At 42.0% G+C, this 114,501-nt stretch overlaps 3 protein-coding genes across 9 annotated transcripts; 2 read left to right on the top strand and 1 right to left on the bottom strand.

Moving 5' to 3' along the window:
* Positions 1–32,123: 32,123 nt before the first annotated feature.
* LOC136758210 (cyclic nucleotide-gated channel beta-1) lies at positions 32,124–68,014 on the top strand. The gene is made up of 41 exons (XM_066712479.1): positions 32,124–32,233; positions 34,870–34,972; positions 35,416–35,467; positions 35,929–35,986; positions 36,825–36,906; positions 37,206–37,224; positions 37,417–37,459; positions 37,763–37,777; positions 38,938–39,046; positions 39,896–39,926; positions 40,169–40,283; positions 40,466–40,556; positions 40,996–41,074; positions 41,438–41,510; positions 41,587–41,652; positions 42,068–42,146; positions 42,728–42,758; positions 45,929–46,151; positions 46,281–46,376; positions 46,815–46,856; positions 47,198–47,257; positions 50,672–51,185; positions 51,369–51,405; positions 52,590–52,752; positions 53,023–53,040; positions 55,390–55,656; positions 57,447–57,601; positions 58,097–58,282; positions 58,778–58,986; positions 59,543–59,593; positions 59,771–59,857; positions 60,021–60,085; positions 60,334–60,456; positions 60,658–60,799; positions 60,907–61,066; positions 61,177–61,274; positions 61,378–61,461; positions 62,028–62,146; positions 62,512–62,658; positions 63,674–63,854; positions 64,249–68,014. The coding sequence occupies exons 2-41, from the start codon at positions 34,871–34,873 to the stop codon at positions 64,459–64,461; spliced, it is 4,485 nt and encodes a 1,494-aa protein (XP_066568576.1). The 5' UTR covers positions 32,124–32,233; position 34,870; the 3' UTR covers positions 64,462–68,014.
* A 981-nt stretch (positions 68,015–68,995) lies between these two features.
* On the top strand, positions 68,996–103,822 carry kifc3 (kinesin family member C3). 4 transcript variants are annotated; one of them, XM_066713635.1, is made up of 22 exons: positions 74,348–76,291; positions 85,248–85,368; positions 86,796–86,938; positions 89,172–89,358; positions 89,752–89,930; positions 90,632–90,697; positions 91,028–91,168; positions 91,487–91,726; positions 92,105–92,278; positions 94,812–94,959; positions 95,234–95,364; positions 95,832–95,943; positions 96,272–96,453; positions 96,538–96,642; positions 96,896–97,026; positions 97,434–97,557; positions 97,729–97,858; positions 98,061–98,290; positions 98,718–98,864; positions 99,344–99,470; positions 99,826–99,872; positions 100,083–103,822. In XM_066713635.1, exons 1-21 carry the CDS (start codon positions 76,058–76,060, stop codon positions 99,840–99,842), a joined length of 3,069 nt encoding a protein of 1,022 aa, XP_066569732.1. In that variant the 5' UTR covers positions 74,348–76,057; the 3' UTR covers positions 99,843–99,872; positions 100,083–103,822. The 4 variants fall into 4 exon arrangements, with proteins under 4 accessions (XP_066569733.1, XP_066569732.1, XP_066569731.1 ...); XM_066713636.1 differs by lacking the exons at positions 74,348–76,291; positions 99,826–99,872 and adding an exon at positions 68,996–69,146; XM_066713634.1 differs by lacking the exon at positions 99,826–99,872 and having other exon boundaries at positions 74,349–76,291.
* Positions 103,823–104,578: 756 nt separating this feature from the next.
* On the bottom strand, positions 104,579–113,773 carry katnb1 (katanin p80 (WD repeat containing) subunit B 1). Of its 4 annotated transcripts, none has more exons than XM_066713639.1 (20): positions 113,635–113,773; positions 112,810–113,061; positions 112,261–112,391; positions 111,910–112,027; positions 111,577–111,677; positions 111,261–111,302; positions 110,769–110,852; positions 110,190–110,305; positions 109,835–109,906; positions 109,510–109,660; positions 108,987–109,171; positions 108,739–108,890; positions 108,303–108,353; positions 107,869–107,933; positions 107,487–107,690; positions 106,909–107,058; positions 106,378–106,454; positions 105,985–106,059; positions 105,530–105,646; positions 104,579–105,158 (listed from the first exon to the last, which is right to left on the bottom strand). In XM_066713639.1, exons 2-20 carry the CDS (start codon positions 112,847–112,849, stop codon positions 105,026–105,028), a joined length of 2,064 nt encoding a protein of 687 aa, XP_066569736.1. In that variant the 5' UTR covers positions 112,850–113,061; positions 113,635–113,773; the 3' UTR covers positions 104,579–105,025. The 4 variants fall into 4 exon arrangements, with proteins under 4 accessions (XP_066569736.1, XP_066569738.1, XP_066569735.1 ...); XM_066713641.1 differs by having other exon boundaries at positions 112,810–113,058; positions 113,635–113,699; XM_066713638.1 differs by having other exon boundaries at positions 113,545–113,673.
* Between the last annotated feature and the right edge of the window lie 728 nt (positions 113,774–114,501).

The raw sequence follows: 114,501 nt of genomic DNA, 5'->3' as shown, positions 1-114,501 counted from the left end.
CTCCATTAGTGGCTGTGACACCATAAGAACGGTATGTTTTCTATGTGCCTGTGGGACTTGTACTGCTCTGATGGTTGGTCCTGAACATGTTCTACTAGAGTCCTGTTCCAAGTTCACCACAAAAACATCCCATGATAAGCAACACCGAAGAGTACTGCTTACAGCGATACCACAGAGGCTAACAAGGACAACAGCAGAGAACACCCAGGCACAGGGGGGAGGGCCGGCCAGGTGGGATGGTTTTCTGTATAACAGTTCTGCTTTAATTTCTGAAACAAATCTGGGTTTCATAGGCCTGGCGCCCCATGAGGATTATCCAAATGCCCTCGCTTTCCCCTTTCTGCTTTTCCTTAACCTCCCACCCCTGAATCTCAAGGAGTAAGTGTACACCCACACATAGGACAGCAGAGTTGGGTTGCACAACTTGAACAGAAGTTTTTTTTTTTTTTTTTTTTAAGGGCTATAAAAATCACAGAAACATGTGAACAGGTCTTTACTTCAAAGGTCTCTGTTAATGGTGCTGGCTACAAGGTTCACCAAGGGTGGGAAAAAGGGAGACCTCTTCTTAAAGAAGTATTTTAGCCTTGTTGTTGTCGCTGTTGCAGTTCTTCCAGTAGCAGTCATATTATCATGTATCATAGCTCCCATAGGTTCCCTGCTACCTTCCTTAACCCTCTCAGATCGGAGACTCCAAATCCATCAGACACACAACCTTGCTCCAAGAGAAAGATTCCTCTGCCACCTTAAAATATAGTTTGGGAATCAACAAAGCTCTATGTGGGAACCACCTCTCTTGGCTATAGCGTGCTCTACATTAATATCATCACATAATTAATGACTGAGTTGCTGGGTATATGTTTCCTATTGAGGAGAACATTTAATAAACCAGCCCGGAGACTGCAAGGACAAACGCTCATTGAATACAGGAATGTGCGTGGAGCTCGGAGAAGTAAGGTTATGATAACCTTCCATTAGGAACCTCATTAACAGAGAGCAGCTCAGAGTAATTTATTGGCACAGTGTGTTTGAAGGCAGGGAGCTTTACTGTCGGTCTGACCGCCAGAATGGGAGTCGCAATCTGTCAATGTCAGTCTCCTCAGACGGCGCTCTCTGCTGGTGAGAGGTCAGACTGAGATCAGCAGTGGAGGAAGGGGATGGGGGAGGGGAGAGATCGGTTCGTCCCGTCACAGACGTACACGGCCGATTAGAACACAAATTTGGGAACTTCATTTGTTAAAATCTGCAACTAGTGTACCTTTTGCTTCGGAAAGGGAATTGGGGTTTCAGAGGCAGAACACAAATGTAGATAATGTCAATACCTTGCCAAGTGACTCAATACACCTATGAATCAATACTCCTACCTAAGAACAATCAGTTGAGTACTTTTCCCCCAGTGACTTGAAAATGCAATGATACTTTTTATGTTCCATGTTTTGGAAGGTTGGTCAGAGCAGAACCTTGACACCAATTAGACCTTGTATTAATGAAATCCACCAATTTGGGCAGGAGCAGACCACAGGGCAGGGGCAGGGACAGTAACGAGGATTGCAGGCCTGTGGTTTTTCAGCCTGCCAGGGACAGGGGTGTCCCTTCCAATAGAAAGAGCTCCATTGTTTCATCTCCCGGCAACGGCCAATCCCAGCCCTCAAGGACAATCAAAGAAAGCCCTCATAAATAAAGAGAGGCGGACAAAAATGGAAAAATTAAATTAAAATTAAAGATGACGGCAGGGAGAGGGATGATGTCAAAGGTCACATCCTGCTACTGGCTAATTAATTAATGAATGGGTCTGCCTACTAATTGTTTGAGATTGTTACAGTATGATGTAATGCCTAGACAAGGCCAAACTGACATCTGCCAAAGAGAGCAAGGTAGTGTTCTGAGAGCCTGCAAACTCCGATTGTTTGTTTTCATTCTACGCCTAGAGTTCTCTCACATTGCTTTCCCCAGTTCATTGTAGGGATGTTTCATTACAATGCATGTACCGTTCCTAAAGATCATCTATCCTATTTTCCCCCACTTTGTTTTTTGAATGAATTTCCCTCTCTGAATACCTACCTACAGAAAGGCACTGACATTTCTAAATTATTTTTTTCCAGTTTGCAGTTCTATCCCAATGTGGATCGATTTCAAGGCCCAGATAGCATCAGTGCAGTGTAGATTTTAATCAGTCCTGTTTGATAGGGCAGGGAATCAAATACCCCAGGTTGACCATGTAGAGGACATGCCTTACATCACTGGCTTGTATGTAATATTGAGAAGTTGAAGGAGCAAACTGGCACCATGACACAACAAGCAGGTGTGTTTAAAATTCTTAATGGATTTAGTTTTTTTTGGTTAGCCTGGGAAAGCAAGGAAGTTGTGGGACGGTGACCAATTGTGATGTCATTTCTGACAGGAAGTCAGAGATGATGGTGAATCCAGAGGGCGAAGTGTGACAAGCTCCAGGTGTGGACATCCTGCCGTCCTGTCACACGTAGCACTCCAGTCGGTGGAGGGCTCCCCTGAGAGGCTGTGACAGGGACTTCAGAGAGCGTTTTCAAGACTTGGTAGGATGTTCCTTCCTTTCTCTTTTCTTCTTTTCTAGTTGTCTATCTGGACTGTATTGCTTTAAGAAAGCAACTGGCAACTTGCAGTCCCTATCCCTATATTTCTCAAACTTTGAAGGTAAATTAATCCTCGATGGCTCCTTTGTTCGCCTTCAGTGGCTGACTCCTCTTTCCTTGGTTGGGAATCTCCGCCCCTCCTGCAATTATGCTGGTCTGCTATGAAGTGAGAATTATTATTATTATGTTTTTTAACACACTTTTGACTAGTAAACTCCACATCATGAAGAAGTTAAGAACAAACTTGCCTAACATGTCTGGCATAATGACATAAACTATAACAAAATGTTCTTGTTTTTCTTTCTTCTAAATGTTATTGCAAAATAGGCCCTTCACAATTGAGCAAAAACATTAAAACAATGTTTATAGTTTACAGATCCAGGAAGTCACCTGACTTCACTTAATGAGAAGCACATACAAATAGCAGTTATTATCATGTACTTGACCCAAAGAGATATTTTGAATGTCAAGATTTAAATGTTTTTTTTTTAAAGGTTTTCAAATGGTTTTCATTGTGCCCTCTGAATTACCCAGTTTTGTCTAGCATTACGTGTCTACATTGGGTTTTAATTTTGAAATGTCAGCAGTTTCTATTTATTTTGAAAATACAGTACATTCAGCTGTCCATCTGTGTTTAAGTGGTCTCTCAGGATAATTTGGTTCTTCGAAGTCTGCAAAAGCACTTCACTCAGACTGAGGTCATCGCTTGGCAAACCCCTTTAACTCACTGTGAAATCACCCTCCCAATACCATTCCAATGGTTCAATATAGACTTCCCATATTGACACAGGCCCGGCTGCACTGCTGTGTCTCTGACAGGTCAGTGTTCCAGCACAGTAATCTAATTAACAGTATCCCCTTGTGCCCTGAAGCACTGTGCTAATACGTTCACAATGTATAAAGCAGGCCTCTGAATTGACATGTGTGCCTATTTGCTTTACTATAAACAGCATATGATACAGTTTGTGTATATCTCTGTGTCTGTGAATGTCCCGATTCCATGGATGTCTGGGAATACACAACCTTGGCAACTCCGTTCCATTGGAAGAGTTTATCCAAGGAATCCTCGATGCCTTAAGTAATCCTCAGCAGCAGAGTCAATTAAGACATCAAGAAGTGCTGGGTGGATCAAGATCATGCAGTGCAATTGAATGCATGTGCCAAGGTTGTATAAAACTAACCTACTCTGCGTGTGTGTGTGTGTGTGTGGGAGAGAGAGAGAGAGAGAGCAGGTGAATCAATAACACTACGCACAGGGGGATTTTGCTGACTATGGACATGTTTTAGCTTATCTCTCTTCTGTGGTTAAAGTATTCCAAGCATGGGCGTCACCCTCAACATATGTCGGTGGAAATGTGAAACAGAGATGAGATTAATCTAGCTTGTATCACTGACATGTTACAGACTGACACCTCCATTCCTGAGAGGTGATGAAAACAATTAAAATATAATAATTTGTAATAATAATAATAATAATAATGTTTTTGGTCTCACACCTATGGCATTTTGTACTGCTGATGCAGTCCCAGAGAATCATGAAACATGAAGTGGCGTTTAGGCATCTGCTCAATGGCTGTTTGCTGGCCTTGACATGTGATGTGCAGTGTGCCGTCTGTGCGAGCGCCTGCGTGAAACTCTGGGACCAGGAGAGGGGAATGGAATGGAATTTGTCCGGCTTCCAGATATGTGCGTAGGGGGTTCTGTCTCTGATCGACAATAGCAGCACTGTTCCACAGAGAGACCGTCTAATCTGAGATCCACACAGACATAATTCATCTCAGCTCCCGCTCATTTGTATTATAGATGGAAAGGAGGGAGAGAGGTGGTGGGGGGAGCATTGCAACATATGGAACATTATGTTTTCAAATGGCTGTTTGTAAACACCCAAACTCTTTGTGTGTCTTGTGGTCCAACCTGACATCATCCCTTCACTCCATTTACTGCTTTGCACATATTAACATTTAAAGGCCGAGTTTAGTGGTGCTTGGGTTTCGGATCGGTGGTGGGGGGTTTTCACATTCTGTTGTTGGTGTGTTGCTCTAAAGAGTGCTTGTGGGTTGACGAAGCATTTAAATGGTCCTCTTGTTTTACAGTTGTTTCTGATTCACATCAGCACAGTACAGTAGGTAGCTATTACAGCAACTCTGTGCAGGTTGCCCCCTCCTTATCTCAGACTGCATCAGGTTCGTCTTTTTGATGTGTAAAGAAACTCATTTCCCTGTGCAGGAACTCAGTTAAAGGTAGATTCGAAAGATTTTGGTATCTGTATTTAAAACTCAGTAGAAGAAAGAAAGAAAAGTCTGTGTACTGTTTTGATCTGTTTAATGTTCTACAGTATGTAAACCATTCAGTCATTGGCCTGACCTTCACGGGACCACCAGCGACACAGACCGATGATCAACAACATGATTTGGCAGTGGAGGCGGGGTGTGTGTGAGTGAGAGTTTATTATTATTATTTTTATTCTGCTTCATGCGAAACAAAAGCAGCACCTGTGTAAAGGAATGGGAGGAGCTGGTGAACATACAATGATTTAGACAATGGTTCTGGGATATTAATCACCTGGGGTTAGTAGTGTTAAAGCCAATAGTGAGCAATTTACACAGCTGAATTCAATCAGTGCACAGGGTGGGGAGGTTGGAGCAAATCTCTGCAAGTATGCTGTGCATTAATAAGTCATGATCAAATTATTAGGGCTAGGCTTTGACCTCCTTTTGACTCCTTGTTAGCCCATCATTGTGTGGCGGATGGACCAGGGATAAACGTCTTCTGACAGACACACTTTTCTGGGCCGCTTCCATTGCTGTGAACCTGGCATGGTCCCGTCAACATTAAGTTTATCAGAGGTGGCGGGGGGTCTGCGTCCGGAGGGGTGGGGCGGCAGCAAAGCAGTAAGGCAGCTCGAACAATGGACTTCCTGGCAGAAATAGTGGACACTTGTCTCATGGCCCCAGGGACACCCATTCACAGATCCTCATTTTCCTGGCAGGAAGAGATGTGGCTGACATCACTTCTCATTCCCTGCTCTTGCACAGCAATATTCACAGCAGAACAGCAACACCGCACAGTCAAAGCACAGTGGCACAATCACAAAGCACAGAAACTCTGTAACCAGTAGACTAGTTGGAGTATGCGGAGGTAGGATGTTTTTCCCAAGCCGCAGTCCGAGGTACCCGAATGGACTTTGATAAGCATGATAAGGCAGAGAACACAAACAATATGAATAAAAACAATGTAGGGGTTGGTTGGAAAGCCGACAAGAATCGAATTGGTTTGGTCAAGATTTCAATACAACATGCAAGACAATTAAGAAGTATGAAAGTGTATTGGTGAGGTCTAGAAAGAATATTTGAAAGTATGACAAAGTTAAGGCATATAAAACATTAAGGCAATATTTTTCTATGATGGGTAGCACTTTAAAATTCCTAATGAATTAATGTATACATAGCACAAGAAAAACACACAAAGATCTCTCACACTTAATCTGAGCTCTGATGTTGACCATATGTTTGTAAAATCTGTTACACCCTGTCCCTGTTATACATCAGATTATTTTCAATTAGTAATGCACATGTATCCAGAAAGGATTTGTAGTCAGCCAGAATGTTTGCATGCTGCTCATGTAATTGACTCAGAAGGTGTTGTAGGCGAAGAGATTGATTCAGGCAGTGAATTATAGCATATAATTTGAATGGCATGTATAAACCTCCTATTGAGGTAAACACAATTTATAATGATATGTAAGTAACTCATTCAACCTGAAGTCTACTATTGTTCACATGACATGCTTACCTCATAAAAACAGAAGATTACTTTAAGTACATTTTTTATAAGATATTTAACCTTTAAGTTTGTTTCCTTTGGTATGAGATATTTAAGTCATAAAAACAAAGTCTTCTGTGTTTACACGTTGACTGTTTGGTAACACTTTATATTACAGTGCCATTCATAAATGATTGGTAAATCATGTTTATTAAACAGTTAGGAACCATTTAAAATTCCATTGATAAAGGATGAATAAACATTTAATAAGACATGATTTTTACTGTATTAAATAATAATAATAAATTGATCCAAAAAGTGTTTTTGGAGTTACTAAAATACAATAAAATAAATACATTTGTATTATAAATTATGAAGCATATCTTATAAAGGTTTATTGATAATTTATAAATGTGATTATTAATGATTCCTAATTATTATAATGTCAAGTGTTACCCATTCTTTTCTGTGTGGTGCTAACACAATTCTGCAGACATTTAATAGTATATAACAACCGCAACAACTTTCTCAGAATATGGACCAGAAGTACACATTTTGTAAATATAAATACCTGTAAGTATGTAAAGACCTTTTTGAATGAGTAGTCACACTGCAGTATAAATGCAGCAGGAAAGATTATATTACATTTTTATGATCTGTGGTTTGAGAGCTCTACATATGGTATGTTTGTTATTCCGTAGAGAAAATAAATCTGTGGAAAGATGATCTTAATGTGCTCAAATTAAACAGCTAGTAGAAACCTGGTCTAGTGTTATATTAACTCGGTGCTTTGCTCACTCCTCCCAGAAACTCAACTTGTGTTTGTATTTTTTTCTCCCCAGTTTCGCTTTCTTCTTATCTGTACCTCTCGCCTTGGATCGCTGAACTCTGTACACGGTGGAGCGTGTAAATAAATATGTGAAGCAATGCTGTTAAACCCCTGTAATAAAAATACTGAACATAAAATACTAATCCTAATAGTAATTTGGGAAGTCGTTTGTTAGTTCTGTGTAATAAGATTCCAACATGCCAGCTTTGACAGCTGCTGCTCACATGTTTGTGTATTAGAACTCGTCAGCTTTGCCTAAAATGGTTGAAGAGTTTTGTCAGTGGGAGATTTCGTTCTTGCTGACTCAGCAGCGCAGGCAGAGTCAGTGACAACACTAACATTTCCAGACTCTAGCCCTACTTAGTGCTCACTTTATTTTTCCTCTTCCTGCACTTAAAACAACCTGTTGAAACTTTAATGCGGACAAAATAAGTTCCTGTCCATAATGGAATAATGGCACGTCCTCCAACCATGTGGAGGAAAGAGAAGTGGCACCAGGAATAAGGTCATTTAGGACTGAAAGACAGGGCTTGGAACCCCCAACATACACACAACACACACCTAAAACTAGAGACTTTCCAACTACAGAGATGTTTTCACCATGATTGTGATTTTGGTTGGCATTCAGTCAGCACCTATGGACACATACCTGGTTAATTTTTATTTTTATTTCTTCTTCTTTCACAGAATTTGCTCATTGGACAAAGTAACAAAACCTGACAGTGAAAACAATTACCATATCTGTATTTTATTTTATTTTTACTTTATTTCCAATGCTTTTTACTTTCATAAAACAATCATAAGTGAGAGTATATATTTATTCAGTTGTTCTCTTGTTTTCTGGTGATTTCCTTCTGGTTTTAGGTAGGACAGATGAAAAAGCCAGTGCTGACAATACTTCAGAGTAGAAGCCTGTGTGAATTTGCAAAGTCCTCTGGCAGACAATGACTGGAACCATCAGTCAGCATTTGCAGACAGTCCCCCTCCTGCCTACCCAGACACACACACACACACACACACACACACACACGCGCGGTACCACATCTCCCCGTCCCCACGCAGCCTCTCTTTATATTGGCCCTTTGTCTTTTCCTGTCGATACCGTATCATAATTGTGAGTTCCTGGGGTAAATAAGATAAGGTTTTTAATGTGATTGAGTGGCCCTTGCACGGACCGCATAGTAAAGAGCTAAATCGCAGAATCCACAGAGCCCTGGCTAATTTAATAAAAACCCCATCGCACTAATGGAACGAATCCCAACTTTACCATCCCCCCCACCCCATTCACCCACCACCCTCCCCTCTCTGTCTCTGTCAGAACCATTTCATATTCATCACACTTCTCTATTTATCAAGAGCACACTGGAGGAGAGAGAGAAGGGCAGAGACAGAGGTGTAAGGGAGAAGGACACAGGAGAAGTGATATTGAAATCTGAACCTGTTTTTTTTCTTCATATATTGCCTACATAAATCTTTTTATGTTGAACCAGATGTACAGATTTACAAGGAACTGTAAAGACGCACAATAGTATTCCAGGACCCTGATGGTCATGGAGCACTCTCATCCTCTTCATCTTCTCCAGTGTTCCTCACTTTGTCCATATAAACACAGGAAATATATATTTGATTATTTTGATTAACGATATTTATTAATCTAAATGAATATTTTTTACTGCATCTATATATATACATGATTTGTATAATTTTTCCTCATCTTCCTTTATGTCAGCATTTTTTCTTGAGTTCCTTCTCTCTGTTTGCTTAACATTTCATATTAATTCCTCCTTTATTCCTTCTTTCTCTTTGTTCTCTATATTTTGCAAGTCGCAGGTGAGGTTGACCCCTGACAACAATGATGTCTTTTCAAACGTGCCACACCCTACCCTTGGTTTGCAGTGTGGTGTTTTGTATTTTAATACACTTTGTGATTGCATTGTTGTGCTCTACATTTTGTACTTATCTGCGTTTTTTCATTCGGGGTGGAAGCAGGTGAGTGTAGTGGCCTCAATGTTTTGAAAGCGCAGCTCCCGATAGAAGCTGTGAACTGTTTATACCCAGGCTGGGTGGAGGTCTCCTTTGTTTGTATGAGTTTGCAAGCACAGGGATGGGTTAATCTTCTTGATTTCTAGCCTGGGAACATTTCTTTCCCTTGTTGTTCTTGGCCAGGAGAAGCTGGGACTGAATGAAGGAGAGAGAGAGTTTTGTTTAACACTGGTGGCTAGTTGGGAGGAGGGCTTATGAAGTCTATGGTGCTGCAGGGACGAAAGAGTCATACCAAAACAACACTCTGCTTAGGACAAGAAGGAAGCGGATAGCAACAGTAGTCTTAGTAACTGCATAGCCAGTAACAGATGGCCTGGATCATATAGAAAGCCAGTTTAAAATGCCATCAACCACAAGAACAAAAGTTGAGCAGTTGGCCTGAACATATGGAGAAATGAGGCGAGTGGCCTGCACAGTCACCAGACGCTGAGGCACTGTACTGTATGGAATCTTCCATTTAGACCTTAAGCTGCACAGGGTCCACGACAGACTGGAGGGAACCTACTCAGATCAGATTACCACAGTAACCTTGCAGCTCCTGTCTGCTTTGGAGTCTTATATTTTACAGTATCTTTTTGATGAGCTCTGCGATGCCATCCCCTCTTTTCCAATGCCCGTCTCCGGCTGATGTTGGCTCACCAGGGCTCTGACACGGTTTACTGCAGTAAATGTTTGTGAGGGAGTACGTGGCCTTGGCAACAGACTGTAACTCACTCAGGCGGGCTGGCGGCACTGTGTGCATCAGAGATAGATGATTCTTCCACTAATGGCCTTCTTACAGTTTAATTAAAGGCTAGGAGAGCCTCTCTTGCTATTGGTGTTGGACGTAAGGTTTCCCACAGTGCATAAAGAGACACAAACACACACACACACACACACACGATTATACTAATGTGCAAATCCTTGGTGATGAAGATTTACTTTCTACAGCAGTCAAGTGGGCATTACAGCTTCCCAACATTTTCATTTAACAAAACAGACATAGAAGGGTTGATCTTAAGATGGCCACTATTTATATTTGTTCAGATATTACCAATTTAAAATAAAATAAATAGACAAGGCAGCCTGTAGTGGGACTGTGTCTGAGCCTGCAGCCACACTTTGCTTTTCACAACCATCGACTCTCCGGTGGGACTGGGCCCTGTGTTGTCTTGGCTGTATCCTGACATGCCCCGCGCTCCTCTGCTTGGGGGAAACAGCCAAACTTGGAGCACGTTCTGCATTTCCCCTGCCCTGGCGTGCTTCCACTCACCCCTGGCTCGAAAGCAGAAGAAAAGCTGCAGGACGGTATTGTACTTTGTTAACAGGCGCCTCTACATTTTGCAATAAATTTAACTTGAGTGAGGACCGAGAGACAGCTTTACAATGTTACAGAAAAGCACTTTTTGAAACATCTTTATTTTGTTCTGCTCACTGTCTTATTCTACCAAATTTCCATGTCTCTTGTCTTCTCCTTTCCTGAAATGCCAGCTTGGCTTAAACACTTGGCCTCCCTGACCGTTTCCAGAAATCCCCAAGTGTTTTCCAGCAAAACAGCAATGAGGAAATGAAGGCCTGTGCCCAAGCCAAAGGTCCTTTTTATGGTCTTGTTGTCTTGATTAAATTAGCATAATCAATGCAATGATAATTCAATCTAAACAAGCAGTGATTCAAAGTCACGCTATTAATTGCATACAGTACTCTTTTCCGCATTCTCTCTCTCTCTCTCTCCCTCCCTCCTTTTCCCTCGGCAAGCTCCAATTGTATTTAGATCAAAAACATCTTTCAAAATTAAACTCATGTTTAAATCTGACATTTACAGTGCTCAGTTATAATGGCTTTAATGTTTTACTGCAGTTGTAAATGTCTTTAAAAAATAGAAAATTTGCAGGAAACAGATTGTTTCTCTTTGGATAACTATCCTCCTTTATTTACCTAATTAACAAAATGAAGTACCATGGTAATGCTTTAAAATGCCAGCACACAATTTATAATGAGAATCGTGTGGGAGACTAGCATGAGATATTGAAATAATACTGGAGTCCAGTTTTATTTAGGGCAGAACCACAAAAAAATCTGGATGATTAAAAAATAAAATCTGGCAGAAATTTCCATAGGAGTCTATTTTATATATGGCCTGGGATTAAGCACAGGAAAGAGTGCCTTTTTGACAGTGTCTTTCCAGAGCTGGGAGGTACTCCTCTGCTAGCTGATGCCTCTACATGGCTCAACACTCAACAGGCCTCTGGCTGAAATCCAAAGCAACACGTCGGGACACTGAGTTACAAAGGCATCCAAACCAGAGACTCCAGAATCAGGACAGCTCCCAGATTATACTGGCACCTCAACCAGCCTGTGTGCCAGTGGGTCAGGGGGGCGGGGTCATCTTAATTGGGCAGGAGTGTGCCTCTCACTGTGACATATAGGGGGCAGCGTTTTACAGAAAGATTAAACTGACACATACAAATAAAAAGAAACAAAGGAATTGTTTGATCCTCCTTAAATAAGTTTCATGTATGCAGTATCTGTTTCTATTATTATTATTATTATTATTATTATTATTATTATTATTATTATTATTATTATTATTATTATTCACTTGAATGTATATTAAGTTTAAAGTTTGTTTTGTATGTGATTTCTATTTAAATTAACAGCTCCCTTGTGCTTCTCTCTGCCAGTATGAAATGTTCTCTCTTGCAAGATCTTCCTTTCTTAGAAGTGCATTGTCGACACTGACGCCCTCTATAGCTGTATGGGCAAGACTGGGCCACAGATTACTGATGCATCTGGAGAGGAAACGGGATGTGGTTTCTCTGGTTTAATTTTTTGTAATAAAAAATAAAATAACATTCCCACACCTCAATTTCCTTCACCATGCTGTCCTAGTACAATGTTCTCTGTGGTATTTTACCACACCACTGCTCCTCCACATTCATTGACATGGCAGTAATTTATCAGGAGATACTGAGATGCAGCAAACAGTCTCCTGATTTCCTCCCTGCTCTCTGTCATCACTTATGGGTTTATTCAGCTTGCCCACATATGGCTTTCACACTGTCCTATCAGCTGGGGCCCAACTACAAGCAGAGGCATCCTTCAGTCAATTACAACTCGTGAACCTCTTTGTGAGAAAACTTTTCACCTTAGTTTTAGGAAAATTCACATTATGATAAAGGAAAAAAAAAAAAATGCCCACATATACCTTTAAAACTACAAAACATGACTTCAACAGTATATGAAACCTCCTTTTCTTCCCTGCTTTTGTCATTTTCTCACTTTTCGTATTAGCAGTCTAGTTCCTTTGACATGCTTTTTGCTATTCCTTTTTCTAAAGATCCCTATGGGATAGTGTTCTGCAATGCTGCCTGGGCTCTGACATCACAATATAATTTGACCAATTAGGGTGAAGGCAGGACAATGTTTAATGGGGACTCTGTTTCACAGGACACTGGGCCGATGCAATGATTAGGACAGTTTGGCCCCTGCTCTTGCTTCCCCTGGCCCAGAGCAGCATGTGTGTCCGCCCCAGGGGGGTGGGACAAGGGCATCACACTTGCTGTCTGCTTCACATTTCGGTCGTGCTGCAGCTGTTTATTTGAACACACTGCCTGGAACTGAGCTTAATTAAATTGGGCTTCATCCTGTGAAAGTGTCATTATTTGGAGATATGGATGAGTCCCAAATCCTAATAAAAATCAGCCTTTTTTTCAGCCCCCTCACCCTACTCCCTCCATTTCTATGAGATGTAGCTCCATGCAAAATTGTTTCCATGTTTAGACGGTTTCATCTGTGCTTTCATAGTGAGGCAAAGTGTTCGGCACCTACAGAACTCCACCTTTGGCAACAATTTTAGAATTAAGCTATTGGTAATTCCTGCTTTTTTGTTATTATTGTTTTTAGTTATTTTTCTGTTACGTTACATATGAATTCTGTTCTTTGTTCCAAGTTTTTTCAGTATCAAACATAAACTGGGCTCCAATTACTGTAGGCATGTGTAGCATGTGTGGTCAGTCCGCGCCCGTATTCGATCTGCCACTTGATACACAGCCCCGGCAGCGCTACAGGCCGGCTACGCCAGGCCCCTGACACAAGGGCTTCGAACATTACCAAGTCCAGAGGGAATGACATCACTACAACAGACTGATTTTCCACTCTATGAAGCCTGTTACATATGCACATGTTGACACTCCATCAGAAGTGAATCAAAACAGAGCTTACTGGAAATCAGGCTCAGTTATTTTCTAATACATGCAAGTCTGATAAGCAGTGAGCCATCACCTAGGCAGTCCTCCCTCATACCACTGCCAAAACATTTTAAAGACAAGTGTGCCTATATATGGGTGTGACTGAATTAAATATTTTGATAGATATTTTACACATGCAAACAATACAATGAGAACAGGAATGTTATGAGCTGTCAAACTACATCCAGTGTGCTCTTGAAACTATGTCAAAATATACCCTACAAATACTTACACCAGCACCAAAAAAAGCTTTTGTAATTGGTACTTATTATAGCCATCAGGGGCTTTTCTAGACTTCTAGTTTTAGGGGGGCTTCGAAAAGGTGTCCAGGATCGGGGGGGGAGGTTGTTTTTTTTTCAGGTGTAAGAGTGGGGGGGGATGCTGACGGTGTTTTTTCTGGTGTCAGAGTCGGGGGGGGGATGCTGAGTGTGTTTTTTTAGGTGTCTGAGCTAGGGGGCTGCTGAGGGTGTTTTGTGGATTTACTTCATCATTCTTTGATTCTTTTGTTGTATTTTAGGGGGGCAGACAGAAAATACAAGGGTCTGCTGACGGTGTCATGCCGGGCTGTTTGACATCGCTGTTACTTCATAATCATACTATTTTTAGGGTGGCTGAGAGACAATACAGGGAGGCTGAAGCCCCCCTAAATAGGGTCTAGTGCAGTCCCTTATAGCCATTAATATGGAGTATCATTAAAGCACAATATAAAGAAAATGAAAACAAGGTATGGTACAGGGTAAATATGTGCACAGATTTTTCTACACCCATAGACTAATGCCAAAGAGCTCTGATACACTGAACTTTCCAAACAAGAGCACCATATTCCACTACAGGTTCAAAGCGTGTATCCAAACAATTTCCTTAACATCTGAGACAGCCAGGGTGCAGTGATCTGTGCTACACAGGGAGTTTGCTGGCTTGCACAGCACATCCTTTCACAACGTCTGGTTGTCTGAAGTACAGTAATACATCCCTAATGCTCCTGGACTACATTAAGGGATCGGAGGCTCTGCAGAAAAAGCCTGTGATGTAATGGTCAGAAAGCACTGCACAGGAGTAGATTAATTGCAGGTTAATTGGAATGTAATGCTGCAGCTTCCAGAATGCACGAAGGGCCAGGCTGGCTGACTGGGCGTGGGGTTTGCCCTTAGGATGCCCATGCCTCCATGATTATCCTGAAGTCTTCTGGAATTAGAAGTGATACACTAGCAGAAAAGTGGTTTGGAAGAGTGGACTCTGCTGATTATCTATTGACTACAGATTTGGATCGCTCTTTCTCCATAAGGTTTTCAAGAGTTTCATAAATGGAGTACCAAGATTAACTGGGACCTATCCTCTCTGGCTATCTCATTGCTTGTTAGGATTCAGAATATAATTTGGAGTTTTGGTTGTGTTAAGGTTAGTTTTCCATCAGGGTTAGGGTTCCTTTATATCTGGACTACATTGTGCAGTGTAATGCTCATGTTCAAGGTTGAGAAGTTGGCCTAGGTTTTGGGTCTGGGTCAAAGTTATTTACATGAATTACCAGTGAGAAACGATGTACTGAGCATCATTCATGAATCAATTAAACCTCTTAGTGTGTTATAAAGGTCACATGTCTGGAACGGTAGCATAGCTAGCTGATTATCCTAGAGGTGGAGATGGCAAAGGTGTTTGGATTGTCTTCTCATGACACATTTGTGAGGTGTGATAGGGGAGGCCAAGTGGAGTGTGATGTCACAGTCAGCATGTGAGGACTCCAGAGGATGTGAACTCTTATCTGGGTTTATGGCTGGAATCTTGGCAACTAGTCCAGGGTCTGCATTTCAGTGCCTCAGTATGGCTCGGTTTCCTTCTCTTCCGTTTCAGTTCCTGTCAAGGTCACTGTGTTGCTGCTCTGGCCCCCCAGCCAGCTGTCCACCCACACTTCCCCTGCCCCCCACGCCCTGCCCCACCCCACATCACCTCGCCAGTTTCTGAATAATTGCGTCCTGTGGTCTCATTTATATTTTTCATCATGTGTGTCGTTTGCAGCCCAGAGGAAATCCCCACCTGTTGCCCCACCTGATCCCCTCTGATCTGAGAAGATACCGCAATGTAATTAAAGTGCTTTTATTAATACGGCCCAGCCGCCCTACCATGGAAGCCAGGGGTCACATGGTGAAACAGCGTCTGTGAACTCTTGCCTCTATTAAAAATTGAATTAAGCTATTTTTGAAAGCTGTGCACCTTGAGAAGATTATTTAAAGCTCTTGCAGAGCTGGCCTGGGCAAAACCACTGCATGCTTTTGCAATCCGAACCATGGTAATACTGTCAAAAGTTTATTTATGTTAAATACTAAAATAATTAAATACCAAAGTCAGTGGGGGTTAGCATGTCCCAAAATCATGTGCTGTTTTCCCACACATTACACATTTTTGATTTGGTGCGTGGCATATATGAACATCTCTGCTAGAACCAACACTGATAGAGTAGTCCTTTACCTATGCATTGTCGTGCACATTCAGCATGATTTTCTAGAATCGTTTTGCCACTAATATCTTATTTTGCCCCTTTCTGAAAGTCATGCTGATTGTGTCTTATTCCCTCTCTTCTAGGTCAGCTGCAGAAAGCACACAGAGGCAAAGTGACTGTTAATTTATTACTGGTTTTATGTTTGGATGCATGGGCACACAAAACAATGAACTCTGAATGGGCCTTTACAATATTCTATTCTGTTTCCTTTTTGTAGAACTTGCTTGGAGCCGGTGAAGCCAAGCAATGCCCAGTTACCTCCCCGCTGTCCAGTCCAGTGTGTTGTGTTGTGATAGGGTCTCTGAAGCACTTTGTCATCTCAGCTGGGGTATAAATCAGGGCTTCTCCACACAAGCCTCAAACACATCAAACTCCACACTGACCCTGGGACCGCTACCAAAGTTAACATTGGCCCACGTTTCTGCTTTTTTACTTTGTGCTGTCGTCAGTCCAGATATACTGGCAGTAGTATATCGTATTTTTACAAGCTGAAATAAAGCCAGATAAAAAAAAAAATAATAATTATGAGCCCCTCCCTCCGTGTGAATAGATTTTTTTCTTCACTCAGAATGCTGAAATGATTGTGTTTTGACCTCCCTTCAATCTGACATAATATACAATCACCTGTAGACAATAGCAGTCCATTTACCCTGTTGTGTCTACCTGTCTCTCCTGCTCGGATGCAGCGTATTAATCCCAGGATCACATTGAGCACATTCTTAAAATGCATACCTTTTACCATGGAGTGATTCTTGGTTCATCTTGTTTGGCCTCTTGCCCAGAGCAATGTGGTGACGATAATTGGTCACATTATTCTATGAATGAAGCCTCCCCAGAGCTTTAATCAGCTTTAGGAGGTTTAAGCATCTGCATGTTCAGTTTGTTTTTCTTTTTTTTTTTGCAGGATGTATTGAATAAAAACGCCATTCACTTCGACACAGCATAATGCATTTGCTTTAGGATGCATTAACAATGAAAATCGATGCCAATTGCATTAACAGTAACCACTGATGGTACTAATGCAATATTTCTCATGTATAGCATTCTATCAGCAGTTGTGCTTACACTGCTTAATTGCAACTTCAGCCTAATATAGGGTCTTGTCCTGGGACTTGTCTGTGTCTAGCTGATGTCTTTTATTAATCAGCTGTCTAATCTTTTTTTAATTTTTTTCCCTTTATTCCCCCCCTCTCTGTTTTGGATCACTTTGTACAAATGTCCCAAATGTTTGTAATCTCAACATGGCCCAGCAGAACTGAAAGGAAACACTTTTTCCTTTGTCTGCTTTGTTGTGTCTGATTTGCCCTGAGAGCACTGGATTTTTAAAACCAGTCCTGAATCCAGAGGCAGAGTGCGCAGTTCAGTCAATCTCCACAGTAAGGCTGGAGGCCACTGTGAATCAGATTATTTTGCCCAAGTAAAAAAAAACAAAAAAAAAGATTATACTCTTGGAAGAAATTATTGATTTTCTATCATCAAAGCATCTTTATCTCGAAACATGTAAAGACTAAGTTGATAAAAGATTCTGGCTGCTTTGAGCGAGTGCGGTTGAGGGTGTAGTGCCTTCAGTTGTGTACAGTATACTGTATGTCTAGTGGCCTGTTAGCCATGGAGTTCTTTCTGTTCTACAAAGGATGGACTGGTCAAACTCATGTTTGTGATTAACCTAATATTGTTGGCATTGTTATCACAAGATGCTTGCAAAGTACAGTGCGTCCGGAAAGTATTCACAGCGCTCCACTTTTTCCACATTTTGTTATGTTACAGCCTTATTCCAAAATGGATTAAATTCATTATTTTCCTCAAAATGCTACAAACAATACCCCATAATGACAACGTGAAAGAAGTTTGTTTGAAATCTTTGCAAATTTATTAAAAATAAAAAACAAAAAAGCACATGTACATAAGTATTCACAGCCTTTGCCATGACACTCAAAATTGAGCTAAGGTGCATCCTGTTTCCACTGATCATCCTTGAGATGTTTCTACAACTTGATTGGAGTCCACCTGTGGTAAATTCAGTTGATTGGACATGATTTGGAAAGGCACACACCTGTCTATATAAGGTCCCACAGTTAACAGTGTATGTCAGAGCACAAACCAAGCCATGAAGTCCAAGGAATTGTCTGTAGACCACCGAGACAGGATTGTATTGAGGCACAGATCTGGGGAAGGGTACAGAAAAATGTCTGCAGCATTGAAGGTCCCAATGAGCATAGTGGCCTCCATCATCCGTAAATGGAAGAAGTTTGGAACCACCAGGACTCTTCCTAGAGCTGGCTGCCCAGCCAAACTGAGTGATCGGGGGAGAAGGGCCTTTGTCAGGGAGGTGACCAAGAACCCGATGGTCACTCGGACAGAGCTCCAGCGTGTCTCTGTGGAGAGAGGAGAACCTTCCAGAAGAACAACCATCTCTGCAGCACTCCACCAATCAGGCCTGTATGGTAGAGTGGCCAAATGGAAGCCACTCCTCAGTAAAAGGCACATGACAGCCCGCCTGGAGTTTGCCAAAAGGCACCTGAAGGACTCTCAGACCATGAGAAACAAAATTCTCTGTTCTGATGAAACAAAGATTGAACTTGTGTCTGGAGGAAACCAGGCACTGCTCATCACCTGGCCAATACCATCCCTACAGTGAAGCATGGTGGTGGCAGCATCATGCTGTGGGGGTGTTTTTCAGCGGCAGGAACTGGGAGACTAGTCAGGATCGAGGGAAAGATGAATGAAGCAATGTATAGAGATATCCTTGATGAAAACCTGCTACGGGCGTTCTGGACCTTAGATTGGGGCGAAGGTTCATCTTCCAACAGGACAACGACCCTAAGCACACAGTCAAGATAACAAAGGAGTGGCTACAGGACAACTCTGTGAATGTCCTTGAGTGGCCCAGCCAGAGCCCAGACTTGAACCCGATTGAAAATCTCTGGAGAGATCTGAAAATGGCTGTGCACCGACGCTCCCCATCCAACCTGATGGAGCTTGAGAGGGCCTGCAAAGAAGAATGGGAGAAACTGCCCAAAAATAGGTGTGCCAAGCTTGTAGCATCATACTCAAAAAGACTTGAGGCTGTAATCGGTGCCAAAGGTGCTTCAACAAAGTATTGAGCAAAGGCAGTGAATACTTATGTACTGGTGCTTTTTTTGTTTTTTATTTTTAATAAATTTGCAAAGATTTCAAACAAACTTCTTTCACGTTGTCATTATGGGGTATTGTTTGTAGGAAAATAATGAATTTAATCCATTTTGGAATAAGGCTGGAACATAACAAAATGTGGAAAACGTGAAGTGCTGTGAATACTATCTGGATGCACTGTATGTGTGTGACTGTGTGCTGCTTAACCTTACCAAGAGAGAAGAAGTGGAAGTCCCCTTGTGTCCCATTGTACATAAAAAAACAAGAAATACATAAAAATGAAACTACAAATAAAATATTGAAACATGCAATAAATGTATCATTTCAGAACAACTTTGTTATTGTGTACAGGATAATTTGTATAATTTGTTCATGCATTTACATAAAAAGATAAAAAGATCTTTTTGTCTGCAGTGTAAGAAAACTTATTTTGTTTGCAATTGTCAGAAAAAAATGTTTCCCCATTGCAAGGGTGCAAGTATATGTAGTAGAAGACTGAGTTCTTGATCCTTTCTGACTTTTGTTTTGTTGTTGTTTTATGCAAGATATTTCATATATTGTTTCTGTTCAGGACTAACAGGCCGTGAAAGCACTAATGCTTGTGTGCTGCTGTTGATTTGTGTGTCAATGATAGGAAAATATTTTCAGATACGATCCCAAATTCAATGACTTAGCCATTGTGCATTGGCTCCCCCTGCTGGGGACCACAGAAAAAAACCACAAGAAAGGCAGCGTAACCACAGATACTTCATGCATTCCACTGCTTACAACTCCCAAACTGGAACAGATGTTTTTAGCAGAATTTTAAAAACATAAAGAATGGGTAATGGATTTCCATAATCCACTGATTTGCATTTATTAATTTGATTATTTGTTTGTCATTTGCACTGTGACATTTCCTGTGAATGTGAGATTATAAGGCTGTCAGGTGTAACAGTTTGCCTGCAGAGATGCTCTTGATCTAAGATTACATAACTCTTATGAACCTTTGTCTTGATAGTTGTGAACAGAAACAAATACACCCACAGGATGAAGCTGGTAGACCCTCGGTGTGGAAACCCTGAATTCTGGTAACGCCACCGTTCCTATTGAGAAGTTACAAACTACCAGATGAATGCATTAACTACACAGTTTTCTGTCCTCTTAATTGACCTGTCCAAAGAGGAGCCCAACATTAGAGCAAAGACAAGATGTGTCGTCACACAAACTAATCAAAACCTTAAAAACAGGAAGTCTGAAGCTTCAGTCAATTGAAAAGTTTGTGCATCCTCAGACACGTCCCACCACAGTATAAAGACACAGCACATGGTGTGAAAAGTGAGCTGTCCAACTGGGAGGATTTTCCTTCACATCCTATTTCACACTGAGATGTTACTCCAGCCTGGTGACCTCCCAGGGTGCAACCCACTGGCTTCCCACAGACAGTGGAGGGATAGTCGTCTGGAGTGAATTTTCCACACCTCAGCTCTCCACGACAAAGCAAATGCCACAGAGTCAAATCTCCATGTGACCAGGCACAGACCAGCTGACCTTTTGCCCCCCCCCACCACATATCTGATTGGTGTCCATGGCTTGGTGACCTCCATGGTTACGCCAATTCACAGTAAAAAGAGGATGTTTTTTTCTTGTTATTTTGTCACACCTTTCGCCCCATGCAAGGCAGCACAGCAAGTCAATGGTCTGAGAACTGAGAATGAGGGATTAACAGGAATGGGCCAGCATGTGCAGTCCTTCAGTTTACAGTACAGCACAGCTTACAGACCACACACACCTTCCTAATGCCCACGCATAAGCCAAAGACCTCAAGCCAAAAAGTTGCTCAGAAATGTTTTCAAAATAGGTGACTCAAGCCGTAATTAATGCACTGGTGTTCTACAATCAAGAGTCTTTCTTAAACAGGCCTATATCCTATCCAGGAGGGGATCAAGACACTGATGTACTGTGTATTTTTGTGTATTTCTGTATATTTCTGTGTATTACTGTGTATTACTGTTACCCTTTCCAGTCAGTCGTTCGTGTGAGAAGGACTCAAGTGACTCTGCTGCAGTTGTTTATGCACAGTTCACCCCTAGTCTTTGGATAAACATGCCTAATAAATGGATGCTAATAATAATAATAATAATAATAATAATAATAATAATAATAATAATAATATAAATTATTATTATTATTAGCATCCATGTATTAGGCATGTTTATAGTAAAGTAAATTAGTGCATAAACAACTGCGACAGAGTCACTTGAGTTCTTCACACACGAACAACTGACTGGAAATGATAACAGTAATACACAGTAATACACAGAAGTACACTGAGAAACAGAGTACATCAGTGGCTTGAGCCCTTCCTGGTTATAGGCCTGTTTTAGAAAGACCCTTGTTCCTCTAGGACCCTGACAGGCACCTCTGTTCTGCTGGGGTTGTGCCTGTTTTATACCAATCTTAATGATACTACTACTAATTAAATATTATTATTATTATTATTATTATTATTATTATTATTATTATTATTATTATTATTATTAGTAGTAGTAGTAGTAGTAGTAGTAGTAGTAGTAGTAGTATTTAATTAGTAGTAGTACCATAAACTTTACTATAAACGTTATTATTATTATTATTATTATTATTATTATTATTATTAATAATAATAATAATAATAATAATAATAATAATAATAATAATAATCATATTTAATTAGTAGTAGTAGTATAATTTAGATTGGTATCAAACAGACGCAGCCCCAGCAGAACTGAGGTGTCTGTCAGGGTCCTGCAGGAACAGGTGGATTGGCAATTTCCTAGGCCCTCCAGAGATTCCCAGCTGATTAACACGGGATCATTGAGAGCCCCTAGATCTGAGGTGGCCAGGGCAGAGCCCTCCTCCAGGCCGCGGGCTCATTGCTCCAGCAAAGGTTACAGCCCTTGCCTAAGGTGCTGACAGCAGAGTTACTGCTTAAGCAAACAGTTAGTGTTTGTTTAAAACTGTCCTTCCCTTTGTTGTCCTAAACAGCTGTGGGCACATTCAGAGTTCAGGTGCTTAGAAAGGAGTCAGCAATAAAACATAGTTATCAGGCATTTTCAGCTAAATTAAAAGCATTGAGGACTGTTTCAATTAAGCAGGGATTAATGTGTACCTTGATTAAGGCAGTCACAGCTAATGCCAAGGGTGCTTCTGTTTGAATTCTGTTTTTCCTCAGGCCTGCAACTATCAAAGATACTAAGTTTGAGAGTGCTATTTGTATTTTTAATATCATTTGTATTTTCATTTTTTTACTTAGTCATGATAAGCATGTCAGCTAACCTTTAGCAACATATCAGCAGTGTCAGTTATTTTCTCTTTGGCTGCTTTAAGTTTTCTGCAAGCATCTCTTGAGTGTTTGTGCACAAACAGAGACCCTGCTCTTACTGTATCCCACAATGCATCTGCAAACCAAGAAGTCCTTTTAGATGATGCGCAGTCACTGGCCTTGGTCTTGATCTGAATGCAAAACACAAAAGTACAGCCAAGACAAACCGCACCCCAAAAGGTGTAATTAGATTTTCACCACGGCAAGTTAAACACATCAGCAATGTCTAGTGCGGTCGTGGGGAGCACACTGCTATAAGCCATCAGACTGAAATATGTGCCGCTGGTGTTATCCACCAACAACATGCCCAAGTTGATTTATAATAATGTACCGTGCAATTACCCTCACCAGAAAATATGAAATGTAAAACTAAAATTGAGAGGACAGCCACAGTTCTTCCTGCTCAATGCAAATGCAATTATTAACAAGGTCAAAAAATGATTGGTTGACAAATTCCGGTGGTCTGGGAGAAATTCGGAAATGGCCTTGGCCACTGAGTCTTCGGTTTTATTTCTTTCTAATACCCAATTAAGCTGTGATCTATGTAGAAATGCCCTGCACTGCTTCTGTTCCTGCTAAATTGTCATATGATTTGTTTCCATTACCATCAGCAAGGACGTCATTGTGGTATCTGTTGTAACAGTTTGCAGTGGATCTGTGCAGCTGAACTAGCTTACTCATGTTCTTCATTCTAAGAACAAAATAACAAGGTTTACAGTTTTGCTAAACATTCAGCACACTATTTATCGCACAGGAATGGAGAGCGAGTGAGTAACTGGAACAAAACCACAAATGTCAGTGTCGTCAGCCTTTGATTGCACTTTGCTTTGAACCCCCATTAAACACATAAGGCAATATGTCACACTTCTAATTGCAGGGTCTGCTAGCAACAGCACAGTGACACAATCTGGCTTCCATGGTGAAGACAGCAGAACTCTTTTATGGTCAGGTTTAAAGTTTACTGGGAAAAAACAACAGTAAGTAACACAATGGTACAGTAGTTTGCATTCTTCAGAGTTTGTGAGATCAGTTAATTATCTATGGCCTCTTTCAGTTATGATCCTCTTCAGTCTGTTGCGTCAGTTTGCTACTGCAGACTGGTAATGCAAATGTATTTAAACCCAGAAAAGACATATTTTTCCACTATAAATTGAATGTATTTTATGATGTGAGTGGCTTCAATTAACTCATCCCAGTGGGTGGCGGTTGAATCAAGGTTTATAGGAGGTCTATTGTATTGTTCTGTCTGCCTACATCTAAAGAAAGGCTAAAAGCTGACTACTGATATTCTACCACAAGCATTCAAACAGGATGTGGAGACGCGTCACAGTGCTTTTTCTAAGAATGAGAATGAGGGGCTTTTTTTTGCAAAAATAAATAATTATTTTTGTTATTGTGAAATAGATTTCTGGAAAAGGACTGTCTGTTGCTGTATCCTTTAGACATGACACCAAGCCAAGATCTGACTTCAGTGTAAGTAAATCTTCAGCAATAGGTGTGGGAGCATAATGCCCCCACTAGTCCCAGTAAATTGTTTGCTTACACAGCAATTATATTGATCAGTATTAATATTGTCATGAAAAAGTTGTGGTTTTAAAACAGGATTGTATTTCTGTTGCATTATGTATTTGGTGCAGATTCTCTGACCAGCAGCTTGTCTCTGAAGCCTCGGTATTTGCTGTCTGGAGCTGCACCGGAAGTCACTAATTAAGGCAATGCAAGCAATAGTCTCCCCTCGGGTTGTGAGCAGGGGGTGAGGAGATCAAACGTCCCCTTTTTGAAAAGACTAGAGTGCCAGGACTAGAAGACAAGAAGGCAAAGTGTATTCTCACACAGCTTTGAGATAAACTATCCAGACACATCCTAGTAGCCAGAGCCCACATCCACACAACTGGGAAAATGTGCTGAAGTCTGCAGAACTAGCTGGGTAGTATGTTTTTCCTATCAGCTCACACACACACACACACACACACACACACACACACACACACACAAACACCATCATCTGTGAAACACAGTATTCCCATCCCACAATGTAAAGAACAAAGGACATTCTAACACAGGGGCATGCTTAAATCTTTAGGCTGTCAGCTGTTCTCAAACCATTTTAAACACACAAAGAAGAAGGGGTCAGTTAGCTGAGATTAAGTTACACAATACACAGAAGAGAAAGTGACTCCATTTCCTCTGTGCCAAGCCAAGCCAATAAAATAAAAAATAAAATAATCGATGTAATTTAGACAGGATGCAACTGACACTTAAGAGATGTTGCCGTGACCTTGTTTTTCTTTTGGTTTTATCCAGTGCTCCTCCTGCTGCAGTGCACTGTAGCTTTTGTGCTTCCAGTTAAAAAGTATATTCATGACCATGAGAGATTGTGCTTTGGTTCCCTCTAATGCATGGCAGACATGGCTGAGACACAACCGAGGCGCAAGCTAGGCACGAGCAGGCCGCTCCCTTGGTGCGCAGTCCTAATCGCTGCAGGTTGCGCCTAGTCCCTACAGTAATGGGGCTGACGTCACATGCTCAGGGAAGGAGGGCTCATCCTAGGTGGAGATGTAAACAGATTCAATTGTGGCCAGTGCCGCCAGTGAACTACTGCCGAGACATTCCTGAGGTCCTGGATCCCCAAGAGGATCTTGCCACATGGTGATATGATCCATGGCGAATGCAAGAAGACGAAGATCATCGTAAAACCATCGCCAGTGTTACAGAGGACTGTAGCATGTCTAATAAAATGCAGCTCTTTCTAAACGCATCAATACATAAATGTACTGTACAGATCTAGGACTTTCACATGGGCAGTTTTTCATTCCCGACACATATCGTCATCTGTCAGAATTAGGCAGTGTAACGGGCAATCTACCTGATCCCCCCCTTTCCAGAGAGGGGAGTCCAGTGGTTGGATTACAGTGTCCAAGTGGGTATTACTTTCTTATTAATCACTGCTTATATTCATAGCATGAAACATTTATACAGAAACAAATGCTATACATTACTGTGTCTCCCACTTTAATGGTACTGAAATCAATTAGTGGGGCATCAAGTTCCAGGCAGCAACAGCTGGCCGAATGAATTGAGTGCCCAATACAAATCAATTAGGCCCTTCTCTTTCTGCCCCTCTTCATTAGCTGATGGTGATGGGGGGGGTAGGGCTAAGATGGGTTACCCAGTTCCCAGGCTGTAATCATAGACTGCTCTCTGGTTTTATGTGTGGCTTCTAAAGGTATAAAAAAAAAAAAAAAAAATGAAAAGGTGTTTGATCTCTGATCCACTTTGGAGAATCGATTTGTCACGGGGAAGGAGAGAAGCACTGCTCTTTAACCAGGTCTTGGATTAAAATATCCCTGCTCTATAAACACTGACCTTTACCTCTAAAACACAAGGTTGTAGTAGCTTTCCCAGCCATAATTAAATAGAGATGACCCACAGGACAACTGCGAAAACATCTTCCACACCAAAGCACAGAGAGCACGGCACAAGAAAACCCGGCATGGCAACATACCGAGGGAGATGGAGAACCATGCAGTCTTAAACACAGTAAAACTGATAGAGGAACACTCTCCAAGCTTTACACGCATATAGCCTCAAAAAGAGGAATATATCCTTTAGCAAATGTTTAACACACTGAAAACTAAAAATAAGTGCTTCAAGAAAAAGTTCCCAGATTTTCCAGTTCTGTAATTACAGTTCTTTAAAGATGAAACATAGACAAATCACTTGTAACATGTTTACCATCTTATGTTGGGGGTTTTTGCTGTCTTTAAAATATTCCACCAGAACTGAGAATGGATTGGTCATGAACTAAACAAATAAACAAACAAACAAACACATAACTCACCAAAACTTAGAAAGCTGCATTTTTTTGTGTGTGTGTAAATATTATTTTGAATATCTGTGATTTCCCAAAACCCATATGTTTTCTCTGGCATTGATTATACTTTGTAGGCAAAAAGAGAGAATTTCAGTGGAACCATGAAGAACCATAGATTTCTCTGGAATTATGAGTAAATAAGCAGTTTTGCTTTTGGGTCTTGAGTCTTTAGGGCTGCTGATAGGTGCACTGGCCATCGTGCAATTCTGGAACCCCCCCCGCCCCCCCTTTCCCCCTTTCCCCCAGACCGCACTTCGCCAGCAGCCACCCCCCACGAGTCCCCTGGCTGCTACATAAAGTGGATGTGATGGCAAAGGAAGTATTGATCAAGTTTTGATCAAGTTTTTGGTATCCACTGCATTGAAGAAGCCTCTCTTTTTGCTGGGCAGTTTCCCATATTCTTTTTTAGTTGGGTTTCATAGCATGTTTTTGTTACAGTCCTTTCAATCTACTCTGAAATGTTTGTCACTGTTATTGCAGATTAAACTGAATTCACATCTTCCTTGTGCAATTTCAACCACAATGCACAGAAGCACATCTTACAAAAGGAAACTCTGAACTCTGAGCTGCTGTTCCATCACTTCTCTGTAGACCTTCAGCTCCAGCACGCTTCCAGACTGCACGTCCTGTCACTTAGCTTATGGAAAACTCATCTATATTTTTTTTTTATAGACCAGAAAGATTTACAGATCCGGGCACATGGAAGTACAGCGCTAATACATTTTATGTCATGTGCGTCAGTTGATATTTCATATGGAATCGGACAGAGGTCTTGCTTAGTTCTTATGTGAGGGCTGTCTGTGCTTTCATAAATGGTCTGAGCTAAAACAAAGCACCTCTGCAGCTGGTGGTGGGTTTCCAGAAGAAAAGCAGCGAAAATGATGTGAAATTAAAGTGATGTCAGAGGGCCCTTGCTGGACTTAGGTGTGAGATGGGTTTGGGTTAAAGGAAACAATCTGACGCCTTGTCATCCTGTGAGAAATTACAAGTCCCTTGATACCAGCTTGTCAACTTTTTTTCTGCCCCCTTCTTTATGGAAGGCCCTTTTAAAAGTTCCAGTGAGTCTCCTTTTGATCTGGAAGCTTTTTGTTTTCTTCTGTTTTGCCTGTATGCCTTCAGTATTATAACTGAGGAAAATGATGTCACGCACACACAAAGAAAAATACTTGGTTAAAAGAAAACAAAAAAGTTGTGGTACTGTTACCACAGAGTTGCATCAAATTCTGAAGGGGGGGTGGTGGGATTTTTCTGTTTGCAAATGAGAAAGTACCTATATCTCATACTAAGCTACAGAGTTATTGCCCTGTGGTGAACTCATCCTCCATCTCCTTAACTTTCCAATTCTGCACCTACACAACAAAAACCCACAGCATTTTAATATCTGTCCCTTTCCTCATCTCTTTTTGAAAGCTCCCGGGAAGTTCCCTTGTTCCCTACCCTCATAGTGTCTCTGTTTCAGACTAAGCATTCCCTTACCCCTCCACCCCACCTCTTCCCTCTCCACTTGTGGTTGCATTAGGTTGCATTCCTCCGAGTCTTGTTGAAAACCACATGGTCAGGCATTATCCCCTTGAGGTCCCGTCTTGCAAAGGTCATCCTATAGTCTCTTCCTCCTGATCTTAGAGCCTCGGAGGATTAGACACTTATCTCTTAATGGGATCCACTGCCTTTTAGCTGTGCAGCTTGGACCTCCTCAAAATTATAGGACACTTGCATGAACAAGAAGGGGAAAACAAACACAGACTGATTGGAGATTTTGTTTCTTGTAGGTGGATAACAATCCCCAGCTCTCTGATCATGAAGGGATCCCTGCACCCACTTAAAAAAAAAACTTGAGAAATGTAGAATTTCTGAAAAAGATTTAGTTTTCTTTTATCTTCCTGCTTGAAACATGAAGGCAATTTTACCAACTCTGGAAAGCATTAGTCTAGACATATTGGTTCATAGAATGGATTTATTTTGTTTATATCTATATATATTATGATGTCTGTATATGGTTTTATTTGCTGAACAAAAGGAAAAAGAAAAGCATGTTTATTTGTCTTTCCTAGCACAGGCTTTTCACATATGTCAAAACCTCTTGACTATCTGTAATTTTCAATTTATGTTGTCTGTATCAACCTTTTGCTCCTTCACCACACCCCGTAATATAGACCCCAAATATGAGTATTTTCCTTTACTGTTTCTGAAATATATCTAGAAATAAGGTCTTCACTTCTATTTGATATCCATTGCTCAGAAGCTGAAGTCTTTAAAATCATTTTCCATCATGACAAGGAGAAATGGGTATTGAACAAATAAATGGTTCATTTTGAAGTGTCATCGAATTCTGTGCTGTTGTGCTGTTAGATAGCTATGTGATGTTTTAAAATTGTTGCTATTAGTGCTTTTGTGATGAAAACGAAATACACATCGTTTTATTGTAAGGAAAGTTATCTGTATTAATGTACCAGATTCCTGAAAAAATATATATTATCTGGTTTCATAAGTTTCACATTATTTTACATTATGTTATGGGCTGAAATCTGAAACCATCCACTAATTCTGCCTAATGTGGAAAATCTTGAGTTAGCCTTCCAAGTACCTCTGAGTTTCTGCCTTCGCTCTGCAGTGGAATACTGAAAGACCATTAGAGAAGTTGGACTCAGATGAGAATGTGGCCTTTCTCACCTCACTTTAACACAGGTATTTATGTTCCAAAAGAAAAAAAATAGTTGAACTGAAAGCTGAGCTACTACTGCGACTGGCACAGACACTGCGGTAAGAGGGAATCCACCAGAAATGTGTCCTGACTGCAAGAAAAAGGCAGTACTGACTTTAAAGGAAAGACAAAAACTTGCTGATTGACACCTTAACTGAGTGAGTTCCCTGTGCTCTTCCTTCCACGGAGATTAAGGGAAGAGATTGATAGCTAAAGGAGTGCAATGAACCATTGTAAACCTGGCATTTCGGGGAGGCAGGGAGTGTCAGATTCACAGTTATTTCCTTAGTGATTGGGAGTGCACAGTAAGAACACCTTGTTTGTGTACCTGTCCGGTCCACTGAGCTGTGGAGATGGTGACAATGCGGAGGAGACAGGCAAGGAAAATCCTCTCTTTTGCTGACGTTGGAATTAGATTTGTTAGCTCCTAATCCCCAGGCCATATTAACAGCTTTAATGTGCTTAGAGGACACCCCCCATGCCAAAACAGGGTGTGACAGAAGGTGCCAGATTTAAAAAGTTGGGGGATATGATGCGGGGGTGGGTTGGGGTGGGGGGTTGTGAAAGCAGCCATGCCGTGGGATGGTTTTATAGATATTAATTAGAGAAGACACTGCTCTAATACAGATCTAATTCCTTGTGCACATATGAATGGAGCCACACATTTGACTTGCTATGAGGCACAGGGGCACACACATTGAACTGGACCTGAATTACATATTTCTTTCCTTCTGCAATAGTTACACCCTTTCTTCCCCAAATATATTACATCTCTGAGATCTGCAAGCTTGGGTGGGCATGGCAACATGGCCTCAATGGCATATAAAAACGATTGTGAGCACCAATTTGAGTGTATACATCTGTTCTTTATTGTAAGTATATATTACACTCAGTATTTACATACATTTAAATATTCTACCCAGTACCTTCATATACATTCATGGAATATTTGCCAATAAAAGGGGGGAAACCTGTTGTGTACAGTATGTGTGTCTCCAGCTTTTCCTTGTTGTTGTTCACTAATCTGTTTGCTCTGCATAGAAGGTCAACCAGGCCTTAAGCTGAGAATATAGATGGCCAGTTGCATATGCTGCAGCCTCATTTGCCTCCTCTGCTGGGAATACTTCACTGGCTTTCAGTGACACAGGAAAACCAACATCCGCTTCAAGTGCCAGGAATGAAGCAGGAGCTCTTTGATTTGCCAGATACTGTGCCGTCTTTGTTTGGCTATCTTTCCCAAATGTTTTCAGCTGTGTCCTTCTTTCAGAACAAGAAGAAAGAAAAAAAAGTGGAGGGGATAAAAATGAAAACTGAAAGACTAAAATTCAGAGGAACACATTGCAACCCATTTACAGTAATAGCATGCAATTAGTAAAACCTTTAGTGGTACCAAACTTGTCAAGAGACACGATCCCCACTTGAGCTCTTCCACAAACAAGAGTTCCAGGAAATCAGCATCCCAGAATTCCCTCATACAGCATCTGTTCTGGGAATAAGTCGAAATAGAGAGAGTGGGGATTTTGATCATGTCTACAGTTTTTATAAGTGTATTGACAAAGACAAAGTAAAGACAAAATATTAACCCCACTCCCCCCGACTCCTATTTTGCTAGTGTAAGGTATGTTTGAAAAAAGAAATCTTTCCAGCTTTGGGGGTTATGTAGTGTGTGTGTGTGTGTATGTATAGGTGTATGTATGTGTGTGTGTGTGTCTATACATATATATGCACCATGTGTGTCAAATTAGACCCCATGGCACGTCTTCAGGCCTTGGCACCAGGCCTTCAGACCATATTGAAAGGCTTCTTCCATCACGGGCAATTACCACACCGTGTGAGATACCAGGCATACAGGGGACAGATTTACTGAGCTTTAATAGTAATCACATTACAAAGGGCACCTTCCATTTATTTTATTTTAGTTTCGGTATTACATTAAAATTTAACACAGTTATTATCAGATCAATAAGCTGGCACGGTGGTCAGGCACGGCCACTGATTGGCTGACAGCCTGGGGGAGTTGAGCTGGGGGGGAGGAGAGTCGGAGGTCCGAGCAACTGGAAGGAGCAGTGAGAGTAAAGAGGGGCTGAGTGAAAGCTGGGTTTTATTGTGACTGCATGCAGCACCTGGGAGGGGATTAGAAAAAACTCGAGGACCACTCTGCTAGCCGCCTGTCAGCCAGTATCCCAGCTTTAAATAATGAAAACAGCAGGTGGCAAAGGCAAGGTTTCCACGAGTGCTGGCCGGCTGGCGGTACCTGCAGTCACACATGGCGAATGAAACGGGGGGGGTCGTGGTTTTAGGTTCTGCTCAGAGGAATTTCAAAGGCACACGAACATGATGCGTATCCACATATTGCTTCCACATGTGGTGCTATCAGCCTTTAAAGTGCACATGACCTAGTCTGTTGAAAGGTGTTAGTGAAAGCCTCAAATCATCAGACCTCACCTTTTTTTGGGTGTGGTTGTTTTTGTACCAGACAGACGTTTTGAGAATGGGAGTTGTTCCATTGCCCTGCTCTAAAGTTACAGACTGGGGCAGACTGATAAAAGGGAATCTCCAGTTGGTTTCCTATTGATGTAACAAGTAGTGCAAAATCATACTGGAGTTCACAGCTAATGCCACCCCTTTTATCTGCAGCACATCATTAGCCTCATGAACATCATGTCCAGTGCTCCGGTAGATGAGCAGTATTGTACACATTGTACCAGTGCAGTGGGCATTCTGAAAGAAGGGAGCCACTTTAAAATACAGTATTGTAGCATGCTGTGAATTTGTTTGGAATTATTGCATCAAGAGCCTACATTAATATTATCTAGTGATGTAACTAGAACAATTAAAATGACTATCAATGTGAAAGTAGTTTGTCTTGCCTCTTTCACAGACTTAAAAGAAGCCCTCCCTGTGGAGGATTTCAATGTAGAAGCCTAAAGTAGGACGAAACCCTGTGGAACCACATTCTTTTGAGGAGACCGTGCCATGCCCTCTCCCATGCTGGCTGGCAGCGAGGGGGGGCACTGGTATGAAGGCTCTTTCTCAGAGTTTGTTTCTGTTCCACAGTGTGTCTAATCTAGCAGGCCCCTCCTCAGTGCCAGGTCCTATCCTTCAGTCTATAATCCCGTTAGCAGAGTTGCAGATTGCGCTAATCTGCCCAGACAGGTAGTCAATCACAAAACCTCCGCTGGGCTGGAACGAGTGGCATGCAGTACCTTTTATACTGACGCAGGTAAATGGTTTTTTTTTTAATTACAACTAATTTATTTAAAATTGTTTCCACAGCTGTTTGTATGATGTATTTTGAAAGATGTAATATTGATAGAGTTTGGGGGGCACATTTCAATTTTTAAATTAGGTAATCAGAAAAATTGTTTAAATGAGGCTCTGGGTTTGGTTGGTTTGGTGGGTTGGTTTGTGACCGAATATTTTGGAGCAGGGCTTTAAATGGACCGAGATCTTTGGAAATTATCCACAGAAACACTTTGAAAAAGCATTAAAGAGAAAACATAAAAAGGCAAACTGAAAATGTGTAAAACGCACTTTCCAAAGTTAAATACAGCTAATGTTGACTTAACTGGCTGAGAAGGTGAAATCATATTCTAGTGCAGTTCCCAATACTCTCACTTTGAAATGTATTGTATACGTGTATTTTTTTCCCTTTTTAGTTACTTAGTTAGAGATCCAGTTGTATAAATGTCACAGATTTGCAATGTAAATTGTAGGAATGTGTACAGGAAGCTGTAATAATTTCCTCCAAGAATTCATCTTTATTTTCCAAGGTGGGATGAAAACCCCAGGCGCATTTGAACACTCAACACCCTGAATTAGGGATCAAGATGCAAAGTGTGTTTATACAGCTTTGTATATGTAAAGTTTGAGAACACTATTGAAGAATCCATAAATCATTTCATTTGCATAAATACTTTGTCAAAGGGTGGCTCCCCTGGGCATCCCCCTAGTCAGTCAGTCTGTCTGACCCATACATGTTTATGTGGGGAGTTTTAGCAGGCTGGAATAGAAGTATATTAGCGCACTGACTGTTCAGTCCATCTCATCTGATCCCTGTCTTAAATGGTTATGCTAATGCAATGCTCTTTCAAGTAAGGGTGCTGTTCAAGTTTGAAATCTATTCCCTGTCAGTGTATATATTCTGATTTACTGAATTCTGTGCAGTTATCTAAAAAGCTTGTCTGGTTGTTCTATTGCATTGGAAGGCTCCTCGAGTGGTTGTGACTGCAGAGAACCTTTAAGAAAGCGATATGTTTACAAGGGAGATTAACTGGATTTATTTGCTATAAAGTCTTGTTTGCAAAGTGTGTTAAGTGGTTGCCCAGACCTTATGACTGTGCTCGTTGTCTAGTAAAATCACATCCAGTGGTCATGTGCAATGTAGGGGATGGCTTTTCTGAAGAACATTAAACACATAAGAAAGTTTACAAATGAGAGGGGGACATTCGACCCACCGTGCTCATTTGGTGTATATTAATAACTAAGTGATCCAAGGATCCTATACAGTCTGTTTGTACATGTTCCCAAATTTTCAGCTTCAACCACATCGCTGGGGAGTTTGTTCCAGATTGTGAGGACTCTCTGTGTGAAGAAGTGTCTCCTGTTTTCCGTCTTGAATGCCTTGAAGCCCATTTTCCATTTGTGTGCGTGTGTCCCTGCTGATCTGGAAAAGCTCCTCTGGTTTGATGTGGTCGATGCCTTTGATGATTTTGAAGACTTGGATCAAGTCCCCACATAGTCTCCTCTGTTCCAGGGTGAAAAGGTTCAGTTCCCTCAGTCTCTCAGTAGGACATTCCCTTCAGACCTGGAATAAGTCTGGTTGCTCTCCTCTGAACTGCCTCTAGAGCAGCGATATCTTTCTTGAAGTGTGGAGCCCAGAACTGTCCACAGTATCCAGATGAGCTCTAACTAGTGCATTGTACAGTCTGAACATTACTGCCCTTGATTTCAATTCTGCACTTTTGACAATATACCCTAACATTCTGTTTGACTTTTTTATTGCTTCCCCACATTGTTTGGATGGAGAAAGTGATGAGTCCACATAGACTCCTAGGTCTTTCTCATGCGTTACTTCATCTAGTTCTATTCCTCCCATAGTGTAATTAATGTGGACATTTCTGTTACCTGCATGTAATATCTTGCACTTGTCCACATTGAATTTCATCTACCAGGTGTCGGCCCACAACTGAATATTATCTAAGCTCCTTTGAATAGCCTGTGCTGCCAAGATTGTATCTGCTGAGCCACCTATTTTAGTGTCATCTGCAAATTTGACAAGTTTGCTAACTATAACAATGTCCAGATCATTAATATAGATTAGAAAAAGAAAAGGCCCTAGTACTGATCCCTGTGGAACTCCACTAACAACCTCACTCCAGTTAGAAGCGACTCCTCTAATCGACACCCTCTGTTTCCTATACATCAACCAGTTCATAATCCATCTACTTACATTACCCTGAATGCCTACAGCTTCCAATTTGAGGATCATTGTGGCAGTGTGCATTGTGACATTTTAGACCATGATGATTCTTCAGCATTGACATGATTACACAATGAGGAAGCTCTAACAACACAATAATGCACCCTATCAAAACCAACTGGGTGTGTGTTTTGTGTGTGTGTGTGTGTGTGTGTGTGTGTGTCTGTGTGTGTGCGTGTGTGCATGCGTGTATGTGTGTGTGTGCGTGCGTGTGTGTGTGTGCATGCGTGTGTGCGTGTGTGTGTTTGCATGTGTGTGAAGGATCCTTTCCAGTTTCAGGATCTGTAGACCACTGTGATGCTGAGATTGGGTTTATGTGAATCTATGGTGTCTCAGTAGCATCGCCATAATGACAGATCGTCTCTGAACCATTTCAGGATGTTTAGCTGGGTGGTGAAAGTGGTTCCCCAGCCCCCTGAACCCCCTAAGCCCCTGGGACAGGAAGACCAGGCTGAGCCCACACCCCTTGCTTCAGAGCCAGTAAGACATCACATTCACACATTTACACTCTCCTCGGGACCATGTCCCTATGATCACAGTTATCGCTGCCTTGATTTACTTGAAATAATGTTTCCTTTATAGATAGTGTAGCAAGTATTAAAATGTGTTCTAATATATTGTCAGTCATTTTGTATTTTAACAAAATAGCAGGACATACAAAGATTGAAGGCCCTTTTGCTGTGTTACTCTTGTGATATTCAAGCAACAATCACAATAAATAACAATAGAAGGAGCAGATACATGCAGATGCTGCAATTCCGGCCAAGACCACAAGCAGCGCACAAGAGCCTCTGATTAATGGTCACTGAAAAGAAATATCCCAAAACACTTTACAGCTTTTCAGAAAACATGATCATGTCTTTTTTTCTTTTCTCATTCTCTTTTATAGATGCCATCTAATATTAACCCTTTTTTTCCAACAGGAAAAGAAAGTGAAAGTGAAAGCGAAGGAAAAAGACCTTCCACCAAAGGAAGGTATGGATGAGGTGTCTTAGAACCTTTACAGCTTAGTTAGAGCAGGACTCGACCAAGACTGCATTTCTCAGTTTCTGTGAAAACAGTATCCAGACCCACTCTGAACACACCCTGTTTTCCTAATCAGCAGAGATCCACACCATTAACACCAGTAATCCAAAAATGTGAATCATTTGACCATTTACAATGAACACAATGCCAGTGACAAGACAAATACATACATTCTATTTCCTGTTTAGCAATTACCAAAGATCTGACCATCGCCAGCGTATCTTCATATAGTCATTTAAGGTAAAATGCAATAATATATTCCCTTCAAACTGAGAGTAATGCTAGTTGTTATGTTATTTCCAGAATCTTGACGGAGGTCCAGGACAGTAATGACATACTCCAGTGGATAGGCCATTGAAAACATAATTCCTTTACATGTAGGTTTTTAATGTTTTTCTTGTTTTGATTAGTGCCCAAGCCAGAGCCCGAAAAGTCAAAAGAGCTTCAAGAGACTGCAGAGGACAACAGGTGGGTGCCTGACAGCTTGCCTCTCTGTTTCACCGGCTCCGGCCCTGGCTGTTCAGGTGGATGTGAGCAGGCACTGATCTTGGGGTGTCAGATATACAGAACACCCTGAGAAAAATAAAGTATATCCTCTTGGCCACTTTATCCTCTTTAAATGTGACACGGATGTTTTGGTAAAATACTGTTTATTGGGTTGAGTATTTTACATTTTACATAAATAAAAACAATTCCATTTTTAATGCTTATGATTAAAATCATTTAAAATATCAGTCCTTAAAATCACTTAAATTTTTTTAAAATCTGTGATTTAACAAAGAACAAAACAATTAACTTAAAAAAACGTGCCCAAAACAACAAAACAAACGTGATAAAAGCAAAAAACTGCTCACCAAAAAAGAGTCAAATACATTGAAAATAACTGAAAATGCATTAAACAAATTAAAGAAACAATTAAAAAGTAAAAATAAAAAACAAACAAAAAAGGTCTAATGCATTTTAAATTAAACCCAAAACGGTCAATGTATTTGACAACAAAATATAACAAAACTATACCAATAAAAACCCTGAACAATGTGATTTAAAAACAACTAAATCTTTAAAAACAATTAAGATTCGTTTTTTAAAATCTTTTTTAAAAACAATCATCCTTAAAATCTTTAAAAGATCTTGGACTCGGGCTCCAGCAGGGGCACGGATGTTTTGTTGTGTGCTAATGCATTTTTACACCGGCTTATTACAGCATTTGTTTGTACCTTGCTCCAGATCGCTATATTCATGCCCCTTGCATCTTCTGGGGTGTCTAAGCTCTCTCTCTCTATCTCTCTCTCTCTCTCTCTCTCAGTACCCAGTCTGGTGTGTTGACCTGGATCTCTCAGGGTTTTGTCAATGTCCTTCCCAAGCCAGTGGGGACCTCTGGGGATAAGGTAGGCTTTGGGGCTGCTGGTTTTCACTATTTTATTTGCATATATACTCACTGATATACCTTATTGCTTATCTCAGGATGTCTATGTGAAAGCTAAAAGGCATAGACCCACCAGACCCTGGAAATATAGTATAGGTATGTTAGCTGCATAAGTCTGTGGAAAACTACAGGAACCATGCAAGTCTCTGCGCTAACTACCTTTCAAGAAAACTATGTTTCCCTTTTTCTTTCAATGTCACCGACTGCCCCTCACTAACACTAACTTCTGTCCCCTGTGCTTTTCTTTGTCTGCAATCTTAGAAGGAGGAGCTGAAAGCAGGTGTGTCTGTAGTTCTCTTCCCTATCAGACTAGCCAGACTGTTTGAAACACTGATTAAGTACGGGCTCCTGTGTGTATCTCTGAGCACTGGAGACAGCTGTGGTGCAGATCTGCTGTAAATTAGTTCAAGTTTCTGTAAGAGCAAAAAAATAACAGTTTAAGATGAATATACCTGTTTTTCTGTCTTTATAGAAAGCAAGGTGAAGGAGATCGAAACGGCCTCTCAGGCTGCCAGGTAGTGTGTGGAGAACCATTCACTGTTAATGATGTTATTTCACTGAAAATGATAATTTTATATGTTGGTTCTTATTTGTTTTGTGGTTTTAATTTGCATTCAACATAAATAACAAACAAATTAAATATATATACTCCCGATACGTAAATCTTTGCAATATATATGTATGTATGTGATATATTAAATATATTTACATATGTATTTATTTTGTGGTATTAGCTTGTGAGAAAAGCCCTGTGTGGTTAATCTGACATCTGTTTTCTGATGTGCTGTGTCCTCTGTGTCTCCTGTAACGGACGGCAGTAAGCCTGAGGAAGAGTGAGTACACTCTGCAGAGTTCAGTCCAATCCTCTGGCTCTTGTCAAGTCTCCAACACTGTGTTGGGTCGAAAGTAAACGAAGCATCAATTGTGTGCAAAGTTTCTGTCCACAGACAGAAGTAGCAAATGCAATTAAGTGCTTCAATCCTTAAAATGTGCAGGGTATAATATACTATTATTGTTGTGTTTTGAGTCATGTGACAAATCTTATATAATAAAAGTTGTGTTACTCTACGCTACAATATATATCACAGTGGTTTGCTAAAGCCATGACCTTAAAAAAGTCAATGTCTCAGAACAGAGATAATTCTATTCTATTATGCTGTGATCTCAAGATAACAGAAGGGTAATGTCAAGAACCTAAGATTAATGACAAAACCAGACTAACATCGAAGGCAATACTGGAAATAAACACTGTGGAATGGCTCAAGTGTACCCCCTACTGGTAGCAAAATTAAATTAGGAAACTAAAAACTACTGATCCAGAATTGGAAGACAACAGATCATTTCTAAATAAACAAGGTTAGTGACTGCACATTAAATGAAAAAAAAAGAGATACTGCATGGAGTTCCTGGAGATTTGAAAAGAGCACAGAGGTGTCTGCAGCTTTCACTGAGCACAAACAGGGCTCTACCAACCTGCCCCTGCACAGGGCAATAGAGGGGTCTTCAGCATTTTGCCCAGTCCTTTGCTTCTGCATCGCTGCTGCAGCCAGCCAGGCTTCTCCCACCCCAGTCTGCCAAGACACAGACATGCTGACCCTGACACCCTGTCTCCAGCCATATTCAGGGACTGTACTGAATATTTGACCGCATGTTCTGTTTTGTTCATAGTATTCCGAACGCCACATACTTCTGTGTTTTTTTTATTATTTTTTGAATAATTTATGTATAAACTTTAATAATGTATTCCATGTAGTGGTACATGGTACAAACTAGTCAATGAATGAAAAAGATGGAGAGAAATCATTATAAACTGATGTCACATTCAAAGTATTGCTTTAGCCCTGCCAATGTCAATGACAATTGTCAAAGGAGTCCAGTCAGCCGCACTGTAGCACAACGCTTATGCACAGACTAGGACTGCAGTTTTGCATTCTCCTTTACACCTGTAAAATGCCAGTGCACAAAGAAACTCACCTGGTCCACCTCCTTACAGGCAGGGAGGTGGAGTCATCAGCTGGTTTGTGCAGGGACTGGGCAAAGTCGTTCCCCAGCCAGAGGACAAATACAAAGCAGTTGCCCTGGAAGAAGATAACAAAACACAGGTGGGCAAAAGTGTATTGCAATACGCAGGTCATACCTTAGTGATAAGCATTGCTTACACAGTTTGCACTTGCAGACTATTGATCAGGCCTGACAGTCACTTTTGACTGATCAATAGTCTGCAAGTGCAAACAGTGTAAGCAATGCTTATTATCTCTGCATTCTTATTATTCTTAGAACCACATATTTCTTCCATATTTATACCTGATTTTACCATATATTACATCATTGTAGACCTCACTACATTTTTACTATATTATTACTATGGTAAACTATACTTTCCCACATGTTTACCATGCCACACCACACCACATCTTACTGTATTTTTTACCAAAGTAAACAGCATTACAGTTCACTATTGAAATGGACAGAAGTGTCACAGTGTCTAATTTGGCCCATGGTCCCATGTGACATTTCTTATTCCCTTGTGACACTTTTAATCTGCCTTCTACCACACGTTGTCTTTTACATATTGGGTTCTAATTTGCATATTATAAAGGGGTTTACAATGTAAAAACAGCTTAATGACTCTAAGGGCTATTTCCATTGTATGTTCAATAATAATAATTTACTTACATATACTGTACTTAAAGTAATTTACATGCTATCATGAATATACCTGCTATTATGCTACTGCTACTAACCTACATTTACATACTATTACTGATGCATTCTACTACTAACCTACATTATACTCTTACTACTGTGATTATGAACTATCAATGATCTTAACCTGCATACTACCATAAAATAATACATATCCAAAATTATATCATGCAGGAAGTACTGTCGCATCCACACAAATAATCTTCAGATACTTAAGTCCAGTTCTTGTTGATCTCTCTTCACAGGGTAAGGAAGAGGCTTGTGCTCCAGTGCCAGGCAAGTACAGACGCATTTCAATTTGCAATGAAATAGAAATCTCAATCATCTCAGCCCTGATTGAAGTATTTTCCAGTTGATTGTGGCAGATTGGTTGTGTTTCCCGGGCTACACTCAGCTTTAATACAGTCTTGACCTAAACTGGGATCTGCTTGATCACTGACAATTGAGGGTGGTAACACAAACATTACCCATCACACATTGCTCACATATTCATTTTTTGTATTATTCTTGTCTTCCAGAATCTCAAACCGAGATTAAAATAGTGGAGCTGGAATCCGTCAGCTCACAAGAACCCGCCTCCGAAATCGACAACACAGTCCAGAGCCACCCATTGGCCACTCCCAGTAAAGCCAGGTGACCCCACTGTCTCCTCATCTCCTGCGACACCGAGTATAACCTTTACCATTAGCTTCTGACTCCAGTGGAGCTTTGATATGGTTACTGTGCACAGTTATGATATTATCTAGTCTCTGTCTGTCCACCTGTCTGCCTTTAAGTCTGTCTGTCTGATAGAAACCCCACCTCTTGTTCTGCAGGGTGATTGAATGGCTGAAACATGGTCTGGAGAAAGTGGTTCCCAAGCCAGCAGAACTCCCTGCCCCTCTCAATACAGCTCCGCAAAACACGGTAACTCACATTTCATTACCATCGATTGGATATTGCTCATTTGGTTTGTGGTAGTTTAGTACCTCCCCCAGTGACCCAAGAATCTTAGTATATAACTGAATGGCAAACTCATTAAATAAGAAGGATGCAAAATGGCTTAAATACTTTCATGCTTAACTGAACTCTGTGATTTATGTTTCTCTTTTTGTGTCTTCTTCTAGTACTTAGGACGTGCCTTTCTGCTATTTCAATTTCTGTGCAGGATACTAGATACAGACTTGACACCTTTGATTAAAAAAGGTGTCCAAACAGCAGAAGATGATCTGAATGTCAGAAAGTTTTCCTCAGCATTGCCACTCCCAACACATAGCACAAGACATGGGTTTTATCTTCTGTGAATGAAGTAGTGTTACTAAATATTATGCCACATCTGATTAGAACTGGAACTTTTGCACTATAGAAAGCAGAGAAGAAGAAGGAAGAAGCCCCAAAGAAAGAAGTCGTGAAGGAGACTCCTGCTCCTGTTCCTGCTCCTAAAGGTAAGACTATGCTCTAGGTCTAGAATTAAGGGCTGTTGTAGGCCTAAGAATTCAGTATAACTATTCAGTTTGTTTGTTTCAGGGACCGTGTTGGTTTTAGTGTTAGGGATAGGTTTGGTATGTTTAAAGCCATGGTTTGGAATTACTTTAGCTTTGAGATTGGATTAGGGTTGTCATTAGATATGGAATTGTGTTTATCACCAAGGTTAGCACAGGGACCGAGCCATACATTTTGGATATTGGTCATAAATCTAGCAGCCAGCTCTGTGTCTCTCCATGCTCTCTTTAATGTGTCTGTGCCTGTCTGTAGATTACTTTAATCCTGAGAGGCCCGTGGAAGAAATATGTCTATTTCTCCCACAGCACCAGCACCAGCACCAGCACCAGCGTCTGCTGAGCCTGTGAGTGCCCGCGAGGAGGCCACCAAACCTGCCAGGTAACCATTTTAGCACTAAAATACACCTTCAAGGAGAGGGTCAGGCTAACCGTTTTGTAATTTCGTCATCCTGCAGTGCCCTCAAATCTGCCACTGTTGATTCATCACTGATTTGTCATGCAAGCAAGGAGAAGCAGACAAAGTATGTGGCATCTCAGTTGGCTTCTGGCTGTATGTAGTGCTCTGACTGTACAGCTCAACAGCTCACAGAGATATCATAAAAAAGACACCATTAGCAAAAGGATTGTGATGTTTTTATTATTATTTTGTATTTTCCTCATCACGTTCTTATTGACTGTTTGCTTTCTACTGCTTTTCAGTCACCTTGCATTTTTCTTTGCTCGTGTTGCCCTTAAGGTAAAGATTACCTGTTTTAAAGACCTTACCAAAGTCTGGCTGGTTAAAATATACACAAGGCATAGAGCTGTAGACAAGAAGGAGAAAAGGACAATAGCCAAACAAAAGCATGTCATGACAGAGGGGAATATTGTCCTAACAATGTCAGCATGGTGCAGTGCAGCATTTCTGAAGCGTGCCTCTCGGTGCTGTTCTTGCAGTATGGTGGGCTGGTTCGTGCAGGGACTGGAGAAGATGGTTCCACAGCCGGTGACAAAACCCAAAGCAGATGGGACAGGGGTGAGATACCACTGTACTTCCACTAGTAGAGCATTGGCCTTCATCTCTGGTCCTCAGGGGCTCTCAGCAGGCCAAGTTTTTATTTAGTTGTACAAACCAACAAATAATTTATTAAAAACAGTCACCAATACTGTTTTAAATGGCACGTCAGCTGTCAAATGCCCTAGATTCCAGTTGATTGGTGATTGGTGTAGTTTTCAAAATAAGTGATCAGGTTCTTGAAGGCTCAGAAGCCTGGCCTGTTCCCGGGTCCCAAACAGACACAGAATGTGATTTTGTCATTGAAAGCTTCCATTGTTTGTTCTGTTGATCGGCTATATGAATCGCCTAAATTTGACCTGGGCCCTGACTACTACATCAACTCATGGAAGAGCATAACTCACTCTTCTGTTCTGTGTTTTTAATCACTGTTGTTGTCACAGCTGACTAGATTTATTTATACAACAGCATCCCTCCCTTATATTTAATTATATTTGTAGATCTGTGTTAGATTCTAAAAACATGTGACTGAAGCCATATGGTAAGTGAGAGATGATAATTTGGACCAAAATCAAGACTTTTTCTGTTGTTGTTTTTTCCAGGAGGAAGCAGGTGCATCTGTAGTGCAAGAAAGTAAGTACTCAAAAACTCATACACTTTTGTTTTATTTTACAGATTATATCAAATCATTTCAATCAGTTTTAGCAATGCAAAATTGCAGTAAGAATAATAACAAATGTACAAACGTAATAACATCAATTTTAAAATGCATGATTTCATGCTGCAGAAGTACATTTCCAGATCATTGTTATTATTATTCATATCTATGCCATGCTGTAAGTATTTTGAGTTGCATGTTGCTACATAATGTGCACAATGTAATGGACAGTTTCTGTTACTGTTACAAAACTACACCCAGAGGATCTTTCTCATTTATAGTATCATTCCCCAAATCTATTTTTATCAAATTGTTATAATCACGAACTGGAAAACACACACCAGCATATTTGATTGTATTGTTTTTTTTCTCATAAAACATGAAAAGTATTTACCCTTTAAATGAGGCCACAGTGGATGGAGCAATCCCTGTAGGATTACAAGCACAAACTTGAACTCTTCGCTTTCGTCATCTCACTAATAGACTTCCAAAGTAGGAGGATGAGATGAATCAAAGTAGAAGGAAAAGGAAATGCACATTTATTAAGCACAGGCACCTTCTGAATGGTGTGTGGATATGTAATGATTTCTTTGGAGACATAAAGCTTGAATATTGACAGTCCACGCCCAATAAGGCAAACAGTTGGGATGGAAATAAGACCCCATTGCCGAGTGGTTTGATCCACAAGCTGCAGCCTGTGGAGTAGTCATCTGCCTCACAGGAACAGCTTCTGCAGGAGAAATGTCTCCCTCTGCGATACAATGGAGAAGCTAGTGTCCATCCCAAGAAGAGCAGTAAGTTTGCACTCATCCACTCAGGACTTCAAGCTGCATGCATGTCTGATCAGTCCAGCTCTCAGGTCCCTGTGTGTTTCCAGTTCATACAGATATAGGTTCTGTTGCACGAGGAGGTCCGTGTTAACCAGCCACACTCGATCTGAAGCATTGTCCACCTCTGACTCCAGATCCCACAGATCCCCGCTGTGTTCTGCACCTAGAAGCAGGGCTACAGTGATCAAACAGACCCTAATCCAGCTCCTCTTGTCCTTTTGTTTCAGGGGGGAAGGCGGTGACAGCCTCTGAAACAAAAGGAAAATGAAGACTGGGGAAGACAGTCTTAGCACAGACTAAGACAGACTGACTGACAGACAGAACAGGCATCAGGCATTACGTTACACGGTGTCTCGCTTTCTTAGACTAAACAGGCAGCTTCACTTTCGGCCTCCAATCTGCTGACCCACCTCCTCCGTCTACTTTCGCTCTGTCCTGGAGTGCCAGACACTTTGTGTCTGAATTCGAGATAGCAAAGTCCAGATTTGGAAAGCTAGCCTGTTAGCTGGTGTTTTTAATAGCTGTCAGCTTATTTTACTTAGATACAGCTGTCTGATTCTGTTACAAATGTAAGGCACACTGCTTGTATCTTCTTTAAAAGTGGACAATAGGGCTTTCACATACAGTGGCTTTTTATTCTTGATTTATTTTCTACACAAATCAAGGTGCAGCTCAGTGTCTTAGATCATTTATCTACCAGAAATATTGTTCTAACAGGTATATGGGTTATATGTTCATTTTCTCTTAGTAATATATTAAAAGCTGGTGTGTGCAATTAATGAACTTCAGTTTGGTCTTCTTTATTAGTATAGTGCAATAGTACAATAATTGTTATGGCCACTAGATGGACCCCCTTCATTGACAATAGAGCTTTGCTGTTCTTATTTGCTGTCCATTATATGTGCTAGAAACTCAACTGGGTTTTTAAATTAAAAAAACAAAACAAATCAATTCACCTGCCACAAAGTACAGCCGTTGTACAGTATTGCGTGCTTAAGCTGGCATCAGGACACTGTTTGTTAAATATCAATGAAAACCTGTAAATGTCTATATATTATATTTTTTTGGAAAAATATGTTCCTTGGGCAGACTTGGCAGCTAGCATGTCTCTGTCTGTGTGTGTGAGTAGAGTAATTTTAACTTCAATAAAGCATTGCTTTAAAAAAATAAGAATCCAAGCAAGTTATTTCCTTTGTGGTTTCGCGTGTCACAGAGGTATCATGTGCGATATACTGAATTCTGTATTATAAAACATACAGGGTTCAATTGAGTGTTATTCCTCACTTTGACATGATTAGGCTTTGTACCTGTCAAGTCCAACTTGCATAAAATCAGAAGATATGAAAAAATGTCCACAGCAGTGAGGCACAGCCAATCCCAGATGTGAAAGAAACCTGAACTACTGGGCATACATTGCTAAAGCATTTTATTAAGCTTTCTATGTACCGCATGACTGTAATGGTAAACCCTGCAATTGTTTCTGATCACATCTGAGTTGAACATATTTCCCTGGGCCTCTAACCTATATGTGTAACCTAGCCTAGGGCATCGTTTACCACTCTTTCCAGCCAAAGTCACATAACAACATAATTGTATTTGTCGCACACCAAAAGCAATCCACACACACTCTGTAAATTATCTGTGATGCTGGTGATGCTCCTTCCAAAAAAGAGTATTGAAACAGAGGAACAATCTCCCACATAGATTTAAGCTCCTCTTCAAAATAGTGTATTATCTGAGGCCCACTGCATTATAAACCTGAAAACACATACTGACCTTCATCGAGAAGACTGACCTTCTCATGAAGTATTATTAATATCATTATCTCTGTGTCATTTCCCAAATTCCACAGCACACCCAAAATGACAGAATTTCTAAATGGAAAGTTTCACTAAGGGCCAGGTAACCTATTGCCCAAGCTCTGTCTTGTCGATTGCATTACAGAGTTCAGATTCTAAATATTCTTTAGCGTTAGGCTAATTATTTGCGGTATTTGTAAGCAATGAAGATTGGTATGCTTTAGAACAGAGGAACACTTAAAAATCAGACATTTAAAATTGTGACCAAGATAAGCTTAAATCGGTGATACAGATGAAGGCAGGAATGGTGCAGCATTTACATTTAGATTGTGTGAGTAATGTATGTTAATGATGCACTAAAATGAAGTTTAGTGATTAAATTAGTGTTGCATTTTGGTCAACCTTGGCTTTCGTTAAGGTTGGGGCTCTACTGACTTAACCTGAATCTTTACTTACACTGACACTCTTCACAGCTGGCTGTCAGGGCTAACCTGAGTGGTGCTGTTGTGTTCCCAGTCTCCATCCTGCCAGAGCCAGTCGCTGTGGACATGATCTTGGAGGAAGTGGAGTCAGACTGGGAGAATGAGCCAGGGGCCCAGGCTGAGACTCTGGAGATGCTCCCTGCCCCACGGGAGCCCCCTTCCCACCCTCGGCTCCGCGCCGTGCTGCTGGAGGACGCAGAGACCCAGACAGAGCGCTGGACACCCATTCTACACCTGACTCCACCAGAGACAGACGGGTCAGTCTTTCACAACTCTCTCAAATTTGAAATAAATGTGATATTGACATTTATTTGTCAAAAGAAAAATAACAAAACACATTCACACACTCAGGCCTGTAGTGATGAGATTCATGTGTTTGTTTCTAGAGTCAGGCAAGATCCAAAGGCAGTCGAAGAGCCAGTGCAAGAAACAGCGGAGGAGCCACTTGAGGAAGTGACAGAAAACCTGGATGATGGAGAAGAGTAAGTTGTTCAGATTTGTAAATTAAGGGTTCATTTTGCAGTGCTGTGAGGTTTGCGCTGCAACCCCTCCCAGAACAATGTATTTGTGTGTGCTTGTTAGGCTGTTCATCAAAATAAGAATAATGTGAAGAACATATCCTGTTGTGCCACCTTGTGTTGTTTAAAACATGTTTTAGAGAATTGATAAGATTGAAACTTGTATGTGGGTTTTTTCGGTGATTTGAATTGACTGTTATGCAATATTTGGTGTTCAGTCTGTACTGGGATGTTCTGGTGGGATCATTAGTTGTGATAAAAAGCGCTATATAGACAAGCCAGGTATAGTTCTCTATTTCTCCCCTTTCAGCCATGTAAGTATGGTTAGTCCCCTCTAAAAGCAGATGTGCACTAATTGTGTATCATTGCTTTAATGAACTACTCACTGTTTGTTTCGTAAAGATTGCACAATATCCAGGAGGAAGAGAATGAAGAAGATCCAGAGTAAGTTCAACTTTTTTTGTATGTGTGTATATTTCTTTTGTATTATTTGTTTATTTTTGTCCCCATTGATTTGTTTCACAAAGGTCCCACAAGCCAGATGTGCTGATTCAAATACATCACATCATTGTCCAGAGCAGGAAGCCAGGGTTATACTGCGGACAGTGCTGTGTGCTTTTACTGGCTGAATGAAAACTTGGAGTGGGTGCTAATGTTACATTTACTGTTATTCGTACAAAAAATTAGTACATGTGTTGGATGCTTGTGCTGATTGAGCCAGCTGACCAGTTAAAAAAAAAAAAAGCCTGAAAGTGTGACAGTCTTATCCACCCTGTGCTGTGCAGGTTACGATTGATACAGGAAGAAAGTGAGGAGGCGGAGGAGGAGGAGAATAAGTTCACCGAGTAAGACCTTTCTTCTGTTCACGCTGTTCTGCAGCTGCCCAATAGGCTGCTGATGCCCATACTAAACACCTCCGCACCTCAGCACCTCCACATTGCTTACACAAGATATGGGGTAGTACCATGTGGGATTACAATGATACATTACACGTCTCTGCTTTATTAAAACAGAAAAGGGGAAAATACAGCATTCCTGTATGGGTGTCCAGCGCATGCTTGTAACCCATTATGCTTTATTAAAACAACAACTACTACAAACATCACATAGGCCTATACATCCTAAGCAAATGCAAGACACAGCATCTGTAGATTTACTTTACATAGACCCTTGATTTCCTCAAAGAGAAAATACCGGGGATCCTATTAAGAATTGGTTTTGTACAGCACTACCAGTTTTTGATGGTTACACTGATGCTGAAAAATAAATGTTTCAGGAAGTGAGCACTGAGAGGCAAAATTAAATTAAAAGTTAACGAAACAGTTTAAGCAACTTGTGATGATTTCGGAATTGTATTTATTTTTATATATATAAATAAAAAAATAGATATGTATATGATCCCCTGTTGTTTGCTCTGTAAGGCACGCATAGATTTGAGTTAACATTGAGGTGGCATCCTGCTCTATCGCAGATATAAACTGGAAGCATAGTGTACGCTAGCATGAGCTGAGAATAACAGAAGGCTTCTTCTTGCAAGTGATTTTGTCACAACCTTTGCCATATCAACATGTCTTCTGCAAACCTATGAAAATAAAAAAATCCAGTATGTTATGGGGTTTTATTTAAATTTCCACTGCTTGTAGGAGTGGCAGCTGATATCATGAACTTGTTTGTGCTGTATTTATGTAAAAGAACAATCTTATTCAGTGTTTGAGCAGGCAGTGGTTTCAATACACATGCTGAGACCCTGAGAGCTAATCTAGCTGATGATTTTGCTGCACGACTGATTAGGTTGCTGGCTTTCTTTACAAGGTGATGGATTTCTTTATGAAATAATTTTGTGTTGCACCTCCCCTAAAAAAAAAAAAACTCAACAAAATGCAGAGCTGAGATGATTAAAAGGTATGTTGATCACCGTTTTACTTGGAAAATACCAATCATTTTACATTTCTTGTTTCAGTTTAAATGTATTCAGTATAAATGTAAAAAAAAAAGATTTGTTTACACAGCTCAGAAATGCCACAATCTCTTCTGATTTAACTAAGCTAACATTTTTACTTTGCTAACTCGCTTGAATACGTCTGTATGCTGAACACATCTTGAATAATGACTCCACGCTGTAAATCGTGCAAAACATCAGTCTGTCAGTTATGATGTAGGAGAAATTTCTAGTGATTTCCCATCTCACTTAAGCATGATTGCTAATTAGTCCCAGCGTTACAGCAGCATCCCCTTCCGCTCTAGCAACAGCTGCGCGTCTCCTGGCAACCAGTTCCATCTTACCCGTCGCCCTAGTAACCTGTCCCGGGTCTGGATGCGACGGAAGCCGCGGGTTTAGCGGATTTCCTATGAAATCCGATTATTTCCACGCATCATTTACATTTGATACGTTTGAGAGTATAAACCAAGACACTAAATGTCGAGAAGAGATTTTGTACTTGCGAGTACCTGCTTAGGACTGAAATAAAGCGGACGCACATATCATTGAATCAGCCTGCATACTGTTTTGAATAACTTGGACGGATTTCGCCATTTATAATAATTATGATGGGAATAATCAACGTGAGGAGAGTGGTCATTAAATAAGTGAGTAAATAAGATTTGAGTCTGCTGATGCTAGCTCTATATGCCAGAAGTGTATTGATTTCGACATTAACTTGTTTTATCTGTGCATCATACTGCATTGTGGACTATTGCATAGCAGCAACATTTCGTGGTGATGGGCAGATATTAATTGTTGTCGTTGTCATTGCTGCTCAGTTTTGTTTCTTCTTTCTTTATAAACAGATCCAAATGTCTAATGTATATACAGAATAATACAGTAGCTAAATGTTGATTTCAGTTTATAATATAATGTGAGCAAACATAAAGTACCGCTTTTCACAAACTTTTAAAACAGGGATCAAACTTGTTTAAACGTAGACTGCTGTTTATTGCCACTCAGATCTTGACCATGTTCCTGGTTTTGGCAAAGTTCCTGTCACTGTCGGTCCTACTACTAGTACCAAATCCTCCTTTTAAAGATGTCACTAGTATTAAGAAGACGAGAGTAGATTCTCTCCTAGAAACAATCATGAAATCTATAGCTTCAGGATATCAAGGCAACTAAAAAATGTCACTGTTGTGTGAAGGGTAACTGCACCTGATTTTTTTTTTTTTTTTTTTTTTTTCATAATTCCCCATTAGCGAGAATGTGTTCTGTTCACGCTTGGCAGGGTCCTGTTGTGGCCTTATTTCTTGAGTCCCAAGGCAGTATTGCCAACAGCTACCAAGTGTGAAACAGTTGTGATGGGGGAAATGGTACAGTTTAGTCTCTGTGTGCAGAGGCATTGCTAGGATTACAATATATTCGGAGCTTAGCCCAGAGTCCATACCCAAAGTAGAGGGGTCTGGGGGCATTCTTCCCCGTAAAAAAAAAAAAAAGTTTTTGAATAGCTATATGTTTTAATCTGGTGCATTTTTTAATGAGTATTAATAAAATAAAATTTAAAAAAAAAATGAACTAAGAAGTTGAATGAAAAAGGAAAGAAAAAATGATCTGGAAAAAATTCCAGCCAGCAGTAACATTAGCTAGGTAGCTAGCTAGACTTATACATAGTCAATCAGACATCAACTCTTTAGCTGTACTTCTGATATTGTTCTTGGAATATTTTCATTAAATCATAAATATCTAGCTTAGCTATAAGCACTCACATTGTGCGGAGAAAACACCCTAATGTCTACCTTATGTCTCTTTGCTGGTTTCATCTTGATGCTTAGAAACAAATTGTCTCACTAGCTGGCTACCTCGCCACATTCAGCATCGTTAGCTGGCATAGGCAGTCTCACTACCGCTGGCAGTACTGAAGTAAACAGACCGCGAAAGTTTTCTAGCAGCAAGCAACATTAAACATTAAACTATTTGTTTTATAATTATTATTTTTGTAAAAAAAATAAAAAATAATAATAACTGAGATCCGGGGCTATTCATAAAACATTCGGGGCTGTAGCCCCGGACACCCAGGCCTAATGATGCCACTCTTTGTGTGTGTGTGTGTGTATGTGTGTGCGTGTGTGTGTGCGTGTGTGTGAATGATCTTGCCTCTAATCCTTTTATAAATGCCAATCTCACTGGGATTAATCTAGGAACAAAACCAGGGGGGGGACAGTCATAATCATTCTGTTCACCCTTTATGTTTTATCCACCGTGTGCTTCAAATTGGTTTTCACAAATTCTCAGTGGTTCTCTGAGTTAACACTTCTTCTGGTCCCTCCCGCAGGTGCCTTGTGGACGTGTGTCCTGCAGGGGGCTTCCCCAGCCCCCCCCCGCCTGAGTCAGTAGAGGAGGAGAAAGCTGCAGCAGGAGAACAGACCCACCCACAGCTGGGACCAGAGGCACGGGTGGAGGGGGATCCAGACGGAGGAGTGCAGAAGACAGGAGAGGTGAGCCCAGATCAAGGGCAGTCAGCAGTCAAAGAGGATTCACCTGTCAGGGTGTCCGAAGCAGCGGAACAACCGTCGCCTGTGGAGGAGGAGCCACAGGAAGTCAAGCAAGAGTCCCCAGTGAAAGAGCCATCCCCTGGCCAGGATCCTGAACCACAACCACAGCCAGAACCAGAACCAGTTCAGGAAGCAGAAGCAGTCAAGGAACTTGTGCCAGTGAGAGAGGAGTCCCCAGTGAAGGAGGTGCAACCCACACCGGCCGAGAAAGGCGTGGCAGCTTGTGAGCCACAGCCTGTCACACAGCAGCCAAAGAGATCAGAGGAGGTGTCGCCCACTGCGTCTGTCAACCAGGTAACACACCACAGCTCTGTGCCACTGAATGGGTGTCCATGTGAATGGGGCTGCAACTGGTTAGTCCAATATGGGTTTCAATCAAAAGGTTTTGTGTAAAGTCACGTGTTTATTTATGAATGTTAGATAAAAACCCCAAAGAGGCTGCTGTTTCACTATCACTTCTTTTGGTTATTTTTGAAGGAGGAGGAGACTGAAGCGGTTGAAGAAAATTGCGGAGGTGAGTGAGCATCGAGTGAAAGAAGTCTAATGAAAAATGTACAAATGCAACAGTGCACTAAAAATAAAGACCTCCCTTTAAAACAATATAAGACGTCTGCAGAGAATGAGATCTCCAGCTGGCATGGTGTGCATGTATAACATGGTATGCTGTACATGACTGTCCAGTGCCGGTATGAGTGGTTTACTGCAGCCTCAAAGGAGATTTTGTGAGGGAAACCTGTAAGCTACAGACCTAATGCTCTCTCTCTCCCCCCCACCTTCTGCTCCTAGTCTCAGTGAGCTGTGCGCCTCTCAAACGCTGGCTGCTGGGCATCCCCTGGCCTACCGCCCCACAGTGCCTGGCCGACCTGAGTCACGTTGCCGATCGGACCCTCCTGAGCTTGCGGAGCGGCCTCAGCTGCCTCACCAACCCCAGCTGCCACAGCAACCTCACCTTGCCCAGCTGTCCCAGCCTGTCTACTTGCCCCCACCTCACCTGCCCCACTCTTCCCAGCTGCTCCCATCTCCGCAGCAAACTCACTTGCTCCACTCTCCCCAGCTGTCCCCACCTCCTCAGCTACCTCAACTGTCCCAGTGCCCTCAACTGTCTGAACCGCCAGTAATATGCCTAAGCAGCAGAACCCAGACCTGGAGTTAGACCACCTAGTCCGTGATGCACCCCTGCCCCCTGAGAATCTCCCCTCCCCTACCTCCTCCAGCAGCGCGCTAGAGCTCCCCAATGTTCCCAGCTATTCCCGCCTGCCCCCCATCGGGCTCAACAGACAACTGTCAGGGCTCTCCAACCCCGGCTTCAGCACCAAGGAGGGCGAACCCCACACCCCGCCCCCAGGTGAACAGCTCTTGTGGGTGCTTTGCAGTAGTTGTTTGCTTTCAGTTTCTGTTGTGTGTGACGTTTTGCAAATGTTATGAATTTGTGTCACTGGTGTTATTTGTTTTATATTCAGTTACATTTCCATCCTTGTGTGTTCTGTGTCAAGAGCCTCCCAGTGGACATATCTTCAGGGTTTGACACAGAGGGTTTGTGTGGCCCTTTGCTAGCATAGGTCTGCCTATTAAAACTGTATGAAGTACGATCTTTTTTGATGTTGTGAAAATTAAACCGTACCACATTAGTAAGAAGTGAATGGTGCGTGGAGCTGCCTGTCACATGCTCTGGGTCTAAAGTGCCCGTCTGCTCCTCAGAAGGTTCCAGAGTGAATGTACACCCTGCTGTCAATGTGGAAGATGTGGATTCAGACAAAGATTCCAGCGACAGTCCCAGGAAACTGCCTCTCGTCCTGCCCCCTCAGTCCCCCTACACCAGCAAGACCCTAACTGTGCCAGGGGTGTCTGTGGCATCCCGGAGGTGAGTTGCATTTTGGGTTTTATCTAACCCTCAGTTTAAAAAAAAACCTCAGTGTTTGAGTTGTTGAGTGCAGCAATCTTGTTTACTTAAAATAATTAAAAAGATAGTTGTAATTGGTGTTTCTGTGTCTGAACTACATGAGGGAGCCAACAGTCTTCTCCAAATGAAATGAGTTAAGTTCAAAAGAACCAGCTAGACAGAAAAACAAATGTTGTGATCATCTTCTTTGTTTCTTTCCTGTTTTTTTCTCCCATTTAATTAAATACGCAGCCGATCCCTGGAAATAGAGTAAGAATTGTGAACTCCCCTGAGATTACAAGTGGATAGCTGCCAATTCATTGAAATAAATGAGAAATATATATGTAAAATAGTGATTCCCCACCTCATCATCCTAGATTTTGCTGATTTGTTTGGCATTTATGTAAGCCTTTGTAACTTTTTATGTCTGCGCAGCCTACTAATTCTTTCCAGCTGCAGTTATGGCAAAAATTGGAAGCTGTTTAAATCTAAAGGGCTGCACCACTGCACTCATGAATTGAATCTGTGCACATTTCATTAGAAGAACATATTAACGTTGCCGTCAATTAGCAAAATCGAAGTAAAATGTGCAATGCCTTGTTAAGTCTACCCTATGTCCTGTGCCATTATAGACTGATAGCTACCAAACTGCCCAGAATTATGTTTTTTGATGGGGTGGATCAGCGTATAGAGATATATCCTTGCAGATTTTCCTCTGTTCTTTGTCTCCAGTACCTGTCTTGTAGTTGTCTGTGTTGTGTGTCCACCTACTGAGTTCGATGTTTTGTCCTACCGTTGTGAATGAAATAAATGAATGAGTAACAATCTTTCAGCACGTTAAGTGTTTCTTCTGCTTCTAGAATTCAGCTCTTTGGAAGATTTGTAGTCTAAATACTGACTGAAGATAGGACTGTACAATGTGATAAAGTAAATTGAAAAAGTAGATAATCTACACAGTTTCCAGACTGTGTTCCCTCACATGTTGAACAGAATAAGGGTGCATTCCACAAATCGACACCCATTGCATGCTATTCGGCTGTGTTACACTGGTTGAAATCCTCATGATACGCAAACTCACATCATCAGTTGCTACAGTACCCTTTGTCTTGTTGTATTTAGTGCACATAATGAACCTGCACCTTGCTGCTCTAGATTGGTAAGATGGTGTTCTCCCACCTTACACCAGTAGTTTGTTCTTTGTATTAGAGACTTGATCAGGAATTGGTGCTTACAAGGTAACATACAAGGTAAGCATGTAAGCATGTAAGCTTTGGGTCATATAAATGTTACATTTATATGCTCACTTACTACTGTATGCACTCTTCAACACTAAGCTGAATTTTGTCCATTGCTGAAATAAGGTTTATGGATATTATATGTTCCAAAATACAATAAATGACCTACATGCTGCGACATTGTTGTCAATAGGAGTTGGTTACTTGTTCTCAAACAGCATGGTACATCGTGGCTCTGGTTTTATTGAGATTTATTGAGACTGTGTTTGCGTCATGGCACTTCTTTTACCTTAGAAGATACCCCCTCTCTCACTCTCTCTCTCTCTCTCTCTCTCCATCTCGGTTCTCCCTCTCTCTCACACACCCCCTCTCCCTACCCTCACACCTGTCACTCTCCGTCTGCGTGGATGGACATGCGGGATGCTCTAGAGAACAAAGGTTGCACAATTTCTGGACTAAGATGTAAGATGCATTCCTCCCAAAATGTGACGCAATTGATAAAACATAAATCATTTAAAGCACGTTTGTCCTCATCACCCTCAAAAGCACTCCCACTATGTCCTCCATATGCTCCCCACTCTCAGAGCTCTACCCATCCTGCTGTCCTGCATGACTGTGCCCATGCATGTGTTTTATGGGACATCCAATTCAAGCTACTTAAAGCATGTCAAGCTGAAAAACGTTAGTTGTGTTCATCCTGATGGAATGCTACCATTCATTTTTTCCTGCACTGAAGATAGGATTGATCGCGGGAAGCTTCCTGTGCTTTTGCCTGGAAGCCTATAGGCGCATGCTCACTGACATTGCAGTGGCCTAGCCCAATCAGGTTAGGGGGTGTAGCTTTTTTCAAACATAACTGAAGGTGCTTCAGTATTTTCTCACGGACGGTTTCAAATTCAGATCTGCACGTGGCAGGGGTTACCGTGGTTTTTTGATAACAAAAGGAATACCATTATTCTGTACACTAATTAAATATGTTTCTTTCTTAAATATATTTAGATAAGAAGATACATATATTGTCTCTCTCTCTCACTCACTCTCTCTCTCCATCTCGGTTCTCCCTCTCTCTCACACACCCCCTCTCCCTACCCTCACACCTGTCTCTCTCCATTTTTTGATAACAAAAGGAATACCATTGTTCTGTACACTAATTAAATATGTGTTTATTTCTTAAATATATTTAGAAGATACACATATTGTCCTCATATTCGATTCTCTATGATTTATAACGGAATAGTTATTTCAGGATTCAATAATGCTTCATGTACCAAAACCAATATATACTCTATATAGAAAATGTTCTTATTCATTAAATTGAAGACACAACCATTGCTAGTTTGTATAAACTAGTTTGAAAGCGAAACCCTGACTTGCAAATTCTCAGTCGAAAAAATGTTGCAATCTGCCTGACTGCAGGCCCTGCTATAATTCCATTGATCACTTTATCATGGTCACCTGTTGCTTTGGTCTGTCCTTGTTTCGTTTCACTCCTTGATGTTTTGGATTCCACCTGTGCAGGCTCTGCCCTCACTTGTCTTGTCTGTTTTGCACTGGTCAGAAAGAAGCTGTACAACCAGGAGGACAGTGTGGAGGAGACTGAGACCACAGTCAGGGCCTGGCCCAGTCAGAGCAGTCTGCTTATGGAGGATGGGTGAGTCGTCATCAGACCCAGATGGCAACACCACAGACTGCATTGATCCTTAATTATTAATGATGATATTACTAGTAAAGGGGCCTGTAAATCTATACATCAAGCACCATGTTTATATATATATATGTGAGGGAAAAAAGTATTTGATCCCCTGCTGATTTTGTACGTTTGCCCACTGACAAAGAAATGATCAGTCTATAATTTTAATGGTAGGTGTATTTTAACAGTGAGAGACAGAATAACAAACAAAATAATCCAGAAAAACGCATTTCAAAAAAGTTATAAATTGATTTGCATGTTAATGAGGGAAATAAGTATTTGACCCCTTTGACTTAGTACTTGGTGGCAAAACCCTTGTTGGCAATCACAGAGGTCAGACGTTTCTTGTAGTTGGCCACCAGGGTTGCAGGAGGGATTTTGTCCCACTCCTCTTTGTAGATCCTCTCCAAGTCATTAAGGTTTCGAGGCTGACGTTTGGCAACTCGAACCTTCAGCTCCCTCCACAGATTTTCTATGGGATTAAGGTCTGGAGACTGGCTAGGCCACTCCAGGACCTTAATGTGCTTCTTCTTGAGCCACTCCTTTGTTGCCTTGGCTGTGTGTTTTGGGTCATTGTCATGCTGGAATACCCATCCACGACCCATTTTCAATGCCCTGGCTGAGGGAAGGAGGTTCTCACCCAAGATTTGACGGTACATGGCCCCGTCCATCATCCCTTTGATGCGGTGCAGTTGTCCTGTCCCCTTAGCAGAAAAACACCCCAAAAGCATAATGTATCCACCTCCATGTTTGACGGTGGGGATGGTGTTCTTGGGGTCATTCCTCCTCCTCCAAACACGGCGAGTTGAGTTGATGCCAAAGAGCTCGATTTTGGTCTCATCTGACCACAACACTTTCACCCAGTTCTCCTCTGAATCATTCAGATGTTGGCAAACTTCAGACGGGCCTGTACATGTTCTTTCTTGAGCAGGGGTACCTTTGCGGGCGCTGCAGGATTTCAGTCCTTCATGGCGTAGTGTGTTACCAATTGTTTTCTTGGTGACGATGGTCCCAGCTGCCTTGAGATCATTAACAAGATCCTCCCGTGTAGTTCTGGGCTGATTCCTCACCGTTCTCATTATCATTGAAACTCCACGAGGTGAGATCTTGCATGGAGCCCCAGACCGAGGGAGACTGACAGTTATTTTGTGTTTCTTCAATTTGCGAATAATCGCACCAACTGTTGTCACCTTCTCACCAAGCTGCTTGGCCATGGTCTTGTAGCCCATTCCAGCCTTGTGTAGGTCTACAGTCTTGTCCCCGACATCCTTGGACAGCTCTTTGGTCTTGGCCATGGTGGAGAGTTTGGAATGTGATTGATTGATTGCTTCTGTGGACAGGTGTCTTTTGTACAGGTAACGAGCTGAGATTAGGAGCTCTCCCTTTAAGAGAGTGCTCCTAATCGCAGCTCGTTACCTGTATAAAAGACACCTGGGAGCCAGAAATCTTGCTGATTGATAGGGGATCAAATACTTATTTACCTCATTAACATGCAAATCAATTTATAACTTTTTTGAAATGCGTTTTTCTGGATATTTTTGTTGTTATTCTGTCTCTCACTGTTAAAATACACCTACCATTAAAATTATAGACTGATCATTTCTTCAGCAGGGGATCAAATACTTTCTTCCCTCACTGTATATATATATATATATAACATTTGTCACACTAAACTCTTTTAGCATGTGTTTGTGAAATATTTCTAGGTTCAGTGTATTCTTTTTAGCAATCAATGTGTGAACTCCTGGCAGGGGGAGAGAGAGGCCGGCCTCAGTCACCAGCCAGACCAGCGCCATTGTGAATGAACGGCTGCAGGAGCTTGTGAAGATGTTTAAGGCACGGACAGAGCGAGTGAAGGAGAAGCTCGTCGACCCAGATGACTCTGATGAAGAGAGCGCCACCTCCTGTGAGTCCCAGATACACTCCGGCCTCTATGATGCACCCGCCACACTCCGCTCCCCCCCGACGTGCACTCACATTGGCCCCTCACTACAACAAATAAAGGATCCTCTGAATTGTAGCAGCAGGGTTGTTATTTGTTGTGAGAGTAATTCCTGTTCTGTATTTCCTCCTACCATCTTGTACTCCTCACACATAGGAGGTGCACAAACACAGAGTTGAAGACACACACATTCACAGAGCCACAGGCACCTAAACAGGAAAACAGACACAAGTTCTCTTTCGCAACAGAAAAACACAGATATACACAAACACTTGTTACACTGGGAAACAAAGAGACTGCAGAAAACTTTCCGCTGTATTTTGAATTGCAGTAGTTTTAAGCTTATATTTGTACTTTATTGTGCAAGGCAAATATATACCACAGGTGCAGTGAACTTGTGCTGTTGTGGGCCTGTTGTGTTCTGCAAGTTTGACCAGAGAGCTTTTGTTTCACTGGCAGCCCCAGTAAAGAAAGCCGCACCCCCTCCCCCTCCCCCTCCCCCTCCCCCAGAGGAGAAAGCGGAGCCTGAGAAGAAAGAGGAGGAGGAGCACTACTGCGACATGCTGTGCTGCAAGTTCAAAACCATGCCCTGGATGAGGCAGCTGAAGCGGTACCACTTCCCAAAGAGCATCGACCCCTTCACCAGTGAGGCTCTAAACTCCCTTCTCTCATTTTGTAATGCCCAGGTATCAGGACCAGATGTCCTGTAGGCGGAGAGCTTTGATTGTGGCGTAGGCTCTGTCTCTGTGTGTAGCCCAGCCCAGCTGCAACCTGGGACCCATAGGATTACTTACACTTTGTTGTTTAGAGTGCAGTGCAGATATCATTAGGGCTCCATCCCTGTCTGCTCTCGCAAATCCCCCGACCTGTCCGACCAGTGGAGTGAGTCATGGCTGCTTCCCCCAGTAATGGGGAGACCAGTGGGTTGGCAGTGGTTAGAAATTAAGATATAATGGGATATGTTATATATATTGGAATTTCTAAAATGCACCAGAGTCCTATTCCTTCATAAAATGTCCAGGGTGGGCCTACCCATGAAAATTTGCAGTGCATTTTTTCCCTCACTCCTCCCAAACCTTTGCTCTTCCTTCTTAGCCAGTAGTTAACACAGGACATACCTTGTCCTGCTCTTCGCCCCAGATCTGATCTACGTGCTGTGGCTGTTCTTCGTCACCCTGGCTTGGAACTGGAATGTGTGGCTGATCCCGGTGCGCTGGGCCTTCCCCTACCAGACCCCTGACAACATTCACCTCTGGCTGCTCACTGACTACCTGTGTGACACCATCTACATCCTGGACATCCTGGTCTTTCAGCCCCGTCTGCAGTTTGTCCGAGGCGGGGACATCGTGGTGAGTGTTCAGAATCTCAATATGCATATTCAGGCAGCATAAACAGAGCAGTTATGGATTAGGGTGTGATTTTCTCAGAATTTAAACGCCTCTTTACTTGGGATGCTTATGGTTGACTCTTATGTAGGCTTCCATGCTGTGCACATGTTGACCCAATAGCAAATGGTTTATTTGATTGGATTATACTATTATTAAAAAAATTGATATTGACAGCATTACATTAGATCTGGTAGGTATAATTTGTGAATTTAGAATAGAATGTGATATATGATCGCTAATAACAGTTATTACAGACAATAGCATGTGCTACAATACCAACGACTGTAATAAGCCAGTTCCTTCTATGGTGTACTATGGTGCCGTAGATCACTATGACTTTTGTTTAAACTTGGAGTTACTGACTGTATTGATTTGAAGTTCCCAAGTATACAGGAGGATGACCCTTTTTGTAAACATCTTCTTTTTAGGCCCAACAAAAAACAAAAGGTGGTTCAAGAATGAGTAAGGTGTTGGACTAATGCGAACCTGCAAATGTATCTTGTTTCTTTTGTTTCAGTGCGACAAAAAGGATATGAGAGAAAACTATATGAAAACTCTGCGCTTCAAGGTGAGAGCAACTAGAATGTTGTATCTAATTTTAGATTATTTTTTATGTTTTTTCACTTAGTGAACGTTATATCCATTAAATACATGAGAACAAACAGAGTTTCTTTATTCAAGAAATGGCTGGTGGTGTTATCAGGGTTTCTTCTATGTTAATCTTCTCTCCATCATCTCCCTTCAGATGGACCTCATTAGCCTTTTCCCTCTGGATTTGCTGTACATAAAAGTTGGTGTGAATTCCCTCCTGAGATTCCCTCGTTTATTGAAGGTACTAGCAATTTTTTGTGTCAGCAACCATATTTGTCTTTGGAGGGGGCAGCCTTGATGGCTCTATGTAGCCACAGAGAGATCAGTGAAAGTTGTGCTTGTTTCCTGGGGGACTCGCCCTCAAGGAATCCTCCATGCTCATCTTACTCTCTTTTGCCCCACAGTACATGTCTTTCTTTGAATTCAATGAACGTCTGGAAGCAATCCTGAGCAAAGCCTACATCTACAGGTATGAGCACCAAGTTTGACTCTTTGCACTTTGCTCTTGGCACCTCGCAGCACAGACCTGGCTATAATAATCCAAAGAGCTGACAGCGTTAAGCTTGCTTAGTTCGATAAACACACATAATTCTAACTACTGACCTTTGATTGATGGTTATTTCTTTTCTGCACACAATGAACCTGGGTGATGAGTTTGTGATGTAGTGTTATACTCTCTCTCTCTCTCTCATTCGCTCTCTCTGTATCTGTTTTCAGAGTCATCAGAACAACAGCTTACCTGCTCTACTCCCTACACTGCAACTCCTGCCTCTTCTACTGGGCGTCTGACTATGAAGGACTCGGTTCCACAAAATGGGTGTATGATGGCATCGGCAACAGGTAATGGTCTGCCCCTTCCTGGTTATGAAGAGATTTTGCTTGGTCCATGCCACAGCCCCAGCCTGATGAGGTTTCTTGGGGGACTCAGCATTTACATTCCACTGTCTAATGTTGTTATCTTGCTTTATGTCAAGATTTATAATTGTTTTCTTAGACTATTTTGAAGATCAATGGCTTTTTCTCCCTTTCTTTCCCCTCCAGTTATATCCGCTGCTACTACTTTGCAGTGAAGACCCTCATCACCATTGGGGGGCTGCCAGACCCTACCACCCTGTTCGAAATTATCTTCCAGCTGGTCAACTACTTTGTGGGAGTCTTTGCCTTCTCCATCATGATCGGGCAGGTGGGCTGGTCCTTTACTGGTGCCTACAGCTTGACTCCCAAGCTGATTCTGCAACCTAACTTCCTGTTCACACAGAAGTATGATTCTCTTTGTGCTACCTGTTTCAGATGAGAGATGTTGTGGGAGCCGCCACTGCGGGCCAGACATACTACCGGGCCTGCATGGATAGCACCATCAAGTACATGACTTCCTATCGCATCCCCCGCGACGTCCAGAACCGAGTTAAGACCTGGTACGACTATACCTGGCAGTCTCAGGGCATGTTGGGTAAGTAATATTGACCTTCCTGTCCTTTGCTTGACCTAGCTGCTTTTTTGCTGATTGATCTGTAGTTACAAAAAGCTAAATGTGCGCTTCACTTTTTTTTTAACTTCCAGATGAGCAGGAGTTGCTGGTCCAGCTCCCAGATAAGATGAGACTTGACATTGCTGTGGATGTCAATTACTCCATTGTCAGCAAGGTGGCACTCTTTGAAGTAAGTCTCCCGAGGAGGTTGCTTCCTATTATTGTGCTGCAGTAAAGAGCTTTTGGGACTAACAGTCACTCCCCCTCCCACCTCTCTATTTCTCTGCTGTCAGGGCTGTGATAGACAGATGATTTATGACATGCTGAAGAGGCTGAAATCTGTGGTGTACCTGCCAGGGGATTACGTCTGTAAAAAGGTAGATTACTGTACACCAACCTGCTGCTGTATCCATGTGTCAGAGCTAGTACGATGATAAAAAACCCATAACTCAGCGAGTCTATAGCTTGGCTTTTCTTTAAAAAGCACAATGGTGATTATTCAGTCTCATTATCAATTCTCACAGTTCTGCTGTTGAAATAACTAATCCCAAATTCTTAAACTCATTTTATATAATGTCATAGTAATATATTCACTTCTGGCAACATTTTGCTTTAGAATTTGACTTCAGGAGTTAGACTTCGAGGTGGGGTTGCATTTCCACTCAATTAAAGTTCCAGTTTGGGTATAGTTGGATAATAATGAGCTTTTGGAGTAGAGTTGAGGATGGACTTGGATTATGACTAAATTTATATTGGGTAACAGGTAAAGGCAGGAAGAGTCTTACAACTATATTTAAGGTTGTTTATAAGATGCATTTTCTGCTAGGATGGAGATTAGGGTTGAGACAAGGGTTTTGGCTCTAACCAGAGACTAGTTCAAGAGTACCTCTGGAGGTGTAAATCAATGGCACTACAGATGTGAACGGGTCCTCTTGTTTTCCAGGGGGAGATAGGGCGGGAGATGTACATTATTAAGGCTGGGGAGGTTCAGGTGCTGGGCGGTCCTGACGGGAAGACTGTCTTTGTGACGCTGCGAGCTGGGTCTGTCTTTGGGGAAATCAGGTGGGCTTCTACTCTTCCAGGCATGCTTTGATCTTCTTTAATTAATACATGTGTTTTTTTTGCCATTGAAGAGGAAATAAAATGTAATCAGGTTTATATGTTTTGAAAATCTGCATAGATTGTAAGTGTAGAATAACCAACATATCCCATGTCCTACCTCGTAAAAAGCTAAAACTAGGAGCCCTCAAGTGTTGTGTATCAAAGACAGTCTAACAATATGGCTATCAAAATAAATATGTATTAAAAAAACAAGTACCACAGTGGGCACCTGAAATACACAGTACGAGGAGTGAAAGAGTCCCGGTTTATGCCGTGAGAGTCACTTCGAGCTAACCACTGCCTCTGTCGTGTCTTTTCCCGGACAGCCTTCTGGCCGTGGGAGGAGGGAACCGACGCACAGCCAACGTGGTGGCTCACGGGTTTGCCAACCTCTTCATTCTGGACAAGAAGGACCTGTCTGAGATCCTGGTGCACTACCCCGAGTCCCAGAAACTGCTACGCAAGAAGGCCAAGTCAGTGCCAGGAACGGCGGGAGGCAGCCTTTTCTCACATAGCGCTTTTTATCACAGCTTAGGATCCCTGACTGGTGTGTGCAATGCAGCGTATAAGACACACCCAGGGTGCCGCAACGGCCCACGCCCCCTGGACCAGTGGGAAAGGGGAACAGGGCTGCAAAAAAGGCTTTAGCCAACTTTTCAATCAGGGTGGGGGGTTAACACAGTTAATACAGTGTTTTCTGTACTATACTAAGCTAACATTGACACCCTTGCCTCCCTTAAGGGTTGAGAATTACAGGCACAGCTGTAAGCGGTTTGGAAGGTGACCTTTCTCCGTGAAGCCCCGACCTGCCATTCACCAGTGGCTTCTCAGGTTAACCATTTCCCTTAAAAACAGGGAAAGAAATGGTTTCCCCAGGTGTTTCATTTTGTAAGCCTTGTACATTACCTTTCCACCAGTGAACCTCATTGTTTAGCTCATTGTTTCTGTGTGTTAATACATTCCCCCTTCCACTCCTTCCAGAACCATGCCTTTGCCTGAGTGATATAGGGGCTTCTTTTGTGCTCTACCTTTATACAAGAAAACAAAAGAAAGCTCAGCCACAACATGAAAATAATATTGTTTTTTTTCCAGGTTATTTTACATGACCAATTTAGTGTTCTGATATAGGGTATAATATATATCATCACCATCACCATCAGCCTATATCAATCCACTGCTGGATGAAGGCCTCCCCAAGATGTTTCCACTTGCTTCGATCTACAGCTTCTCTTTTCCATGTCACACTTGCAAAGTTTATGATTTCATCTTCCCATCTTTTATCTGTTTATCTTTTTTCATCTCTTGGTATCCACTCAATAGCTTCCTTTGTCCTTCTTTCATCCGTTCTTGCAGTGCGTTAACATTTTTACTCTTTCAATGATGTCACATATTTTAGTTTGTTCTCGGATACATTAATTTCTCTCTTCATGTTATTCCAAGCCTATATCAATGTTGCTTGACACCATTGCTCTTCTTTTTACCTTTCAGGAAAATGCTGAGCAAAGACAAGAAGCCCCAAGGTGAGAAGCCGACCAGCACACAGGTCATCCCTCCGCGCCCAGGGACACCCAAGCTGTTCCAGGCAGCCCTGCAGGCCACAGAGAAGTCGGGCATGAAGGGAACCTTCTCCACACTGAAGCAGATGGCGCACACGTCCAGCTCAGATGAGGTACCTCACGCACCACACCATCTCCTTTCCCCTGCATCTCACTGGCCTCAAGGGCAGAAACTAGCTAATCTGCTGTCAGTTTTGGGGTTGAGCGATTGTGGTAGACGTCCACCCATTCTTCCCAGGTTCTCTCTCTTTCCAGGTGCTGTTGTGTTTACAGAAGCCCATTGCATTTGGTTAACCAAAACAGTACGAATGAGTAAAAGGCATGATTGATTTTTAACTTGTTTTCAGTCTGATGAGCTTGAAGTCAGAATACTGTGGCTGCATTTTGTTAGTGCTCAAGTGTTGAAGTTGGAGCACTGAGAAGGGTTTTTAAAACAATTACACACACACACACACACGCACACACACAGCCCCAACCTTGTGTGACCAGGCCCTGCTGTCTCCATAGCCCTCCAGCTCCATGCCCATTCCTCCCGGCTCCCCAGTGCACCGCCGTTCCCCAGTCCCACGTGAGCTGCCGGAGGAGGACGAGGAGGAGGATGTGGTGTCTGAGGCCTCTGACAGCTCCATGCTAATCCGCATGACCCCCGCCCATGACGGCCATGAAGAGCTCCTGTCCGTAGAGATGCCCCATACAGAGGAGGAGGAGCCCAAGGAGTAACCACCTCCCCCTCGGAGCAGGAGACGGGAAGATGCACTCTCCTACCCTTTTGATTGTTGTGGTGACACACAGCCGAGGGCTCATTGCCATTGTGTGGACAGAGTTCAGTCCCAAATGTGGGAAGCAAACCACGGTGTTGGAAACCTGCAGGTTAAGTGCACTGTGTGGTATGGTTACAAGCACTAGAGCTGCCACTCTCCAGGACAATGCAGCTGGCTTGTAATTGTCTGTGCATGGATTCTTACTGCAGCTTCCCACAATGACCGCTTACTGTACTCCCCATCTCCCTAATCACTGTGAACCTGTAGATGTGCTACTAGGAATGTCCTTACTAACATTGTTGAGCTGTGCATTGTGTAATTGTTTCTTGCTTCTTCTTTTTTTTAATTCTGCAAAGCGATGTCTGCTGGGAGAGGCAAGACAGGTGTAGCTGCCACCTGTCACAGCCTCCTCCAGTGGAAAACTCACTCAGTGTGAGTTTTCCCCAAGTCTGGTGTTCAGCCCCTCTTGTGCTTTTTTGTGTGGTACCAAGGACAAACCAATGCCAATGCTGGCCTTAGCCCCAGTCCCAGTCATGCAGCACTAAAGCACAGTCCTTCAGGACACAGCTCCCTTTTCTGATGACATCTCTTCTGGTCAAGCACTTGAATATAACTCCTTTTTAGTATTTATTTTCCTATGTAGTCTATGGGAGCTGTCTTTGGTGCATGTCTCTGAGGACGCACTGGCTACATGGGTCTTAAACACCCAAGCTAATGTCCTCTGTCAGACGCTGTTACTAGCAGTTGTAGATCGTTGCTCAAACTTTTGCACATGAGTAAAAATTGTGTTAAAGTGGAGCCAAGGCCCAGACCAAATCACAAGTCACAAATGGCAATCATGTACCCTTCAGTTTGTAGGATTAGTAGAAATTGGCCTCTCACAATAAAATAAATCTGATAAGGTGTGAGTTTCTAATTTGTGATATGCAGGCAGGTCAATTTGGTCTAGGCCTCAGTGTAGTTTTGCATGCCGTTGCCAGAGAAGTAGCCCCGCAAGTTGCCTTTTTTTCACAACTAGAATAACAATAACTGTGATAAATGTTGTAGTGCTTTTGAGACACGGGTAACTATTTAAGAAGTGAGTTTGCTTGTTTCCTTTCAGTGCCAGTAATGACTGTGTCAGAATTTACACACTTCGCATTAGGACTGAGTGCACTGTGTTTCTACCTGCTACCCAAACCAAGAGCGAAGTGATTTGTTTGACATCACCAGTTTCTTTCCGATTAAGTTGTAAAACTGGCCAAATGGGAATGGAATATTAATCAATTTAAGTATGATTACAGAGGGAATCAACTATTTGCTTATGGTAAATGTTGGCAAAATGAACATTCAAGCATTTTCTATTCTAGTCCCTGCTAGGACATGATGGCAGGACAGATATAGTCAACCAAGCTCAATCTCGAGCAGATAGAAACATGGCATTATTGCCCAATGTAGAAGAGACTGACATACAAGACAGACAGTGTCCTAAGAGAGCCTGTAAAATAAATTAACACTGATACCTTACCCTAACAGTGCAATACATCCATTCAAACAGGGCGTAATAATTTATGTTGAAATCTAGTTTTACATTGTCATTAAAACCTGTGTCTCTATGAATTCTAGTGTCTTTGGAAATTAATAATTGTGCATGCATTTACAAAGAAAACAAAGTTTATTCCTCAAACGTCCGGGATCTGAAAGTTAGGAATCCCCTCGCTGATGCATGTTACAGCGTGCATGCTCACAGTGGGGAGCAATCCTGGCTGTGGCTATTCTGTAGAGAAGACAAGCTAATGGAATAAGCACCTGACACAATATTGTTTTGATAAGCCAGTTTATTTAACTGTGCAATACACTTGGTGAAGTACTGCTCTGTTTACATTAAAAAATACTGATCAGTGCCAGGAATCCGGTGAATTAACCACAGTCCTTTCCTCGTAAACATCACCAGCCACGTGTGCCCTGCTGATTGTAGACGCCTGGCAGCTGTCCAGGAGTAGACTGCTATGGATTCAGAGCTGGAAGTCTCACAGCATTTCTAAATAGTCACCTTAAGAGTCATTAGTAGCATTTAGACAGCAAAAGCTTCACATATCGGATTTTTCTTATCTTTGTCTCCATTGGTTTGTTTTAGGCTAAAATGTGAATGTCCTAAAATCCAACTGGCTATTACCAGGCATTGACATTCAGCAATGTGGCTTTTTTTTTTTTTTTTGTCGTTGCTCTCGCTTTAGAAATTAACGTGTTCCACCGGAAGGAGGAAAGGATGTGAGTACAGATTTGCATTGTTTGCAGGAAGGAGAAATGAAGGGAACTAGTGGGACCTGAAACAATAGTGACCAAAAGTACCACGTGGAAAGGCAATGTTCTGCCTTAATGTATAAGCTGCTCTGCCCTGGTCTTCAGCTTGACTTTAGGCTGCTTTTCAATGTATGCTTTAACAGGCATACAGCATCCAGTGCGTCTGCTGTGACATAAAATATATGAATCTCTTGGTGCAGAGTAGCGACACATCTTGGTGGCTAAAATGAAACCTTTTCACAGGTCCTACTTACTCTATATACACTAAACCACAGCACAATGTCCTTGAAATTGAATTTGACTTTGCAATGTCATGAAGGGAAACACATAACTAAGCATGTCACATCAGGGCCAATCTTAGAAGCTGTAGACACTACATTTTGATAAGAGACTTAATAAGAGAAAACACCACATCAGTTGTACAATTAAAAAGGCAATCCTAAATGAATACGTTACTCAACATTTCTGGAAATCAATACATTGGAGTGTTTGAGATTGTTGTTTTAACCTTAGAACTCTGGTTGAGTCTTTTGACATTAAATTGTGCAAATCACTCAAACGCAGTTTAATTTCCAACAATCTATGGTGAGATGCTGAGATTTATTTATTTTTCCAGCAGACTATAAATTCTTCATAATCATCAGCTGTAATTTGTACTGTGAATGCAGAATTTAGGAAAGACGTTTTTACATAGTTCACAAGTAATGTATACAATACAAGCTTTAGGATTCTCTTTCAACACACAATGTATAACCAGACATATGAGATGTGTTACTATTTCTGTGCTTGTAAACATGTCCCCATGGCAAAAAAGTATAACAACCAAATTTATACTGTGAAACAACACGAGTGCATCTAATATATGTTTTGTTGTTTTTAGATTGTTTTCGTATATTTAATGGACAAAAAATATGAGAGTTATATTTAGTGGAATACATAATGATTTTGTACATTTTGCATCGATCTGTAGAAGATTCAATTGTCTGAGAACCAGCTTCTGATGCTGCCAGATAGGCTGTCCATGCAGGCACACACTTTTAATGAACATGTGTTTCATTTTTTAGTTTATGTGGATGTACAACAAATGCTTTTTTATTATTATTATCAGAACTTGTTTATAGAATGCTGATTTATGTTCTGTTTACTGTTAAAAAAACATCTGTAATGCATTTGAACATGCTTTTTGTATCCCGCTGCCTGTAAATAAAATATATTAGAATAATAAAATATTATAATGGAGACTTATTTCATAGGAGTTTTAAATAAGTTTTTACTGCATTTTGCATAAACGTTGGCACTTTTATATTTGTTTCTTTGTAAACTTAAAAGGAAAAATTGTACAGTGGGGTTCTGGAAACTTAACAGAAGAAATCGTACGTCACATTGTTACTGCATTTCCAATGTATTACTGTCATATATTATTTGTTTGTTTACAGATTAATACTAAGTGATTTATAATGCTTAATGGAAAACATGTATTTACAATTCATATTTTGGGGAAGCAAGAACACACTTATAAAAGAAGCATAATTACTAGTTAGCTCCGGGAAAAAATGAGATAAAAAATAATATTGTGAGATGCTGCCTGCTTGAAATCTACTTGCCAGATAACTGGGGACTCTTATGTTGAGGACAAAACATTCTTTGGTGTCTCTTCAGTATTTTCCTGTGACTTAAATTCTCTCTCATTAATTTAGAGAGAGACAAAATAAGCTTAGAAAATGTAGTTTTCCTGTTTCCAGTTAAGAATACACACAGCCTTTATCCAGTAATTAATGTTATCTAATGGTTGCTTTTTAGACGATTGTAGAATTTCATTAGAAATGTACAGCAATAACCTTTTTTAAATTACATTACCCTGTATCATTGCCAGCATACATTGCTTTAAGATACTGGATGGCTTCCCAGTTTTTTGTATTATTATTATTTAATGTCATTTGTATATGAAGTTATACATTTCTGCGTGTGCTGCTGTCTGCACGTTGAAACATGACATTTAGGTCTTTATAGCAATTTTTTTCCAGTTGTATTTTCTTGCATACCACATCCAAGAGTCTTGTCTTTAAATCACAGCTGGGAAGTGCGTCATCAGCTGGCCGGCTCCGCGTCCTCCCGAACCGGACTGTGATTGGCTAACAGAAGTTGCGGCTTTATGGGGAAGAGCGTGTTTTTTTAAAGTTTGTCAAAGTTTTTAAGCCGAAACACACAGCTTGCAAAGACCAGTCAAGGATCAATTTTAAACAGCAACAAATATAAGTGACACTTTGACCGGATCATTATAAAGCACAGACGAAGCGTCGGTGGTTAAGACAGTGTGAGTTTGATCTTTTAAAGCAAACAGCGGGACCTGCAGCTGCTCCGGTAAGTGCGTGCCTGTGCAGTTGGCGCAAGTTCACTAGGATTAATGAGCGTTTGCGTCAAACGGAATAAAGCGCCGGGGATCCTGGACGTTGCGATTGATTGTGAATGGAATATTATTATTTAATTGTTTTTAAGTCGTTTCCTAGTTCAGTTTGTAAACTGCCAACCCGAGTACAGCGTGGATATCAAATATGACCGACTGTGTGTCGTTTGGTTAGTATATTGTATTCTGTCTGGCAGGCTTATTTTTCATCTTACATTGCAAATATACACATCATTTCGGACAGTGCTGCTCCCGAAATCAAAATAGAGGTGGAAATGTCCGCCTTTCAAGCATTCTCCCTCCAGACAACGTTTTACATGTCCTGCTAGGTTAAACACATGCCATAGAGTATACCCAGGTTTAGAAGTCCTAGAAACGTCATTGTATTAGTGTTTAAACGTAACTGTTTCATTTGGTCTTTTCTTTGGTGTTTATATAAGTGCTGATGCAGGCACCTCACTCTCTGCCTTACCATAGAGCGCAATTAGCTGCGGGTTGGCTGGGGTGTGCCTGCCCGGCCGCACTGCACCGTTATTTAACGTGTGGAGAAACAGGGCGGACTGCAGTGAGACTGGCATGGAAAATGCTTTCCTTACAGAGTCACTGTGCTGGGATTGCGAAGTGTTCAATCACGTGAAAGGAAGCAGGACTGGCTAATGATAATGTGTAACTGAACGCAAGGCATCTTATTTGCCTGCTCCTCCAGAGAGAGAGAGAGAGAGAGAGCAAAAACTGGGTGGACTTCTGGATCCCTTAGAATAGTAATTTGTGTCTGGTTTGGTTAAGCATGATGGTGCTATTCTTGTCTAGTCCTGTACTGTCTCTCCTCGGATGATACTATACAAACAAAAATAAGTTTTATAAGTGGAAAAGCAAAATTGATGGATTTTCATGGTAGATCTTTGCAAGCGCTTATTGTTGGAGGAAACCAAAATCAATCGGCTTGTATTCGTTTGGAGAGGCTGTGGAAGTGTGTACTGGGGTGCTGTCTTGTTTTGACAGCAGTGATGGTCAGTTAATCCCAGGTGTGAGTTCGGTTACATACACAACTGCTGAATATACACAGCCCTTGTCTGGAGCTAGTTGTTCCAGGTGTTCCTTTCAGGCCTGCTCCAGATATGCATGCTGGGACTAGTTTGTTTTTGTCCAGAGGATTGTTTGTGAAGTTGTTTGTTAATGTTTTACATTATAGCTACTTGTCTTGGTAGAGGCTGTGGCAGGTGCAGGCTCAGTTCGGCTGGCATTTTACAAGTAGGTCCTTCACTCTGTCCTGCAGTGTAGCGAAATCAACATGATTTGAGAGGGGGGGTTCACTCTTGACAGGCTTTAAACTGACAGCTTCCAGGCGATGTATGACACATGCAGTATCACCAATATTACATTGCAATTAGTGATGCAAATGAGGGTAGGCTGGACCTGATGGTTACAGTAATTTTAGTAAATTGTGCACTAAATTGATTTTGGTGATGAAATAAGGGTTTGATTTCGGTACAGTCCTTGGTAAAGTTTGGGTTTCATTAGGCTTAGGCTTGTATTTCTCACGGTCAAGATAACCGAATTGAGTGTTGATTTGTATGGTTCAAACTTGAAATGTGTGCAGTTCAAATGTGTATAGTCTCGAGTACCGTATTGTTCTTATGCTGAACGTTATTGGTAAATGCAATTATCCATATACACCAATAAAGTGATTAAATTATTTAAAAGTACATTTTGGATTTGTAAAGCAATTCACTTTGTTTTGCAGCAGATTATATTTTGAGTTGCCAAATTGCTATACAAATTCTATCCTTGAAAATGGCACATTTATTGGGACATTTTTTGTGTTGTCATGTGACAGTCAAAATTGTAATGATTTTATTATTATTGTACTAAAACCACAGCTGTTTCTATCCTTTCACCCCATCCTGCATTCCTCGCTGGGAGTGTCTTCAATGTCAACGAAAGAATAAGCAAAAAGGCAAAGTGACCCCTCTGATCTCAGCATTGGCCTGCTGACCATGTGACTGCAAGGCATTTTCAAAGCTGCTCCATGTGATCTCTACACTTCATTCAGAATTGTGGGAGTTCGTTGAGCACAAGTGCTGTTCTGTTTGCCTCCCATTACAATCAATCAAATGGCATTCTTACGAACACAATAAATCACACAGGCTCCTTTAAATCTCCTTTTATTGGTGGCAAATCCTGTCAATCAAGTTAAATGTTATAAGATGTTATCAGCCACTTCAGGATTATATAGCTGCTTCATTCCCAGTTACCTCCTTTTCAAGCAGGGGTGGATAAACTCCAGGCAGTTCTAGAATACTATTTTCTGAGAACATGCTGTAGAAGGAGTCACAAGCTCTGTGAAACGGTACAGTGGGTTTTTGTTTATACTACACTTCTTTTCCAGTAGTAAAAACAAATTCAGCGACTACAGCAATCAGGCTATTTTTGGAGGATGTTGTGGCTAGATGTATGTAGCCTGGAGCCACACAATCCCAACCCTGCCCCCTCCTGCTTCCTCCTCCATACACTGTCTCCTTCAAGAGTTTATTAACTGACATATCAAGGAGTCAACACTTTTTAGCATAAGCTTCAAGAAAACCTCCATATTCATGTGTACATTTTCAGAGGTTACCAGTAGGGGGCAATATCCCCACTGTCTTGACTCTTTAGATACAAAATAAGAGCTATCTGTAACAAATTACAGTCAGACATTAACTGGTAAATATAAACAATTGGGTTAAAAACAAAACATTAGCTAATAATTCAGAAACAGATTTCAACCTTGTTTACTTTATGACCATTTGCTAAACACAATGCAAAGATGCTAAAGTGGATGATAAAATTATAAGATATGCAAATCGGTTCTCTGATATGCTACACTTAGCTCAGTCATCTTGAGAGCAATTTTCTCTATTTATTTCAGTCATGCACCAGATTATAAGTGCCATAAATAATTAAAATCTCTATTCAAAAATTAACAGTAGTGTATATGCTACATTTAACTGCCTCGTACCAATTGCTGTTCCATTACCACTTAATAGGCAAAGCTACAGCTGAATGTATGCAATTACAGCGTGTAAGAAATTAAATTAAATTAGCTTTGCCAGTATGTCTAACAACACGGAGTTCTAATTTCACCAGTGCTCACTTTCTGTAATGGGTAGCTGTGAGTCTTAATGCCTCCTGCAGAGAGGAGCAGAAGATTTAATTCAACATTTTATATTGTCTGCAGTTTTCTGTTCATTAGCTTCTAATTAGCACAGGTGTTATCTCCATATTATCTCCACTTTAAGATGGCAGGGCTTTGTCAGTTATGGATTATGTCCAGTCCTCCTGTTGTCATTGCAGTTTGGCCTGTCCTGCATCTGCCTGAGTAGAGACCCTCAACTATGGAGGCACTGCATGATGTGAAATGGGGAGTCGTGGGTAAACGGGGGGGGGGGGTTACGGGAAGTAGAAACTCCAGAAGCTCTTATGTGATGTGTACATTAAAAAAAAAAAAAATGCAGTGTGGCAGGGCAGCAGTGGGACCCAGCCTCCACCTCTGTGATCTGTGTGGCAGCTAGGAAACACAATCACTGCCTCTGTGACTTGGGTTTCCAGTTTGTCCCCTGATGCGGTCCATGCTGTTCCGCTCTGAAACCCACATTTGGAAAGCAGAGATGCAATCTAGTCTATGATTCATTTATTCACTTCTTATTTGTTCCCCTGTCCAAACACTCTATGTAATTTGCCCAAAATAGCTCGCCATGGAAGAGGAAGGCGTGTGCAGCTTGGGAAGGGTAGTGAAACGTTGCAGAAAGCTACGGCAATAAAAACCTGCTCTTCCTGCTAACTGTTGAAGCAGCCCCTGGGCTGACAGCTACAGTGATGTTTTTTTTATTTTTTTTATTCTCTTCAGTTGTTTAGCAGGCACTTCGGTTCAGCTGAGATTTGGGCCATGGCATGTTCTGGTCACCTGATGCAGAAGTCCTCTTTCAGAAGGTTTGCATTACATATGATTAAGTGAAAGGGAATGCTTGACAATTGCCTGTTGGAATGATCATAGCCTTGGTTTGCTTTATCTCATTTGCCTGCTGCCAGAATCTGCCCTACATTTGACTTTTACCTAACCAGAAAGGTCTGAGATTATCATCTGTTTTACAAGGAATATCTTGGTGGGGTGCAGGTGGGGTAGGAAACAGACTTTCAGCAGGATTTCTACAAGGCTTACAGCTTTTATAAACTGTTTTTTAATTGTATGATGATAATCAGTATATCTTGGAAAGGTGAGAAAATGCTTCTGCAGGTTGTAAGTTTTTTGTGTGTGTGTGTGGTATGTTTTGTATTAGGCTGCTTAGTTCCTGGGGTTTAAGCTTCTTAGTGTCTCAGGGTTTTGTCCAAACTTGTTGAGGATTTATGTGGGTGGTGGAAAAGTGATTGTCCTGAATCGATTGATTGATCTAGGGAGAAGGCTGTCAGCTATTTATTTTTATTGCCACCCCTTCACACACACACACACACACACACACACACACACACACACACACACACACACACACACACACACACACTGGCAGGAAGCCCACGAGCATGTTGTCTTGCAGCCTTTGCATCTGTTTTTATGGTTTAGAAAATAGGCCACTTTTGCAGCCCCTGGACATTAAAGCAAATTAGGGGGAACAACAAAATTCAATATCATTCTGTTGGCCACTAACAAGTCTTTCTGAAGTTCCTTATTGGTTGGATTTATTTTCCCCTTTTAAAGAGTTTAATCAAAGGAATAGTGTAATGTAATGTGCATTACATGGAAGCTGCCTAAATGTTTTAATTACAGATCAGAAACATGATTTAGTAGTTTCCCTGGCAGTTGGTATGGCCTCTGTGGTACTTGCAGATCCCCCCCCCCCCCCATCTGCCTGAGTCCCTGTTGTTCTGCGGGTTGGCTGAACGGCTGCCCCATGCTGCATTGACCCTCTGCATCTGCAACCTTGAACACAATGAATGAGGTCGTTCCTCTGGCACCGACCAATCACAGCCCTCCTCCTGGCTTTAGTCTTTGAATTTAGACGAGAAGCCATGGCCAGGGTTTCTTTGTGTGTGTGTGTGTGTGTGTGTTGCACATGCAGATAAATAAATGACATCAGTGTTCGCAGCCCTATCCCAGTGCTTATCCCTGTGACGGGAGTGGCAGATGGACAGCGGGCTTAGCAGAAAGAAGTGTTGGGATTCAGAACCAGGAAGAGATGCTTTCATTCGCCTGGGATACTAGCAGACCAGTAGGGTTCACTCGGAGGCAGATTAGGCAAAGCAGAGCTAGGAGTTGAGGTGAGGCTAGGGCAGGGGTTGCATTCAACAGTTGAGGACAGTAGTTGACTGGTTGTGAAACTTACTGGGTGAGTTTGATCTCCGCTAAATGGTAGGTGAAGGCCAGTATTGCAGAATGGGTATGTTCTGATTGTTTTTAGAATGAAAGACCTATAGGTTGGTGTAGGGAAAATAGTTCTGCAATTTTAATATTGAAGAATATTATTTATACTTTAGTCTTTTATTTCCTTAAACTTTATTTTGCCATCTCTGGGGCGATAGTAAATAGGCTATAAAAAATTGCAAAAACTGAGAGAGATTTACTTTTTAAGGTGTTGGTGATCATGTTGATAAGTACAGCAGACAAAACCTGACTTAGAGTTCAGGTAACGTTTTTCTGCCCTTGTCACCATGCTCTTATCTTATCAGTAGAGAACATTCTTTATGACTGTGTTTATTTGAGGAACCCAATCAAAACAGTTAATAATATCCTGAGCATAACAAATCCCTAATCTGAAGTGAGAGTCTCCAGGGCTGGCACCAAATGAGTCACCAAGCTGGATTGTCTGGAGGACTTTCTACATTGACATCTCCATTGATCGCTGGAAAACGCAGTATGCCAGGAGCTGCTGTTAGACTTCACTGTATTTCCTGTGTGTCAAGAGTCACGTCCGACACAGATTGAGCCCTGCAGGTTCCAGAACTCCCACTTGATCATTCCGGGACCTGACTGAAGCCACATTGGTGGGATTACAGTTCTAAACTCTTCAATGACAAGCGTTTGTTAACTTTGCCTTTGAAATAAGCTATAGACAGCACAGAGACTGGATTGTGATTCAAATACTTTGCATGTGATGTGTCAGCAGGCTCACTCATTTGTAGATTAATTTCAGATTCAGATGTTGAGCAAATTAGATTTATAATTGATTTGTTTTTTTAATGGGGGAAAAAAGCAAAAAAACACTGAAGTGAAATCTACCTGTTGATTTGATGTGCCTGTTTATTACCTTATATAAAGCACTTTCCCTGAATCACTTCCTGCTGATTTGTTTGTGCTATGAGTGGGATGTGCCAAATAGACTTTGAGTTTAACATGCAAATTGAGGGCAGAGCATTAATGTTGCTACGTGCACAGCCCTGGACTTCTTATTGTGAGGACAGCGAAGATCACGTACATTGAAGACCTGAAGGCATGTTCTTAAAGTTGCAAAGAAGCAAGTTACCAAGAGGCTACTTGGAAAGATCAGCTTTGCACTGTTGCCACTGGAATTAAAGCCAACAGATCTACACTACTTATGGATTGCAGAGTCTGAGTGATACCTTTTCAGAGCTTCCTCTTAGCTACAGCTCTTGGGAGACACTGTGAGGTTCCAGTGAGAGACAAGAACCCAGAGCACAAACTTGAGCTTCTGCATAAGGGAACTTGGACACTCCTTAGAAACTCTCTCCCACCAGCAAACCGCCTTCCTTCATTCCCTCTCAGTAAACAATGTGCTTCCAGATGATTTCACTTCACAGGATCAGCACCAGTGACTTTTTAGTGGCCTGATCTGAGTGGGGTGAAGTGTTATCAGAGTGTGGGGTCCACAGGGGCACGATGTACGTCTTGTGTACTTTGGTGGTGCTGTCTCTTCACAGCCTATTCAGGGGCCAGAAAAAGGTCTCGGAGTTGGAGGACTCTGAGAAAAATCCTGTTGTAAAAAAGAAAGAAGCCCCCAACTGCATGGACAGTCGCCGCTGCCCAGAGTACAACCCAAATGGCTCACGTAAAGAGAGCTACAGGACCAGGCAGAAAATTGGCCCAGACTGCTGCTACAGCATCTGGAAACAGGTGAGAACGTTGCTTTTACCCCCCCCCCTCCGGCTATGTACCCTGCAGAACATGGCTGCTGTAGAGGTTGCTGTGGATTAGTCTGTTTTTCACTGCACTGGCGTAGTGTCTGGTTCCATGCCTTGTATTTATCTGTTCTGTATCCCTTTATGGATAAAGTTTTGCCCAACAATTTTTTTTCTATGAATTTGACTCAGTTCACTTTCATTCGTGCCTCAGTATATTGGGGGAATAATAAAATGTTCTACATAAAAAAAAATGAATATTTATTGTAGCGGTAGAAATGCATCTAGAGGGATATGGGAAAGGGAAATGATTGCAAGCACTGACGATTAGTTTAAAAAGGACACCAGGTTAAGTTGTATGAATCCTTTGGTACTCTGAGGAAGAGCAAGTTTGGATAGTTTCTGAAATGAGAGGCAAAGGTTTACATTCATAGATACTTTACAATTGCCCTGTAGGATGCACATTTTCATAAAATGATCAAATTGTAGACCATTATTTAAGTTGACCTAATAAAATATATAAAAAAAAGATATATATATGGTATTGATGAGTTTATATGCCTCCCTTACTGGATGCAACTAAGATGTTTTAAGCATTAAATGGTTGTTAAAATGTAGCCTACAATTGAGAGAGAAGACTGGGGTCAAGAAATAATTTATGAAGAGCTTTTTGGGTTTGACATGGAATCAGCAATATGAAGTCCAAGTCTGAGCTAAAGCCGGATGAGTGCGCAAGAACGAATGCAACTTTTCCATCAAATTGTGTCACATTGCCCAAGCTGCTGTTAGGAAGTGTGTCCACAGGCCTTCAGCCTCGCCATCCACATGCTCCGAGCACAGCTGCATGTGCCTGCAGATTTGAGAAGCTTTTTTTTGCCCCTGCTTTTGCCGACTAAATTAAAATTAAAATCCTGTAGAGAAATGATATGAGAGTTTAATATTTGTCCTTTGTAAATGTCTGGGATTAACTGTGATGCAAGGGTTATATAATAATCTGCTGGTCAAGTCCTCAGTAGTTACTTGGGGGGAGAAGTCTGAAATTTTAAAGATGTTTATTTACAAGAATGCATTTATTTTTACATTATTGTGTATACTATTAATTTCTGAAGTAGCACAGGCTTTTAGTTAACGGAAAGATACTTGTAAAAGTATTTTATGACTTTCTCTGAGCAGCCGTCATGATGCAGGACTGACTAACTTCACAGTCTTTAATAAATAAATAATTACGTGCTGCAGCACCTGCCAAGCGATGAATTGACTCAAGATTAACAATTCATGTGAAGCCAGGCTTTGTTTACACTAGACCTGGATTATAATTGCCCTTTCATATATACAGTAACAAAAATACCACATACATGGTGTGCACACATAGACACCCTGACACATTATCAAAAAACAACTGTCAGGCAGTGCGAGAATAGTGACTGCTGTTTACTTGGGGAATGTCCAACATGCACACTGTGCTGCTGTGCATGCTTTCATTACTAGACAGGGGCCAGATTTTCAAATGGGAATGCTCTTTTTGGAGTAATAGATCCTACCTCTTCATATCCTGGGGGGGGTGCTTAAAATGTCATGTAAACTGCTTTCTCTCATGGACTAGTTTTGTTGTGCTTTATTCCCTCTATGAATTGCATGATGGGAGTGTTAGATTTTAACACAGCAGGCTCTTAAATCTGAGAGGTGTACATTTTCTAGGGTATGTTGGGTTTCTGAACTATGACAACCTCTGTTCAGCAAACAGTCTCTGGGGCTCCTGCAAAGACCCAATAATAACAGAGGGATAGCTTCAGTCTCCTGAGCTCTCCTGCTTCACGGCACGGCAGCTTTTGTATAGTATGTCACAGTGTGTTTGGGTTTCACGGCAGCTCTGAATTTAGAGGAGCAATAAACTCCTTTTACTAAATATTTCAGATTCTGTGAGGGAAGGATAGGAGAGCAGGGGCTTCATTTGGCAATTAAATATTAATCTAGAGCATTGAGGGGTGGCACTGGGGGTGGGGTGGCTTTTCCTGAGGGGAGCTGGGATACTGGCTTAGATTTCCTTGTTACTAAGTAACAGGCGTAAAAGCAGAGCGTGCAGGAGCTGGTGAGGTGGGAGCGCTGCCTTTTTGTCAGAAGGCTGTTTTGCAGTTTGTGCTTTCTGTGCTGGGCGAGGGGCTGGCAGGAGATGTGGGCATGAGGAGGGACGTGGCACCGCGAGGACGGAGGTAGGTCACTGCCTGACACACTGGCCTGTTCACTGCTGTCAGTGAGAGGAATGAGATGGAGAGAAGAGAGAGACAGGTGGAAAAAAAACAAAACAAAGCAGGATGTTTTCCATTTTCTCCCCCTCCGTTTCAAAGCCACTGGCATGGTTTTGTGTTCTTTTGTGCCTGATGCAAATTGAGGCTTCAGTGTTTTCAGTAGTTAATCCAGGCCAGTGATTTTCTTGTCTGTCCAGTAGTGTAGAATTTGTGTGCCAATTAAATCCTACTTTGCATGCCAATCTGTGAGGATTGTTTTATATTTTTCCATGTTTGGGGAGCCCTGGGTCAGCTGGTTTACGGTCAGCATTAGTCAGTGAGAAGCAGGAGCACTTTGTTTTGCATCCCATTCTGAAACTGAATTGTGGATATCGGTCATATTGATTTGGTAAAGTTTTAATAAACCCCCCCAAAAACAAACAATTCTTGGCATTATGTATTTTACTTCATAAGAAAGCATGTCTGTTTTGCTTTAATCTTCCAATCACTAAGTGTTATTCCAGATCTTTCCGTTTTGGTAGAATCTGGAGAATGACTTCATTATTAACCTTCCCTGCTCGTCCCCTCAAAGCCCCAGTGACATGCAGAAGAGAGACATCCTTTAGTCTCTGAGAAAACGCAGGCGGTTAAGGGGTTAAAGTGTGTTAATTTCTGCATTCTTGGTGTCTTTTACAGGATCTGAAGTGTTTGAAGATGCAGAGTAGTTTTAGCATGTTCTTCCATTATGTGCTGATTCTGACAGACAAACCTTCCCTCACTCTCAATCCCTGTCCACAGTGCATGAGACATTTCTTCCTTGCCATATGTCTCATCCATTTACAGGTCTTAAAAGCAGTGGCTCCACAGCTTAATTGATTTTCAAATCGTTGCTGTCCTCCTTTATTTTATTTTCAATCTGGTGTTACAGCTTTGGATTTGAAATGGATGCCAAGTGATTCCTTGAGAAATTAAGGAATTTGAAACCGGGGGGGGAAGATGTAAATGAAGCTTGACTGAATGCACTTAATAATAATCAAGTCTTGAATTGAATCTGTTTGATATGCTACTGTTGAGGAAAAAGCAACACGACAGTGGTTTCGAGTGTAGGAATAAAGGATCGTGAGATTCCATTCTGACTTGAGTGGTCCATTGTGTGTCGCTGCATGTGGCGGCCAATTTTGAGATCTTGCATGGGTGTCACCTGTGGCTGGGGAGAGGACAGGTTATGAGCAGTTCATACTGGAGTTCTGCTGAAGTTGCCTTTCAGTGCTGGTAGAGTGTGATCTAGTGTACAGGCACAGCATGCAGGTGGCAGACAGGGACACCACAGATACTACATTTATACTTACTGTGTAAACTGTATTTTGCTCTGGATAAGGACGTCTGCTAATAAATAAACAATTATCATTATAATAATTGCAGCCTTAGCATTTAATGGGGAATATGTTTTAAATCTGCTAGAATGATCCATGCTTGAATTTCACCAGTGAGTGATGCTAGTGTCTGTGTGTCTGTTGGTGTCATCCTGTCATTTCATTCAGATGAGAACTGGAGATCCTGACGTTTCATCTATGGTTACAGGGCATGGTGCCCAGTGAGAAGTCCTAGAATGTTTTCCGAGGCATTCCTGGGTCAGACTGCTCGTGGATACTGTGTTTATTTACACACTCGGCATTCAATGTCTGGCTCCCCGCCCCGAGTCCCAGAGAATGAAAGGAGTGCCTGATTCTTATCACTAGGATGATAGAGAGTGAAAGAGGTGAGAGAGAGAGAGGGTGAGGAAAAAGAGTAGAGGGAGTGTCTGCAGGAATGAAGAGTGTTGAAACCCTTTTGTGAATTGCCAAAGATCAGGGCTGTTTGGCAAGATGCACTCACTCGCCCTTTGTGTACCTGTTTGAGTCATTCTTGAATTTGAACTTTTAACAACCACCCTCCCTTGTCTCCCCTGCACTCTAGAGTTTTCCTGATTTGCGGTACCGCCCATTCCACCCTGGGATCTCGATTTCTGCTAATCTCGTACTTGGATATAGTGTAACCAGTATGACTCTCAGAGGGCATTGATCAGGACTCAGTACTTAATCTGAAGAAACGGCTTTAGAAGCAATTAACATGAGTCATCTAAACAAAATACCAGAAAATAAATAACTCTTCTGAATAAAGCTAAAGCCAGTGCCAGGTGTGATTTCAGGTTTTTCAGCATATCCATGAATTAATCCCCTTATGCGCACTGTTTCAATCCAGCCTTTCTCTGATCGGTTGTCCCTTTTGTGACAGAGGGAGGTATGTCCCCTACAGAAGGGCAAAGCTAAGATTCTGATTTGAAACAGTTGTTCCACCTTTGGCAGTGTAGCAAGGTGTATTCTCCTGTGCTTAGTTGGCCAACGAAGTTCTGCGATCTAGTACGCCACTCACTTGCATTTCATGTCTGCGGTGGAAGTGTGCAGTCAGGAGTGTGTCAATTTACAGACACTATCATTCAGAATTACTGAGACAAAGCACATTGAGACCTTGCATTAGCTTGTGTCCCAGTCATGCTGAACACTGTATGGTGTGTGTGTATATAGCTGGTCAGTAGGAAAGCAGGAATCTAATATTTGTGGATGTCTGTCTGTGAAAGCATGTGACAATCATGTCTCATGTCTATAATCAATACCCTACCAGAATAGCTCATAAAGTACACACTGTTTAATGTATGGAAAGTAAATGTGCACTAGAGATACAGCCTTTTCATGGGTTCTGAGAGCTGGAGGAGCTTTGAGCAGGGAGAACTGGGCTAATGAGATGCACACTGGCATGCTGGGGATGGGCTCTGCAAAGATATGTACACTGTAAGGCATTTAGAAGGTTTTATTAGGGAAAAGAGCTGGCTCTGGTTTTATTGGAAATTTTTCTGTGCGTCACTGTCTGATAAGCTCTTATGAAATGAATATGAGAATACTCTGTTTATGATATCAATTTTCTTGTGTTGAGGATTATTTATATTATGAATGTTCATTTTATTTTCCTTTAGTTAGCTTGTACGAGACATTGGTAGGTTTTCCCTGTTGTATTTTGTGGGGTTTTATTTTTGCTCTGTCCCACAAAGTGTCGTTCAGAACTCTTGGCGGGTCAGTTTTCCCGACTCTCCACCTTTAATGCAGAACAGTAAATACTAAAATAAATGAAAAGTGACATAACAGGCAGTTCCATGTGTGTCATACGGTAAACACATGCAACCATTTCCTTATCTTTGCCAAAAACAGAATCCCGGTTGCATCTGTAATCGCTTTTATTTTGAAAATTGTGCTACACCCAAGTTTACACATTGGGCAAGTCCATGTCTATAATTGGATAATTAGGCTATGTGTCAACCTCCATGTCTGCCTTTCTTATCACATATTTCCATTCCTAATACAGTACTTTAATGCCTTCAAGTCTTTTGAAGGTAAGGGTCACTAATTTTATAATTGCCATGAAGATAACTTAGGTGTGACCTTCCTCATACTTCTACTTGCAAATTTTGATGGATTGTGACATTTTGGATTATTAGGGTATGTAAAATCGGGCATGTTTTCACCCTGTCATTGAAATATCCAGCTTTCACATTAAAGCAAAAAGTTATTTTGCTTACCTGAAAAAAAAACAAATAATTATCACTGTTGCTTAAAATAGCGCAGTCCATTAAACCAGTGATGTTTTCTCGTTAGCGGTTACTGAATCAGCAGTGCAAACTGGGGAAAGTGTTGAAACCTTCTGCTTTGAAAAGCTCCCTCTCACGTCAGGCAGCACAGCGCCCTGGAGACGAGCTCCAGATCAGATGGAAGGAGACTGTTTGTGTTGATAAGATGAGTAAGGTCCTAAATGCTTCATAAACACTGTGATTACATCCCTGTGCTGCTAGAACAAGGATTGGCATAATTCTTTACAATCTCCTCAGGGACGTACTAAGATCACAGAGATTTGCCCTGATTGTATTTTGTCTCTCATTTTTCTTTTAGTTATTTGTTTTTATGTTGGGTCTCACCTACATAACCATCCCACTGTTAAGTCATTTGCTTGGACCTGCTTTAGTCCTTGAAACTGAGAAAAAAATCTTAAGAATGAAAACTTTACCTTATGCAAGCAGTTACATCAGCACATAGTCATCTGCTTAAAGGATTATCAGCACCTGAGCTCTTCAGAGGGCCTTCTCTGGGCCAGTAGGAGGGATTGGGCTGGGCGAGGTGAGGTAGTCATGTTCTTGTCTGGCCAGTGGAGAACTAGCATGGTCTTCCCACTCTGAGAAATTTCCTCTTTGGCCAGAGTTTACCGCGTGGGGTTAGCATGCTGGGGTGGATGGGCTTGCTAATAAATAGAGGCTGGCTTGACCATGATTTTAACAAACCTAGGACTGCGAGAAGGCCTGACCGGATGAGCTATAGATTCCAGGTAGGAGAGGGGTAGTTCTGCGGCTTTTAGGATTACCTGTCTACGACTGTGAGCTCCAGGAATCTGTATATACGGAAGACTAAGCTACCAACTACTGCAGGCTATACTGCTGCCAAAATGGCTATCGTGATATGACTGTAAACTCGGTGGACAAGGCTTAGCTCTTAGGAAAGCTATCCTTTCCATTCAGCGTGAACAACTGCGGCGTCCCTCTTAAATTAATGAATGGAATTGCTCAGATCGGAGCTCTACAGCTGGTTACTGGGGTTAAGTCTGTGTTTTGAAGATTATTCCCCTCCACTATAAATATAGTTTAGCAGCTGGCGCTTCCCCGTGTGTACGTGAGGGACATCACGCTGTGTTTGTGTCGGCGTAACAAACAATCGCACTCCACTAGATCTATGCCTTATCAGAGGGGTGTGTCAGTTTTTCACTGCACTCAACTTTGCCCTATGGTAAATGTAGAACTGCTGAGATTTGTTTGCCTCAGATTCCATAGAAATATCCATTTGCTCTGCTGAACAAAGGCACTCACTGTCTTGGGGAGAGACACATCTATAAAACCCTGTTTATCAGACATAACATTCATCCTATCGCACATTACCTGCAATATAGAGGGAGTGTCTGCAGGAATACATTTTTTATATCCTTCATATTTTACATAACCCATAAAGATCCTGTTTGGCACAGGTCCGAGATGAACCTTCTACACTGTGAAGTGTAAATCTATAAAAAATAAATCTAATCTAAAATAATATTCCTATCTGCACCCCTTGTAGACTTTGTTTTATATTTATCGTAAAAAAATATTATTGTGGTGTGGGTTCTTTCCCCAGTGGAGTTTACACTACACTCCTGTCTCCTTGTGTTTGCAGTTGGTCAGGAAACAAAGGGGTCAGTACTTGGGGGGACTTGCACCTTCCCTGTGACATTTGTAAGCAAGATTCTTAGGATTTCAATTTAGCCCCCCTATCTGCACTGTAGTCCTGAAATGATTTGTATATCTCTGTAGCTGTGTGGTCCATCAGTCTCTAACAATGTTGACCCTCCAACTGCATCATAAGGGCGTCAGACAATAGCCCTGTCTGCCTTTTAATCTGCTTGAGCTAACCCTGAGTCCTGTAGCCACAAACCTTGACAGGCGCTGGGTGGCTGGATTATTTAGGCTAAAGCAGAGGGGCTCTGCTCTGGGAAGGCTACAGAGAGAGGTCAGCCCATCCTGTAGGAAAAAGGGAATGTGCTGTGGTTGTCGTCTGTGACTTTCAGGGGGCCAGTCCTTGTGCCTTTGGTAAACTCTCTTGTACTTTGATCTACGTCTCCACATTCACACCGAGCCCTCCGCTGTTGAAGAGTGTAAATTCTGTTAAATCATGGTGACGATCTCCTTAATGTACGACATCGCTTATATTCCCCCCCCCCCCCCCCCCCCATGTAGTAATGTTAAGGACCATTACCTCCTGACCTGTGTTTACCTGTTTGTGCAATCAGTCTTTTATTGATCTGCATCTTACACAGATCAGAGCAGTGAGCACTGAAATAATTCAAGCACATAGCTCCCTCTTGTGGACTGTGCATGCTATAGAGGATACATTAATATTCTTTCCAGTATGATTGGTGACAGGCTGTAAATTTAATATTTCCTCTGTTTTTACACTGCAAATGTCAACCTGTACAAGGCCAGCTGCTCCAGGCTTTTGTTGAAACATTATGACACTGTGGAAACTTTAAGAGCCATCGACATCTTAGTCTGGGGAAAGAGATCAGTAGCCAAGGCCTGGACCTTACACAGTAAATAAAGGAGTCAATTATTTTACTCCAAACATGTGCTCTTAAAGAACAGGGAAGTGTCTTATTACATTTATAGTTAGGGAGCCGATAATGATGATTGAGAAGGAAGTCTGGTGCAAAATTGGGGTTGTCCCCCTCCCAAATTTGTTTAAAACTCTATTTCTTGTGTGAAAAGTCTGGTTAGTGTCAGTGTTGTTAAACTTGCCACTCTTGTATTTTGAAGTGTTGCGTATTTATGAAGTAAATAACTGTCACGTGATTCATGTGTTCATTAGTGCAGTGTACTTGCCATTGATAAATATTGGTACAGAATGGGCACTTTTTTTCCATCTTGGTGGAAAAAGTATGTTTTTGTTTGTTAGTTTTAAATTTGATTAGGTCAAAGTTATATCTCGGATCAAATCGTTGTCGGTCTGTGGTGCATCTTGATGGTTTAATATTCAATATGGGTTGTCCAGCTTGACCCCAGCCTGGCTGTGCACATTCCTCAAAGCTCTTACCCCCCACCCCCTCTTGTTATCTTCTTCCTAGGTGGCCCAGCGGCCCAGCGCTCTCCTCAGCCCTGCGGTCATGTTCAGCACACGCAAGACCTGGGATCTCGGCCACACCCACAGTCTGCAGGAGCTCTGGAAGAAAGACGTCTCATTGGACGGTGAGTGTCATGTGACGCAGGTGAAACTAGTGTGGCAGCATTTTTCAGATTACTGTGATTTCACACAGGTGGGAAAAGGTAGTGTACTCTGGCTGAAGACGAAACTTCAGCAGCATGCTTGAGAGGTAGATCGTTTCACTTTGCTTTCTTTGAAATGTGCCAGTCCTTCACTGGTGTTATGAGGGTAATGTCTTTTTGTAAAACATTTGCTTGTATCGCTTTGTCTTTGAGCGAATGTACAGTTTCTGCTTGAGATGAAGAGGCTGATTGTATTCTGAGCTGTGGAGAAAGTGTTGTGCTCAGGAGTTTCCTGGCGCCGTAATCAGATTCAGTTAATCTCAGGGTACAGTCAGGAGCTGTTGTGGCAGGTTTATATTAACTCCATCTCTCTCATTTAACTGCCTGCTTTCTTTGTTCTTATCTACTGTGTAATTGTGCACTTCAGGCAGGCAACTTGAGTGAATAACTGGAACTGTGCTTGGAGATTCTCAACTACATCTGTTAAGCAATAACTGCTTCATAGCCACTGGATGATGTTAAATATTTCCCTATGGAATCGTGTATTTTTGGAAAGAATCATTCACTTCAGAGAAGCAGTTTTTGTCTATGCAATCGATGAAGAAATTGAGCTGAAGTTTCCAGTAATGTGTTGTGAAATTCAGGAGGGCTTATCCGACTTTTACTGATTTCGCAGACCGTTCTGTACTGAGCATTGTGAGCTGTGTGTAACTCCAGTTTGTTTGCATTCTCCAAATGCTGTTAGAAGGAGGTAAACTGTGCATTTGTGTGTCTTCTTTTTATAAAACCTTATTAAAGCATTTATTTACAGATAAGAGAATCAGAATCCATTGTGGTTTAGTAATCAGCCCACTCAGCACCCTTCTGTCTTGTGAAAATGTCATGATTCCTAGCCATTCTGTTTGGCGCATTCAAATGTATTTTGTCATTGTACCTTGGAGCGTTTATCTAGTAAAATGGTGAAAATACCTGTTCCTCACATGCAGATAAAGCCGAAACTCCCCAGCGACCCCCCTCCCCTTGCTGTATCTTTTGCTCTAGATAAGTGCCTGTAGGTTAAGCCAACAAACCCACTCTACCTGCTGTTTTAATCTGTTAACCATTAATCCTAATGGAAGGGATTGGAGATCAAGTATTGTGCACCTTTTAACTTGCTGTATTGTTATCCATCAAGGACATTCTGTGTTTGACAGGTAATAAAGACTGTACTTCTCCCCGTGCTAAATTCACCTTTATGATTTGACGTGTACACTTTATTTTCTAGTTTCAGCCTCTCTTTTCCTTAATCTAATGTTTTATAACCTCAAGCAATTACATGGTACCCCCTTGCAAGGGTAAATGTGTCGCAGACCCCGGCTCTGTGCTCGCCTGTCTGAGCCTTTCTGCTGTGCCCCCCTGTACCTCTTCAGGAAGCGCTGTGGATTTCCTGATGAGTGACTGCGAGGAGGACCGCTCGTTCATCCCACTGCAGTCCTCCGTCTTCCCCTGCAGGAGCATGACCTCTGACCCGCCTGAGCCCAGCTCCGCCCACGACCAACAACTACTTGTACAGGTGAGCCACAACGTACGTCTGGTCATCTGCAGGGTCATGGGTCACCAGGTTTTGGGTCGGAGGGCTGTTTTAGATCTAGCAGGGGATTGGTAGAAAGTGAAGTGCGACTGAAGATGCCACTACTCTCCAGCACATGATTTCCTGTACACTAAACCCCTAAGGAGGTCTGTTTCTTTTCTCCAAGTTTTGGTGAAACTCTATAATCGTGTTAGTAATCATCCTGGCCCACATTCCTGGGAGCTGTGGTCACACCAGGTTTAGACATCCTAGCCATTACCTGGGAGCCTGCTGAGTACTGCATTTGCCCCAGCCAGCGTGCCGAGACCTGAAGCTGTCTGCCTGCGGGACCAGACTCACTCATTGGCTGTGTGAACAAGCAGAAGTGTAATTTCATGATGTCTGCTTGTCCCACATTTAAAATGATTGCTGACGTTGCAGTCAGAAGATGCAGGATCCCACTGCTGAGTGTAATGCTATCAGTTTTGATAACACAGTAGTGAGCTCAGCAGTTGTTTTTGTACTTCTGTTGTTGTTTCTGTTGACTTGCTCTGTGTTCAGGGGAGTCAGAGTTTCAATGGCATTTGAGCATCAGAGCTACCTTGCCTCATGGGGATCTATTTAAGTAGTTTTCTTTTTCCTGTACCTTTTCTTTTGCACTCCTCTCCTCCCTCATGTCTCGACATGTATGTGAGTACATGGTGTGAGGAGGCATTCACACGCATTATGAATCATAGTGCAGCTTGCAAACTAATCCAAACTGCATGAAAAGTTATGAGTTTTTTCAGTTGGCTTTTCCAATATTGAAATACTTAATTATTATAAACGCACACACCCAAAATACAGTCTTAGGTTTGTTTTGGATTTCTTTGTTATGAGATTTTACATCTTCAAAGCACAGTTACCTAAAGCTATTTTCCTTAATTTATGGTCTGGCAATAACACCATAGAAAATTACAGTTGACTATAATACTCAAAGTATTACAGTTTTCATTCTATCTTCTTCAAGCTCTGTCTTGAATTTTAGGCCTATCTACTGGCGCATTCTCATACAGGCTCAAAGGGATGTCACCCATGCTGTTTGTTTCTCAGGAGCCTTCAATGCCACAAAGACTTGCATTGATCTTTATGTATTTTTTGGGGGGTGGAGGGCAACTCTGGTTGACTCTAATGGAGATTACCATGTCCAGGCTGGAGAAGGGCCTATGGAGTGATATAATGCTAGGTTCATTTCTCCTCCTTGTGTGTCTTTCCATCTCCCTTTTTCTCATTCTTTCTATCTTCTATCTGCACTGTCTTCAGGAAGTCACCTGGTCCTGTTCCTGGACATCTACATCATATGTAATTCTCACTGTGTTTATCAGTGTTTTATTTATTTTCTTTCATAATTAGTTTATGAAAAGTTGTGTGGTAGAGACAGCCTTCACTCCAAGGTCATGACATTAGTTAGGGAGTACACTAGGTCTAGAATGCCTTCCCTTCAATCCATAGCTTATAGTGTGTGTGTGTGTGTGTATATATCCTTTTCCAGTCTTTTCTCTAGGTGTCCTAGTTCTTCACTTGCATTTTTCCTTGAGTTCTAATTGGGATTGTGAGTGCTTCTAAACATGCTTTCTATCATCGCCATTTTCTCTTCAAGCTAAGTGATTGCAGTAGAGAGAGAAGAAACTCAAACATGAGTCCCTGTGGAATGGCTCTGTTGCAGAGATACTCCCTGTGTTTGTTCCAGCAGAGTAATTACAGTAAATGAAGCTCAAACATATAAATCCCTTAACAGCACTGTATCCAGTACACTTGGGCCCCTGTGTTGATGTTGTCATTGTCAGATGCTGTCAGTCAGTAAACACTGTTAGAACAGTGATTCAGTGCCTGTAGTCATATCTACTGGCAGATGTCTAGACCTCAGGAAATTAGGTAAAATAATTAGTAATGCTTCAACAATTTGATTTTCCTAGAGGCATTTCCGGCCAGAAATCCATGGGAGGAGGGTTACAAATAAAGGAGTACAAATTATAGGCAGTTTAATTGTTTCCATAAAAATCTATCCTTTCAGTACTGTTTTAAGATTGTACCCTAAATTGTTGATTTGGTTTTGGATGATGAGCAACCCATGTGTGAATGGAGGGAGCAGTGTGTGAGTGGAGGGTGCAGTGTGTGACTGTGTGATCGCTGTTTCCCCGTCTCTGACTGCTTCATCGTGTCTGACTGTTTCCGTGTCTGTCTCTCGGCCCCCCAGTCGCTGCAGGAGAAGGTGTGTGAGTTCCAGGCACGCCTGCGCAGCGAAGAGGCCACGCGGAAGCTGCAGCTGCAGCGCCTGAGGCAGAGTCATGAGCAGCATGTCCACGAAAAACTCTCCCTCATCCGCAGCCTGCAGGAGGTGGTCCGGGAGCAGGAGGCCCAGCTACACAAGGGAGAGGCTTCGGGTAGGTGGTGGGGTCCCAGGTTTTCAGTTAATTGTGCCTCGTTTGACTGAGATACGATAAGGACTCTTTTATTGAAGGAGCTGATAGGAATTTGACATTCAGTTCTCCCATGTCCCAGTACTGCAGCCTCTAAGGTGACATCAGTGACCCATAAAAAGAAAAGGGAATCAGAGAATGAGATGTCAGTGACGTTGCAAAATATATTGCGATATGTATATCTCTATCTATCTCCAGATATCACTAAATGTACCTCTAGTTGGTATTAATGGACTGGTTAAGCATGCAGGAGGAGAGGGTCATTGTCTAGGCTGTGCAGCCCCCTTCCCTGCGCTGTGCCTAACCCCTGCTCTGGGACTGACTGGTGCTGTGTGTGCTGTGCTGTGTTGTGTGCAGGGGGGCGGCGCTCCAGCTTGGGCAGCAGGCCGGGGCCCTCGGTGCAGAGACTGGTGGAGTCCCTGAACTCAGTGCAGGAGGAGAGGAGCCAACTGCAAGAGGAGCTGTATCTCACCCAGGACCGGCTGTGCTGCCGGGAGAGCGAGCAGCAGGCCGTTATTGGCAGACTGCGTTCTCAGGTATGCCAGGAGCCGGGGGCACCAGCAAGGGACCTGGCAAATGGGCAAGGTGGTGGTGGGGACTGCCATTTGGTATTGCTAAGCCCTCAGTGCTTTCAGTCCTGTTTTGTGGGTGTCCTCATTCCCTGCTCAATAGGCAGAACAAAAAGGACATACAAAAAACACGTTTAAACAGGAGAATTTAAAGCACATGAAGGGGAATACCACAAGACCTTATTTTTCTAGGTCTGGAGTTTTTGACCCCCATGGCTTGATACTGAAAAGGGGTAATGGGAACTTGGTAAGCTCCTGGACGGGGGTTAGTAGCTTGGGGAATGCTGGACTGTGGCCTGGAACCTGGAACACATGCTCCTGTCATTGAGTCTCTTTAAAACGTAACAAATACAATTGAAAAATAGGTGCATCATGAGAGGTGGAGCAGTGGCTTCTCTCATATTGGCATCTAAAGAAATGCACTGTGCAGCCACAGTCGCTCTAGCTTCTTCACCCCTCCACCATTTTATCACCCTGACCAGCCTGGGGGCCCGGGGAACCTGTTCTCCTGCTTTGTGTCAACTGACAGTCTCCTCCCTGCTGCGAAGAGCGGGAGCCTGAGGCAGATGCCCACAGCCAGCGAGGCAGGTGCAAACTGACTGTGTGGCCATCGCTGATCTGACTGTTCCGTTTGATCTGACAACGTGCTGTCTGTGATGCTTCCGCAGGTGGAGGATCTGAAGGAAAAGCTCCTGGACCAGGCACAGGAAGTGAACAGGCTGCGGTCTGAGCTGGTGAGTTCCCATTGGCTGGTGGCTTGGGAAAGTGGGTGGAGCTGTGAGAGACCAAGATCAGAATCTACAAGAAACTTATTTTTTCTTTTCCCCCAACTTTCCCAGGCACTGGTTTATTTAACATTTACTTAATGTGTGCCTTTAATACATGACAAGTTTAACTTAATTTGAAAGACAAATAAGCCCTGAGACTACACTATGTAAACTATGGCTGTACATTTGACTGTATTAAAAAGTCCTTTTGCCTGTGGGACAAGAAGCTCACATAGGATAAGTTATGAAGTGCTGTATGTTAAAAAAAACTATTCAGTGACATGTTTTTCCCCTCAGGGAGCAACAGACCTGGAAAAGCATCTGGAGATCCTGGTTTCAGAAAATGAGCTGCTCAAACAGGAACTAAGTGCCTGCCAGGAGAGGCTGCGTGACATCCAGGAAGTGCGCTCTGTCTGCACAGACTGCCAGCACAGCCAGGTAACAATGGCCCTCTGCCCATGGGGACAGATACAGAGACAGGGTATTGCATTAGGAGGAAGATAACCATTTATCTATCAGCATGGCCAGCCAGGTGGTCCAGATCCAAAAGTCGCCATAGGCTCTCAAGATTTGAGAATGGGAAATAATAATTTGGACAGAGAGAGATTGAAAAAGAGTAGATTGGTCCCATTACTGAGCAAAGATCAAATGCAAGGTCCAACAAAGGTGGTTTGAAGCAACAATGTGAGAATGTATTGGTGGTGTTTTTGGGGGGAGTCTACGTTCTGGCATGACTTACTTGTGCATTGGCTCCAGGATGCAGAGTCTCTGCGCTCCCAGCTGGCCCAGAGGGAGGTGGAGGTGCGGGAGAAGGAGCGGCAGCTGGCAGAGCTGGAGCGCGGGCTGGAGGAGAAGGCTGGCCAGGTGACGCAACTGGAGATGAGGCTGGAGGACTCGCGCCGAGAAAAGGACGAGATGGAGGAGCAGCTGGGACACAAGCTCAGAGACTGCCAGCACACCCTGGCCAGGCAGGCCGCTAAGCCACCCCATGTCAAGGTTAGTGCCGGTGCATGAGGGTGGAGTGGTAGGGTTTGAGCTCCATTTCTGACAGAAAAAAATTGAATCATGAATGGATTTTAATTCTCGAGATATAATGATTTTCATAGACATGGGGAAAAACAATAATGTAAATGATGTAAAATCTCAAATAAGAAGGAGTGTTGGACTTAATTCCATTATGACACTGAGTTCTATACACCTGCTGAGTCATCATCTCTGATTGGTTCATCAGCGCTGAGTGTTAACTGTAGAATGTCCAGGAGTACAACCGACTAGAACAGCTCCTGGAGAGATGTGGTCCACCGTCTCTTGAGGCTGAGTGTCAGTGATGGGTTGCTCACTGTGGCTATCCCTCTCTCTCCCTCTGACCCACAGTACATCACCAAGACAGTGGAGGTGGAGTCAGCCCAGTCTAAACAGGCCATGTCAGAGGCCCAGACCCGAAACCAGGCCTTGCAGGAGCAGCTGGGTGCCCACAGGCAGCTCATCCGACAACTGGAGCAGCAGCTGTATGACTCCCAAAGGACCAGCAGCCAACTCCGCTCACAGGTCAGACTCGCCACACAATCCGCCTTACTCTCCATCTATCTCCCGCTCCACTTGCCTTTGCCTCAATGTCCCCCTGTATGGCTTTTATGTGTCACAGTTGCGTTGGCAGGATCTGCAAAAAGATCATGGTACAAATGCAGATACACAAAATAAATAAATAAATAAATGTTCATATAACTTATAAAAGTTGTAGATGTGAAGCAAGACTCACCGGTTTTGTGCTCTTAGGAGGCAAGGGCTTGTGGCATTCCGCCTGTACTCCAGTGGCAGTACAGTACGAGGCCTCAGTACCCTCTTTTGACCCCTGCTGCTTTGAGCTCCTAGTAGCACTACCTCCCTATCCCACAGCTGCCCCTGTCCATGTCCATCTACAGTAGAAGGAGTCCCCCTGTTAATGGCTGTTTACACTTGATTTCCAGCTGAGCACAGACAGGAACCGTCTCTGCGGCCTGCTGTCGAGAGCCGTGGGGAGGGGCAATGGCCAGGTGGTTCGTAGGTTGTTGAAGGTTGGCCTTTTATTTGCTGCTTGGCGGGTCAGAGGTCATTCATAGCAGGACAAGGGTCACTGAGAGTGGCTGAACTAATTTCCACTAATCGGTGGGAAGTGATCAATGTCCAAAAAAAACATATCATGTTACATCATATCATATGATAGATGAAAAGATATTGTTGAAAGGCATCCCTGTAAAATCATTTGTAGGGCGTGTACAATAACGGTCAAATGTTTTAGAACACCGCAACTTTTCCAGTTTGTATGTCAATGTACTCTGAAATTAAAGCATAGAACAAATTAACAATTGGAGATAAAAAATAAAAATAATGGAATCGTTTTGTTTACCAAAATTTAACCTCTTAAGCTGACAAACCTCTCTGGTACCCTTTATAGGGCACCAAATCTGTGTGCTTCTCTTTAATCCCATGTGTACTCTTCACTGTTGTGTTTGCCAAGGAGCCAAGTGTTTGGTATCCCATGAAAGCTGAGACTCTCAGCTTTCAAATGATGTGAAGCATACTCTGTTTTGAAAATGGTGTTTTTTATACCCCCCACACATTTACGCCCTCCCCCCCGCATTCTGAAATGGGGTGGGGGGAATACTTGGTCTGACAATTATGACATTCTGTGGAATCAGACAGTCTACTGATCAAAACAAGACCATCCACATTTTGGTAGAAGCTACACAAACCCGTAGAGAGCTCAAAATATCTAAATTGAAAACTGTTTACCGTGTACGAATACACAATTTTACATAAGTGGACCTGAACTTCTCTTATGTTTCATAGAACATCAAATAATTTGATTAATCGTTAGGTTGTTCTGAACAAAACAAGCCTATTTGCAAAGAAATCCGATCAAAACTGAGTGATGTGTAACTGTCTGCCCCCCCCGGCCCGGAGCAGACTGCATGTTTACCCCCCAGGCTCTGAATGATGGCGAGCGACACACGGAAACTAAATCGGATGTGTTTGAGAATGAAATGCGCTGGTAGCCAAGAGAATAAGCCTTCAAATCATGTGTGCATTGTAGGAATACAGTGCAACTTCTATGCACAGGAGCTGCGTGTAACACTGCCAAATAATGCTTAAGAGCGTGTATTAACACAGTATATAACTCTGAAATGTACATTACTTATTTTTTGGTAACCTAAACTTTTTGGTAACCTCTGGCAGTTTACCACTTACCTTTGTAACATTTCAGGTTATTCACTGGACTTAAACTGATTAAAATTTCAATAAAAACTGGAAAAATGAGGGTGTTTTAAAACTTTTGACCGGTAGTTTAAATAATCACATAAACCCTTATTTGTACGGTTGAAGATCATGGTTTTATAATGCTGTATCAGTTTAGGTTCATTGCAGTGCGAAATTGTAATCTCTGAAGACACAGGGGTAGCTTTTCTGCTATGTAGTCATTCCAACATCTCACATTTTTGTCTTTGATGGTGCTACAGGCACCAGTAAAACACTCCTGCTTTATCTGAGGAAGACATCTTTTTGTGTTTTGTAGTAGCAATCTTGAACTCCTTTAGGGATGACTTTCAACTTGTCCTGACCTGACCTGCCATGCATGTCTCTGTAGTAAAGAATATGTAAAGCAGAGTAATGCACACTCCATTCATCTCATGCAGTCTGGTGGTGTGATACCCTGTCCTGCAGTAGTGCAGTCCTTGCCATATCCCACTCTATAGCAGTGTGGACTCGGTGCTGTTCCTCCCCATTAGTGCTCTCGTAGACTTATTTTTCCCCACTTCATTCCATTGAGACAGCGGGCGTCTTTGGCTCCAGCTGAAGTGTACACTGCAGATGGTGACATAGTTAGCTGCTTTTGCTACTTTTTAATGTAACCGTACACACAAGAAGTAATACAACAAAAAATCATGGTGGTGAACTGCTATTATACAAAACCACTTTGAAGTGATGAGTACGGGATGATCTTGGACATCAGTGGTGCACACTTGAGCTGTAGGAGGTGTAGTAGCGGCCCGTGGAGGTGCGAGGTGTGAAGTGTGACCTGTTGGGCCGCTCTCTGTTCCAGATCCTGGCATACGAGGGGGAGATGGAGCGGACCCAGGGCCAGCTGGAAGCAGAGATGCAGTCTCTGGAGGAGGAGAAGAACCGAGTGATCGAGGAGGCTTTCATCAGGGCCGAGAGTGAGATGAAGGCAGTGCACGAGAACCTGGCCGGTGAGTAGATTTTTTTTTTTTTTTTTTTTTCTTATACTGTTGCCATGAATTACTAAACCCCAAGGAGGTTTCACAAGCTGGGTCATGGGCCTCCTGATAACAAGCACTTCACCTCAACCACTGCTCAAAACCAACCTCCCTTTTCTCCGGCACATTTAAGTTCAGCCTGTGTTTTGTCCTTACGACACTGCCTGTGAGGGGCAGCTCTGTGCAGGTGTGACTCTCTCTCTCTCTCTCTCTCTCTCTCTCTCTCTCTCTCTCTCTCTGTGTCCAGGTGTGCGGATGAACCTCATGACCCTGCAGCCGGCCCTGCGTACTCTCACCTGTGACTACAACTGTCTGAAGAGGCAGGTGCAGGACTTCCCCTACATGCTGGAGAAGGCTATCTCTGAGGCCAAGCAGGAGGTGAGCATGAGCCCAGCCCAGCCCATTGTCCAGGGACCTGGAACCTATTCTCAGTCAGAACAAGGGCTAGCCAATCATGCCTCCTCCATTCTACTCCATTGCCTACCAACCCTAAACTGTATGACATTTAAAACCGGAATGACAGTTAACCATTTAAGTCAGTCTCAATGAAGTCCTGGGTCGTGAGGCCCCGCTTTCTTGGCCTCCTGGTCCCCGAGGGTAGACATATGGTGTAATTTTTGGTTATATAACTGCATAGTCTGGAAAAGGTGAAGGGTACCTAGCTATTTGTTTAGGTAAAAAAACAAACGAGGAATGAAGGCAACAAGCTTGGAAGGGGTTTAATTGCCGAGCTGTGCTGATGTACAGCATGAGGTCTCTTCAGACAGCCAGGGAGGGGTGAGTGCTCAGTGAAGCCTGGCACTTCATGCTCCCTGGCCTCAGTAGATCCATGTGTGTGCCCCCAGATCTGCCAGGTGATAGGAGAGGTCAGCAGCGCCAATCAGGAGCTCCTGCGCAAATATAAGAGGGAGATGACTCTGAGGAAGAAGTGCCACAATGAGCTGGTCAGGCTGAAAGGTGAGTGCCTGGAAGCCACTGTATTTGCAACGTGTGCCACAAGTGCTGCTGTAATAAATAGCACTTGCTCCGTTTATAAGGTTGCTTTTCTTTGTTTTAATTGTTATATCATGAATTCATTTTAAGCATTCATGTTTCAGGGTTTTTGGAAATTGCCAGGTGGTATGATCACTTGTGAAGGTTGAAATGGGAAGCATATTTAAAACCTACCTATAGAAATTGTTTCAAACCAACCATTACACTTTAAGCATCAGTCTCCTTATTTGTAATCCCGAGTTTGTTTGCTCTGTATCAGTTATTGACTGCTTTGTGATTATTTCCCTGTCAGGAAATATACGTGTGTTCTGTAGAGTGAGGCCAGTCTCCAAGGAGGAGATGGACACCACCGAGACGAAGAACATTGTGACCTTTGACCTGGATGATGATGCCATCCTGCATTTATCACACAAGGGGAAGCTGATGATGTTTGAGTTGGACAAAGTGTTCCCCCCACAGGCCACCCAAGAGGAGGTGAGCAGCATCAGATAGACCGAGATATGACTGCTAGATTAAATGGTTTATTTACCTAATATCATTTTGTGTTTGAATTTCAAGGTCTTCAAGGAAGTGCAGTCATTGGTCACGTCCTGTATTGATGGCTACAACGTGTGTATATTTGCATATGGACAGACGGGCTCGGGGAAGACCTACACCATGGAGGTACTCTGTCCACTTCTTTTCTCTCAACAGAATGAAGTACAGTGACTGAAACGTGATGGTTAGAAGTAACTGTCAACACAACAGTCTCCTGTGAAATTCTTATTCTCATCCCAATTTTTAAGTTGGGATGCAATAACAATGCCCCAAAAGAATCGTTGGTGTTTCCACCATATTGAAGAAGCAAAAGTACAACAATGTTGAAACAAAGACCCTGTAATCTGTGGTGATTGAACTGTCTTTTGTCCTTTTGTAGGGCATTATGGACAACCCGGGTATTAACCAGCGTGCTCTGCGGCTGCTGTTCTCGGAGGTAGCAGAGAAGGCTCCAGACTGGGATTTTACCATCACTGTCAGTATGGTGGAGATCTACAACGAAACTCTCAGGTGAGAAGCCTAGACTATCACAATGTCAGCTGTAGGGGGCAAAGGATGCAATAGTGTCATGTAAGTTCTCGAAATTTGCAGCTACTTATCTCTGACAGAATTTTCTAAACTACTGGTGGGTTCAGAGTAAAGGGAACAGTTACGTAAAAGCAGCCACTGGATTACATCGCATGTCTCCCACCATATGGCACATCTGCAGCTTCCTGCAAAAGACATGCACAGGTCTTGTACTCTTCCACAGGGTCACGCCTCCCTTCATAAATCACAGCCCCACTCGCACTCTACTGAGATTACTGAGCATTTGGCTTAGCTGCCAATGTACGATTGGGCCCTCTGGGGTGATGCGTCCATGCTCCCCGTCTCCTGCATTCCCGTCACAACGATGCATTATCCTGTCTGCTTTTCAGGAATCTGCTGGGAGACAACCCCACTGAGAAGCTGGAGATTAAGATGTGCCCGGACGGCAGTGGGCAGCTCTATGTCCCGGGGCTCACGGAGTTCACAGTGACCAGCGTGGAGGACATCAACAGGGTGAGCGACCTGCCCAGAGATGCCAAGACCTTGCTCTGCACAACGCTGCCCGCTAGGCTGATAATTATGTCCCCACAGTCTGCAGTGCTGTTGTCAGTCTGGCTGTTGTCAATCTGTCTGCCCTCCTCATTGTGCCCGCTCTCTCTCTCTCTCTCTCCCCTCACCCCGCAGGTGTTCGAGCTGGGCCACATGAACCGAGCCACCGCCTGCACCAACCTGAACGAACACAGCTCCCGCTCCCACGCCCTGCTTATCATCACTGTCACTGGAGTCAACTCCAGCACCGGCCAACGTACCACAGGTCAGCTCCACCCCTTGACCTCCCTCCTCTGACCCCTAACCCAGGGCTAAACAAAACCCACTCAAGGAACTTTTACTTGGTCAACGAGAAGTAGTCTGTGTTAATGTACAATCTGTAAGTCCATGTGTGCATTTATGAGTATCCTGTGCCTCGTCAAAATGTACTGTCCCCTGTAGTGTGTAACACCCTCTGTTGCCCTCAGGGAAGCTGAATCTGGTCGACTTGGCAGGCTCGGAGCGAATTGCCAAGTCGGGCGCAGAGGGCAGCCGGTTGCGGGAGGCCCAGTGCATCAACAAGTCCCTGGCAGCACTAGGCGACGTCATCTACGCCCTGCGCTCCAAACATGCGCACATCCCCTTCAGAAACTCCCGCCTCACCTACCTGCTGCAGGACTCTCTCAGCGGAGACAGCAAGACTTTAATGATGGTGCAGGTGAAGGAGGAGCACAAACGCGCACACTCACACCCCTGCTACAGAAAGGAACGCAACCTGTCACACACAGGACGGGACTGAACTGGCCAGTCATTCTTTGTGTTGTGTATCAGTGATTTTATTACAGACAGATGAGTTTGAGATTCAAGGGACTAAGATCTTATGTTGGACAATAAACTTGTACTATTGATCAGAAAGCTGTTCTTTGAAACAGTGCTGCATTGTTGTTTACCAGCCAACTCTTCTGCTTACAATTTACTCAGCCCAGGTTCATAAACGCTTCTGTGTGGGATAGAGAATGTCGGTGTTTGAATGTACCCTGGTTATTATGGGGGAAGGATCATTTTAAACAGTAGGATAATGAAACAATGCCTTAGCCTGTGCTCTGGTCACTTGATCCATTCTCCCTCTGCCCCCCTCTCTGCAGGTCTCGCCAGTCGACCTGAACGTCAGCGAGTCGGTGTGCTCTCTGAAGTTTGCGCAGCGTGTCCGCACTGTGGAGCTGGGCTCAACAGCCAGGAAACAGACGGAGAACTCGTCAACGTCCTCCTCTCCCACTCATGACAGTGTTGAGGTCAGAATCTCCATCTCTCGCTCCCGCACTCTTTCTCTCTTCCCCTTGCCCTCTCTCTGCTGCCCCAGCTACATACAGACCCACTCAAGCTTCAGCAAAAGAGCAGTGGCTTCCCAGGTCTCCAGCTGGGCAGTGTGCCAGTCAGCCTGACTCTGTGGCAGACTTCCATGGCTGATTATTTCTCTTGATCTCAACTCTGCTGCTCTGAAATACCACTTGCATTTAGTGTATTATAGAACAACAGAGTTTTTGAGCAATAAGGTCCTTGAAAAGTGAATTGTAGCATCTAGAGGATTATGTTCGACGACTCGTTGTAACAGGATTAATACATTGAAAATAATTTGTGTACATTTTGTGGTTTGTTTTTCCTGTTAATGATAGAACCAAACGACCTGGACTGTTAAAAATATTTGAGTATTTAAGTAGATATAGTAGATGTGTCCCCCTATTCTAACTGGCTGAGGTTGTGTTGGTTGCAGCTGGACTCTCCGCCTCTGACCCCTGTGCCCACAGCCACGCCCAGGGGCAGCGTGGGTAGCACCACCCAGACGCCCACCGCTCGCACAGCCAGCAGCACAAGGAGGAAAGCACAGCAGCAAACGCAAGGTGGGCTTGATTTGTATGCTCTCTGTGAGCTCTGAACACTGAGGAAAACCAGCCTTTCAACAAGGAAGGCACCTCACACTGCAGCACCCTCGCCATCATTTAAAAGCGTCAGTGCGTTATTTATGTACTTATAATGTCTCTGTTCCCAGCCTTCTAGTTATTTTTGCCGATTGATGCTTGGTTTTAATGTTGGATATATAAAAATATTGCCTCATAACATCATATATCACACTGCCCTGGAGTTCACTTGTATGTCACCTAAATTTGCAAAAAATGAATTATAATAAGGGCAATTTAGTTTATTGTATTTACTGACCTCTCCGGTCACTGTTCTGAACCTGTGGTTTGCTTGCAGTGTCGGGTAACAATTAGCAAGTGCAGCTCAGGTCTCGGTGGGGAAAGGTAGGTCGGATTTTTCCCGGATTCCTGGCTTTGCATGGAAACCGCATTGCATGGTGCCTGCAGACCTAAAGCAGATGCTTTTAACACTCCAGCCTCTGGTCTTAACTGGGCACTCTGCATTACTGGGCTGCAGCTGTATGGGCAGACTCTGTATTTAGCATGGGGGAAGGGGGTGAAAACAATCTAAACTTTATTTCTCTCTCTTCCTAGGAAAAGCAAAACTTTCCACCTAGCAGTGCAGCCTGTGGAATTCCATGTCCATCCCCGAGGTCGTACTTTGACTAGCAGCCAGCTGGGTACGGGCCAATAGATGCTTTAGCATTGATTTTACAGACTGTGTCCTCCAGCACCCTGACTCTGAAACTGGATCGCTAGCAATGAATTAACCTCAGAAACAAGGGTTGGGGAAACTGACTTCATTTATATTAGTCCAATTCTATTCCACTATAAGCTTTTAAAAAAAAAAAAAAAAAAAAAAATTGTCATGAGTTCTGTGGATGTTTTAGGAAGTTTCGTTCTCTGTGGATTTTGTCTGGCTGTTTTGACTCTATGAAGAGAGTACATGAACTTGCCTTTAAATACTCCTGCTCCTCCTTGTGACTCTCCAAGGTGACAACAGCCGGACACAGTGGAGCGATTTCTTCAGCAGAGTTCACTGTTATTCTCCGTTAAAATTCAGGTCCGCCCGCAGCATAGATTGAACACGGAGATAAGAAGCTCAAATTCTGTCTTCCAATGATTTTTTTTTTTAGGATGCCCTTGATGGGACCAGAACAAGCTCGCTGAAGATCCCGCATATTTTTTTTTTACCTGTTGTACTTTCTTTTTTTTGCAATGGCCTAAACCAAATCAAGACATTAACAATGCATGCAAATCGCAAATTATAAACTTGCACTCAGTGCCGATTTGTTTTAAAGTCAGAGGCCACTTTCTGTTGCGTGTAAATAAAATACAGCCGTAATATGCAGGTTGTTCAGTTTTGACTTGTTTGAGGCCGATGTAAGAATCTTGAACGGAAGATCCCCAAATGCAGTATTTATTGGCAAAATGCACTTTATTTGGTCTACTATGAGACCTAAATGTTTTTTTTTTTTACTATGTTTTTCAGTTTATATTCTTTTTTACTTTATTAATTCATTTTAAAGAGTATTCATTCAACAGAACTAGACCAGCACTGAATAAAGCACATTGAGGTTGACTCTCGCCCCTTTTTATCATTTTAGATATGAACACTTGTAAGAAGCAGCATGTGTAATGTGACAGAACAAATTGCTTCCCTATGCAGTAATTTTGTTTAGTTTTATTTAATTGTGTGAGAACATTTTTACCAAACGTGAACAAGGAACTCTCAATGTAAAGACAAAAATCCTTATTTCACCATGACTGCTCTGCATGCCCATTCATGTTTAGAGCAGGTGAACTCAGGAGGTAGAAACAATCCAAGAGATGTCTAAGCACAGAAATCAGAAACTGGCAGAAGGAATATGAAGTTCTTTGCATCTGTTCTCTTAGGTTTGTTTTATCCACCATGGAAAAATGTAAATTGTAGCTGAGTGAAACCATTAAATATTTCAAATTATTGTCTGACTACATGCATGTAAATAGGAATTATGTACTATTGCCAGATTCTTATTTGTGTAGAATGTACCTATGTGTATGCACTTTTTAATTTTTTGTAGAGAAATTTTTAAAAAATTGCTATATGGAGGAGAAAAATCGCACAAGAAAAGCCATCATTTTTACAATGTTCTTTTGCTTCCATTCAGTCCAATGTGTTTAAACATATGTTGTGTCCTTGAACAACATGGAATAGCTTTCAAAGTAAGTAATTTCAATTGCCTCAGTAATGGCACCTTTGACCTGAAATTAATTGATTTATATTGATGTAGAGCAGGAGTTTTCAAACCAGTCCTGGAGTACCCCCTGCCCTACTGGTTTTTGTTCCAACCTAGGTCTTAAATACTTAATTGAATGGTATATTGCTTTGTTAGGCCAATTAAGTATTCAATTAAGCAATTAAAACCTCTGTTGGAACAAAAATCAGCAGGGCAGGGGGTACTCCAGGACCACTGATGTAGAGAATGCTCATCAGAAAAGCTTGAACATTTCATGATTACGTACAATTGTACAATTCCACAGTTTTTACACAGATTAATCCAAAATTAATCCTGTCCTGAATGACTGTTTTGAATGCATTCTAGATGTTGATACAATAAGCTAGACTGTTATTACTGTCAGTTTCTTAAGATACTGTATTTTTGATGGTCTCTTTGAATATTGTTTTTTTACAACAGTCAACAGTCCTTTCAATTTTTCAGCCTTTTTTTTTTTTTTTTTAAACTACACTTGACCAGTATTTTCTGTTGCTTTGCATGTTAGTTTGTTCTATTCAGTGTTTTCATCTGATGTTCATGGTTAAAACAATCTTGTTAAAAGCTTTTGTATATTTTTTTTAAACTCACACTTTACACATTTTCTTTTCTTGTAATTTTCAACAATTGATTTTTTGCTTTTTTAAGCTGTGAAATAAATGTAAATCTTGTTTACTGCTTTTAATTTCCCTGTGAAATGTGATGTTTCCAATGATGTGTGCCACTAGTGTTGATCATGTGATAAATCGTGGCCTTTCAATGTGAGAGGTTGATAGAAGGTGCAGCTCAATCTCAGCAGGTCAACTGTGGCATCAGTAATTAGAGTATACAGAAATAAGAATAGGTATGTGACCGTATATTACTTCACTGTATTACAGTACTATACGATATACATTAAATTATTTTTTTCTGTCCTTTTCCTTAACCATTTCATTATATCCATTTAGAGAACTGAAAGACAACCCCGCACTGGTAGGCAATGAAGAATCTTCAACACTGAACAGCAGACTGCCATTGTAGATACAGTGGCTTCAAACAACTCAGTTTGAGGGAGATCCAGACTACAAATATACATAAAGAACAAAATATTTCACAATGTACATAGTCTCAGTCTGGCAACTACTGACCAGGTCTTGAATTGACACCAACTAAGGATGAAACGGCTGTACAGGTACATTTTGAAAGGAAGAAGATTAGGTTCCAGTATACAGGTAAGGGTTCATCACCATAATGGATTTCCTTACAATATTTAGTTGTAGACAGTTAGAATGGCTACCCATTAATTTTGTGTTTCTGAAGGCAAATGTGTTGCCACATGTATTTGTATATGTGGATGAAGCGGGATTCAATTTGCCCAGTGAGTGGATGTGGGAGGAGCTCATCAGTCAGAGCCACAGTCAGTGTGCCAAGCCAGAGAAGTGGGAATATTGCCACGTGTGCAGCCATCTCAAGAAAAGGTGTTCTTTACTGCTGGAACATACAATACAGAACACCTAATTGCATTCCTCGACCTCTTTTACCCCCTGAAGAGATAGAGCTGGTGACGTCTGATATGCCAAGCTTCGTAACAATTACAAAACAGTTTTTTAATTTTTAATGTAATTTATGTTGTTGTAACTACCAATTTGGCCCTGATGATCTTCAGAGGACTTGATTTATATTTACTGTAAAGTATTTCCAGCTTCATTCGATATATCAAGAACATTACTGTAACTGAATATAGTAAAATCTTTTGTCAAAGTATTTTTTTTGCTGTTTAGTGAAATGGTTTCTACTTTGGTCTTCTTGATATGAGTCACTCAGAGAACATGAGTACAACTCATTGTGGGTTGAAATGTTTACTGACCATTTATGCTTATTTTACACACAGGCAGAAGACAAAGAGCATGTACTCAGGGCTGACCATGTCATACTGATGCTCATGGTTAGCGTTTATTGTGCCATAGTGAAACGGCTGATGGAAATAACTTTTCATGAAAATGTATCCTGTTTTGATGGACTGATTTGATTTTGTGACATGCATTTGCTGTTTTGAGAGTCTGAGTGCATTTTGCAAATTAAATGTTTCATTTTGGCCAACATGTTTCCATTTAGATCTGCATGTTCATCATTTTGAAAAAGTGAATTCTGTTTGGACGAAAAATTGTAACTTGGTAGGTTTCATTTTAAATTCTGCCGATAACTAATAATATATGGGTGGGTAAGCATATAGGAACTCGGCCCCAAACAGGAAATTGCTACCAAAAAACAAATCTGAAATAACTGATATTTTTAAAAGTTACGTAAATTACATGTTTTGTTTTAAGCTTCTAAAGCCGGAAGCATGCAATTTGACAGAAATTATATTACTGCTTTAATGCTATTAGAATAATCACTCTGAATAGGTAAATTATGATTGTGTAGCCTACACTCTACAATCATTGTACATCTTTGGTAATTTCCCTCATGTCCAGCCATGTAGCTCTCCAAAGAAAAAGCAGTGTAATCAAATTTGTAAAAGTTATATTAATCAATTAATCTTTGTTAGTTTCATTGGGGCAGCTTGATTGACATGTGGTGGGCGGGCAGTTTTAATTGTAATTGCGCACACTGCTGGACCTGTGATGTGTATGAGGCACTAATAAAGCAAATGGTCTTCAAGTTACTTGAGAACGTAACAGTATTTTTAATTTTGTATTAAGAAATTAAGTTCTATGTAATTCGATCATTTAATCTGGCCAGTTATTCCAATTTAAAAGCTGAACCCCTGCTGTGAGTATACAGCGGTCACTGACATACATCAGACATTCTGGCTTTGTACTTTGTACTGGCTTTGTACAATACTTTCAACAAGAATTCTGTCATCTTCGTAAAATATTTTATTTTTCAAATTGTATTTCTCAGTCTTAGTGTCACAAAAATATGAAAAACAAACAAATATTAAAATAAAGTTGGAGAAACAAAACAGCCTGCAACATGGCAATCCCTAAGGGCCAGGCCTTCTCTGGGCACCGGAACACAAGGGGCACCCTCAGAAGCCAAGTGAAAACTGCAACTCGCAAAATCTAAACCATGGCATTCCTGCACAAACTGGAAAGCCAGATGATATTCAATATGGGCACTGCAGCATCACCCCAAGGTGCAAATGCACGACATCCAGTTGCCACCTCTCCTGCTCAGTGATGAAAGCCCAGATTAGGGATAAGTGCTTCTCTACTGTGCAAGCTTCAATCACAGCACAGCACAGTGTTATCTATAACATTGTCTTTCATAGTCCTGCAGTGAGAGGGAGTTGGAGGGCGGTCAGTCTAAAGGAGCCATGAGCAGCTGCAGCTCCTTGAAGGCACTGCCATGTCGCCCCACCTGACTGGCCTTGTTCTTCACTACGTTACTCAGATTCTTCAGCTGCTTGTAGCATGCCTTACACTTCTGATGCCTGGGGTGGGGGGGGAAACAGAAGAAAAGGAAGCTCAGAAGCTTAGAGAGGAATGGAGCCTGAGGGGACAAAGCACTACAGCAAAACATGGAGTGACTACTCCACAGCCAAGATAATTATTATATTGTTATTAAATTAATCATTTCCAAAATTATACATTTCCCAACTTCTGAGCTTTTTGCGAATGAAAACAGTCCCTGCTCCTGATCTTGCACACAAAATATATAGCTCACAGATTCCAGAGTATGCAGTGTGTGTTCTGCTTGCATCTCCTACACACCAGTTTGGAGGGTGACCAGTTGTACAGACATCTTACATCCACTTTTCAAGAAATGCGCTTTAAAAGACAGTCGAGAGAGATGAAGTCTCACCTCTCCTCTCGTGTGATATCAACCCCAACAGAGGGGGGCGCAGTCAGGGTCTCTGAAATCAGCGGCCAGAAGCGTTTCAGGATGAGTTTTAAGGAGGTGCAGCCGGTCTGGACATAGCTGAGAGAGTAAAATGTTATTTACTATTATAATAAAAGGCTTTCACGTTCTCTTCTAAAACCAAGGCAAAACAATAATGTAGAGATTATATTTATAACAACTGTTCATATTTTAAGAAATCTTAACCTTACTCTTGTGTTATTTTAAAACAAACAAGGTAGCAAGTAGATAAATGTATGTATTCATATAAATGTTACAAATGTTTGATATTCCTTAAAAAATAACTTTAAAATCCAGGGGAAATGACAGTTATTTTTCAAATACATTATAAAGGTCTAGTGTAGGCAGGTAAGGTGAGAACAGTCCTGTGCAGTGATCTCTCTGGAGGGTCTGCCCACCTCTCATACTTGCTCTGCAGCAGCTCCTCGATCTGGGGAAGGATGGATGTGCAGAGGTCCAGTTTCCACAAAGACCTTGAAGAGCACAGAACAGACATTAGGCCCCAATGTGCCGTATAAGGGCTGCATGTGATTTAAATCCTAGCACATGCTGAACTGGTTATGCTCAATGAAGCTCTAAATAATTAGTTTTAACTTGCAACATACAAGTTCATCTAGGACTCCCCCAAAAGCAGATAAACTGTGTGGGGGGGAAATGCATGATTAAGTTTTTAAACAGGATGTATCAGGAGTCTTGAATCCACTTCCCTCTGTCGAGTGAAGATTAAGTTAATTGCCTTAAGAGTTTAATCTACCGTTATTTGGTAAACACTTTGCGGGAGCCGCTCTTACGGTTTGAGATTGACGATGTTCAGGATGTCTACGAGAATGGAGAGATCATTGATGGACACGGCCGAGTCCAGCGCAGTCTGCATGGGAAGGAAGCAGAGGAGGTTTACTATCCACAAGCACAGAGCCAATTAAACTCTTACAGAGGCAGGAGGGGTGTCTTCAGACAGAGGAGAGACTTGCAGATTAACATGTCACCTTGCTGTGCCACGGCAGGTCAGTTTACGTGAGGACAGTCTAGGACAAGAACACAGCGGCCAGTGTCAAGCCACCTTTTATCTAATGTACAGTCTTACAGGCTTACCACAAGCCCAGCCATGTTATGCATTTCCAATAAAACAGATTAGAAACACACTATGCGATTTGGACTAGCACAGGCTTTGCACTGGTTAAATCAGACAAGTCCACTGAAATACACTTCCAAGCAGGCGATCTGTCACAGCACTCTTGAGAGCACTGCTGCTTCTACACAATAAAGAGCATCTTTTTAGTGGGAAAGGTGTCACCAGGTCTCCAGAGACAGACTGGACTTGCCTTGATGTCCCCGCTGCTCCACACAGCCCTGACAGTTTCCAGGTTTTTGTGTCGGCTGGTCAGCATCACGCACATGGTCTCGTGACCTTTGCGAATCTGTGATAAGGCTTCATCATCGTTCAGAGCCAACTGCTTGTTATTCTTCGCTGGCTGAGGAGGCATAAGTAAATAAATACATAAAAAACAAACGTTTTAAAATTTCTAATGCACTTATACAGAAGATACACCAGCAAATTAGGAATTAAATTAAACTTTGTAAAATACTTGTTGTTTTAATGTATCTACACAACCTACCCCACAACTTCCAAGTGAAAAGAATATTCTAGAAATAAGTACTTCCATCAAGTATTCACACGGGGTGGTAGTGGAGACTAATTCAATTATGAAATTTCAGTTATGTATTTTTAATATATAATCTTGCAGAATAAAAAGGTTTTTTCCCCTTTACTATGGAGTATGGTGTCTAAATAAGTGGAAAAAATATATAATTTAAATGCATGAAAAAAATCATAAAATTGAAAACTGAACACACATTTAAAAGTGCAAATTTAGTAAGACTCAGGTTTCTGTAGACGTACCGGGAGGAAGTCGGCTACATTGAGGCCGATGGGTTCGTTCCTGGAGGACAGGATGACAGCAGGCTCTGCTCTGGGCACGGCGCTTACTACAGGCAGTGCAGTGTTTATCACTGGCAGTGCCCGGCTGGCAGGGGGCATCACACTGGGCTCCACTCGGTTTACAGGTGTAGACGCTGCAATGGGTGGGATTTTCAGCACCTCAGGCTAAAAACAAAAGAAAGGAGCATCACTCCCATTACATTCTTACAAAATCATGTTGCACCTCCTCTTGATGTCAGAGATGGATTCCACCCGTTCTTCACTGCCGAACCCAGTCTGTGCCTCAAACACACGCCACACATACGGTAGCAGGATTTCAGAGAACACGTGCTTCAATACCCACCGCGTGTTTGTCTGGAACTGGGGTCTTCATCTCCAGTGCTGGACTGGGCTTCACCTGGAAATTCTCTGAAAACACGAGAAGGGCCCCCATTGAAAAGATGTCCGAATGCAGTTCAGTGCAATACAGTTTAACTCGGTCTAGCATACGGCACACTCTCTAAATCAACTGTGTGCTATAATTCTGCTAAATTCAGGAGACACTTACAACTGAAAACTCAGACCCTCCAAATTCACAAACCACAAGCAGGTTCAAAGAGAAGACATTCGGATTGAAATTAAATAATTTTGTTGCATTGTAGTCCCAATGTCCTGGCCTACAGTTCAGCACAAAGCGACCACCAAAGCTGGTTTCATGAAAGATTTTGCCCCTGTTCACGACACAGTCAGCCGAAGCTTGTGCTCATGGACGGACAGATGAATGAAGTGGACACTCACCATCCTCTGGAGGTGCTGGGAAGGGCTCGCTCTTCTTTGGGGGAGTGCGAGCTGAAAGAAGCGTGAAGGAGAACAAGATGTTCACCGAGACGGACAAAGGAAATGAGAAGTTACAAAGAGAATAAAAACATCAAAAAGACATGTTCTTGGAATAAGTCAAGGCTTTGAACATAAAATAGACAACAAATAATCATTACAAATAAAATAAAAAAAGACAGGCAGGAAGCACAAGTCTACCGTGCAGAGTAGTCTTGAGTAAATCTCTCAAAGGCATGGTCCAAATATTGACACAAACAAAACACAGAGGGGAGAGCAGCTATATGTTTGGCCAGGTTAAAAAAGGGGAACTAGTGAGAGGAAGTAGGGCGTGATCAGGTTTCGGGTGAATAGACCTATTGTTTCTCTGCAGAAGAGAAACGGACATGGCAGTGCTTACAGATGGCGCTCTTTGGCTGGAAGATCTCTTTGTAGTCCTCCGGGTTGCGGATCTCAGCTGTGGACTCTTTCTCGTCACGCTCCTCCTCACTGCTGGGGCTGCGCCTCTCTCCTTCAGGGCTGCGGCGCTCACTGTCCGAGTTCTGCTTCACCCTGGTGGGACCACAGGCAGGCACGTTACAGGAGCGGTAACGGGCACTCAAGATACAGGAAGCTTCACAGAACACCGCTCTGGAGGGGGGAGCATACCTCTGTTTGCTGCAGGTCGTCAGCGGGCGTTCGTAGTTGCGTCGGATTGTGGTGCCCTTGGAGGGGGGCTCGGCCAGAGGCTTGTCATCCTGTATCAGACCGTGGATCACTGTGCCCGATTTCTTCACCCGGGTCAAATCCACAACATATGTGGAGACGTTGGTAAGGCTGGATGAGACTCCAATCTAATAGCAGATGATGGGAGACAGAGATTACTGCCGAGCAAGATGCATGTATTGTATACGTGAGTGATGACAGGTTTAAAAAATAAATTAAAAAAAAAATCAATCAAGCAACTGCTCTCACAGTGTTGGATTTATTCACTATAATCCTTCTCAATATAATGCTTTACCTCACGAATAACACAAATCGGTTAATGCTAAGCAGTCACAGGATGTGCGATCATAATTAAATGTGGGATTATTAATTTTTCTAGGACCAATTGATATTGAATTAAATTAACACAGCAGCACCTCCAACATTCCTTTTATCCAAGGGAAACTGCATCTAATAAATGGCATACCAGCTGGTTATTACAGGTGGCGATGTCTGCCACTTTGCCCCACATCACTGGAACTGTATCAAAGCATCTGTCAGGCTCCCAGCCGTAGACCCTCAGACAGTCCTGGGACCCACTGTATAGGCAGCTGCCATCAGGGTTAAAGGCAATGCACCTGCAGGTGTGGGGGGGGATAGTCAGAATAAAAAAATAAAAAATAAAAGAGGGTCTCATTCCATTACAGCCAAAGCTGGCAGAAAAGCAGAGCAGACAGTGCACAGGAAGCAACTGCTGTAAATCACGGGAGACTTTAAACCCAGAAGTCAGACAGTGCAGAGAGAAACACTACCTGACTGGGCTGGTCTCTCCTTCAGTGGAGCCGATGATCTTAAACTTCTCCAGGTCCCACAGCTTGATGGTCCTAAAGAAAAGGAGAAAAGTCCTTATTCAAAGCTCTTCAAAAAAGCACTAAATCGTCCACATTCATTTTCTCCAGTCTTATGCTGGCCTTTCTTTTTTTAATACAGCTGAAAACATTCAGTTTATGACTGACAATATAGCCAGGACCATCTACTTCACTCAAACTCCATCTGCATGACACTCTCAAGACAAAGGAAATAAGATGTTCCACTGCCTAAGACAGCATTTCCTGCTGAAACACCACATATAATACACAGTCCTGAACGCTCCTCCCATGCCTCTACCTGTCCGAGCTGCCCGATGCCAGCAGATACTCATTTGGGTGGAACTGTACAATATTCACAGGGCCTGTGTGTGCTGTGAATTCAGTGATCATCTTCCCAGCCGTCAGGTCCCACAGCTAAAAACAGCAAGAAGTTCATCATATTATTAGAGCAGAAGAGACCCAGATCAGGACTAAATGGTGGATTCTGTGACCAACTTTTGTCTTCACCTAGTATAATGTTAAGGTTATTAGGAAGCTCAGATCTCTTACTTTTTTATTAGTATGACATGAAACGTATGAAAACTCAGCTTTGTGAAAAGGCTTAAGTTACGTTGTGCTAATATATAAATTTATTTATTGGAGGTGGGTTAACCTAGTATGTGCATTTGTATTGGTAACCCGTTTTGAGGGATGAATAAGATAATTTTTTCCAGAGCTGTATAAATATAGACTCAAACAAATCAAAATAAAGTCTAAATCAAAGACATGACATCGTTCTGTGCTGCACCATTTTCCACACGGGAAGTGCAGATCTGTTTCCCCTTGACTGCTAAGCCACAAAAACAAAAAAGTTGCGTTTTGATCCCTGAGCCCTTACTTTTATTGTACTGTCATCACTGGCTGAAGCCAACCACTTCCCATCAGGACTGAAGGCCAAACACCGGACTGCCTGGGTGTGACCCTGCGGAAATTGTGGCAACTGGGGTCATACATTCAATCACTCAGGTGCCGATTGTGTTCTTCGATTATTTTGAAGAAAAAGAAGAGTGCATTGTCATAGAAACATCAACAAAACCAAAGGAATTAAACACCTTTCCTTTCGTAACCAGCACAGGAAATGGAATGCCTTGCCCACAAATCAGGGGTTTGCCTTGCAACTGAATTGAACTATAGGATGAGCCACTACTCCAGGAGTAGTGATTGTCAAGCACTGGCATGATGTTTGATTTTAAGGCAGTTAAATCTTGAATACAATAAGCTAACTTGTTGGTTTTGCAGAATGCCTGAATATATACATGAAATGTGTAAAGGATGTAGGATTTAGAGCATTCAGTAGGATAGCGTCTGTACTTTACATGCAGTTCCTTACCTTATACCTAAATACACATCCCTTCCTTTTGATATCCCAGAGCTGAAAGAAAAAGCAAATCAGTCTCAGAGGGGGTGGGGAAATAAATAAATAAAAATCTTTGAAGTCTGCAAGTATTTAAAGGCTAAGTTAAAATGCAGTCATTGAGTATGAATTGTTTAGACATGTTGGAACAATTGATCATCTTTTATTATGTCATTTTGTATTGAAAATAAAAGTTAAAGAAGGTAGACCAAGTGCATGGAGATCAATAGCAAGACTTCATCTTAAAATACTGTAAATGATACACTATTAAAACAAAAGTTTTAAGACATACCTTGATGTTTGTGTCCATGGATCCTGAAGCCACATAATCCCCAAAGGGGTGGAAATCCAGGCTGCTGATATTGGCCTTGTGTCCCGATAGGTTTCGCAAAACTAAGGAAAGAGAAGAGGCTCATAACACTGTCCGCCAAATAAAATGTACACTGAACAATCTAGTAAGTACATTTTACTATTAGAAAACACTGCACTGCCATTATTTGACTGACTGAAGAGCAGGTTCATTCTGGACAAACTCTTAAACGTACCTGCACTTACAGAAGTAAGAGAAAAAACCTAGCAAACACTGCTTTTCTAACATGTCCAAAATGAACAACTGCAGACTCACTTTTTGCTGCTTCCAGATCCCAAACTCTTAAGGATCCAGACTGTGATCCAGCCACCACCTGCTCCTCAGAGCTGTTGAACTGGATACTCTCTACAGGGTTATTGTGGCCCGTCAGACTCTGCCACACAAAAAACAAAAAGCAAAACACAAAGAGAGGCAAGTTTTAATGTGTGTCATAACTGATAAAGAGCGTGACCTGTTAAAAGGTCAGAAAATAATTAAGATATACATGTTATGTCCCAGCAAACATTAACATCTCATAAAGGCATGACAGCACAGGAACAAAATATGAAAAAAGACACTTCAGAGAGAAACACAGTGGCAGCAGGTGGCACAGATGAGGCTGGTTACCATGATACAGTTGGGTTTGTTGACTGCCCAGATGTTGACGCGGCAGTCCTCTCCTCCAGTGGCCAGCAGCCGGCCAGACGTCTTCCCCAGGACCAGTGAGGACACATTGCTGACGTGAGCAACAATCTCCTCTGATAAAACAGCAGACTGTTAGAAACATGATTATTTCCCCCTTTCCACAAGGAGTCTCTCTCTCCCTCTCACTGTGCATGAATAAGGAGAATGGGGTTACATTTTCTACACATATTTTAGGTATTATAACTGAGGTATATCAAAATCTGTTCAAGTTGTTGATCTGCGATTAGACATAACTAGCTAACTAACAAAAAGACAATCACATTTTCCCTACATATGTATAGTGATACTGTAGAAGTCTGAACAAGTTAATTACTAATCTTGAAAGAAACTGATGGCTAAAACAACAGTCAAAAATCATTCAGAATTCCATCAATAATGCAGTAAGGATATTAATTAACTGTATACAAATACAAAAATATATAAATTCTGGCTACTCCTGAAAAAAATCTAATGTATGTAATAATTACTCACGTAGTTTCCAAGATGTCTTAGTTGTGTTGGCTACTGCCATCTTGGGTGAGCATTTAAGTGGTGAAGATAAATATGTAAACCTAGCAGATTTTCTATTTTGTTTCCCTCTTTTGGTCAATATGATTTTTTAGTAGAAGTAAACAATTAAAGTGCTATTTTTAAAACGCAAAGCTTTTTTATCCATGAAATAGATAAATAGCTTAGTTATTATTACAAAGTCAATCTTCCTGCTCTGTTGTTCGAAGACATCTGCTGAAAGAGAAATAAAACAATGTGAAGTTCACTTTACATCCATATTAAAGGTGTTGCTCATTCAACCAAACTTCCTTCCCCCTTGTGACGGCGACAAACCTAACATGAACGATTTAAAAAAGTGACAATGTCTGGTAAGCACCTCGTTTCAATGCAAGAAAAACTTGCAATTTCAGCTGCGCTCCTTAGCAACACGCCGCACATCTGTATGCGGGTCATGAATTAAACAACAGTCTAGTGACACAGCAGTTAATACATTCAATTCAGTATATTTAAATAACTATTGTGACACGAAATACATTTAGTAATTACTATAATACAGCTTTGAAAAACACAATGTGGCTGTATATAACGGCAATCCCTATTTTAAACACTGAAGTGAAACAATAGCAATTGTTCTACACACACAAGCCCGTACACAGTCTGAAACAAGCAGTCCGGTTTTACTTCTAATTCAACTTGAACGACACATTCGAGACTTACCCAGTCTCCTCTCGAAAACCTGCCTAAACAGTTAACAAAGCAATGGACATCAAAACAGCCGCATCGCAGCCTAACTCAAGTCATGTTTACCATGTCATCCGCAGCCCTGGCCGTCCCGCCGCCCCTCTACAACGCCAGCTCTGATTGGCTGCTTCTACCAACTACCAACTTAGCAACCGGTCAGTTTACATCTGTCTACTTAAAACATACTGCTGTCGTCTTCCCTCTGCGTGACAGACATGTTTTAAAGGTTTTTAATCACCTTAAAAAAACAACAACTGTAAAACATAATTTTACACCTGAAATACAAAAAACAATGCACCGTGACACTAAAACATACCTTAGCAACCATAGAAGCCAATAGAATACACTCTTCCTCAAGGCGGGTGGACGTCAATACGAGATTGCGTCATCAGCTGTCAGTTCCGACGTAGCTGACGCAAGGCGCTAAATTCAATTTCGTGCCAATTTTATCCTTGACTCGAATGTTATAATTGGACATTATATATAATTAAAAAACACAAAACAATGCACTGAAGTTGCAAAAAAGTAGCCTACTGACAAGATAGGGATTTTTTTAAATGAAATAGTTTATTTCCTATTTACATTAAGACATTACATGTGAGAAGGTAGTGTTGAGGAAGACCCACATTACACATGCAATTCCTTTTGTTCCAGATCCTGTGAGTGAAATCTGCAGAAAAAGAGGCACAGACCTTATACAACTGAGAACAGCAAAGCTCAGTAACATTGGGCAAACAATATTTCCTGATAGATTCATACAACAGGCAGATTTGTAATATACAGCCTTAATTAAATATCACTATGGAGTAGAGGATTCATATTACCAAAAAAAAAGTATTTGTGACACGTGAGTGATCATGAACAATCATTTTGTCTGTTAAGTCAACCTCTGATCTTATGATAAAGACTCTGAGTGAAGTATAATTTAAGACA

Source organism: Amia ocellicauda, chromosome 9, assembly GCF_036373705.1.
Source record: "Amia ocellicauda isolate fAmiCal2 chromosome 9, fAmiCal2.hap1, whole genome shotgun sequence".
Lineage (NCBI taxonomy): Eukaryota > Metazoa > Chordata > Actinopteri > Amiiformes > Amiidae > Amia > Amia ocellicauda.
This window is presented reverse-complemented; position numbering and strand designations above follow the sequence as displayed.

Coding starts and splice junctions, on each gene's coding strand:
- LOC136758210 (XM_066712479.1), top strand. CDS start 34,871: ATGTTTAGCTGGGTGGTGAAAGTGGTTCCCCAGCCCCCTGAACCCCCT. Junction 46,857..47,197: donor GAGAATGAAGAAGATCCAGA/GTAAGTTCAACT, acceptor TGTGCTGTGCAG/GTTACGATTGATACAGGAAG. Junction 51,186..51,368: donor CCACTGCGTCTGTCAACCAG/GTAACACACCAC, acceptor TTATTTTTGAAG/GAGGAGGAGACTGAAGCGGT.
- kifc3 (XM_066713634.1), top strand. CDS start 76,058: ATGTACGTCTTGTGTACTTTGGTGGTGCTGTCTCTTCACAGCCTATTC. Junction 92,279..94,811: donor GCAGCCAACTCCGCTCACAG/GTCAGACTCGCC, acceptor TCTCTGTTCCAG/ATCCTGGCATACGAGGGGGA. Junction 98,291..98,717: donor AGACTTTAATGATGGTGCAG/GTGAAGGAGGAG, acceptor CCCTCTCTGCAG/GTCTCGCCAGTCGACCTGAA.
- katnb1 (XM_066713639.1), bottom strand. CDS start 112,849: ATGGCAGTAGCCAACACAACTAAGACATCTTGGAAACTAC. Junction 109,907..110,189: donor GCATCGGGCAGCTCGGACAG/GTAGAGGCATGG, acceptor CCTTTTCTTTAG/GACCATCAAGCTGTGGGACC. Junction 109,661..109,834: donor GGAGAGACCAGCCCAGTCAG/GTAGTGTTTCTC, acceptor CCACACCTGCAG/GTGCATTGCCTTTAACCCTG.